Source organism: Haliotis cracherodii, unplaced genomic scaffold, assembly GCF_022045235.1.
Source record: "Haliotis cracherodii isolate W230 unplaced genomic scaffold, xgHalCrac1.p SCAF_4, whole genome shotgun sequence".
In the NCBI taxonomy this organism is placed as follows: Eukaryota; Metazoa; Mollusca; class Gastropoda; order Lepetellida; family Haliotidae; genus Haliotis; species Haliotis cracherodii.
Window position 1 is genome coordinate 23,013,771 of NW_027266297.1, and position 144,179 is coordinate 23,157,949.

Below are 144,179 nucleotides of genomic sequence, written 5' to 3' on the forward strand. Positions count from 1 at the left end.
AACATTTTCATTTTGGTGTAGTGTTAAGAAAAGAAACCAATGGTATGGGCAGTTCATTGACGTGAAGTCATTTCGAATAACATGCGTTATCCTACAGCTCTCGTCCCTCTCTTAGTGGTTACCATTGGTCTGCAACTGTGAGGGACATTTTCACACAGGGTTAAGTTGTGAATGACATTTCAATGTTTCGACCAAACACCATTGCATACTAAACAGGATTCCTGTGAAGATTCCGGGGTAGAATAGGTCTTCAGCAAACCATACTTGTCGTAAAAGGCGACTAACGGGATCGGGTGGTCAGGATCGCTGACTTGGTTGATGCATGTAATCGATCTCCATTGCGTGGATCGATGCTCATGATATCAATCACTGGATTGTCTGGTCCAGACTCGATTATTTACAGGCTGCCGTCATATAGCTTGAATATTGCTGAGTGCGGCGTTAAACAACCAACCAACCAACCAAGGTATCATAGTACGTATCATAGCACGCCCGAGAAGTATGTAATATGAATAAACCTTCCCTTGAACAGATGCAAGCATGGGACTGGGGTGATTGGTCCAGCAGTGTGGCAGACCACAGATGCGCTACCGTCACGCAACACTATGCAGTCCGCTAGACATATACGTGCAGCACGGAGCTTTGGCAACACGTTTCGGCACCCAACACGGACTGATTCGAAACTGAAAAGTCAGCGTTTGAAAGGCATTGCTGAGGAAAGCAACATAGATGCTACACTAATGGCACAAAGTAACCCATCAACGTATATATTTAAATTAGGTGGACCAATACTGTTGACGGCCCCACACGGGATTGCATTGTGGAGGGGTGGATGGGACGGTAGAAAGAAAGAGAAACACTTACAAGAATTATTGGCATCTGAAATCGTTCTGAAGCTGGCGAAGCATATGTCGACGGTGTTCGGTGTCCCGGCGAGTTTTATGGTCTGGAATATTCCACAAACAAGGCCGTACGATTCACGGAATGTAGACCCAAACTTCCTATCAAGGGATCTATTTCCCGTATCCCCTTGGCATCAAGCTTTGGAGTCATTTCGCTCTTACGGATGTGACGTCAAACTACCTCTCCTCCATGTTGATATTCATGGGAAACGGGACAGAAGAAGCGACTTGGCGTTAGATGTGGGTTTGGGCGGTATGAAAGCATATTGCAAAGACAAGGAAATGGTAACAAGGTTAATGAAATGTTATGAAGAAAGTTTCACAAATATGTTCGGGCCCCTAGGTATTGTGAAAAATGGCATGCCGTTTTCTGTAGACATGAACCCAATCATGTCCGGTTTTAGGCCAGATCCAACAGTGTTCACGCTGTCAACCCAGTCCGCCATGTTGGGTATATCATCAGTGCAGCTGGAGATTCCCAAGACGATGAGACAAACTTTGTTTGAGGACGACGATTTTCTTTCGAAATTCGCTGATTGTATCATGCATGTATACCAGCAAGTGATTTGTCAAGGGAAACTGCAACCACATGACTGGTACACTAGTCACTGTAGGGCGCCGACCGCTGATATTGACAACATACTGGTGGAACTAGAACAACATCGACAATAGAATCCTCATCTGTAATTGGGAACTAAAATGTTTTCACTTATTTAACTCCCTGGGTTCACTCGGGCCTGATTGAAGCAGGCACGGCACTGAAACCCGGACCATATCTGTTAACTGTGTGTGTGTGTGGAGGGGTGGTGGTGGGTTTGGGGGGGGGGGGGGGGCAGTCGTCTAAGGCGCCGCGATTCGCTGTGTAGAGTTGCGTCCCTTGGACACGCCAGAAACCTATGTTTGTGGGTTCGAATCCCGATTCGCCCCGATTATGTTTCTAGGTTTGTCAGCACCATACCCGTGCTCGTGGGTTTCACCGAAGTGGTAAACGTCTGAGACCTGCATCACCTCGGGCTTTCCTCCCACTTTAAGCTGAAACGCCGTGATATGACTGGAATACTGTTAAAAGCGGCGTTATATCAAACTCACTCACTCACAGTTAACTGGACATGCTTGATGCGTTGAAAAAGGTGTTTTGGCTCCAATAAAGAGAAAACAAAATATTAAAGTCTTAAAAAGCAATGACAAAAATACCACCACCTCCGAGTATTAAATTGTCGATACCTAATTTGATATAAGGTTCCTATGCTGCTAAGAGCTGACAAAGACTTTTTGCCATGCTGCAGTGCAGAACGCCAAAGCTATCTAACATAAGAAAGTATCATTATATCTATTGATAATGAGTATGTTCTTTAAGGTGTTCATTCACTCAGGGGTCACCTATATCGTTTATCTACACGGAGGTGATAAGGTATTTTTTTAAATATTTATATGAGACAGTTGCAACATGTTTAAACCACTGAGCTCATTTGGACTACATGGTTGATGGCCCCTATTGATTTGAGGTCAATAATAATTACTGATAATTCTCAAACCTTCTGTATACATATCATTTCGATCTGTTGAACAACGATTTGTACATACATTTGTATACCGTGTGAGAATATCACGACATGTTAATTGTTTGTGTTGTGTCATTTTGATCCTTATTTCACCTATATATACACTTTAAATCTAACATGCCACTCCCGTGAAACCACTGTTTGTATGAAGATGACATTGATGAGTTCTGTAAATATTGTACTCTGAGATTTACGTTCCAGATGTGGGACACTGTTGACCCAAGTGCACGGATTGTTGTTTCGAATTCCAGATTCACCCAGAAATGATATTTAGTCCAGCCACACCTAAACTGCAAGTTGTCCCTGTTTCCAAATGAATTTAAGTATTTCTATTAAAAAATCCGAGATATACATGTATGTTTTCTTTTCCCTGGTGTATTCTGAATGCATAAAAAAGTGTTTCAGTTTTTTGTGTTTGAATTTTTGTTTAGCGTAATTTGACACTTTACTTACATATTATACTTAATGGCGACTGTCAGCTACGTACTTGTTGGTTTCACTAAAGTCTTCAGCATTTTCAACCAGCGTCTGTTGTGTTTTTCTCTCACAAGCTGACATGCTGGGGTGTAACTGAAATTCAGTTTAAACACCGTAGGGATTTTCAGTCAGACTAGGTCCCCAGCAGCCTAGAGGTTAAAGCGTTGGCTGGTCACGCCGAATGTGTGAAGCCCATTTCTGGTGTCCCCCGCCGTGACATTGCTGCAATATTGCTAAAGGCGGCGTAAAACCATACTCACTCACTCACTCACTCCAGCAACATATGCTGTTCGTAAGAGACTCGGTCAGGCTCGGTGACTTGGTTGATGTCATGCATCGTACCCTGCGTTAAGCATTGCTCACAATATCAATTACTGGTCGTCTCGTCCAGACTCGATTATTATATAGCTGGAATAGTAAAACAAGAAACAAAATCAATAATTATTTCCATTACACTGATAATTCATAATATATATTAATGATATAGATGACCACGAATATTCATCTTATGGTAAGGATTGATACTCCTCGCATATCTCACATAAGTATTCATGCGCGCAGGGAGATCGGCTTTTATCCGGGACAATGCACTCGAGAAAAGTGTCGCCAGAGCACATTTAAAAAAAATAACCACGTTAGTAATATTTAGCTTCATAATACATTTCGATAAATGGTAGTTCATGCACTAACATTCACAGGACGTTTCTGTATCTAGTTTCCATGCAATGAAACGAAACGAGGCTGAATCTTTTATGTTAATGACATTCATGAACGCCTGTGACAATAAACTTTACATCATTGACGTTTATTATCAATTCCTATCTCTTTAATATGTGATACAGAGAGGATATATATACATGTATATACGTGTGTGTGTGTGTGTATGTGTGTGATGCATATATATAGACATAGATATATATTCTGTGAGAATGCGTAGATAGTAATGATAATAGTATAAGATATATTCATAGTATGATCATTGAAAACAACCCGTGAAAATCAGGGTTAGAAAATGTCTCCAGCAACCCATGACTAACGGGATTGGATGGTCAGGCTCCCTGACTTGGTTGATGCATGTCATCGTATCCCAATTGCGTGGATCGATGCTCATGATGTCAAGCAATGGATTTGTCTGGTTCAGATTCGATTATTTACAGATCGCCGTGATATAGCTGGAATATTGCTGAGTGTGGCGTTAAAAAACAAACAAACAAACATTATCAGGGATGCAAATTGTCATTATCATAACTTTTTTTCTAATGTTAAAAGTGTCCCATGGACTAGTAGTATTTCCTGCTTTGGGGGGCAGGGCAGTTTCTGATATCACTATTCGGACAAGTGCATGTTTCAGGTTATTTCATATGCCTAATTGTGACAATAATACAAGGTAAATTAAAAACAAAAAACGGGGATTGTCTACATACTTTTTCATGAGCTTTCATTCAATGATTACTGATTTTTCTAAATTGTCATGTAAAACATTATTCTACACAAATAAAAAAAATCATTTAAATTTGGGATTTGGATTTACCTGGATTAGTCACGAAATCGGGAACCAAGCAACCTCTTTCAGTAATGGCAGCGTCCTTACAAGCAAATCATATTGTTGTACTGTAATCAGTTTAAATCCTTCTAAATATTGAAATGTGTTTAAGCATGAAAATTTAAATATGAAATATATTGTGTGTTATACAAGCTTAAAGGCTACAGTGCTGATGAAGATGTATTGCACATCTATAGATGTGACTCCAACTCTGAACTTAGGAACAAGTTCACTGTCAAATCCATTTTAAGGTTCACGTTAGTAAATAGCCTACAATTAATAACTATCTTCTAAATTGCCATATAAAACATGAGTCTACTTAAAGTACTCGCCCACCATATGTATATCATGTGTGATGAAATATTAATTAAGTACAGTAATGACCCCCTTCATCCCTGACAGGCAGAGATTTATCACTTGCTTCTGGCAGTATCTTGGGGCCATGATGTCACCTCAATAAAAACTTCATTGTTGAATATTATTATCCTGAATGTTCTTTGTCTTGAAATTGGCATTTAGCTGATGCTAGAACAATAACACCATAAGTACATTGTGATGTAGTATATGGTAGACCTATCGTGGATAATGAGGTCTGTTAAACATAGAGTCAATAACAGAAAGACTCTACCTGGTTGTATAATGCGCCCTCATCTGGTATAGATGAGACACGTCAATGCGTTACAACACTCTATACAACCGAATGCTCATGTGGAGCATTTAACCTTACCGTACACTTTCTAAATACCGCCCAGGAAGTTAATAATAGTTCGATACAAGAATTTACCCATACATGGAATCGAACCCGGGTGTTTGGCCTACCAAGCGAACACTTTCACAACGATGCTACCCCCATCTCACCCTGCCACATACACCCTACATATAAGAATATGTACACCTCTAGGTGTTTAGCGTTAATGTATAGAGTATATTTGCGGTTATCCAACCAACGTTCAATGTATTTTAATCACAAACAACAAACGGCTTTATGTTTACTACACTTATTATGAACGAAACTTACCGTAACAAACATGAAATCAACTTGTAAGCAGTTGATAGGTTGGATGGTTTCTACAATGTCCTCTTAATTTAAGTTAACTTAATTTTTGAATATGTCTATAAATTTATTGTAGAAACAAACAGATTTTAAATTGTATTCTAATGCAACAAGATTTATAACAAGAATTATATTTCACGAGCTACTTTCAAATTATCTGGATTTTACAAGTGACTGGTACATATAATACATGGTTGTTTCAACACTCTGATTTTGATGTAAAACAATTGCATTCCCTGTAATTATCACAGCTTAGTTACATTCTAGATTTCCCGCCCTTCACATAAATTTAAAATGTCTATTACATGTAGTTTATTAACTACTGTGTTATTTTATAAATATATCATGTACCATTGTATATCAAAAATGTAAATTCATCATATGTATATATGTAGATGTATGTGTGAGTGTATGTAGGTATATGTATTTGTGTGTAATACTGTATATATATATATATATATATGAATATGTGTGTGTTATATTTTCTCATTACTTGTAATTACTATGCACTGTACATTTATTCTGCACCACAGAATTCACATACCAAAATGTAATGAAATGTATATAGGAGAAGGCCTCGTAAGTGTGTCACTTGTGCCTAATCCATTTGGTTTTCCGCAATAAAATATGTTTAAATCAAAATCAAGTCCTCTCATTCTTCTTCAAGTTTGCAATTTCCCATTAGTTAAGACTAGCATCGACCCTGTTAATCACTGCACTGTTACTAATTTTATAAATTTTCGAAGCTATCAATTTATCAAAGTTCAATGTCCTTATCTGATAAACCTTCGGTCAACATCTGACCATGCAGGGGCCGGTTCAGAAACAATCGTGATGTGTCCTGAATGTGCCTGCTATCTCTTAATACACGTGTGTATGCAGCCCAATAGTTCAACTCGAATACATAATGCAAAACTAGAAAATCAAGTATAGACTATAGATTTCAGGCTTTATAAAATTTCCTCACGGACTCACACTCCGACATATTGTAACATAATACCAAACTCCAAACAATGTAGATGCCTGTATGGCACATTGTAACATAATACCACACTCCAAACAATGTAGATGCCTGTATGACATATTGTAACATAATACCACACTCTAAACAGTGTAGATGCCTTTATGACATATTGTAACATAATACCACACTCCAAACAATGGAGATGCCTGTATGGCATATTGTAACATAATACCAAACTCAAAACAATGTAGATGCATGTATGACATATTGTAACATAATACCACACTCTAAACAGTGTAGATGCCTTTATGACATATTGTAACATAATACCACACTCCAAACAATGTAGATGTCTGTATGACAAATTGTAACATAATACCACACTTCAAACAATGTAGATGCCTGTATGACATATTGTAACATAATACCACACTCCAAACAATGTAGATGCCTGTATGACAAATTGTAACATAATACCACACTCCAAACAATGTAGATGTCTGTATGACAAATTGTAACATAATACCACACTCCAAACAATGTAGATGCCTGTATGACAAATTGTAACATAATACCACACTCCAAACAATGTAGATGTCTGTATGACAAATTGTAACATAATACCACACTCCAAACAATGTAGATGTCTGTATGACAAATTGTAACATAATACCACACTCCAAACTATGTAGATGTCTGTATGACAAATTGTAACATAATACCACACTGCAAACAATGTAGATGCCTGTATGACATATTCTAACAGTTTAAATTACCATACCATATATAATTCTGTACCATGTTCATTATTTACTCTTGCTTGATAGCGGTATAAAGATCTATACATTTATATTACAGTATAAAATAGTTGATTTGTCCTCTTTGTCATCCCTCAACTTCTAAGAAATGTCTATCAAACAATTCAGTTTAAATTACCATATTCCAAACAGTAGATGCCTGTATGACACTTCGTAACATGATACCACACTTCAAACAGTGTAGATGCCTGTACAACACATTGTTACACAATACCATATTCCAAACAGTTTATAGATACCAAAATGACATATTGTCACAGTTTATTTACCATATTCCTAACAGCTTAGATAACTGCCTGATATTGTAAATGTTCAAATTACGATATTCCAAGCGGTTTATAGATGCCAAACTGTTTAACCGTTTATTTACAATATTCCAAACAGTATTGTTGTCTCTATGACGTGGCCCGTGAAGATTAGGTCTTCAGGAACCCATATTTGCCGTAACAAGCGACAATGCTTGTGGTAAGAGGCGACTAACGGGATCGGTTGGTCCGGATCGCTGATTTGGTTGATGCATGTCCTCATTGGGTGGATCGACGCTCGTGATGTCAATCACTGGATTGTCTGGTTCAGACTCGATTATTTACAAACCGCCGTCATAGAGCTGGAATACTGCTGAGTGCGGCGTTAAACAACAAGTATATGAAGTATCGTAACACATACCAGACTCCAAACGTCAATGTGAGTAGATGTCTTCATGAATGCAGGGCACCCCAAAATTGTGTGGATATAGAACACCCCCTGATATAAAGTCTATAGCAGCCCGATCCTCGTGTACAGGGCAACCCCCTGGTATAAAGTCTATATAGCAACCCCGATCCCAAGTGTTGAGTCTATAGCACTTCCGATCCTCATCCTCCGCCGTGTGAAGATGTGTATATACCTTCCGATCACCTTGATCCATATACATGTATAATGGAAGGCACGGCACATACTGCAATAACTCCGATATCTACAAATAAATTACTGTTTCCTAACTAAAGTATTATTATTATTATTAGAAATTAAAAATTATCAATTAATTTTACAACATATGTTTTATGCAGTATATAATCCTAGCATGCAGTATAACTGCTTATTTCAAAGACATACAACTCGCGACTTTCTGGAGTAGCTATAGGATGAGTGTATAACCAGTATTCTTACTCTGACAAACACTACTGTCAAAAATCACTTATACTAACCACACACGCGCTAAACTCGGGGTGGGGGTCGCTTCACGTCATAAATTAAGTGAACAGTGAGGCGATGACTGCAATAATACGTATATTCTCTGATACACAGGATTAAGTAATCATCACATTTAGGCTTGGTTATAGCAGACTTGACCTTTGCATGGAATCAATCATCTTCCCGTGGCAAGGGAGTTAACTGAATATAAAAGTGGAAACTGGACTTTATAGTCAGTTAACGCCCTTGCCTCGGGAAGATGCAATTATTTAGAAAGTATACAATATTTTGTGGGAATTTTTAACATTTTTGTTGATTGAATTGAAAGAAAACAAATTAAGTATGTATTATGAATGTAGAGGAAAGGGTTATTTAATTATATAATATTTATATATCATATTCATGATTATTGTAATGAGTATATATCAACTTTAAGTAAATTATTTTTCGTTTTAACATATTTCATAAATGTTATTATATTGATAATGTTAGTGATATACTTTAAATAAAGTATTTTGTATCTAGAATAAACCATTATTTCAAAACAAATATGAATATTAATATACAGATTAAAAAAGATCAATTACATAAATGATCACTATCACAACTATGACACTTTCAAAACTATTTATTTTATTATTTATTTCAGGATTTATTTTCAAAAATGACAAAAGTCAACGAAATGAAGTCGAAAAATCAACAACAAAAAACAGGCCCAACAGCCATGGCTATTCAGGAAGCAGTCTAGGGTTGGTGGACATGTCATATGAACAATTTCTCAAAGTTGCTACTGCAGACAAGTTTAAGACAATCGAGAACAGGGTTACCGTGAGTCAATTGCCGCAAGACTTCGCTCTCGCCGTTCTGAAGAAAGAAAGTGGTCCCGTCTTAGTCCCTGAGAGATATACAGTCGCGGCTGAGACCTGCACCTACGTTGTGTACAGGGGTCAGGTGAAGACCAGTAAAAACGTTTTGGCGAAACAATTTGCTATTTGTCAAGGTGGCAAAGAAGATAGTCGACTTAACAGATGAAACAGCTGAAACCAGCAGCAGCAAAAGCCACGAAAACAATGGAGATGATGAAGAAGAGGATGAAGGAGAAGAAGAAGTTTATTGTCCTAACGACGGAAGATGTCTTCCCATAGAAATTTTCAGAGGGCATCACATAATTGATGCTGTTTGTATGGTGGGTGTTCCTATCAAATGCATATGCTGTGTAAGTGATCTCACTTTGTATTACAAAATGAATTTATATCAAGTCCTGTTGGTTGTTTTTTTCCGAACACCTCTATTCATCATGGGATAATTAATTTCTTTTTAGTTTTGAGTTTATTTATAATGAATACAAATTAACATTATCACATGTGAACAAATATATGAGTTCTTTTCGTACATTCAATCAACATACAATATTACATAGATTCATAATAAACATTAATTCAAAATTTACATTAAAAACTATTTCTTTTAAAATATTGTAGGTGTCTAGTCATTTCAGTGGAAAAAATATGTAGTATTTATTTTTTAATGAAAATATATGATTTCATGAAATTTTAAAATAACAGCGCTCTTGTCGCAGATGTCAGTGTATCTTCAAGGTCAGTTCGTCAGTTCCAGTAATGGCGGCTATGCTTACAAAGCCATGATAGAAACCTTGCTCGGATACGGTGAGGATGCTAGAAATTCTCAACTTCAATCGCAACTGTTTTACAAAGATTCTAGAGACGACAATGCCGACTTCAATTCTACCGATTCTCTTGCTGGGGGAAATGACGTTCTCCTCAGTCGAGCGTCTTTCATAGCTCTGAGCAAGTCTCTAACCTTGGAAGGACCCATCATGGAAGATGTGTTTAACCTCAACCGCAACCTGGAGAACGGAGTCGACGTCAACGCGAAACTGTTTCGATCTAGCGCGCCCTCCGCACTGATGAATGGAGAGACAGGAAAAGAATACAAGATAGAATTGCAAGACGTGTACATGAAGTCTGAAAGCTGAGGATGAATAATGCTTTGGTTCTCGCTCACGCGAAACAGTTCGAAAGGGCCAATGCTGTGTATATCCTTACACGGAAACGGATATCCGACAAGCCAGTGTCATCTCATCTAAGATGACGTTCACCTACGACAATCTGTTCCTAGACCATTGTCCAACCCGCGTAGCCGTCGGCTTCGTGGACGGAGCAGCTACGACCGGTTCAAAGAACCCGTTCAACTTTCAAGGCTCTAACATAAAAACGGTTTGATTGTACACGGATGAAAGAGCCCCGGGCAGCCAGTGGAAGCGGGAGATATCGAAGCATATGTTAATGTTTGATGGTATTGTCCAAGAGCGCATTTTCGCCCTCGGGTGGTAGCTCAGGGTGATGACGGAAGACAAAACTTAGGGGTGAAGTTTAAGACGACAGCAACCAGGTTTATTGTTGCAGGTTTGATGGTATGAACACCTGGAGAGAGAACATAGGCAACTTTATTGAGGGAACAAACTTTCAAATCGGCAAGTCCCTATTCGTCTTCAATTTAGAACCGCTTTCTATCGATGATAATTATCTCAACTTGATCAAATCGGGAAACCTGTGACTCAAGGTTTAATTCAAGTGGGCGCTGACCCCTCCTCTGAACGTCATCGTACTCACTGTCTCCTTCGCTGATAGAAGTAGGCCAATCCAGGAACATCTTTATCAAATAACAAAAGCAGAAAAAAGAACCACAGAAGATAAGACATGAATGGAAACCTATTAAAGATGATCGATCTCTGTGAAGTTGCATTGAAGGCGTGTACGCTAGAGACGAAATAACAACTTCTTTAATTACTGTAATGGCGAAGTTTCGGCATAGATCCTTATACAGTTGTCAAGCAAGACTGAATGATGTTGTTGTTGCTTTAAGTGTTTAAGAGGTCGCCTTCTGCCTTATCTGACATGTCCCTCTTTGGGACTCATGTGTGTGGGTGGGGTATGTGAGTTTGGTATTCACATAATTTTTGTTTTTGTTTTGATATGATTTCTATTTTCGTATATTGATATCATTTCATTTTTATCCTTGTCTGCTCGGTTTATATATGTTCTAGTAGCTGTCCATCTCTCAGAAACAGAGTTAGTTTGGCCTCCGCTATTGCATCTCTTGGCTTCAGGAGAACTATGACAGATAGCGGATCTAACTGCAATTCTTGTTTTAACCGAGCCCGGGCTGGTGCGTGGTCTTGACATTCCAGTAACACGTGAGAAATGGATGCAGCCTGATTGCAAGATGAACAAACCTTGTCATAGTGCCTTTTGTGACCGAATCTGGGATGGCAATTTCAGTTTTCCTTTCATTTGAGTATGAGTATGGCTTTTGGTGGATCTTGGGCTGAATTTTGTGTAGCCATCTGCCAATCTTATTTGCGTCCCATAGGGCTTGCCATCTTTGGGCTATGGGAGCTTTGATTTTGCTTATTGTCTCTAGTATACTAAAGGGAATAAGCTGTATCTCCGCTTTGTCTAGAGCTAGCTTCGCCAGTGAGTCTGCCTTTTCATTTCCATGTATATCTATGTGAGAGGGGATCCAGGGGATCCAACACACCTTCACCTGTTTCCCTTGGTCCGATAGTTTTGTATATTCGTATAGAATAGTATTGACTGTGTTTGGCCTGGAGTTAGAGTTTCTGCCGCTGATGGCTTGAAGTGCACTTAGCGAGTCTGAAAGGAAGACTGCCTTTGCTTCCGGAAGTTCCGGTTAGTCGTAGCGAAATGGTCGACTTTTACGGATAAATCTTTACAATGACTATCTGGGGATTTTACGATTCATCTCACTCACTTCTATACCACCGATCTAAGCTTCAAACGGGGTGTGAGAAATCGTACTCCCATCATTCCATTCCTATTTCAATACAAACACGAAAAGCAGGTGGGGGGTGGGGCGCAAAGACCACTACTTAAACGAACGCGACGTCGACAGGGAGCATTTGTAGCTCGACGTCGATATGCACCAGACGTAATGCGAACATCTTAAATACATGTACTTCGATTCATTAGTTCGCGACCCGTGAAGGTCCGGGTTAGACTAGGTGTTCAGCAACCCATGCTAGTGCGGCGTTAAACAACAAACAGACAAACATGAAGAAACATGTTTCCTATAAAGATCAAAGCTGTGGAATGAAATATGACATGATATACATGATATCATTTTGATTATGTATCTTCACGTGACATTTCAGATGATCATAATGCTTAAAGTTTTTGAAACAAATTTCACATTCGAAAACTTTAGTGAATGGACCACAATATTACTTTTATGTCTTACTTATGATCTTTTCTCACCATAATGTTTAAGACAAAACTCGCATATGTATATCGGGGCTGTGAAAGATTGTCCTATATACGCACGCCCTTTATCCGCACAGGGGTGCAATTAGATAGACTTCATACTAGGGGGTGCCCTTTATCCGCACGGGGGTGCTATAGATTTCATACGAGAGGGTGCCCTTTATCCGCACGGGGGTGCTATAGACTTCATACGATGGGGTGCGCTTCATCCGCACGGGGGTGCTATATAGACGTCATTCGCGGGGGTGCCCTTTATCCGCACGGGGGTGCTATCGACTTCATACGATGGGGTGCGCTTCATCCGCACGGGGGTGCTATATAGACGTCATTCGCGGGGGTGCCCTTTATCCGCACGGGGGTGCTATAGACTTCATACGATGGGGTGCGCTTCATCCGCACGGGGGTGCTATATAGACGTCATTCGCGGGGGTGCCCTTTATCCGCACGGGGGTGCTATAGACTTCATACGATGGGGTGCCCTTCATCCGCACGGGGGTGCCCTTTATCCGCATGGGGTGCTATAGATTTCATATGAGGGGGTGTCCTATATCCGCATGGGGATGCTATATACTTCATACTAGGGGTGCCTTTTATCCGCACGGGGGTGCTTTAGACTTCATACGAGGGGGTGCCCTTTATCCGCACGGGGGTGCTATAGGTTTCATATGAGGGGTGTGTGCTATATCCGCACGGGGGTGCTATATAGCCTTCATACTAGGGATGGCCTTTATCCGAACAGGGGTGCTACAAACTTCATACTAGGGGTGCCCTTTATCCGCACGGGGGTGCTATAGACTTCATACGTTGGGGTGTCCTATATCCGCACGGGGGTGCTATAGACTTCATACGATGGGGTGCCCTTCATCCGCACGGGGGTGCCCTTTATCCGCATGGGGTGCTATAGATTTCATATGAGTGGGTGTCCTATATCCGCATGGGGATGCTATATACTTCATACTAGGGGTGCCTTTTATCCGCACGGGGGTGCTTTAGACTTCATACGAGGGGGTGCCCTTTATCCGCACGGGGGTGCTATAGGTTTCATATGAGGGGTGTGTGCTATATCCGCACGGGGGTGCTATATAGCCTTCATACTAGGGATGGCCTTTATCCGAACAGGGGTGCTACAAACTTCATACTAGGGGTGCCCTTTATCCGCACGGGGGTGCTATAGACTTCATACGTTGGGGTGTCCTATATCCGCACGGGGGTGCTATAGACTTATACGAGGAGGTGTCCTATATCCGCACGGGGGTGCTATAGACTTCATACGAGGAGGGTGCCCTGTCGATGGTGATCGGGCCGGGGGTGCTATAGACGTAAGGCTAGGGCTCCGGGAGGTGCTATAGACTCAACACTTGGGATCGGGGGTTGCTATACCAGGGTGTGTGTTCTATATCCACACGATTTTGGGGTGCCCTGCATCCATAAAGACCTCTACTTTTGTGCATTTTGCAGTCAAACGAAATAACGTCCGGGAGAATGATACTAAATAATAAAGTTTTTTTTCTGTAGTCGTGTTGTGTATAGAATATAATAGAGTGTCAATAATGTGCAGTATATGCATGTTTATTTATAATCTATAATTTAACTAACTGCAAATGACAATATTTTATTTATTCCATAATAATACAAACTAAATATAGTATTTCACATTCCTAACTTGGGGAGGCTTGAATATTATTGGTTGTTAGGTTATTTGGTTTTTCAGTCTTTGATTTCCGGCCTAGAGTACAATACTTTCCTGATAAGTAGTAAAGTTTTGTTAGGAAATACGATTTTTTTGTGTGCATCATTGTGTAATAAATATCATAGAAAGACGGAAGAGGATTAAAAGCGTTCTAAGAAAGTATTTCAAGTAACAAATAGGTATGACTTCTTTTAATATCGATGCTGAGTTTGTTCATGTGTTTCTGGAATCAATGCTAATTTATTAATGTTGTTTTTAAAGATGATGATCAAGAAAATGATACTGTGCTCTTAGAACCTCTTAAATAATAATAAACTTGATATGTCGGACTTAGCCCACACACGTTTGGTTGTATAGTAAGTCAGAGAGATTGATCACGGTCCTGTAAAGCTAACTTGTGTATACAGGAATCACAATTGTGACTCCATATACTCAACTTCACTAATGCGATCACGAAATAAGACGATTTGTGTAAGGGAAATAACTGTTGTTTCGAAAAGTTTCAGCGGAAGTAAACAAGCCAAGCCAATATGGCGGGTGTTGGGGGAGTGCCCCAAGAAAGTGAACTTTCTGACGACCCGTCATCAATTAATTCATCAACGGAAAAAACTAACAGCAAAGAAGTCAGTTCACAAGAGGGACACATTCCATCGCCCAGTAATATAACCGAGTCTGCACAGATCAAATCAAAGACCACCTCCAAAGAGACTTACCCGGAAGAAACTCGTCTTAGCGGATGGCTGGCCAAAGTTGGTGCTCTAGGCTTCGTGAAAACTAGCAGGGTGTTTTGGTTTGTTTTCGGCGATGACACCTGCAAACTATACTATTATCGCAACCCCCAAGATTTGCTGCCTCTCGGAGAGATTGACATTTCAAATGCCTTCTTTACATTTGACCCAAATGTGACGGACAAGCCGGGTTTATTTGAAATCAGGTACTGATAGAGTCATTACAATAATCAGTCATTGAGTGAATTATATTAAACTGTTATATTTATATAAATAAATGCACAATTCTCAGACATTTTTTATAAAATATTTTTCATTTATCTCTGTGCAAGTAGGATTTATGACAGACAACTAAGAGTTCTTAAATTGCATCTATTTTGAGAGATCTCTAAATGTAAATATTTCCTTGAAGCACGTGTTTTACTTTTAATCATGTGAGGATGATTCACTCAGTGTCTGACAGAAGCTGCATTTAGATCGTGATAGAATCTACATCGTTTCATCTTGTTGAAGTAAAGGTAATTTAAATTTGGTATATAACATGATATTTATGTTAGTTTAATGAATAATAAAACTGTTAAATGCACATCAATTATCTTTATTATGCCTCCACATGAGCTCCGCGCTCTGATTCCAAGTTTAATTAGTGCCATGTGGTAACATTGTTATTTGGGTAAACATCAACAACTAGACTGATACAATAGCTTCATACAATTTCTGTTAACATACAAAGTGGTGTTTTGGTGACTAAATGAAATGAGATTTGCTACAACAACCAATTTGGCAGAGCTTATGCCTTTTTGTTGAACAATGCATGAGCGGTTATATGCCTTTTCTGCACAACATTTTACTAATGTTACCATGGTTACATGATGTTGTTCTTGTTGTCATCCAGCATAGCAATCATATCACATATATTCTGATACTTTTAAATTTCATGTGAATTTACTATATGGACATGATGGGGACATCAGATGTTCGGGGTCAGATGACATGTTTTTAGTCTTATTTGTGTAATTATGAGCTGTGAGATTTCTGTGTTTCATAAGATTTGAGTAAGAAGACAACTAACGTGATGTTTGAGTGAGTGGCTTGGTCACCCTTGTCGGGAGTCAAGGGAAGGAACTCTCAAATAGTAGGATTATTCTACCTCCAACAGTTCATTGCCTCATCCTGTATTTTTGCAGGTGAACAATTGACTGGCCTTAGCATGTATTTGTGCCTGGTGCCTGTTGGAACAGGATATGCTGACCTATTCGCAAACAAACTTTATTCCAAAAGTGTCCAATTATTAATAATGTCCAACTAAACCAATTTTCCATTTGTCACCAAAGCTCCATGGAGGCTAGTGATATCGTCACTATATGCATAAAGATATCTTGTCATGCTCCTCACTGTTGCAGTTGTCGTAGCATAGTTATATAAATATAATTATGCAAAACAATATGTAAAGCACACTGAAAGGCTTCAATTAGACCAGTCTGCTCTGATTTCAGAGTAGGCACGTTTGTTTACAAACAAGAGAAAAGTCAAGTCACGTGATATGCAAATTAGGATGTGGCAGTGGTGTAAGGCTATGTCATCACTGAGAAAGAGCTTGGCCCCGGCTAACAGCATTTCCATTATTTCAGTAGTCCATATTTCATTTGTTAGGGACCCGTGAAGATCCGGGGTAGAATAGGTCTTCAACAACCCTGCTTGTCATATGAGGCAACAATGCTTGTCGTAAGAGGCAACTAACAGGATCGAGTGGTCAGGCTCGCTGATTTGATTGATGCATTTCATCGTATCCCAATTGCGTGGATCAGTTATATCAATAAATGTATTGTCTGGTCCAGACTCGATTATTTACAGACTGCCGTCATATACCGAGAATATTGCTGAGTAAGGTGTTAAACAACAAACAAACAAACAAAATCATTCTTTAGGTCAGTACATGTATACACCCTTTGATTAGCTTATCCATATGTTAGGGTAAGGGTAGAAATAAAACGCTTTTATCGGGGGAGGTAATAAGGCCTGAAAACAAATAATATATATGTTTATGGCATTAGCTTCTTAATTTTGGTACAGTTTTGAAATTGAATATTTTGGAATATCCTCATTAGATCCGTATGTAAACAGCCTGGCATTGTACCTGTCTGTGTTCAGGTCTGAAGGGAAGATCCACTACCTGGATGCCCAGGAGAGACACAAGATGGTGTACTGGCTGCAGGAACTGCAGAGGAAGAGACGAGAGTACAGCCAGAAGCGGACCACCATATCATCAGAGAGGGTTCAGTGGACAGTCAAGGTATTTCCTTAACCATGGCAACTGTCCTATTACCTGTACCCCGATAAATATGAAATGCCAGGGTCTGGAAATACAGGACCAGGGCCAAGATTACTCTAAAACGGAGGGTCATTTGTTTTCATCTGGGATAAATGACACTGTATGTCTCACTGAGAAAACCAAAAAAGTGATGTTCCAGACTTCATAACTCATTGCTTTGGGTTCTTATTCCAATTTTATAAACCTATTCATTGGGATCGCTATTAAGTAAGAGACTTCTTTCTATAGGCATTAAAACCTATTGTGAGGTTTTACTTTCCAGTCGGGTTAAATCTCATAAACAGGGACGTTGAAATGTTCCTGGGATTTTATATAATATCCCTGGGATTTTATACGATATTCAAGTCATATTTGCTATAATATCCCAGGGATTTTATATAATGTCCTGGGTATTTTATTATTGTAACTTCCGTTCAGATTGTAACATGTAATGAAATGTAAAATCAAATGACAAATGTTTTCTTCATATGTCCGAGGATCGAACTGGCAACCTTCATATCTGTAGACCAATGAGTGTACCACTAGGCTACAGAGGTGTTGATAAGCCACACTGGTTTTTAGAATGTCCTTTTCAAGATTGGTACGCCAGCAACTGATATTTTACGCACGTTTCCTAAGGTTCATGGAAAGTATGTTCGAAACATAAAAATGTTGATAAATGTTGTTTTAAGTTTCTTTTTTCAGTATATAAGTATGGAAAAACACTTTCCCTCGGTTTTGGTAGACAGAACACGCCCTGGGGGTCGGGAAAAACCGCATGTTTTCTCCAATACCTAGTGTTTCATTGGCATGTTACTGATCCATTTCTATGTGGTCCAAATTGAAGCCTTAATCATGATAATAGGGGAATTTTAATCTACAGAACGGCTTAGATTTACACAAATGAGAGTGACACCCAAGTTTCAGATGTTTAAATGTATATGCTGTGAAATGGGTATGGATGCGATACATATTCAAGATCTTTTTTCACAGCAGATTGTATTCCTGCAACTTTTATGCCCTTTGTCAACTGTTTATTGTTTAACATTGTTTCTAACACTCCATGTATCCAAGACAATACTGACAAAAAAAATGGCTCTCCCTAACCCATGTTGGAAATAAAGAGTGGACCTTGAGGTTTGCTTCTATAGTATTTGAATCTAGGGACCCCCTGAACTGTTTAGTTTTTACATGAGGGCTGTGACTTTTGTGCTAAATTTCATACACTGCCAATCTACTATTTGAACTAGAGTGTCTGCTTTTTGTATTTAATAACATCCTGAAAAATATATGTGGTAAAGAAAACAGGAATGTGACTGGCTAACGGTATATTGGTTCCTTGTTAAAAGCCAGTAAACTGAGTGAAAACAGGTTTGAAAAACTGACATATAAAACATTTTGTTGCCCAGAAGAGACTTCAGATCAGTGGCCTGTTGGGTGATGATGTTGATGATGAGGATGGTGGTAGAGTCATCTTGGAAGCTCCCATGGACAACATCCAAGTGGAGGAACAGAGTTTCAGTGGGAGCAAAATACCTCAGTGGAATCTGAAGAAGGAGATCCGAGATGCTGTTGTTAGTATCAGGTCCAACTTCAAAATATCCGGAGAGGGAAACAGAGGTAGGTCATTTATGATGTTTTAGTTTGTTTGTTTGGTTGTTTTATCCTGCACTCAGAACTAGTCCAACTTCGGCTATATAACCTATTCGTGTAAACAATCATGAGTCAGACAAACCAGTGGTTGATAGCACGAGCAACGTCCCACACCATATGGGTACAATTACACGCGACCCGTGAAGATCCGGGGTAGAATAGGTCTTCAGCAACCCATGCTTACCGTAAAAGGCGACTACGCTTGTCATAAGAGGCAACTAACGGGATCGGGTAGTCTGGCTTGGCTGATGCATGTCATCGATCCCAATAACGTGGATCAATGCTCATGATATCAATCACTGGATTGTCTGGTTCAGACTCGATTATTTACAGACTGCCATCATATAGCTAGAATATTGCTGAGTGCGGCGTTAAACAACAAACCAACCAGCCAATTACACGCAATCAACCATGCCACTGTGTCTGACCACCCTATCTGGTTTAGTTGACTCTTGCAACAGGCATAGTTTACTTGGGATTAGTTCTCTTCCAGAGTGCCCACAGGGCTATTGTTTTAGTGCCTACAAAGGGTATATTGAAGGCACTAGTGATGATGTTCCTTGGTCAAGTTTGTTCTTGTGTAAGTATGGTACTGGTAATGTAACTTGTTTGTATAGGGAGGTCGGGTAGCCTAGTGTTTAAAGCGTTTGCTTGTCACGCCTAAGGCCTGGGTTCCATTCCCGACGTGAGTACAATGTATGAAGCCCATTTCTGGTGTCCCACGTCGTGATATTGCTGGAATATTGCTAAAAGCGGCGTAAAACCAAACTCACTCACTCATACTTGTGTTCCCAATTACGCATGCCCCCCCTCCCCTGGGGCAATTCACTACATAACCTATATAGTCCCAGGTGAGCTGTGACCTAGTTGGCAGTAATACCTGGTGCCCACCCTTTCTATATAACAATGTAATACAATGTTTCAGAAACTCCTGGCTCACTGTCCCCAGATTCAGGGTCCTCACGGGAAGACTGGACGCTATTGGAGACCGAGGTTCCTCCCACCGAGACTCTGTTGCCCCCAAACAACACAGCAGCCCCCTTCAAATCTTGCCCAGACCTCCAGTCTCCCACCTCCCCCGTCTCCAAGTCCAACCCCCAGGGGAAACTTCTGTCCACTTTCAAGAAGCTGGCGTCCAAGAGAAGCAACACTGTGACAGAAGGGGTTTATAAGGATCAGCGGAATAAGGTTGTCTTCCCTACATGTGTTCGCTGTAAACATGTAAGTTCACATTAGACTTGCACCACTTCCAGCTTTCCTCCCACATCAAGCTTGGTATTATGATATGCCGTTCAAAGTGTTAAACCAACCTGACTCACACCCACCCAAGTGTTCAAAGCTTTAGTCTCTTTTGTGTCCAGACAGGTCAAGCCTGTCATCGTCGGTTCAAATCCCAGATTCACCCTAAATATGTTTCAGCATGTAAGCATCATACTTATGCTTGTTGGTTTCACAAAAGTGTTAAACCTGTGTTAGACCCGCATGCATCACTTTGCTTTCCTGATAACAATCACTCATTGACTGATTGTTCAGATTAACAAGAATCTGATCACACTCGGGGGGGGGCAGTCGTCTAAGGCATTGCAATTCACTCTGCAGAGTTGCATCCCTTGGGTGAGCCAGAAACTAATCCCGGTTTGCCCTGTTTATGTTTCTAGGTTTGTCAGCACCAGACCCGTGCTTGTGGGTTTCTCCCAAGTGGTGAATGGCTGAGACCTGCATCACTTCGGGCTTTCCTCCCACATTAAGATGACACGCTATATAATTGGAATACTGTTCAAAGCAGCAATAAACCCTTACTTACCTGATAACACTCACTCACTGTTTATTCAGATAAACGAGGACCTGATAACACTCACTCACTCACTCACTCACTCACTCACTCACTCACTCACTCACTCACTCACTCACTCACTCACTGTTCAGATTAACGAGGACCTGATAACTTTCACTCACTGTTTGTTCAGATAAACGAAGACCTGATAACACTCACTCACTCACTGTTCAGATTAACGAGGACCTGATAACTTTCACTCACTGTTTGTTCAGATTAACGAGGACCTGATAACACTCACTCACTGTTTGTTCAGATTAACAAGGACCTCATAACACTCACTCACTGTTTGTTCAGATTAACAAGGACCTCATAACACTCACTCACTCACTGTTTCTGATAAACAAGGACCTGATAACACTCACTCACTGTTCGTTCAGATAAACGAGGACCTGATAACACTCACTCACTGTTTGTTCAGATTAACAAGGACCTCATAAAACTCACTCACTGTTTGTTCAGATTAACAAGGACCTCATAACACTCACTCACTCACTCACTGTTTCTGATAAACAAGGACCTGATAACACTCACTCACTGTTTGTTCAGATAAACGAGGACCTGATAACAGCCCGTGATGACCTGCAGGCCACAGAAGAGGAGCTTCAGGCCAACAGGGAGATTGTGAAACTCCTTCAGAAAGAGGTGGATGTACAGAGGACCGAGATCAACACCATGTAGGTTGACTAGGGGAATAGCACAAACAAACAGGAAGAAATGATGGGGGAATAACAGAAAATAAACACCATGAAGACGTGCAGTAACAGAGATAACACCACGTGGGATAAACGATATAACAGAGTACTTAGATAAACAATATAGGATGTCAAGGCTGTAATGGAGTAATTAGATTTGAATCTGTATAATGGGATTGGATTTGTCAGTCCAAGCTGCTAATAGAGTTGAAGCAGAAAAGAACAGCTGATGCATAGCTACAATTCGGAGTAAGAATCAGTGTTGAAATAAGATTATAGTAAACGTTTATAACAAACACGCATAAAATGAAATGACAGATATAATGCACTATTTCTTCAGTCCTGGCCTTTGGCTGTATACTTTATCATATAAAAATAATGGATATAACGAACACACTTATAACAAAATAGACCGCCTCCCTGGTCTAGTGGTAGAGCGTCTGCCTGGAGAGCGGAAGGTCCGGGTTTCGATCCCCGGCTGCATCATACCAAAAGACGTTAAAAGATGGTGCTTGTTGTTACCCTGTCTGGCACTCGGCATTAAGGGGCTAAAACAAGGACTGGTCGACTCGAAGTCAGTATACTGTGTCTGAGTGGGGTATTCATGCTAAACTGCGGCATGGTATCTCAGTGAGCTAGCACTATAAATCGGCATCAGTCTGGACTAGTACAAGCAGCCACACACACACAAGTACATGCACGTCGCTATATAAGTGCAATAATCTTGGACGCGACGTTAAACACCATTTCACTTCACTTATAACAAAATAATGGATGTAGCGAACTCACTTTGTGGTCCCACGTGTACCACAATGCTTTTCAAGGTAGACACAATTTTATGGATAACAACGTCTTAAGCAACGTTTCAGTATAGATCCTTATACCGTTGTCAAGCAAGGTCTACAAAAAGCAACTCACCACAGAACAGACCAACATCCTGTCAAAAGGTCTGAAGTACATCCCCACCAGACCACTACGGAACCACGATGACTTCATCTTCAAACTTGCTTGACAACTGTATAAGGATCTATACCGAAACGTCACTTTTTACAGTATCCGGGTTCGATTCCCAACATGGGTACAATGTGTGAAGCCCATTTCTGGTGTCCCCCGCCATGATATTGCTGGAAAATTGCTAAAAGCGGCATAAAACCATACTCACTCACTCACTATTTTTGGACAATTTAGAATTGTATGTGTTGTGTTAGGAGAGAAGTGGGCAGCAAGTCAGGCGAGGACCGGCATGAGATGCTGCGTCAGCGAGACAAGCACATCGTGGAGATGAGGCACAGCATGTCCAGCCTGGATGAGGAATGCTCACAACTGAAACAAAACACAAAGTAAGTCGAAAGTCTAGCTGGCTGCGTTTGCTATTTATACTTTGAAAAAAGGTTTGATTTGTATACCAGAATAACAGCAGACAGAGTTATGACATTTTGAAGTGTGTTCGTTGCATTTAACTGCGTTTTGGCATGTCAGTTTTGAATGTGACTTTCAAGTGTAGACGTACATGAAACCCACACACAGGTATGGTGTGCTGACAATCCAAGACCCATAATCAGGAAAACATGTAGAACCTACAACCATCAGATCAGAGCAATGTGACTGAAAGTTATCTCCCCTTGATTGTGGCAATTGGTAATTTTGAATCTCTAGTTTGGCAATATCACATGAAACAATCAGCCATGCTTTTATTTGTTATTCCTTATCTATATTTTATGTTATGTTACCATAGTTACAGCTTACATTATGTCAGTGAACAGACAATTCAACTATCTTGCAATCTGTATGCTAAATTGTTTTGAGTTTTTTACAACAGACATAGTTCTACAGACACCTACAAAAGGCAGCTGTCTTAACTGTACTCACTCCAGTGTAAATTGTACTGACTGTGGGAAGACTGTTGGTAAACATGGATACTCACTTGGCCAGTATTTTTAATGAAATGGAACAAAAATAGGAAAAGGTGATTGGATAAGAGATTTCTACATAACCCTTAGCATTTGCTAGCTGCTGGCTGCGTTTGTGTTACCTCTCACCCTCCTAACACTGACTGAGGGTTACAGCCACTGGCATGTTTTCCCTGATTCCTGCCCCCACTTGCAGAAAACTAGCTCTGCGGGTCTTGTCAGTGGCTAACCAATCCCCAGCCTAAGACTGGTCCAGAGAACTAGTTTACGCCTTATTTCAGTAGTCTCCAGAGTTTGAACAAGACAAAAATGTTTACTATGTTTACTATGTTTACCTGTCAATATCTAACCCGTGAAGATCAGGGGTAGAATAGGTCTTCAGCAACCCATGCTACTGTAAGAGACGACTATGCTTGTTGTAAGAGGCGACTAATGTGATCGGATGGTCATGATCGCTGACTTGGTTGATGCATGTCATCGTATCCAAATTGCGTGGATTGATGCTGATGATGTCAATCAGTTGGATTGTTTGGTCGAGACTTGATTATTTACGGACTGACGTCATATACCTGGAATATTGCTGAGTGCGGTGTTAAACAACAAACAAACAAACAAAAACCTATTGATATCTGGATGTACTCATACGTTAAACGTTTTCAATCAGAAATACAGGAGATAACAGGTATTGCTGGTTTACTAGAACATTTTCAGATAAACTCAAATTTTATGCGTGACTGTTATAAATGGTTGAAATTATACACTGTTGATATTAGGCTTGGGCAACAACGGAATAATGTGAATATTGGACATAAACTGATTTGGGAAAGAGTTTGAACTCCAGGTTGTCCTGGTTTCTAGGTCCGTCAGCACCATACCTGTGCTCGTGGGTTTCATTACAGTGGTAAACGTCGGGCTTTCGTCCCCCAGAAAACTAATGTTCTATTCCAAGTGCCATAAACCAAAGCCACTCACATCCACCATAGTGTTTAAAGTCTGCCTCTTACATGCTGGAAACCTACGTTCATGGGTTCCAATCCCTAAACATACACAGAACTCCCTCATCATGCTGACATACTATGGTATAACTGAAATACTGTTCATGGCGGCATTACCTCTTTGGTCATCTTGACCACGTCAAACCAGAAGACATCAAAATATGGTACTTGTTGTTACCCTGCCTGGCACTCGATAGTTCCGCCGCCAGTGGCTATTAAGAGTTATGTCCCTTCTTTGTCCCTCTTATTTACCAATCAGATTCCACCTCTCATATCACTTGCGTTTGCTTCAAACAAAATGGCGGCGCGCAGTCAAGACGATCAAATTGATAATCAAGATCTATATTATAAAACAAACAGGTTTTACTGTGCGCAGTGCATCTAATCATGTGAGCACCTTGATTAGAAACATGAAAGGATTTGGAAAATATTTGTTGACAACAAGTTGACGGTACACATGCTTTACAAATCCTGCAATGGACCGACATCTGCGTGGCAGTTGACAAACAATTTGTCGATTTTTGTTAAGCGATTTTAAGTGGACTGTGATTGGATCATTAGTCCAGACAAAATATAACTCCATAATTCCAGCCTAGTTCGGCAAGGGTGATAAACTGGAGTTTTATAGTCAGTTACCTCCCTTGCCTCAGGAAGAAGCACTTCATGAGATTGTTCAGCCCTATCACATATTTTGAAGTGTTGATACTAATTGAATTTATGTTAATAGCCCAGATGTCTACTGTATGTTTGTACTGGCTTGATATCCTCTGTATAAGCTGTATTGCACACAGCTCTGTACAGGAGATTCCTATATATTCGGCTGTTTTCAGGAAAGGCAAGATGGTGAAGTAAGCATTCCTTGTCATGTTGCCCATTTTTCCCATGGTCGTCATGTGTCATGTGTCATGTTAGTTTGCCATGAATAAAGATGGGATGAAATAAGGGGACTTCCACAAGGAGAATAAGGTGTTTGATATCAAACTTGGTATGTACCCACGCTACATTTCAGCAATTTAGTAAACCCCAGATGTGAACATATCACTCAGTGACTTTATTTATTATATAAATTATATTTATTGAATTCATAACGTAAAATATTTAATTGTTCCCTTGTTTTTCCCATCTTTATATCATTGATGAGTTGCATATATCCATGAATGAGTTGCATATGTCGTACGTGAGTTAAAGATATCACTAAAGAATTGTCTATGTCATGAATGATTTCCACATGTCACTAATTATGCTGATGAATTGTTTATATCATTAATAAGTTGCATGTATCCAGGGATTTATCTTGACTTGCTTGGAGGCCGATATTTGGCCCCAAGTTGGCAGCAAATCTCAGTAAATATTCCCACATTGGATTTAAACATTTCCCAATTCATGCTGTTTGCACTCATGTAACTGGTGGCAGGAGCAGAATAGAGAAAGAGGCTTTAATGCTTATTTTAAAAGTATTGCATTGACTACTACTGTATTTGATGTAATAAGCACCCCACTTTAATATGGCCCATGGCGATATTTGCTAATAAATTGGCTAGTGAACAATCCGAAGTAGCACCCTTTCCGACTGATGAATGTACACAAGACTTTTTTATTTATATATAATACATGCACATGTGTTATAAGCACCCTTAATTATGGGCAATTAAATTTTGGAAAATATATCTGTCGTGTATAATACGCACAGACTTTTCTTTTGTATCATTTCAGGCTGTCAGCATAAACTACAAAATTTACAATCTTTCAGCTGTTTTTTTTTTCTCACCAAAATTATATTCTAATAAGAGGCCCTTATTTCTAATTTTGAGAGCGAGCTGGGCGCTTATTACGTCGAATACGGTATGTCAAATTCAATGTTATATTTCTGAATTTACCAATTTACATCGTTTTGGAACCCAAGACAAACCTCTGATATCATGAGTTATGCATACTGTGAATGATTTAAATATGTCACTAATAAGTTGCATATATCCTGGACATGATGTCATGATGAATGAGTTGTATGCAGCATCATGAATAAAATGATTGAGATGTATTGGGATATAAATCCAATAATGCATGTCATGCATGTTGTGCATGGTATATACATGTATTTGCATCAGAATGTGATACGAGGAGTACTTTGCGCCAAGGTAAAACAGTTGTTTCGTCTCTTGATGATTGTAATGCAGAATGCATGTTCACAGATGCGCATCACTAAGTAAATTCACCATTTTTCAGTAAAGATATATTGTGTTACTATTTTGGTGGCATTCTTGTGAGAATTTGGTCTGTGTTCAATGGATCAAATGTTATTTGTTCTTTGGTGATTTGCATATTTTATTCATATCTTTATGAGTTCATAATAATAGATATTTCATTGTTTTTGTAAGTAGCAACTTGATTGTTCATAGACATATAATTCCCTATATAATTTGATGGGCATTAGAAACACAACATCCGAACCTTGTCAGGAAATAATGTTCTTCAAACTTTTCCAAAATAATAAGTACATTTTGATACTGGATTTCAGCAGCCAACCCTTCATTAATAATTGCTTACAGTGATATATAGATTTTTGTTACAGACAAATAAAATATGCGATTATCAGTTGTATATACCAGTATTCTAACCATATGCGAATAGATTAATGAATGCTCTCAGTTTGGCATCTTGGAGGTCAGGTCAGGTGTTGCATCATGTAGTTACACAAGATGTGATACACGATTTTGATTTTGTATCAGTGATCAGAAAGAAATATTTCTTGCAATAATCCATCTTGCAATAGAAACAAAAGGCTAAATCTTATTGCATTGTCCTAATAGAATGAATCTAGGTGAACATGTCATGGAATTTCACTGGTTGACAGCAAACCTTGTATTAGCCGGGTTGCATTGTCATGCAACGGCACAAATGATGTTTCGTGATATGCATCGTGTCCTAACGTGACATAGTATGATCAGTGTCTATACATGAAGTAGGTGACCCGTGACGATCCGGGTAAGAGTTGGTCTTAGGCAATCATTGTCGTAGGAGGCGAGTAACGGGATCAGGTGGTCAGACGCACTGACTTGGGTGATGCAACCTCGTATCCCTATTGCATAGATCGATGCTGATGATGTCAATCACTGGATTGTCTGGTCCAGACTCGATTATTTACAGACCACAGTCATATAGCTGGAATATTGCTGAGTGCGGTGTTAAACAACAAACAAACTCTCAATGGATTTCACAAACATCCAGTACTTGTCTCACGGCAATTGTCTGAAGGATGCCATGTGTAATTGGAATCTGTTTCGTGTGTCTGCCATGTTATCTGTATTCCCTCTGTGGCAGAGGGTGTATTTCCCAGCTGTCCAGTTGCCTGGAGCTTGTATCATAGCATCATGTGCTTTTCCCTGAACAGACCTTACGTGTTTAAATATCATGACATACTCCTAAATTTTTAATATCTAAATTCATTAAATTTTGTAAGACACAATTTGATAAGAACACTTTTGATGCATAATTGTTTGGTACAACAAACAAACAAACAAACAAACAAACAAAACATAGTAAGAATCTGGACCTATAACATAAATCACGAGCCAAGAGATTGATTTGCCATATTACATGTAACATACATCATGCAAGTTATTACTGATACCTATCATAACTGACATGTATATATAAATACCTGGAAACAAACTAGCACCACTCCTTTGTTTTCATATAGATGTTAGTGCTCGCTATTTCTACACCAGGATATGAGGACATCCCTTCAGAGGTCCCATCCGAACCTTTTCCTGTCGGAAGACTTTTCTCATCGACCATGTCCTCCATGAAACATTTTGTTCATTGTCCATTGACCAGGTATCATCCAAATGTCCTTGGAAAAGGTTTGTCCATTGCCTGCACTCGGAGGAGGTGACCTTGACCTTGACCTTGAGATGGTTTTATCCATTGACTTTTGTTTCCACAGAAGTTGTAACCATTCCTATGTCCTAAGATAATGTCCATTTGCCTTGTTCTCCAAAAAGCTTTTATCCATTGACCATGTCCTCCAAGGAAAGATTTTGTCCGTTGACCAAGTTCTCCAAGTATCTTTTTTTCGTGGTGTTTAGAAGTTGGTATGATGAACAAGGGAGATAATTCTAACTTCTTTTTTACAATGAATGCGTAGAGACTTCATATTTCTATACATCACTGGCTTGATAACGTTGATAGTATCTACACCGAAACGTCGCAGTCATTGTAATAGACTGTCCATAGAACTATCTCCCTTGTCCATGTTCTCCAAGGTTTTGTCCATTGACCTTGTCCACCAAGAAAAGGTTTTGTCCATATGCCTTTTATCCATTGATTTTGAACTAAAAAAAAGTCATTTTCCTCTGATCAGTACCTCTGAGAATTGTTTTTTTCACGGACTATGTTTTGTGTTACAGGATTCAGGAGTCCGAGCTGAAGACACAGCGGGAGCAGGTCATCATGTACCAGGACATGTTGGAGGTCAAGGACCAGATCATCATGAAACTGACCAATCAAATCTATGAACTGGAGAAACTCAAGGGCAAGAACTCTGTGTCGGCCTTACCTAGTCCAACGCTGCCCACTCCTGTGATTATACCTAATACCAAAGAGTTAGAAACATTAAGGGTAAGACGATGTTTTTCATGTTTTTCAATGAGCATCATATACACTTGCTCTAAAGTTGTTAGATCAGGATTACAACATTCAAGCCCTTAGTCAAGCTTTCAAAAGATTTTATTGTAGACATATAGAGGACATTTCCAAGTTTGATGCATCAGTGAAAAAATGATGTCCGATAGAAAATAATTGTAGTCATACAAACTGATAGTAATATTTTACCCGCATGTACTCTACATACGATTATCTTAATCAACATCCTGGTCTTTGTCTTTCTGTCGAGTGATATCTATTCAGTCCTGCATTTGATGTTGCAGGCCTAGATGCATATTTTACATGTGGTTAATGGTATAAAGGGGACAAGTTGACAGAGACTGGTGTATTGCATTTGTATCAAAGTTTTTAATGGAGATCAGTTGGTTATGACGTTAGTTTATTAGAAATGTGACATTCTTATCAGTAGTATGCTATGTGTGTTGTGATTATGCACAGTAAAATTCAATGCATGATGTTAATTTCAGTGTTTGTCATCATGTTTGTTGAATTTTCACCCCAAATACTTAGGTTTACCGTAAACTTCATCTACGGTATGTGTTGTGATGTGTATAGTATTGTAACTTGTCTGTTGTACTGCCTGATTCCTGATTGGTAAACAAAGTAGAAATTAACTTTTGAAGGCCTTTTAAAGAGGAGTGGGGTTGAATTGTAAAGTAATCTTTGTGAGCGCCCTCCTATAAGACCAAATATTTATGTGACAGTCCATATTTTTCGTGTTTATGACAAGCTTCCTCGGAAGGAACAAATAGTGTCAGCACTGTCAGCTGTTGAAGGTGATGTTCAATATGTTGTTCTCCTTGAGTAGGATTCTTGCCAAGCTTATGAGCTACAGAACAAATTCCTAACCAAAGAAATACTGGAGCTGAATCAACTGCGGCAGAATGATGAGGCTCGGGAGAAGATGCTGCTTATGTGAGTACGCTGGCACATTCAACCGCAGAATAGGTCCCCAGTACCCCATGCATGGCACATCCAACTACTTGGGGCTTCCTGTACAGAATAGGTCCCCAGTACCCCATGCATGGCACATCCAACCACGTGGTGGATTCTAGGGCAGAACAGGTCCCCAGTACCGCGTGCATGGCACATCCAACCACGTGGTGGATTCTAGGGCAGAACAGGTCCCCAGTACCCCATGCATGGCACATCCAACCACTTGGGATTCCTGGACAGAACAGGTCCCCAGTACCCCGTGCATGGCACATCCAACTACTTGGGGCTTCCTGGACAGAATAGGTCCCCAGTACCCCATGCATGGAACATCCAACTACTTGGGGCTTCCTGGACAGAATAGGTCCCCAGTACCCCATGCATGGCACATCCAACCACTTGGGATTCCTGGACAGAACAGGTCCCCAGTACCCCGTGCATGGCACATCCAACTACTTGGGGCTTCCTGGACAGAATAGGTCCCCAGTACCCCATGCATGTCACATCCAACTACTTGGGGCTTCCTGGACAGAATAGGTCCCCAGTACCCCATGCATGGAACATCCAACTACTTGGGGCTTCCTGGACAGAACAGGTCCCCAGTACCCCATGCATGGCACATCCAACTACTTGGGGCTTCCTGGACAGAATAGGTCCCCAGTACCCCATGCATGTCACATCCAACTACTTGGGGCTTCCTGGACAGAATAGGTCCCCAGTACCCCATGCATGGAACATCCAACTACTTGGGGCTTCCTGGACAGAATAGGTCCCCAGTACCCCATGCATGGAACATCCAACTACTTGGGGCTTCCTGGACAGAATAGGTCCCCAGTACCCCATGCATGGAACATCCAACTACTTGGGGCTTCCTGGACAGAATAGGTCCCCAGTACCCCATGCATGGAACATCCAACTACTTGGGGCTTCCTGGACAGAATAGGTCCCCAGTACCCCATGCATGGCACATCCAACCACGTGGTGGATTCTAGGGCAGAACAGGTCCCCAGTACCCCATGCATGGCACATCCAACCACGTGGTGGATTCTAGGGCAGAACAGGTCCCCAGTACCCCGTGCATGGCACATCCAACCACTTGGGGGTTCCAGGACAGAATAGGTCCCCAGTACCCCATGCATGGCACATCCAACTACTTGGGGCTTCCTGGACAGAATAGGTCCCCAGTACCCCATGCATGGCATATCCAATCATGTGGTGGATTCTAGGGCAGAACAGGTCCCCAGTACCCCGTGCATGGCACATCCAACCACTTGGGATTCCTGGACAGAACAGGTCCCCAGTACCCCGTGCATGGAACATCCAACTACTTGGGGCTTCCTGGACAGAATAGGTCCCCAGTACCCCATGCATGGCACATCCAACTACTTGGGGCTTCCTGGACAGAATAGGTCCCCAGTACCCCATGCATGGCACATCCAACTACTTGGGGCTTCCTGGACAGAATAGGTCCCCAGTACCCCATGCATGTCACATCCAACTACTTGGGGCTTCCTGGACAGAATAGGTCCCGAGTACCCCATGCATGGAACATCCAACTACTTGGGGCTTCCTGGACAGAATAGGTCCCCAGTACCCCATGCATGGAACATCCAACTACTTGGGGCTTCCTGGACAGAATAGGTCCCCAGTACCCCATGCATGGAACATCCAACTACTTGGGGCTTCCTGGACAGAACAGGTCCCCAGTACCCCGTGCATGGAACATCCAACTACTTGGGGCTTCCTGGACAGAATAGGTCCCCAGTACCCCATGCATGGAACATCCAACTACTTGGGGCTTCCTGGACAGAATAGGTCCCCAGTACCCCATGCATGGAACATCCAACTACTTGGGGCTTCCTGGACAGAACAGGTCCCCAGTACCCCGTGCATGGAACATCCAACTACTTGGGGCTTCCTGGACAGAATAGGTCCCCAGTACCCCATGCATGGCACATCCAACTACTTGGGGCTTCCTGGACAGAATAGGTCCCCAGTACCCCATGCATGGCACATCCAACTACTTGGTGGATTCTAGGGCAGAATAGGTCCCCAGTACCCCATGCATGGCACATCCTACCTACCTACTGTAGCCACTTGGGGGACTCCGGGGCAGAACAGGTCCCCAGTACCCCATGCATGGCACATCCAACCACGTGGTGGATTCTAGGGCAGAACAGGTCTCCAGTACCCCATGCATGGCACATCCAACCACATGGTGGATTCTAGGGCAGAATAGGTCCCCAGTACCCCATGCATGGCACATCCAACCACGTGGTGGATTCTAGGGCAGAACAGGTCCCCAGTACCCCGTGCATGGCACATCCTACCTACCTACCTACTGTAGCCACTTGGGGGACTCCGGGGCAGAACAGGTTCCCAGTACCCCATGCATGGCGCATCCAGCCACTTGGGGATTCCTGGACAGAATAGGTCCCCAGTACCCCATGCATGGCAAACAAGCTGGTCCATAATATGGTTACAAGTATACATATGTACCAAGGGAATGAAATTATGTGTTTCTTCCTCTTGCATGCCATTATGTTTTAGATGTTTTGATGGAACTACCATATGCTTTGTGCATGTGGATGGTGATTGTAGCCAAAACCTGTGACTCAGTTTTTAGAATGTTGAGGGGTTTGTCATGAGAGTAAGTTTTATATTGGGACAACTTAAAATATTCTGTTTCCAACTGGAAACAATGAAAGCACCATGGATGTGTCATCCCATATGAGTACAATTTTGTCATATGTTGACCGAGCTCGATTTCATATTCCAGAAACTATGCAAAACTGGAAGCCGATTACTATAAGACCAAAAGCCGGTACCTGATTTTGTTGAAGGAAAACCAAGCTCCTGTCATGGGTGAGTGCACAGCTCTTCTTACACTGTGTTATCAGAACGCATGGCCCCTGTTACTATGGTGAACACAAAGTGTGGATTCAGGGTTGGAATAGGTCCTCCGTAACCTGTGCTTGTTGTAATAGGTGACAGATGTTATTGAATAGACAGAGCCAACCCACCACCTCGTGGATATCAGGAGTAGATGTAACAATAGATGTTACAGGATAGATGTAACAACAGATGTTATTGAATAGACAGAGCCGACCCGCCACCTCGTGGATATCAGGGAGTAGATGTTACAATAGATGTTACAGGATAGATGTAACAACAGATGTTATTGAATAGACAGAGCCAACCCACCTAGTCGTGGATATCAGGGAGTAGATGTTACAATAGATGTTACAGGATAGATGTAACAACAGATGTTATTGAATAGACAGAGCCGACCCGCCACCTCGCGGATATCAGGAGTAGATGTTACAATAGATGTTACAGGATAGATGTAACAATAGATGCTATAGGACAGACAGAGCCAACCCACCACCTTGTGGATATCAGGGAGTAAATGTAACAATAGATGCTATAGGACAGACAGAGCCAACACATCACCTTGTGGATATCAGGGAGTAGATGTTACAATAGATGTTACAGGATAGATGTAACAATAGATGCTATAGGACAGACAGAGCCAACCCACCACCTTGTGGATATCAGGGAGTAAATGTACCAATAGATGCTATAGGACAGACAGAGCCAACCCACCACCTTGTAGATATCAGGGAGTAAATGTAACAATAGATGCTATAGGACAGACAGAGCCAACCCACCACCTCGTGGATATCACGGAGTAGATGTTACAATAGATGTTACAGGATAGATGTAACAATAGATGCTATAGGACAGACAGAGCCAACCCACCACCTTGTAGATATCACGGAGTAAATGTAACAATAGATGCTATGGGACAGACAGACCCAAGCCCGCCTTGGAGAGAAACAAATTACTCAGCGGGGTATGAGGGGCTGTACATGGATTCTGAGAGGCAGAATAAATCCCTTTTATCCCATTTCAAAGCAAAAAGCTGCACGCTTTTTCCGAGTCAAGAAAGTCACGTGACATAGCAAAAGCTATACTCAGCTCAATGTCTGTAAGAAAAATTTGTTGCAGCAGGATCACAAGGGGTACGTGTTTTTTTTTTATCCTGCTTGAAGTTTTATACCATGAGCACATGGTATAAAACCCAACGCGGGTCGCATGGGGCTTGTGGTATTAGCCTAACACTGGACGCATAAACCCCATGTACCCCTCGTGATCCTGCTACAACTTATGATGCCAGGTCAGATTCATGTGAATAATAAAGTGAATGAAGCATACATAAATTTTATTTTTTGCTTATTTACTTCAGTAATAAAATATGTATCACACATTTCTTCTTTCTATTTACACTGCCCACTGGGTCCTACCAACTATACATAATATGGGGGGAACAAGTAGTTATTGAAAATCACTGGGCCCGAAATAGCGAGTGAGTTTTGTTTTTACACTGCTTTTGGCAATATTCCAGCAACATCACGGCAGGGACCCTTGAAATAAGCTTCATACTTGGTACTCATGTGGAAAATTAAATCCAAGATTTTGTCGTGATAAACAAATGTTTTAATCAGTAGGCTACCCGGCCACCCCGGGCCGGAAATAAGTGTGTACTTAAAAGGTAAGGAATGTGGAGAGGACATCCTTGGAGGCTACTGGGTTGATACTAATGAGCTGATCTCTGCTTGATGAATGATCTTGTGATAGAATCTAATACACCTATTTCCTGCTACCATTGTTATTACAAAGTTAATCCTCCATCCTGTTCAAATCCTACACGACACTTTCACAGAGCTGATTCTATCTCCTGATCAGATGCATTTTTCTCAGTGAATGTTTATCAGTTCATAATCAACCAAAACAATTTGGAATAAGACCACAGTATGTGCCTTCAACTGACATGACCACCCTGCATGGTCAAATACTGTATTCGGCGTAATAAGCGCCAACGGCGATATTTGCTAATATATTGGCTAGTGAACAATCCCAATTAGCACCCCTTCCAATTGATCAATGTACACAAGACTTATTCATTCGCGCACAATATGTGTATTCTATGCATCCTTAATCACGGGAAATTAACTTCTGAAAAATATATCTGTCGTATATAAACATTTCAGGCTGTCTGCAAAAACCACGAAATTTACGATCTTTCAACTCTGTTGTCTTTTACCAAAATAATATTCTAATAAGAGCCCCCTATTTCTAATTTTGAGAGCGCCCTGAACGCTTATTATGTCGAATACGGTAGTTCATTTTAATATGTCCGAGCTGGGAGCGATAGAAGATGCATGCAGTGACCTATCATCTGAATGTCAGGTGGTACTATCTGGTACTATCTGTTGCTTGTGGACAGTTACCAAATCAGCTATACTGACACACTATGAAAACACATAATGGAATTTGGGAAATACTTTTCAGCAAACTGACAGAAAAACTGGAAACAGGTATGTAGTGAGGCCTAAAGGCATGCCACATTGCAATAGTGATGTCTGAGTTTGAATCCTCAATTTGTGTTGTCATACCTGGACTGAAGCTCCCAGTCACTTCATACTTATCAAGAGTCAAAATCCACTGTACATTTCCAAGTGTTTCAGTATATTTGAGTACCTATAAAGATCCAGGTTAGAATTGATCTTCAGCAACCCATGCTTGCTGTAAGAGGCGGCTAACGGGATCAGGTGGTCAGGTTCGCTGACTTGGTTGATGCATGTCATCGTATTCCAATTGCGTGGATCGATTCATGATGTCAATCATTCGATTGCCTGGTCCAGACTCGCTTATTTATGGATCGCCATCTGTGTGCAGTGTTAAACACCAAGCAAACAAAACAAAACAGTATATTTTAGACAGGGAAATTTATACGGTGAAATGATGTCTGGGTTACAGTCAAATGCACATGTCATGTTGTTGTCATCGCGTTACTGCACTAAGAAAGTACCAATAACTGCTCAGTTAACCATCCACATACACTTTTGTTTTTTACTTTAATTGAAAAACAATAAAACAGCTGATAAATGATATTGGCAATGGATCAATATAAGTTGTAGCAGGATCACAATGGGTACATGGGCTCATGGTATAAAATGCGACATGGATAAAACCCCATGTACCCCGTTTTATCCTGCTACAACAAATTTATCTTACCGACATGTTTTAATGTGACATGGTAAAAGAAACTCAAATTCAAAATTGATAGAAAACAGCTGTTTGGTTGAGCTGAGGTTAACTTGCGCTATGTCACTTGACTTCCATTCACTCGGTTAAAGCGTGCAGCTTTTTGCTTTGAAGTAGGGTATAAGGGATTTATTCTGTCTCTCAGGAATGCATGCACAGCCTGCATTGTTCGTGGCGGGGTATAAGAGATTTATTCCCTGGCTGAGAAATTTGTTACCCTCACAGTATTTTATCAAGATCAGGTGGACCAATCAGATCTCATCATTCTGACATGGAGGCATGCTAAAGTATTTTATCCCAGATCACATAGACCAATCAGGTCTCATCATTCTGACATGGAGGCATGATAAAGTATTTTATCAAGATCAGGTGGACCAATCAGGTCTGATCATTCTGACATGGAGGCATGATAAAGTATTTTATCAAGATCACATAGACCAATCAGGTCTCATCATTCTGACATGGAGGCATGCTAAAGTATTTTATCAAGATCAGGTGGACCAATCAGGTCTCATCATTCTGACATGGAGGCATGATAAAGTATTTTATCAAGATCAGGTGGACCAATCAGGTCTCATCATTCTGACATGGAGGCATGATAAAGTATTTTATCAAGATCACATAGACCAATCAGGTCTCATCATTCTGACATGGAGGCATGCTAAAGTATCTTATCAAGATCAGGTGGACCAATCAGGTCTCATCATTCTGACATGGAGGCATGATAAAGTATTTTATCAAGATCACATAGACCAATCAGGTCTGATCATTCTGACATGGAGGCATGCTAAAGCATTTTATCAAGATCACATAGACCAATCAGGTCTCATCATTCTGACATGGAGGCATGATAAAGTATTTTATCAAGATCACATAGACCAATCAGGTCTCATCATTCTGACATGGAGGCATGCTAAAGTATTTTATCAAGATCACATAGACCAATCAGGTCTCATCATTCTGACATGGAGGTATGATAAAGTATTTTATCAAGATCACATAGACCAATCAGGTCTCATCATTCTGACATGGCGGTATGACAATGAATGTTGTTACCTTGACCTATCAGGCAGTCATGTTATACTGAGAAAACAGATGTGTTGTTTCCTCTTAAGATTGCCTCTGTTGTCATAAATATGCAGTACACTTGCTCCAACTCAATATCAAGTGTGTATCACCTGTGAATGTATTGACCTAGGCAAACAGAAAATTATTTCCTGAGAGACATATACTCGAATTTATAGATACTTAAAGTTTATGTAAATGTATAAATACATGAACTTATACACTCTGAGTGTCGTTCTTACTACTTTAGAACAACAAGTCATCTTATTATTTTCATTAAAAAAACATCTGAGTTTTCTTATATTCTGTTTTTGGCTTCATCTTGACAAGACACAAGCTGATATTCAGTGAGTTCTAAACTACAATGACCTAGTGAAGGAAGTACCATCAATACTCCGTATGGCTGCCACCACATGTCACCAAGTTGTAGCTATTGTTACCTTATTGTCAACACGCTTATGCATTTAAAGGAATTCATCTGAGAAATATGAACAGGATCATGATAATGAATCTTATCAACCATACTGTCTTACTGTCGATATATTTACAAGGCGTGCTTGGAGTAAACAAACGGCTAGTCTACATAGTTTTGAAAGTACCTTTCATAATATTTTAAAATTATATCTGGAAATGTAGGTTAAAATGCCACTAGGTTAAACTGCTGTTTATATAAAGAAAAAAACAGAGATACATGTGTTGAATGCATTATTCCACAAGGATGTATGTAATTATCATATTGATTGAATTAACAAGGCTTATTTCAGTGTGTAGCATATGTATATATACTCTTGTTACAGTTAATATAGGTTGGTGGTGACAGGTTGTGTGTCATGCAATTGACACGCATCAGTCGTATTGTTGCATCATTGATTATCAATATAAAACATTGATTCCCTGGTTGATAAGCAGATATATGTCAGATGGGCATGGTGTAATGAACGTATTGCATTGCATGGTTCCCTATAGAATGTGTATGTTGGTCACAGCTGGGTTAGTGGGCTACTCCTGAGGGGACACCAATATTGGTTCCCAGGCTCCATAAGTCATTCTGTGTGTCAGACGACAGGATTAACTTCATGTTGTGTTGTCAATGGGCTGGATTTGGAAAACTGTTATGTCCGGATAATAACCTTGGCAGCATGTTTAGAGATCATTGAAAGTATTCTGGCTGTGTTTGGATTGTTTAGTTTTCAAACCTGGATTACAATTGTTCAACATCTGTAGATGTCTTGTTGCAGTATTGATGTGTGAACTATAAATGTCGCCATCTTGAATTTTGTGTTTTCATTGTGAAGCTTTGATAATTGTTTGTTCGACATCTTTGCCTTTTGGATTTATCTTATTTGTGTTCAGCAACATAGTTTTAATCCTCATCTGCCAGATGAAGTCTTATCTTTCATTATGAGAATATGATATCTGTGTTGAACATGTTGTCTTCTTGGTTTATTATTGTTAAATTGACTTGCATCGGATCTTACTGGATAACTTGAACCTTGTGGAGGATTTCTAGATTAGAATCTGCAAGTGAAGTAACACTGTATGAGAAGAGAGAACTTCAAATTTGTTTTGATAATCTGGATGTGGACCCTTCATTGAGCAAGGACATCGTGAAGGAACGGAAAAATATTGGATTTTATTTTTAAAAATTCCTGCAACCGTACCCTTTTTGAAGAAACGTTTGTGGAGATTCGAACTGCCAAGATGCATCGTAGATTCATTGTGCAGTTCCTGTGTTTTGATCATGATGCGATCAGTCACTTTCACCCATCTCACATGCGCCGGCCTCGACGACATCACTCATGGTCACCAGGTACACAGCCCAACAAAGTCAGCTACTGGGACAAGTTTAAAAAGCCTGCTCGTAAGTCTGTAGTCGGCTGCATCCGTTAGTCCTGAATCAGTGAACAGATCCATAGCACCGCATTCTTGTTGTAATCCTCGACTCATATACAGATTGGGTAGTCAAAATGTGTGACATAGTTTATTGTGTGTCAGCGTATCCAGACGACATGACTCCCATGCCATCAGCCACTTGTTTACCTTGCTTGTACTTGTTTATTTACACTCCGCCATGATAGAGATGAAATATTGCTGACTGCGGTATAACAGCATTCAGTCACTCACAATAGTCCACATATGTTGGAAATCAGCATTTAGTATCCAAAACTGTCTCCACAGGAGACATGGCTGCAATGAAAGTGCATCACAATGCTTTGCATACTATTGTGATGTCATCGGTTACTATGATGTCACAATTAAATTCCATCACTGATATGTGTGTGACTGATGGTGGTTAGAGCAGTACTTTTTACACTTAACACACTGCTTATGACTGTTTACAAACTGAAACAGTTGGAGTGAGTGAGTGAGTATGGTTTTACGTCCCTTCTAACAATATTCCAGCAATATCACGGTGGGGGGACACCAGATTCAGTTTCAAGAATGATGTTGGATGATAAATAAAATCTCAACCTTGTGTCTTTCGATATCAAATATATCAACATTCATCGATAAGAATTTAAAATCGGTGATGAAAATTTATTGTCATTGATGGAATTGTAGGAAAAGCCTATCAGACAATTGACATTGTGTAGAAATCTTGATATTTAAGTATTATAAGCACATATATTTCAAGAAATAATGACTGGATGTTATAGTGACTTGATAACCCTCTATTCTTAGTTATGCCTTTTATTATTTATTAGTTGGTTTTACAAATATTTTGGCCTAAAATTCAGTGTTCCTGGTAGGTGGTTTTCAATTTCAACTTTCAATAGTACTGCTACTGAGGAATGAAAAACTAGCAAGTTTTAACATGACAAGATACCATACAGAAAGATAATTCTTCTTTTTTTTGTTAGAATAATGATTTTCATATGGATTATTCACATTTCTTATGTACAGCGGTGAAAAAATGTCCTGTCATTAAATTTCACCGGTGCATAATACTCGTAAAAAAGATTCTTCTCCAAAATAGTTTTAAATATTACGTCCCCTTAGAGGTAGGGCTGTGTATTATGTCTGGGTGCATACTATGGTAATTGTAAAACATAGTCGGCCCCCAAAATACTTTTTTTTATTTCTAATTTCAGGTACTTTTTGTTGGTTCATCTTGTAAACTAACGTAAGAAAATTATAAGGCCTTATGAAAATTTCTTCCGTGTTAGAAAATGTTAAGTGACTGCCTTCCGAGATCATTTTGTTTTCATACATCTTTGATATAGTCTGTATCTGTAGCCTGTACAAGTTTGCAGTCTGTGAATAAACATGTCAATTAACTGTGTTTCAAAGACTTACTTGGATTCAGTTAAAGTTGAAGAACAATTGTGTAATATTTATAAGGCAAAGTTAGCTAATTGCAAGTATTGATCCATATGTCATGTAAAACAACTTCATGTGGAGACACCAGAAATGGGCTTCACCCATGATACCCATGAGGGGAATCAAACCCGGGTCTTCATCGTGACGAGCGAACATTTTAACCACTTGGCTACCCCACCGCCCCATTCCTTAAATGATTGTCTTCCAAGTTTTGTCTAATATTGATCCTTGAACTGTTTTTGTGTTCATGCTGTTTGTTCTGTGTGTTAAAGGCGGCAGTGAAAGCACGCGGTCCCAGGAGATCGTCAACCAGCTGCTGCAGGAAGCCATGGATGCTGAGTCCGGTGATGCTGACAACAAACATCTGCACATGGCATCGAACAGGTGGGTGACAAACATCTGCACATAGCATCAAACAGGTGGGTGACAAACATCTGCACATGGCATCAAACAGGTGGGTGACAAACATCTGCACATGGCATTAGACAGGTGGGTGACAAACATCTGCAGATGGCATCAAACAGGTGGATGACAAACATCTGCACATGGCATCAAACAGGTGGGTGACAAACCTCTGCACATGGCATCAAACAGGTGGGTGACAAACATCTGCACATGGCATTAGACAGGTGGGTGACAAACATCTGCACATAGCATCAAACAGATGGGTGACAAACCTCTGCACATGGCATCAAACAGGTGGATGACAAACATCTGCACATGGCATCAAACAGGTGGGTGACAAACATCTGCACATGGCATCAAACAGATGGGTGACAAACCTCTGCACATGGCATCAAACAGGTGGATGACAAACATCTGCACATGGCATCAAACAGGTGGGTGACAAACATCTGCACATGGCATCAAACAGGTGGGTGACAAACATCTGCACATGGCATCAAACAGGTGGGTGACAAACATCTGCACATGGCATCAAACAGGTGGGTGACAAACATCTGCACATGGCATCAAACAGGTGGGTGACAAACATCTGCACATGGCATCAAAAAGGTGGGTGACAAACATCTGCACATGGCATCAAACAGGTGGGTGACAAACATCTGCACATGGCATCAAACAGGTGGGTGACAAACATCTGCACATGGCATCAAACAGGTGGGTGACAAACATCTGCACATAGCATCAAACAGATGGGTGACAAACCTCTGCACATGGCATCAAACAGGTGGATGACAAACATCTGCACATGGCATCAAACAGGTGGGTGACAAACATCTGCACATGGCATCAAACAGGTGGGTGACAAACATCTGCACATAGCATCAAACAGATGGGTGACAAACATCTGCACATGGCATCAAACAGGTGGGTGACAAACATCTGCACATGGCATCAAACAGGTGGGTGACAAACATCTGCACATGGCATCAAACAGGTGGGTGACAAACATCTACACATGGCATGAAACAGGTGGGTGGCAAATATCTGCACATGGCATCAGACAAGTGGCAGTCACTGTCCAAGCTCCCACATCCATTTTAATCAACACACCTTCACAATACCCCAGGATATAAGATCTAGTACATGTACATGTGAAAGATTCACTTATTTGTGTGGCAAAAGAGTGAAATTCATTGCTGAAAAAGTTTTGAACGTGTGCGTCAATATAGTTTATGATCTTTGTGATCTCCATAAAAACAACAACATTATTTAGACAAAACTTTAAGAGATATGAGCATGCTACAGATAATCTGTGAAATGACTCTGACTTTGAAATGTTTCTATGTGTCTGTTTACAGCACGCAAGAGTATGACCGCTATGGCTTCCAGAAGTGTATGTTTGAGGACGATGAAGACATTCTCCTCGCCCGAGCAGACCAGCTGCAGAGACAGTCGGCAGAGCTAGCCAACAATATCAAGGTATAATAATAATAATAATAATAATAATAATAATGAGCCTAACCAGCCTGACTCTGCCAGGATCACCCAAACAATCTTTGCTGCATTTTCATTTTAATCTGTAAATAATAATAATAATAATAATAATAATAATAATAATGCACTGTCAAGATTCCAAACCAAGATTTACTCCAGTTATAAATCTTTAGTTTATCAAAACCATACATATACTCCAGGTATCCAGGTCCAGGATAAATGTTTAAAAACACATCTAGTCTGTCCTCCTTCATTGAGCTGTCATGTTGGGATAAAAATGAAATGCTGATAAAAACGTCCTTTAACACTACAAGTCTCCCTCACCATTCATGCGTGTATTATGTTGAAGTATTGTGGGGTATGTTGAGGTAGGTGGTCAGCAGTATCGGTATAACAGCAGTATCGGTATCACAGCAATATCAGTATCACAGCAGTATCAGTATGACAGCAGTATCGGTATAACAGCAGTATTGGTATCACAGCAATATAAGTATCACAGCAGTATCGGTATCACAGCAGTATCAGTATTACAGCAGTATTATGACATCCCATAAATAGCCCAGATAGCTAATACTTAATTTCATTATCAATTTCAATCACTGCTAATTCTAAGAGTTTGTGAAGTAGACTGATTGAAGGAGAGAGTTGTTTTTATTTGCTTCAAAATTTGTCAAATCACTCAATTTAAACCAAAAGAATATATGACAGGCATTTGCGTTTTATGTCATTATTTATGTCACACCATCATTGAGAGATTTAGCTTCAGCTATCTGCTTCATCTGTGAGGGGGTGGTGGGGTAGTCTAGGGGCTAAAGTGTTTGCTCATGACAAAGAAGGCCTGGGTTCAATTCCCTACATGGTGTCCCTGCAATATTTCTGGAATAAGGCTATAAGTGGTGTAGATCCATATTCACTCACTGATGTGGGACTGTTACAGGTGGCTGATGAAGCGTCATCGCACCAAGTCAAGTGGGAGAACTTCATGGTCAACCAGTCAGGTCGACCTCTCAACAGGTCCCTGGAGCTGAAGACCCTCATCAGGTCAGGAATACCACACGAGTACAGGGAACAGATGTGGAAAGGGTGAGTTTATTCAATGTTTACTCAACAGTCTGGTAATTTTAAGATACCTGTCCATATTGAAACCAGTGGTAGTTTGTTTGTTGTTTTACGCTAAACTCAGCAATATTCCAGCTATATGACGGCGGTCTTGAAATAATCAAATCTGGACAAGACAATCCAGAATTGACATCATGAGCATCGATCCACGCAACCGGAATACGATAACATGCATCATCCAAGTCAGCGTGCCTGGCCAACCGATCCCGTTAATCGCCTCTTACGACAAGTATAGTCGCCTTTTACGGCAAGCATGGGTTGCTGAAGACCTATTCTACCCCGGACCTTCACGGGTCACCAGTTGTAGCAGTGGCTTGAACACACTACATTTGAATCCCTCCCTGTGTTATTACAATCTTTGGTGAAATAAAATTGAAATGTGAGGCCTAAGTAGAATTTCATTTGGAACTGACGACATAACAACTTTTTGCAACCAATCAAATTGTTGCACATACTTCCATTTGTTTTACTGTTGTGCAAAGCATTACTTATAGAGAGGGTCAGTCACCCAATCAGTGTCAATTACGCTGTGATATAGAGCAAGCCCTCTGAATACTGCAGGTGTTGGATGTATAGAGTATGCCCTCTGTATACTGCAGGTGTAGGATGTATACAATGTGCCCTCTGTATACTGCAGGTGTAGGAAGTATAGAGTGTGCCCTCTGTATGCTGCAGGTGTAGGATGTATAGAGTGTGCCCTCTGTATGCTGCAGGTGTAGGATGTATAGAGTATGCCCTCTGTATGCTGCAGGTGTAGGATGTATAGAGAGTGCCCTCTTTATACTACAGGTGTAGGAAGTATAAAGTGTGCCCTCTGTATACTGCAGGTGTAGGATGTATACGATGTGCCCTCTGTATGCTTCAGGTGTAGGATGTATAGAGTGTGCCCTCTGTATGCTGCAGGTGTAGGTTGTATAGAGTGTGCCCTCTGTATGCTGCAGGTGTAGGATGTATAGAGTGTGCCCTCTGTATGCTGCAGGTGTAGGATGTATAGAGTGTGCCCTCTGTATGCTGCAGGTGTAGGATGTATAGAGTGTGCCCTGTGTATGCTGTAGGTGTAGGATGTATAGAGAGTTCCCTCTGTATGCTGCAGGTGTAGGATGTATAGAGTGTGCCCTCTGTATGCTGCAGGTGTAGGATGTATAGAGAGTGCCCTCTGTATGCTGCAGGTGTAGGATGTATAGAGTATGCCCTCTGTATACTGGAGGTGTAGGAAGTATAGAGTGTGCCCTCTGTATACTGCAGGTGTAGGATGTATAGGGTATGCCCTCTGTATACTACAGGTGTAGGAAGTATAGGATATGCCCTCTGTATGCTGCAGGTGTAGGAAGTATAGGATGTGCCTTCTGTATACTAGAGGTGTAGGAAGTATAGGATGTGCCTTCTGTATGCTTCAGGTGTATCAACATGCATGTAGGGCAGTCGAGACTGAAGCTGGGCCCGGGCTACTACAAAAGCCTGGTCGTACGTGCCAAGGACACCAAGTCCAACCCTGCAGCCAAACAGGTGTGTAGCCCACCTTAACAAAGTCGACATTATGCTGTGTTTCAGCTTCTGGTTCTTTCTGATTACTCTGTAAAGAACTTGATGGATCTGCGCAGTCCACATCAAAAGTGATCACTCAAGTAATACTGATGACTTTTGAAAATACTAATGATTGGAAATTCTACCATCAAAATTTGCTTAACTCTCTCCCTTATAGGTATCTAATCTACAGATAGACTACCTCAAATTTCAAAACACAGTGTGTCTTCTAATCAATTTAGCAAAGATAGTGAGAATAAGAATGCTATTCTCTAAGCATTGATTATATGATGTAAAGGTATAGGTACACTATTAATAGCTAAAATACATTGCTCTAGGTTGCTTTGCGAATGCCAGTAGCTCTTACCTTGCATTATGAATTTAATCGTTTACTATTGAGGCAATATATATCCCAGTGTCTAGATTCATGCTAGAGGTCACTGTGTATGTTGATTGTTTTCTCCTTTCAGATTGAGCTTGATCTGTTGAGAACTTTACCAAACAATCGACACTTTGAAACACTTGAATCAGATGGCATCAAGAAATTAAGGAGAATCTTACTGGCCTTCAGTGCCCAGAACATGGTGATTGGCTACTGCCAGGTGAGTCATGGGGACAATCTTGAAGGCCTTCAGTGCCCAGAACATGGTGATTGGCTACTGCCAGGTGAGTCACAGGGACAATCTTGAAGGCCTTCAGTGCCCAGAACATGGTGATTGGCTACTGCCAGGTGAGTCATGGGGACAATCTTGAAGGCCTTCAGTGCCCAGAACATGGTGATTAGCTACTGCCAGGTGAGTCACAGGGACAATCTTGAAGGCCTTCATTGCCCAGAACATGGTGATTGGCTACTGCCTGGTGAGTCACAGGGACAATCTTGAAGGCCTTCAGTGCCCAGAACATGGTGATTGGCTACTGCCAGGTGAGTCACAGGGACAATCTTGAAGGCCTTCAGTGCCCAGATCATGGTGATTAGCTACAGCCAGGTGAGTCACAGGGACAATCTTGAAGGCCTTCAGTGCCCAGATCATGGTGATTAGCTACAGCCAGGTGAGTCACAGGGACAATCTTGAAGGCCTTCAGTGCCCAGAACATGGTGATTAGCTACAGCCAGGTGAGTAAAAGGTACAATCTGGAAGGCCTTCAGTGCCCAGAACATGGTGATTGGCTACAGCCAGGTGAGTCACAGGGACAATCTTGAAGGCCTTCAGTGCCCAGAACATGGTGATTGGCTACTGCCAGGTGAGTCACAGGGACAATCTTGAAGGCCTTCAGTGCCCAGATCATGGTGATTAGCTACAGCCAGGTGAGTCACAGGGACAATCTTGAAGGCCTTCAGTGCCCAGATCATGGTGATTAGCTACAGCCAGGTGAGTCACAGGGACAATCTTGAAGGCCTTCAGTGCCCAGAACATGGTGATTAGCTACAGCCAGGTGAGTCACAGGGACAATCTTGAAGGCCTTCAGTGCCCAGAACATGGTGATTGGCTACTGCCAGGTGAGTCACTGGAACAATCTTGAAGGCCTTCAGTGCCCAGAACATGGTGATTGGTTACTGCCAGGTGAGTCACTGGAACAATCTTGAAGGCCTTCAGTGCCCAGAACATGGTGATTGGCTACGGCCAGGTGAGTCCCGGAGACAATCTTGAAGTGCCCAGAACATGGTGATTGGCTATGGCCAGGTGAGTCATGAGGAGCACCCTGCTAGGGACAGTGCTTCGGCTTGGCCCTTGCACCATTCATGCAAATTCATGGAAATTTGTGCTAAAAAAACACAAGTGCATATCTGTTGGTAATGTTGCATGAAAAGACATTAACGTTTTGAAAGACAATATTATTAGAAATTCTTTACTGTTTTTGGAACCAGTTCATCAAAACTGTGAAAAACATTGCATCTGACTTTCATCAATGGCTTCTCATGATTTATAAGAACATAAATGTCGTTGGCAATAGCTATTGCTAGAAATGTGTACTATATATGGATATATTCATTTTGGGAAGTGATGTGACCTATGATATTTCTGATAATTTCATTTGCTGGTCTGACACTTCTGCCTGCTTTGGCAAAATGACCCTGACAAGACAAGATATTATGTATACCACCAGAATGTACTCCATGATCTTGCCTTGTGTAAATTTTAGAACGAAGCAGTAATTGCTGCTATGAGATGAGATTATTGGTTAGCACAGGTTGCAGTTCCAACCATGAAATACAAGCCACCATTTTGTGTGGAACACTTAGATTTTGCTGGAACACTTTTTTAAAAGTATTGTTTGATTGGCATTACTTAGAAGTTGACTGATGACAAAGTAGACACAATTTATGGACAACAACTTCTTCATTTACTGTAAAGGCGACATTTCGGTATAGATATGTCTTCATGGAGGCAATCAACACCATCAGAATGCCTTGACAACGGTATCAGGATCTATACCGAAACGTCGCCTTTACAGTACATAAAGGAGTTGTTATCCATAAATTGTGTCTACTTGATTTTGAAAAGTAATTTGCCAATTGGCACTTTTTGGTTAAATCCAGGTTGACGTACTGTAGGAATGATTTCTCATTATGCCACTACAGTAAGGTGTGAATTTAGTGTGGTAGCTAATAAAAAAAGCTAGTGCAATAGAATGCAGAGTAACCTCCCCTTGTTTTCTCCAATTGGACATCATCTAGAGTTTATACTTCACATAGAAAAAGTTGAATACTCTGAATATCTGATATCTGTAAGTGTTCTACCCTAATTTAGTCCCTTCGGAGTACTGTGTGCGTTTCAACCTGCCACCTCTTGCTTGATATACGGGGTGTGTCTTTGCAGGGATTGAACCGGCTAGCTGCCATAGCACTGCTGTTCCTGTCAGAGGAGGAGGCGTTCTGGTGTCTGGTGACGATCGTGGAACATCTGATGCCCCCTGACTACTTCACCACTACGCTAGCGGCAGCACAAGCGGACCAGGTGAGGCAGCTCACAGTACACACAGATATGGGGGTTCTTCTGTGGGGATTCCGGGTTAGAATAGGTCTCAAGCGATCTAGGCTGGTTGTACTGTGGAGATTCGTGGTTAGAATAGGTCTCAAGCAACCTATGCTGGTTGTACTGTGGGGATTCCGGGTTAGAATAGGTCCCCAGCAACCTATGCTGGTTTTACTGTGGGGATTCTGGGTTAGAATAGGTCTCAAGCAACCTATGCTGGTTGTACTGTGGGGATTCTGGGTTAGAATAGGTCTTTAGCAACCTATGCTGGTTGTACTGTGGAGATTCTGGGTTAGAATAGGTCTCAAGCAACCTATGCTGGTTGTACTGTGGAGATTCTGGGTTAGAATAGGTCTCAAGCAACCTATGCTGGTTGTACTGTGGAGATTCTGGGTTAGAATAGGTCTCAAGCAACCTATGCTGGTTGTACTGTGGAGATTCCAGGTTAGAATAGGTCCCCAGCATCCTATGCTGGTTGTACTGAGCTTCTGGGTTAGAATAGGTCTCAAGCAACCTATGCTGGTTGTACTGTGGAGATTCTGGGTTAGAATAGGTCTCAAGCAACCTATGCTGGTTGTACTGTGGGGATTCTGGGTTAGAATAGGTCTCAAGCAACCTATGCTGGTTGTACTGTGGAGATTCTGGGTTAGAATAGGTCTCAAGCAACCTATGCTGGTTGTACTGTGGTGATTCCAGGTTAGAATAGGTCCCCAGCAACCTATGCTGGTTGTACTGAGATTCTGGGTTAGAATAGGTCTCAAGCAACCTATGCTGGTTGTACTGTGGGGATTCTGGGTTAGAATAGGTCTCAAGCAACCTATGCTGGTTGTACTGTGGAGATTCTGGGTTAGAATAGGTCTCAAGCAACCTATGCTGGTTGTACTGTGGGGATTCCAGGTTAGAATAGGTCCCCAGCATCCTATGCTGGTTGTACTGAGCTTCTGGGTTAGAATAGGTCTCAAGCAACCTATGCTGGTTGTACTGTGGAGATTCTGGGTTAGAATAGGTCTTTAGCAACCTATGCTGGTTGTACTGTGGGGATTCCAGGTTAGAATAGGTCTCAAGCAACCTATGCTGGTTGTACTGTGGTGATTAAGGGATAGAATAGGTCTTTAGCAACCTATGCTGGTTGTACTGTGGGGATTCCAGGTTAGAATAGGTCTCAAGCAACCTATGCTGGTTGTACTGTGGGGATTCCAGGTTAGAATAGGTCTCAAGCAACCTATGCTGGTTGTACTGTGGGGATTCCAGGTTAGAATAGGTCTCAAGCAACCTATGCTGGTTGTACTGTGGGGATTCCGGGTTAGAATAGGTCTTTAGCAACCTATGCTGGTTGTACTGTGGGGATTCCAGGTTAGAATAGGTCTCAAGCAACCTATGCAGGTTGTACTGTGGGGATTCCAGGTTAGAATAGGTCTCAAGCAACCTATGCTGGTTGTACTGTGGGGATTCCAGGTTAGAATAGGTCTCAAGCAACCTATGCTGGTTGTACTATGGGGATTCCAGGTTAGAATAGGTCTCAAGCAACCTATGCTGGTTGTACTGTGGGGATTCCAGGTTAGAATAGGTCTCAAGCAACCTATGCTGGTTGTAAGGGGTGACGAAATGGATGGGGTGGTCAGGTTCGGTGACTTGGTTCATCACCAGTATCCCACGTTTGTCAACACAGCCTGTTAAAAATGTTACAAGGTCTGAGCTGGCTGATTACGTGTCATTGTGATTGTTGTTCATGCTGTCAGCCACTGGTTGGAATGGCCCAAACTCCATTCTTTACTGACTGACGTGATAGAGCTGATTTATTGACTGTGATGTAAGTCAACATTTATCCCTGTTTTATTCCAGCATGTTTATTGCTGACTGTAAAGTAAGTCAACATTCACTCCTTGTGTTTATTCCAGTGTTTATTGCTGACAGTGATGTTTATTCCAGCATGTTTATTGCTGACTGTAAAGTAAGTCAACATTCACTCCTTGTGTTTATTCCAGTGTTTATTGCTGACTGTGATGATTATTCCAGCATGTTTATTGCTGACTGTAAAGTAAGTCAACATTTATCCCTTGTGTATATTCCAGCATGTTTATTGCCGACTGTGATGTTTATTCCAGCATGTTTATTGCTGACTGTAAAGTAAGTCATCATTCACCCCTTGTGTTTATTCCAGCGTGTGCTGAAGGACCTAGTGCAGGACAAGCTGCCCAAGTTGTACAGCCATTTTGAGACCCACGATGTTGACCTGAGTCTGTTCACATTCAACTGGTTCCTCACCGTGTTTGTGGACAGCGTGCCGACAGATACTTTCCTTAGAGTCTGGGACTCCTTCTTGTATGAAGGCAGCAAGGTAGGCCTATCTACCACACCATGTGTATGTATACCATCCATCCCTGGCTTCGCGCCACGTCTGGGATAAGCAAACAGATTACTTTTCTCTTATAATTAAAAGTCATTGGGATTGTTTTTGACTTTTTGAAACACCAGTTGATTATATTTTGTGTTTTGTTCAATCCCAGTTGACATTATAAATGGCATCATGTTTGACCTTATGACAACAATCATATAAGAGGAGACTTCTGATTGGATGCAACACTTACCATTAGACTTTTACTAATATCTGATTGGTTAGAACAGGTTAGTCTGTTTGTAGTGTTTCAAGATTACCGGGGTATCCGTCATTTTGCATCAGGAAATAATGGGGCATATGGGTTTCGAACAGTATCCACACAGTCTTGTCATTGGATAGAGTTTCATGTGACCTTAGGGGGCACGGGTGGCCCAGTCGTCTAAGGCGCCGCGATTCGCTGTGCAGAGTTGCGTCCCTTGGGCACGCCAGAAACCTATGATTAAGGGTTCGAATCCCGTTTTCCTCGATTATGTTTCTAGGTTTGTCAGCACCATACCTGTGATCGTGGGTTTCACCGAAGTGGTAAATGTCTGAGACCTGCCTCACTTCGGCCTTTCCTCCCACATGAAGCTATATAACAGGAATACTGTTAAAAGCGGCGTTAAACACAACTCACTCATGTGACCTTACTTGTCACATCTCAACTGACGTTACAACTGACCCTGAACAGTTGTTCATCAAAAATAAATCTCTGTAAATTCAAAACGTGTCATAATAAATGTAAATTTGTTGTTTTTTAGGAGCAGGATGTTGCTCATAATATTTACTGACTTGTATGGATCTAAAACAGTCTTGTTAACAATAATTTGTAATTTGATGAATATATTATATGACGTAAGGAATCAAAGCTGATTTCTTTAATCTATAGATTGTCACACAAATACGCATCAAAGTGTTTGGAAGGATTTTTCATCGGTGTTTTCTCTTTCAGGTGCTGTTTCGTTTCTCAATTGCTTTCCTAAAGTACGCAGAGGAAGGAGTGTTGACTCAGAACACCTCCTTCCTGGTGAACAGGTACATGCGCACTGTAGGCGAGAGGATGACTGACGCAAGGGGGATCTGTAAGGTAATGTCTCACTGGTTCCTGTCGTGTAATAAATCACTATCAATCAAGTTGTAACTACAAACAACCTGGCTAGGAATATACAGTTGAGCTCGAATAAATATGGGTGGAATGATCATGTGTAATAACTTTCTGATAGTTGCAAATGTGCATTTTCAATGCTGATGGGTTGATTGCCAAAGGCTTGAGAATAACACTATTCATTCACTCGCGTCAGGTTGTTCTCTAATTCATTCTTGATAAGAAGAGGAATTTCCAGGGTCTCAATATGACATAATGTAAGCAGATATCAACTGTCATTACTGGACAGACAATAAATGTGTGACCTCCCAGAATAAGAATAGTTTGCCCAGTTGTCTAAGGCTTTCAGTTTGATGTTTAGAGTTAAGTCCCTTAGCCATGTCAGGATCTGCTGGTGCTGGTTACATTCATTCTGGTTATGATCCTTGGTTTGTGAGCACCATGATGTAGGGTTTCAGTATGGTGGTAAAAGTACCCGACCTACTTTACTTAGGGACCCGTGAAGATCCGGGTTAGAATAGGTCTTCAGCAAACCCATGCCTGCCGTAAAAGGCGACTATGTTCGTGGTAAAAGGCGACTAACGGGATCGGGTGGTCAGGCTTGCTGACTTGGTTGATGCATGTCATCGATCCCAATTGCATGGATCGATGCTCATGATATTATTCACTGGATTGTCTGGTCCAGACTCGATTATTTACAGACCGCCGTCATATAGCTGGAATATTGCTGAGTGCGCCGTAAAAAAACAAACCAACTACTTCACTTAGGGCTTTCTACCCACATTGAACTGTCATATGGTGATATGCTCAAAGTTGGTCTTGTTCACTCACTACAGCTCATTCACTCTTTCTTTATGTCAGTCACAAAGAGCATGTTTAAAGTTCAAAGGGTTAATTTGTTGTTTTTTTAAGTCACTATTCGTCATGTTCACAGGATTATGTTTTTTCACACTGTTTCTTTGTACAAAATATTTATGTCAATCTTCATGGGATGTTGTGAACAGAAAAGGATGACAGGACCTTCTTCATGTTTCTTTTACCTGAAACAATGACCTGAGCTTTGTTTCCATGGTTGCAGATAGCCTTCTATGACCTGAACCCCTTCCCAATGAGGAGCATCGCTAGTAAGAGGCAGAGCCATCTACATCAAATCAAGGTAGATAACTCTCAGTGCATTTAGACATGATATTTAAGTAGTGCTACTATTGTTCAAAAGTGAAAAAGATTCCTATATGTATTTATGAATCACGATACATCTTTTCAATTATGTGTTTTCTCATTAGCAGGTATTTTTGAGTATTCAATACCCCAAAATTTCCTTTCGTACATGCATCAAAACTCATTCAGCAGGAATTAATCTAGGATGCTAAACTCAGTGCCCTGGGCAGGTAAATTAGGAAAGCAAATATTTTGTTCAAAAGTACGAAGTTCAGAGGTGTTTTTAACATTGAATTTTAAAATAACTTTCGATGTAATAACATTGAACTTTAACATAACTTTCAATGCGATAACATTGAACTTTAACATAACTTTCAATGCGATAACATTGAACTTTAACATAACTTTCAATGTAATAACATTGAATTTTAACATAACTTTCAATGCAATAACATTGAACTTTAACATGACTTTCAATGCGATAACATTGAACTTTAACATAACTTTCAATGTAATAACATTGAATTTTAACATAACTTTCAATGCAATAACACTGAACTTTAACATGACTTTCAATGCAATAACATTGAACTTTAACATAACATTCAATGCAATAACACTGAACTAAGCCTCTTCATCCTTATCATCCTGTGAAATTCAATGCAGCTCAGCGAAGCCGCAACATTAGTTATATATAAACAGCATGAATAGGAAGATGTATAGTTCAAGTTTGTGAATATATTGAGAATTGCTCAAGACCAGGGTCCACTTGCACAAAGCGATCTTAGCGCTAAGATGATCGTAATTCCCATGCTTTGACATAAGCCTACAATAGTCGTAGCACTAAGGCCCTGGCACTGACTAGTGGCCTATAAGCAGGTCCAGAGAAATCCCTGATAACATTGGTAAATCTGAGAACACATCATGTTCATAAAAAAATATGAATAGAGAAAAGAGAAAGTCATGTGCCATGTTCCGTGGTTCTCTCTTTCCATGTGTAAGCAGTTGTGAGGCATACACTCTCTGGAAGGATATCATGAGAAACTGAATGCCACTATATGTTTCCATGACAACTGAACCTCTCTGGTCGTTCTCCTACCCAGAGTTCCTTGCAGTCAACCCAGCAAGTCACCAATTCACTAAGTGTGTTGCCTAGTTACAAGAATACAGAGAAACATTAACTAGATTCATGTTTGTTATTTATCAAATCCAATATACAAGGCAGTGTTCATTTTGCTATTTCAAATGTCATGCAAAGACTCATGAAGATTTAAGTGTTTGATTGATTTAGGTGTGACAGACCTCAGGATACATCAATATCAATTCAATGTGATTCAGTTAGAAGGGCGGTCGGGTAGCCTAGTGGTTAAAGCGTTCCCTCGTCACGCTGAAGACCCGGGTGCGATTCCCGACATAAGTACAATGTGTGAAGCCCATTTCTGGTGTCCCCCGCCATGATATTGCTGGAATATTGCTAAAAGCGGCGTAAAATCAAACTCACTCACTCACTGATTCAGTTAGAATTGAAGCAAGATATAATGTCCAAGCTACAGTGCTACAAACCATTAACAGTAGTGCTGGGATGATGAGTCCAAAATTATTACCCAGGTACCTGATCCCATATTACCTGACCCGACCCGGAAACCTGCTGTAGGTATCAACGTTTGGGTACAAAATGTCTGATTGGGAATTGTTGTACCGGAGCCACCGGCAAAAAAATATTCAGAAACATGTATGAAACAATCTGGTCATGCATACACTGAAGCTTTAACATATAACAATACATAGAGTGCCTAGTCTGAAAGAAATGCAAACATTAGTGACTTGTAGTGTAACCGTGACTTTTGTTCATTAAACAATATATCACGTGACTTAACCATGGGCCCAGGTAGTCCTGTGGGTAACTTGGTCCTACTCAGTACCAAGCCGACCCCAGTACCTGAGTTACCCGTCCCAGCCCTAATTGACAGCCATGTTTTATCATTAATGCAGACTTATTTAACTGACTTTTCACTGGAATGTGTTGTCTCTCTCAGCTTGAGTTGGCCGAGTTGGATGCAATCCGCCGAGACTTCAAGTCGGAGAGGGTCCCCGACGACCGGATGGATTTCTATAGTGATGATGAGCTTGATGACGCCTGAGTGACAGTTGCAATGGAACCACCATGGAATGACATACTGGCTGGGGTACTGGGTGACCAGCACAACTACTTCACAATCATCAGAAAGTGTTAAAGCCTCTAAACCAGCCAGAAGTGTTAGCCTGTAAATAGGAGGGCTTTCATAAAGTTTGCAAATATTGTGTACAGTTGATTCCATTAGTGTGAAAGTTAAGTTTTAAGGTAAGGCATCACTTCTGCAAACAGAAGACCATGCATTTCTCTTCGAATTAGTAAATTAAAGCCGTGCTAACCATATCCCCATATGTGATTGTATATACTAGACCTCGCGAAGAATCATGGGGAAGCCTGTTTTAATGTGTATCGTACTGGGAACTCACGTTTACGCTATGTTTCTTAGTAGTCAACTATGGGCAGCAAGTAAAAACTACTTAAATCCATGACAGTTCAACGATTAATGTTGCTTCTATATTTACAATAGCAGTAGATGGCTTGACTCCTGTTATGAACAAATATACATATAGAATACAACCGACTTCATGTGTAATGGTTTGCTGTGCAGAGTTGCGTGGGTTTGAAACCTGGTTTGACCGTGGGTTTTACAAAAGTTGTAAATGTCTGAGACCTGCATCACTTCGGGCTTTCTTCCCACATGAATCTGACAGGCAGTGATATTACTGGAATCCTGTTTACATATTTTGACAATGAGGTAAAGGGTTGAACCCCATAGGAACATTCTTGTAAACTTTCCATGGTTCCATTTGCCCAAGATCAAAAGTGACTGTCATTGTCACGGAGAACGTATTCAGCCAGCATATGTAAATGTTCTCCAGAGGGTTTGATTTCAGAGAGGTCATCTTAATCTCTTCCTAACATAAGTATAATAATGTAAATATTTCGTAAAGATGTGTAAATAACACATTTCCATTTATGAATTTTATACGTTCCTGACTTGTTGCTAGTGATCAAAGGATAATAGTGCTAAAAAAGTCCAAATCTACCTATACATATCGATGGATACAAATTCTCTGATGATGTGAGACTTTGCTCGGGATAGCAGGGATGAGGACATGTTGGTCTTGCCCCCACATATTATCTCACTGCATGTTTTGTGATTGAAATCAATCTTGATCATGTTATTTATTTGTTAATGATGTTGAAACAGGACCTTGTGTACCGTATATTTGACTTTGTCTTGTCGAGATGTTATTGTCTTTTGTGTCCACATTATGCTTTCATTCCCCTGTCAGTCCCTATGAACTATGGCTTCGAGAGGATTTTTCTTCTAACAGGAAATAATAATGGCTTTGTTTTTTCAACTTAGAGAATGTCCTGCAATTGTTTTTTACATTCCTGAAATCAAAATACAGAAAGAGTCTCTGTTTCTTCCTGCCGATAATTGTCTAATCATGCCTTCCTGAGATTCATGTCTTCCTGACCGTGTTCTAGTCTTGTGTATCTAACTGTGTGTTGGATTTTACTTGGTAATTGTGAGTCCTTGATCCTCTGACACTCATCCAAACACCCCTGCCCCAAACACCCCCACCCAAACACCCCCACCCAAACACCCTCACCCAAACACCCTTATCCAAACACCCCCACTCAAACCCAAACACCCCCATCCAAACTCCCCAACCCAATCCAAACACTCCCGCCCCAAACACTCCCGCCCCAAACACCCCCACCCAAACACCCCCACCCAAACACCCCCACCCAAACACCCTTATCCAAACACCCCCACTCAAACCCAAACACCACCATCCAAACTCCCCAACCCAATCCAAACACTCCCACCCAAACACCCCCACCCGAATTCCCCTATCGAAACACCCCCACACTAATGTCAACACCGTAACACCCCCATCTAAACACCCCCAGCCGAATTCCCCAATCAAAACATCCCACCCGAGCACCCCAACTCAATCACCCCACAAATACCCCGACCCAAACACCCCCATCCAAACACCCCCACCCAAATTCCCCTATCAAAACGCCCCCACCCAAACACCCCCACTCGAACACCCCCACTCAATCACCTTACAAACACCCCCACCCAAACACCCCCATCCAAACACCCCACCCAAACACCCCCACAAACATTGTCATTATTTAGTCAGATAAATATAAACAACAAAAAAGGTTTTCGTTGCCTGAGAACAAACTGTATTAATTGCCATATTTCTAGGAAAATAAGTCATGAAGTGTCAGGACTCAGTATCAAAGTATCAATTTCCTTTTGGTGAATCGCTCATGACAGACTCTTCATAGTCAAAATTTTGTCCACATTCGTTTCAATGTTCCTAAACACATGTGCTAATAGTCACATGGACACGTTGCTTAGTGCTGATAGTTTAATGTCTACAGTTTCTTGGAAAACATTCTGACACCTTAGCATGCTCAGTGGGAGTGTTTTTAGCATCAAGTGTCTGTGTCAGTAATGAGTGCACCTTACCTGTGGGGAACAGGTGGGTTTGCCCAATATGCAAGATGTACTTTCTCGCAAGGATGCAGTTTGTACAGAGAGAACTATTTTCCTAAAGACATTGGGTGACATTTGATAGGTCTTTCGTGTGGGTAGTATGGGACATGTTTGATATCTAGGTTTTTGAGGTTTTGGAGGCTCTCGTGTTAGCTCATCTTCCTGAGGCAAGGGAGTTATCTGACTATAGAAGTCCAGTTTTCAACCTTGCCTAACTAGGCTGGAATTATCGAGTTATATTTTATATATTATTTAATCAAATTAGCGTGAGGAAATCAACATCCAGTTCGTAAACTGCTATGCAGATGTTGGCCGATTGCAGGATTTGGAAAGATGGTGTACTGCCTGCTCGCCCTCAACAGATATTTTCGAAATCTTTTCATGTCTTTAAACAAGGTGCTCATGTGATCCGATGCACTTCGTGGAGTAAGACCTGTTGCGTCACAATCAGATTGTCATGACTGGGTGCAACCATTTTGTTTGAAGTAAATGCAAGTGATATGAGAGGTGGTATCTGATTGGTCAATAGGAGGGACATAGAAGGGACATAACTCGCAGTAAACACTGGTGGCGCTATGATCGAGCCCAGAAATTCCAGCCTTGTTCGGCAAGGGTGGAAGCTGGACTTATACAGTCAGTTAACTCCCTTGCCTCGGGAAGATGATGTTTCCTGCTTTAGTGAGGGTTCCAGTAGGGCTGAGCAGATCCTGTTCACTTACCTGGCATGGTGGACAGAAGAAACACGGAGCCATGTTGTACATGAATTTACCTTGGTGCTGGTTGCTACCTGTATCAGGTGTGTTGCTACTTGTTCTGTGATATTACGAGGTCTTCCATTTACAGAAATTTGCATTCCACTTATGACTTTTGAAAGATTTATGAGTGTGAAACCATATCATATCTTGATGGCCTGTTTAGTTAGAAATCCCCAGGCAGGGATGTGTACTTGTTAAGTGTAATTTTCACATATGTATGTAAACAGGTGCACTGTATTTTGATGCAAGAGTATGTTAACACAAATGCACTGTATTTTGACACCGGTGTATGTAAACAGGTGCACTGTATTTTGATGCAAGAGTATGTTAACAGGTGCACTGTATTTTGACATAGGTGTATGTAAACATCTGCTCTGTATATTGACACAGGTGCATGTAAACAGATGCACTGTATTTGACACAGGTGTATGTAAACAGGTGCACTATTTTGACACAGGTGCACTGTATTTGACACAGGTGTACGTAAACAGGCACACTGTATTTGACAATTGTGTGTTAACAGGTGCACTGTATTTGACACAATTGTATGTAAACACATGCACTGTATTTACATAATTGTATGTTAACAGGTGCACTGTATTTGACACAATTGTATGTTTAACAGGTGCACTGTATTTGACACAATTGTATGTTTAACAGGTGCACTGTATTTGACACAATTGTATGTCAACAGGTATATGTAAACTCTGGTCCACTGTATCTGACACAGGAGCATTGCGCTCGAATTTATAACATTGTTGATGCACTATCCGCAAATATACCATAGGAACAATCTTTAGGTTCTTACCAGCATACACCCTTTCTTTTCCCTTGCATGTTTGTTTTGCAAAATGTCTAATGTGTTGACATCATGTTTTTTTACTTGTAATGTAAACAGATGACATTCATGTCTAGTAATCCTGTTCATACTTGTTATTTGTTACCAGGGAGCATCTATACTGATGTTCACGTCTAATGGCAAGGGGGCACAGTGGATCATGCCAACATGATTTGCTGTGCAGAGTTGTGTCCCTTTGGATCCAGTGATCTTGCGTTTGTATCCCAAACTTTCCCCAGTTTTGATCCTTGGCCTGTCAGAAATATTCCCCTGTAACATGCTTATGGGTTTTACAAAAATAGTAATTGTCTACTTTGTCCTCGGACGTGACGGTGACCCACAGATTTAACTGACATACTGGTCAAGGTGCTTTTCGACCAAACTAATGATCATGGGGGTGACATACTGGAGCACGTCCCGCCTCACTAGCTCACAAACAAGTTATACTCTTCATCATTCCCTCAATCACTTTCCTTGTTCAAATGCCTTTACATTATTGACAAGGGAAGCTGAAGTCTGCAATACACACTGATAATTCCATTCATTAGACTATATAACTTCACCTCCATAATATATATAGTTCACTATTGTCACTCTTTGAACAACACTCTGTTGTGTATGTAAATTATTCACTGATGTACATTGTGTTATATATGAACAAATCCTTCATTATCGGTACCAGTGTTTGATGTTGACCGTATTGGCTAATATTTCATTGTTATTTGGCTATTTGTTGATGTTGGAGCAGTATTACATCTTGTTATTTGCATTTAGAATGTTTCGTTATAACATACATGAAGGATACAGCGAGTGAGTATTGTTTGATGCTGCAGTCAGCACTATTCCAGTTGTGTCACAGCTGGTGGGGGGGGGGGCACTGGTGGCCCAGTCGTCTAAGGCGCCGCGATTCGCTGTGCAGAGTTGCATCCCTTGGGCATGCCAGAAACCTATGATTGTGGGTTCGAATCCCGGTTCGGTTTGGTTATGTTTCTAGTTTTGTCAGCACCATACCCGTGCTCGTGGGTTTCACCAAAGTGGTAAATGTCTGAGACCTGCATCACTTCGGGCTTTCCTCCCACATTAAGCTGACACGTCGTGATATAACTGTAATACTGTTAAAAGCGGCGTTAAACCCAACTCACTCACTCTCACAGCTGGGCCTGGTAAAATAGTGGTTGACAGCACGAGCAACACTTCCGGCCGTGGGATACGACACAAAATCCTGTAGGTCACTAATACTTACCACCCAATCTTTAGTTTGTTTGACTCCTATTCACAAGCATGGGTACCCGTGAAGATCTGGGTTAGAATAGGTCTTCAACAACCCATGGTTGTCATAAGAGCCAACTAACGGGATCGGGTGGTCAGGCTTGCTGACTTGGTTGATGCATATCATTGTATTCTAATTGCGTAGATCAATGCTCATGATGTCAATCACTGGATTGTCTGGTCCAGATTCAATTATTTACAATCTCATTAAAATCAGATGTAAGTTCTCGCTGCCGCTAAACAAAGATCTTAGGACATCCTATTACGGGTCACGTCAGAATGACCTTTTACGAATTTTGACCGACCACTCAAATGACTAACAAGAAGTAGACATCAGCCAATTAGAAAGCAGATTTCTCGAGCTTTACGGCACTCGTTTTAACCTGGCGACTTCCATTTCAGACTACGTTTGAAAAATATGTTGACACAGTTCTCAATTAAAGTTTATTAAACTGAACAAACGAACATTCTGGAACGTCTAATATATGGTTGAGACTGTATGGCAGTGCTTCTCACGTTCTGCACAACGTCTCCTCCGTTCAAATGTTTATCCTACTGAAGCAAGAGATAGACGATAATTTTGACAGAATCAGTCGTATGGGCCGTAACTGTTGTTCAGAATACCCCATGTTAACGTTTTCAAGGTAGCATGATTAGAAAACACATTCTGACTGTCACTTTCATGATCTGGTAAGCGACGCTCTGATTGGCCGAATGAAAGGTCATTATGCCATTCTGACGTGACCCGTAATGGGATGTACTCAGTCTTTGTTTAGCGATAGCGAGAACTAAGATCTGATTTTAATGAGATTGGATTATTTACTGCTGTCATATAGCTGGAAGATTGCTGAGTGCAGCGTTCAACAACAAACAAACACAAGCATGGGGGCTTGGGGCCTTGAGGCCTACACTTTTCCCAGAATCACACGTGGGTTGCACAATACAGTCTGACTAAGGTAACATTATCCAGGCTCCCACACAGTGGGAATCAGTACATTCACAATCATTAGGGGCAGGATTCAATGGAGCTGCATCACACCCTGCTTGTGGTAAGAGGGACTGAAACGGGGATTGTGTGGTCAAAATGGCTGTTGAGAAGGAAATAACCAAGATGGAGAACACTCACCTGACGCCCCACTGATTATATACCACTCAAAAGAAGTTAAGGACCACTTGATTCTTTCATAATGGTAAAGCTAATCTGTCATGACATGAGAGATTAACTATAGTATTATGAAAGAATCAGGTGATCCTTAACTTCTTTTGAGTAGTATATATCCTTATTTCTTGATGGTGTAAAGTTTTGCTGTTGTGAAACACTGGTTTGTCTGGTCCAGATTTGACAGCATACTGGCCTGTGTGATATAGCTGTCATATTGCAGACTAAGACGTAGATATCCATTTGTCCACTCACATACTTGTAGATAATTTTTAATACTCCTTCATGACTTTGAAAATAGCTTCACTGCAATCCAAATGTACTGGTATATTTGCTAGAAGGTAAATCACAGATTATATATAAGATATTCTGATTTCAAGAATATCCATGTGACCCTGAATTAGCAATAAAATCATGACTTATGTTTACTTACATATATTGAAAAGAAACATGTAGGTATGTTATTGATATTGATATTATTCTTAAGCAATTACACCTCAGGTGAAACAGGTATGTATACATCTGTGCTTGTGTACATATTTACTGTTTAGAATTTGTTGCTGTGCTTAGGCCAAACCTGCCGAGACAATCTATTTTTTGCTTTTGTTCTGTTTCCCCTACATTTTGCTAAAGTATAATGTAGGAACATCAATGTTTTTTCTCCCAAGACAAAAACCCTCCAAAATCAATCTCGACAACAATTTGTATTTTGCCTCCTAAGTTTTGGTGTGTTTTTCGGGATAAGGCTGTAAAATATGAAACCAGTTGTCCTGGTCCAAATGGAAAATGTCAGCCTAAAGTTACTATGTGTTCTAGGGTAGTACTAGCATTAATTCTAGCTGTTTGAGTTTATCAGCTGTAATCCTGCAGTAAGTGTATGAGCTTTCGTGCCATTATGTATGAACATCCTACATCGGAGTTAGTGTGGCCTTACCTTTCAGATGTATATTGATAGTGATAGATGTTCATTTGTTGCATCACTCACTCACATATTCCATATATCTGCATTCTTGGGTGCCAGATTATGTGATCCAAGCTAATTTGAATATTTTTACAATACCATTATGTCTATGTCATAATATGAGTTGGAGTGTCCTTGACTTTTCCATTGAATATTTAAGACAGTTTTGAATTATGTAGTATAGGAAATAGAATCATAATGATGATTTCTCTTTGAGTGTGCTTGTGAAAACATATTTATTTTGTTTTTCTCTTAACGGACAAAAATGAGTTGTTTTTTAGAATCATCCTGTTTGTGTGAAATATCTGTACAATTTTATTCACATGTTTGTGTGCTCAAAATTAGCTAATTGTTTTGTTCTCGTCTTTTTTGATAGATGTTTATTAATATTTTATTCCTGCGAGTATAGATGGTAAACTCCTGTAAAATGTTCCATCAACACAATAGGACCTCCTCACACACCTCATGGGGCTGAAGCTAGGTCCAGGGGTAAGGTGCTGTCAACCATTTATGTCAAATGTAGAAATTGAATGCTGATGTTATAAAACAATAAATTATTGAACGATTAGACGGTGAGATTAACCTTGGTAGAGAAATTATTTTATACATGGTAGCATAATACAGACAGATTAATTCTATTGTGAATTTAGTGATGAAACATCATGAAGATCTGTAAGAAAATACGATAAGAAATAGACCATTTGACTTTTCTTGTCAATTAATGCTCGTCTGCTTGCCTGATGTCCATCGCCACACTCAGCAATATTCCAACTACATGTATATGAATTGCAGTCATGTTTGTTTATTTGTTTAACGCCGCACTCAGCATATTCCAGCTATATGACGGCGGTCTGGAAATAATCAAGTCTGGACCAGAGAATCCAGTGATTGACATCGTGAGCATCGATCTAGGCAATTGAGATGTTAAGCTTCTCTACTCATGAAACTATCAAATTTTTCAGGTCACTTGAGATAAATTTGTTATTAGACAAGTGAATACAAATAGCAACAACTTTCTAGAGTAAGGTAAGCATTAACTTATAAACATGAAGTCACCATCACATTATATTGTTTTCACATTGTTGTTTCAGCTTGCATGCCAGTTGTTTACATGTCAGGACAGATGAAAACGCTTTACATAGTGTAGGTCATATTGTTGTTCACTGTGTGTTTTATTAAGTTCCTGTGTGTTTTGTTAAGTTCCTGTGTGTTTTGTAAAGTTCCTGTGAGTTAAGCGTGTTTCTTATGGTCACTGATGGTCCTTTGGAATATACAAGAATGAGGAGTAGAATTGTGTTCACCTGTCTGTATCAAGTATACATGTACTACTCAAGTGTTCCTAGTGACTTTGATATGCAGGTCTATTTCATTATTGTGACTTTGGACCACAACTATATGATAGATGGAAATAACAATGGGATTTCTCATACATTTTGGATATTTAGACCACTAAGACAACAATTAAACTCCTTTCGATGAACATTTTTTCGCAAGGTCCACATCTTGGCATTTAATTAGATTTGATTTCATTCTAAAATATAATTCTACAGATATTCCTAGGTAACCTTGAGTAGCATGTATCCCATCCCTGGTGGTTTTGATCGAATGTGCTCTTAACTGTCAATTTCATGCAGGAGATGGTTTTGGTAGAGCATGGTATTTAACATTAATTTGGCTAAATCTAGAAGATGAGACTATTGTCTGTAAACGCAGACTTCATCTAATGAGTGCAATAAAGACTTTACACCTGAAGAGTGTGCTGTGTCATTGTTTATGAATATGAATACCATTGACCATGTTGACTGTCTCCCTTGTTATGCATGTGGAACTTGAAACAGAACAGGTCATAAGCTTGCAGTGGCCTGGGTGATCACAATATTATCTCGGAAGGACGGATGGATCGATTTCCTTGGTATAACTATATACCGCTGTCCTTTTAGGTTGGAGGTATATAAAGCCATAACCAGTTTGTGATATCACAAGTTTATTTTCTATACAAACAACATACACAATCGGTCCAACATGCTATGATGAATAGTAGAATTGCACTGATTGCTTAAGATACAAGAATTAGAAGTAATATCCATCCGTATCTGTTCTTCTGAACAAAGCCACTCAGATGCAATGATGTACAAGGTATGAAAGAAAAAGCAGACCTGTTGAATTTCAAGTACAAAGAATGTAATTTCTCCACAATGGTTTGGTTGGTTGGTTTGTTGTTTTACGCCACACTCAGCAATATTCCAGCTATATGACAGCGGTCTGTAAATAATCGAGTCAGGACCAGACAATCCAGTGATTGACATCATGAGCAATTGGGATCGATCACATGCTTCAACCAAGTCAGCGAGCCTAACCACCAGATCCCGTCAGTTGCCTCCTACAACAAGCTTAGTCGCCATTTTCAGCAGGCATGGGTTGCTGAAGACCTATTCTACCCCGGATCTTCACGGGTCTTCTCCACAATGAGACAGCTGGGAACATTAAGTTAAGTTTCAGCTTCATTGGTCCAGTGGATTTAAGGAGGTAGGAGAGGAAAGGCTGTTGTATCCTAACAAAGACATCTTGGAGGTCCAGTGAGACATAACAGAATCGGGAAGTTTGATGCTTTGACTGGGATATGTCCAGGAGAACTATGAAGTGTGACACCTCACATGATGTGTCCGACACCAGTTGTCACTGTGTCCATGGGAACCAGCTTGATACGACCGGTAACGTCCTTCCACAATCAAGGTCAGATTCATCTTGCTTTCTCTGCAAGGTTCCTTCCTCTCTTTGGCTTTATCTCTTCCCTAGTTGATTCCTCTTGGTGGAATGTCCTGAAGTGGTCATGCTCACCATCATCATCAGTCATGGCACACACCTTCCAGGCACATTTGACCTTGGCATGACCTTGGCATGAGAGATTCCAGATCTATGTTTGCCAGAATGTGATACAGGACCTGTACCCATTTAATCGAATCCAATGTATCCCACTCATTCAGGTTTGGGAGTTCTGATAGTGTTGAATGAGTCCTGTTTTGTAAACTTTTTCTGTTTCCTACATGTCTCTTCTTGTTCCTCCGGGACATGCTTCCTCTTCCTGAGATTCACCTGGTCCCTGGTGTCCGTCTGCCCCTGTCCAGCCTCTGTCCTGAGTGTGTCCTGTCTACCGGTTTGTGGCACCTGGTCCCTGGTGTCTGTCTGCCCCTGTCCAGCCTCTGTCCTGAGTGTGTCCTTTCTACCGATTTGTGGCATCTGTTTGAGCAAGGCATTGCAGGCCACCAACAGTTTGGCCTTGGTATGGTTGGACGAGGATGCCGTCTGACTCCTAACCAAGTCTCCATATCTGTAACATGTAATCACTTTCGCTGTGGTCACTCGCAAACTGGGACTGGTAGTGTTTGGGGACCTAAAGGGATTTCCATCTTGTAGACACACCCTAGAAGAAAATGGAAATTATCACAATCTTTAGTTTCACAGTGAGGGCTAAACATGCACCACCACAAACCTAATGACAGAAAAGTCACCTTCTTTGTGTAATGTTACACACATCCTAATTTTTGCAACAAGTATAAAAGGAAATATGAAAAAATGGAACTAAATATGAATTGAAAGTATAATAACTTCTAACATCTTAACCTGTGAAGATTCGGGTAGAGAATAGAGGCGACTAACAGAATCGAGCAGTCAGGATTGCTGACATGGTTTTTGTTTGTTTGTTTGTTTGTTGTTTAATGCCGCACTCAGCAATATTCCAGCTATATGACGGCTTTCTGTACATAATTGAGTTTGGACTGGACAATCCAGTGATTGACACCTTCAGCATCCATCCTCCCAATTGGGATATGATGACATGCATCAACCTAGTCAGCGAGCCTGACCACCTGACCCTGTTAGTCGCCTCCTACGACAAGCATGTGTTGCTGAAGACCTTTTCCTAACCCGGAACTTCACGGGTCAGCTGCAGCAGTGACATATCATGTATACCTGGAATTCCCAAGCTGATCTTGCGTCCCATTAGTCGAGGTGCCTGCTGTGTTAAATCCTCTGTGACCCTGTGGCACGGAGCAGCTTACTGAAACAAGACACTGGTGAGTGAGTGAGTGGGTGAGTGAGTGGGTGGGTGGTTGGATGGGTGGATGGGTGAGTGAGTATGTGAGTGAGTGAGTGAGTGAGTGAGATTGATATTTAGCAATATTCCAGCAATGGACACCAGAAATGGGCTTCACACATTGTACTCATGTCAGGAACTGAACCCTGGTCTTCGGCATGACTAGCGAACGATCTAACCACTAGGCCACCCGACCGCCCCCAAGACACTGCGGAACATATAGGCATGATTGATATTGGGAAAATCAAACCTTTCACATTTTTAGACTTTTTATTTCTGAGCTGTAATCTCACTTTGGTCCGTGGTGGCTACAAGTAATGCATGCTTATTACTGAATAGAGAACCAGCCTTGACTTATACAATGAATTTTGACAAATCAAGTGGGAGAAACAGCAACAAGACTCAAGTGATTTGTAACAATATGTCACACTGAGCCAATAAATTTACTAACAAAGTGGCATTCTTACATGGACAAGTTCCACATCTAGTTTTAATATCAAATTTTACTGCAATTTCCGCGAAAGACTTCTATCATAACAACAACCTGTAAAAGTGAGATGAAACATCATGTTCAAGACTTTTGCACTGTGTGTGTGTATGTGTGTGTGTGTGTGTGTGTGTGTGTGTGTCCAGACTGATGCTAATTTTATAGTGCTAACCTACTGAGATACCATGCTGCAGTTTAACAAGAAAAACCCACTCAGACACAGTATACTGACTACGAGCAGTCCCTGTTTTAGCCTCTTAATGCTGTGTTTGTGATGATGTGATACTCTCAACTGTTCATGAAAACCTGGTATCATCACTGTTTGATAGTGATTCATAAACACAAGTTTATGAAATAATCGGAATTGTACAATGGAGATTTCTTATGATTATGGAAAGAATTTTTGTTGCTTTTATTTTATTGCTATTCCCCCACCTCCATAACACCACCTCACCTTGAAGGTGACCGGCATGATCTGGGACATCATCCATTGGCTCCTCCTTGATCTCAACCAGACCTTCTTGATATTCTGAATGAATTAGATCACTTTCGTCACAACTCTCTGTTGTTTCTCCATCATCTTCTTCCTCATCTTCATCATCGCCATCATCTTCATCATCATCATCATCATCATCATCATCAACATCATCGTCATCATCATCTGGATTTATGACTACCACAAAATCATCCACAGGTTCTTCCTTTACCTCGAGCTGCTTCTCCACAAGCACATGACACTTTCCTGAACTACTCGTCCCTCTAACACCATCCTTACCTGGATTGTTCTGTCCACTTGGGTTATCCTTGTTCAATGTGACTCTTTGTGCACTCTGGACAGAGGGCACTTTACCCTCAACATACCCACTTATCATCTGGTTCAAGCAACCAGGCTGTTCATTGCCAGTGTTTGGATTTGAGTTTGTAATTTGTGGCTTGTTTATGACAAATGGTGAGTGCACAAGAATGTTTTGTTGATGGGAGGTCAAGCTCTGCTGTGAGCCGACAAGGACTGGTATTTGTTGCTGATGTTGTGGGGTGATGCCTGTTTCAGTCTTCTTCAACTTGTCCCCGCTGAGCGTCACATAAACCTGGCCTGGTTCAAACAACAGTTGAGAAGATATTAGTGTTAACTTTACTGTACAGGTGGGTACATTACGCATAGTAGATAAATTAGTAGCTGGGAAACATTGTCGCTTTTTCTAATAATAAATGGAATTTTTCAGTATTTAATAATATCATACTCAAATAATATTTTAATTTGTAATGTTTTCATTACATGAAAGTGAAATTAATAAATTTTAAGTGTTCAAAGGATGATGGTGGTCATGCTAAGAATGAGTCTTCCTGTTTTATGGATTTTCTTGGCCATTTTCCGTGTGAGTGAGTTTGGTTTGACACCACTTTTAACAGATTCCAGTTATATCACAGTATATCAGCATAATGCAAGAATGCCTCCATTTTCCCGTAGCAAGAGAGTTAACTGACTTTAAAAGTCCAGTTTCCACCCTTGCCGAACTAGGCTGGAATTCCTGGGCCTGACCGGAGCACCATCAGTGGCTATTGCGAGTTTTGTCCCTTCTATGCCTCTCCTGTGGACCAATCAGATTCCACCTCTCGTATCACTTGCATTTGCTTCAAACAAAACGGAGGCACCCAGTCAAGACGATCTGATCGATAATCAAGATCTATGTATTGTATAAAACGAGTCTTACACCGCGAAGAGCATCAAATCATGTGAGCACCTTGATTAAAAACATGACAAGATTTAGAAAATATCTGTTGACAACGAGTTGGCGGTGCACATGCTTTGCAAATCCTCCAATCAACCGAAGTCTGCATGACAGTTTACGAACCGGATTTCGATTTTGTTACGCGATTTTGATTGGACTATGCATAGACTCGTTAGTCCAGCCAAAATGTAACTCAATAATACAAGCCTAGTTCGGCACGGGTGGAAACTGGACTTTTATAGTCAGTTAACTCACTTCCCTCGGGAAGATGGAATGCCTCAGACGTTTACCACTTTCATGAAACCCATGAGCACCGGTATGATGCTGACAAACCTAGAAACATCATCAGGGTGAACCAGGATTGAACCCACAATTATTTGTTTCTGGCATGCCCAAGGGACGTAACTCTGCACAGCATCCGTGCCCCTTCTCTCCCTTTTCATAAGATGCAGGAGGCAAAATTATGGAACCAGAACATAAACCCACACAAAGATAATATCATAAGAATTCAGGGTATAAAACATGTAAAAATTAAGCATGTTGGTTACTTATTTCTTCAAAATAAAGAAAACAAATGTACAACCTAGGTGAGAGACGTGAACTAACTTACTTACTTGTTTGGCACAAAACAGAACTAAACAATTTTTTACTCTGCTGTTATTGGCTAACTATTTTCAAATTATGATGGGCTTACCGTCCTGATTGACGACTTTGATGTTTCGAGTACTCTGTGATTCCCTCGAGCTGACTTCATCCTGGCGGGTATCATAATCACTGTGCAGATACTCGACTCTTGTCATTGTGCCCGATCTCAGCTCTCTGAAACAATATTTTACCAATGTGTTTTATTCTCTTGATACATGTATATGTACAAACAAAACAGTATTACTGCTTTATATACAAGTTTGAACCATTTTTTAATCCCGACAAAAATAATTCCTTTTCACAACTTGATTTATGCACTCTGCATGCTCTAGAGTTGGTTATTTCAACAAGAAATAAACCACCATTTTCAGGACCAACTTGATAATTATATCTTCAATACCATAACTGATTTAAAATAGAATTTATGTCTTGTTTTACTGATAATGTTTTCAATTGAAAAATAGCTGCTGGGAGTAAATGTCTAACTGCATCCCAACAACTTCATGATGACCACAATTCTGCCAAACAGTTCATTTCAGATTATGTTTTTTCTCATATGCTCAGACTGGACGGAATAAAACATAAAACATGGTCATTCAAACAAGTCTTCATATATATCTGTTGGGGCAAGCTTACTTTAATGGCCTTCTTCAATCTAGCAATAACTGGTTACCATAATCAGATAGAGACGTAGTCTCCATTTCACACAGAACACTAATTACAACGTCTAGACCAAGGCTGTAAACGGGCACCAGACCACAGAGAGGGCCATCTCAAAGATTATGTGTAATTAATACAACCAGCAACAATTGGAACAGAACTGCTGCTGTAATCTAGGCATGCAATGTAAATATATTTATATTATATAATCTAATCAACTGTTGTATATGTTAGCAAACACATTTCAAATTTGACATCACTAAATAATTATTTTTCTTCTTTGTTTCTGTTGACATGCCCCCCAGACGGCCAAGTGCTTGTATTTTACGAGTGCTTCTATTACTATTTACACGCGACAGCAGCTGTGTCTTCGTTTCTTACACATTTCTCTCAGATACAATTCAGTCTATAAAACCCACCTGCAGGATCTACAATAGTGGTCATGCACCTTGAGAAGGTGATCGGCAAATTGGACGTTGTTATCTTTTCGAAGAGCTTTGAGCGCAGACCATTGCTCAAAGCAATTTCCGAGATGAATTCGAGTTTTTTCTCTGCGCTTGTTGTCAGCACGTTTCATAGCTCGCTTGTGCTCATCGGAAACCCTTCTCCTTCCCATGTTTCTTATTTGGTGACGTTAACAAGTTAGCGACGTTGCGCGATGAGACAAGCGTGAAAATGCGGTCTACACAGCCAGTAATTAGTCTCTTCAGGGGAGATAACCGTGCTAAGTCAAACGTTTGCCCGAGTTCGGACAAAACCTGGGTAAGCACCAATAAATTGCCAAGAAAACCCAAGCCCGTCTAATTATTACGACTTTTTCTCTCCTCTGTATTCCATGAGATAATGAAAGGCATACTTTTCCTTGAGTGATTTATACATTTTTTTGGTAAAACATCTTGAAAGATAGGTGAGAAAAAACAACTCAATACAATCTTTCCATGTTTTGTTTTTTCTTCAAAAATTTAAACTATTGTCATCCAGTTCCTTGTTACTTATTCATTATAAACTGATTTTGTAAATCAGCTGCAAGCATCCTTTACAAGACACTCATACTATAAATATCAAGACTTTGAAATAGATACGATACACTTTCTTGAATGGATATACAAAAATGAATACGTTACAGCAATTTAAACAATATGTTTGGTGTTTTAGATGCGCGATGTGATTATGACTATATTGTTAAAATAATAAAACAAAGGTCATACAGTGTTCATACTTGAGGTCGGCCAAACTGATACTACGTCTTCATATAGATTAATCATTATCTACGGTTTGTTCCATCCCGACTGCAGCATAACAAATCATATTGTTTTGACATGGTCCCCAAATCTGCTCGCATGTGTATTTTACGAACGCTTCTGTTAACATGGCCGCTCGCTGTTCTGTGGTTACGGCCTTTGATTTCAAACGTATACGTACTTCTATATATATAAAAAACGCACCTGCAAGATCTGCAGTAGTGTTCGTGCACCTTCAGCAGATGGTCTGCTAGCTCGACGTTGTTATCTTTTCTCAGACTTTTCAGTGCAGCCCATTGCGGGAAGCAAGTTCCCAGATGAATTCTTGTCATTTCTCTCCGTTTGTTTTCAGCCCGTTTTCGTTCCCGCTTGTGTTCATCTGAGACTCTTCTCCTGCCCATAGTCACGTACTTGTGTACCCGTTAGCTTGTCGGCGAGCAGTCACAGTCGGAATGAAGACAGCGGACAAGATCCGGACAAAAGACAGTTACTCCACTTGTTAATTGGACGGTCAAAGGGAAGTAACCATGTAATGACAAAATATTGTGCGACGTTCGGGCATTACTTGGGTAATTGTATGTTCGAACCTCATCATTTCTATTTTTATGCCATAACAATATTCACTTCACGGGAGCATTGATTATGAGTTTTCTATGTAAAAGTCAACTTGAATACTTCAAATTATCTTCTAAAATACAATGAAGCTACCGAAATAATGTAGTATTTAGCAAGGTCACTCTGACAGTACAAGCAAGCAAGATTTCTGGTCTGAGGAAAATCATAATTGTGCAACAATGGAGATTCACTTCAGAAAGCTGCAAAATATATCGACCAAGATTGTACATGTGTCCCTTGCTCACTTCTGTTAATGTAATGACCGGTCCCTAACAGCCTTATAATCCCATTCAGTCACAGCACATGTCCAAAAGCTCTACTGGCCATGCTGGTCTATGACCAGTCAACATATGGATGGTAACAAATACAAACAGTCTTAGATATGATGTGGTTTATTCAACAGTTAATAAAATAGAATATAAAATGTCCAATACATATCACTTGACAACATTATGCACCAGGACGGGGTAAAGAACAGTTAACTACACGGATGAGTGTCTTCCATTCATGTCATTCATGACAGCTTAAATGTTTTTTGTAATATCAAAGAAGACACCAGTATCAAAAATTAACTTGAATTTACTTGTTTTCAATATATACATTTCTTGTTATGGTGATATAAGTTAAATGAAACAGTTCAATGTGGCCTTAAACAAAAAGCGATGTAAATATTTCCAGAATAAAGGATCTCAAGTAAGGGCAGTCTGTTGTACAATGCTGACTACATCAAAGGCACGTGTTAATGAGACACTATAAACAGGGATGATATCCGGTGGTCACAAAAAGGTAAATAATCATACTCATTATAAATCTCTGCTAAATCCAACTCCCCAATTGTAAAACTTCTTACTGCCCAACAGCAGAACAAAGAAAGACTCGCTTATTTCATTTCCTCCAATGAAATAATCTCATTCTCCAGGACCCTGTTCCACAAAGCGATCTTAGTGCTACGACAGTCGTAAGTCTGTGTTAAAGTATGTGAGTTACGATCGCCTTAGCGCCAAGATCACTTTGTGGAACGGGGCCAGGATCTGAGCAGCTTCATCTGTGTTGCTTTCCTTGACAGAAGCAATCTGAACTGACATAACGTTATTTCTCTTGAGTCAGATCTTTGCCATGTCTCAGGAACCCTCTTTGTAAGCTGGTTCTCCACCAAGAGTTGTCTTCCCATGCATCTTCTCCATGAAGAGTTGTCTTCCCTGCATCTTCTCCATGAAGAGTTATCTTCCCTGTATCTTCTCCATCCAGAGTTCTCTTTCCTTAGGGTTTGAAATCTAAGGAACTGAAACATGGTTGTCTAACATGTCATAGAATAGAATCTGAGATTATTTGTTCTGACCTTATTGATTGAAGGTGAACATTGTGAAGTCGCCTAGAAGCATAAGCAGAAAGGTCCAACAGGGTTCTATGTCAAACATCTCTCCAAACATTGAAAATAACATTCTTTTTATCTGCAAATATTACTTGCTGCACATCAATGAAGACCATGAGTCAATATCAAATTTTCAGTATGTACATTCCATACTGCACTGGGATCTGTCTATTCTATCCTCTAGGCTGTTTGTTAGACTGGTCTTCTGTCTGACTACACAACTGCTGCCTGTTCTGTTGGCCTGACTTATGCATCAGCTTCTTAACAACACTGTCTAATTTAGCCTTTTTATTGGACCGGTGGGAATGTCCAGATGTGACGTTATTAATTCTTAAACCACCAACAAACTCCTTCCTATTTGGTCTTGCAACATCAATCCGTGTCCCACATTCTTCTTCATCAGCAAAACGTGTATCAGAGATGGTGATGAACACCTGGCTTGACCTTGGTAAGTGTTGCGCCTTGTTCTGGTTGTCATGGTGATGATCTTCATCTTCTAATGCTGCCATCTGTGATGAGTCATATTGACGTTCATTTGGTTCCATGGTATAATCGTGTAGGTCACAGCTCTTCATGATGTCTCTTAGTAAGTCAAAGAAGGAAAAATATATTACTTACAAGTATCCAGGACAGAAGTCTTATGCATGCTCCAAATAATCGTAATAAGCTCGGAAAAGTTATAATATTATATTAACCTAAATGATATAATCCCTCATTACAAATTTTGAAAACAAATGTACTCACCAATGTGATATCTTGACAAAAGATGATAAAAAGCAAATAAAATCGTTCTATAAAGAGGTAACTAGGTCACCGAATTCGACCATCAATGAGATGTGGCAGATAATCTATTCACTACATGATTTGCAGGCCAATATGTCTGCTTTTTGGTTCATGCTCAAACATGCACTTGAGTAACATTCTTCAAAAGAACATACACGACTATCACTATATACTAATATATTGGCTAGTTAGCATCCCTTCCGATTATCAAAGTTATTTATTTGTGGATAATAATTGTGTGTTCTATGCACCCTTAATTATGAGCAATTAATTTCTGGAAAATATATCTGTCGTGTATGATACGCACATACTTTCCTTTTGTATCATGTCAGGCTGTCAGCATAAACTACGAAATTTACGATCTTTCAACTCTGTTTTTTTTTTCTCAACAATTTTTTTTTCTAATAAGAGCCCCCTATTTCTTATTTTCAGAGCGCCCTGGATGCTATTACATCGAATACGGTACTTGCCCTTTTTGAAACAACATTATCTATCAAGAAGTTTTTTGTTGACACATTCAACTTGCCAAGATGAGGCTCTCATAAGTAATGGTGAAGCTAGTTGAGTAACATAATCATCTTGTTACTCGGAGTAATAAATAACTGAATTCTTCAGACATTGTAATTTTGCCATAATGCTCAAGCAATAAAATATGTTTAGAAGGCAAGAAATGTTGAGCATTTCATTGTGAAACGAAAGAACGTACGTGTCGTCGTCTTACTGTGTCATGAATTGTTAATTTCATTAAGGTCAATGGTTTAAAGCAATAATATGAATCCAAATTCACTCACTTACTAGTAACATGGAGGCAGCGATAGGAATTGTCACTCGTCCTATAGTCCATGCCAAACTGCCTAATAGTTAAGGTCTCGTAAGGTCTAGTAGAAATTTGCCATTTTTAAAGATTTTGTTATACGTTATCATTATAAAGGATGCCTCTCAAAGAAATTATAAAGGACTATAGTGAAATAAAAACATTAGTTTCTATCGCTGATGGAGCTGGAGAGTATAAGGGCTGAGCCTTGAAATAACATCACAGGTTCATACACAAGACTGGACAGAGGGACACAATGCTCTGTAGTTCACCTGCATGCTCTGTATGTGTGCAACACTGTAGATTACATTAATAATGGATCAGAATTCTAAGGGCATTGTTCGCACACACTATTGCAATGTAATAATCAATAAAACATCAAATATTTATTGTGAGAACCAATTATTTACCATGCTTACAGCACATACCATTTCAATTGACAATTACGAACAAAAATGGCTTTTTCCTTTTGGAATGGAATTGTGTGGACATGTAAAAAATGGCTAATTTTTAGTTAGACCATGGACATATATAACCGTGTATACAAGTCCGTGGTTAGACACGCAAAGCTAAATGAACTAACTTGCATAGATGTTTATTCAAATATCGTTCATGAGCTAAAAATGGATCCATATTACTAAAAATATCAACTATGTTCCTGTGGTTTTCCTTTGACATAATTGGTCTTTCCGAGGAAGACATCAATGATTAAACATTAGATAAGATCTATATAGTCTATATTTTTTCACAACTCTTCGAGTCGCAGGTTTTGAAGCTTCTCACGCAATATACACTTACAAGCATTTACACATCTTTTCGTGTGTTTCCAGCAAGTGATTAGGAAGCCATTGGTCGGTGACATCGCCCAGTTGTTTTTTCAAACGCTTCCATCGTGTGGCTGCAGAATCTCCCAGGAACACCCGCCGACTGTTTGTAACTTTGTTCCTTACTTTCACCGAATTCTTCTTTTGTGAATCCTCCAGCTTAGGCCGCCCTCTAGATCTAGGAGTCACAACTGCACATTCCATTTGCCTTGTTTTCCAATAGCGTACACGTTATTTGAGTTCGTGGTGTGTTGATCGTCATTGAGACTGTACTAAGCTTTCACAACTTGTTTACATCCGTGGGAGTAGAACTAGAGTGATCTGCCCTTGACAAAAGCGACTGTGAGGGGGCATGTCAAAACTTTTGAAGTGTTTTTGCTCACAATCTTTCGTCTTGCCAGACATAAGGGTACCACGCGGTTTGACGCTCATTCCTAGATGTTGTAGATTGTATCATGTGTAAATAGAGACATGTATCTGTGTGCTTTGGGCTATCATTAACAGCTAGTAAGTTACATAATACAACAGGCCCTTGAAGCAGGATAGTGATGTTATATAATGGGTCAGGTGTTTCAGTAATATCACTTTCCTGCTTCCTGCCTGTGGTATATACATTGTAAACTTGAGCAAGCAGATTTGTTTGAATGTCTTCAAAATTAATGGGACTGTCATTTGGCTTAATCCTAGATTGTCTTTGCGTATGTAGTGCATTATAATCTTGGAAGCGATGTCATGCATGTTGGTTTGCAAAATGTGAAAAGGAACTGGTCACTCAAGATATGGTTGATCATTTGACATCAGGAAACGTAGGCCTTCTCATAAATATTCCTCCTATTTGAAAGTCATTTGATAAAAGCGTTATGAGTGCTGATTAAATATTAGGTATCCAGTATATATATAAGCAGGTATTTGTTTGGTAATGTTACACTGTAAACAGATTTATGAAGAAATTAGTCTACTGTTTTCTGCCCATGTTCAGTAATAGGTAATGTATTTATGCCCTTCTAATTAGGGTAATCAGTAAGTACATACATCAGCTGTCAGCTGATAGACTAAGGTACAATGTTATGGAATGACCTGATAAAAACTTGCAAGAACTGCGATTTTATGAATCAATAACACCTCTTAGTAAAGGGAGTGAGCTGCATACTGTTTGAGTAAGTGAGTGAGTATGGTTATACGTCACTTTTAGCAATATTTGAGCAATATCACAGTGGGGAACACCAGAAATGGGCTTCACACATTGTATCGATGTCGGGACTCGAACCCAGGTCTTCGGAGTGACGAACGAACGCTTTAACATCTTGGCTATCCGACCGCCCCACATAATGTTTGAGAAAAGACTGAAATGTAGGTCTTAGACCACTTAAGTCAGACCCACAAGCATGACTATGGTTGTGACAAACCGGAATCATCAGGGTGATTCTGGGATTCAAACCCACTAGTCTGTAGGGCGTAAGGACATGCTACGATTACACTTAATGTCAAACTTAGGATGTTTCTATACGTCTTGAACAAAGAAACAGAGCTTTCAAAATACATCCTCCAAGAAATCTGCCCATTTGAAATGCCTGTTGACTAAACGATAATGAGAAACAGTTTCACCATAAAGCAAAAAACAGTATTTGTCAAAATGTTTATTCAAGAAGTTGTACTATTTCTACATGAAAACAAACCATATGACATAACAAAGCAAATTCAAACTATGACTTGTAAGGCAACATTGTGTGTCCATAAACATGACATTAAATGCAGGGTTTCGCCATGTGATCAGGTTAATGTGACTAGGTTAACAGGAGTCCTGGAAGATCCTTTTCTGGGTAGTCCATTTCATTCTAGGACAAAAGAATTGGGTTTTTTTGTGCAATTTGTTCTTGGTCAATTATGTAAAGCAAAATGATAAATGTCTTGTAAACTATCGGCGAAGTTTGGCATTGTGACAAGGGAAGGCCCTAAATAGTGGGGAAAGATATCTCATTAATCCACATTAATGCTTTTTTCAAATCAGAAACAATGTTTTATTCTTACCTCACAAATAAATGCAATAAAATAATCTAACATGAGTTCAAAATATCTTTCATTCATCCGCATGATACATCATTATAACATGCGATGGTGAGTATTCAGTGCACAAAAGTGTATTGCAATATATTAACAGTGCTTCAAAAAGCTGATTAAAGAAATGATTCTTTGATAAGTTTTTCCCAAATTTGAGCTGAAAGTAGTAAAGGCAACCATGTCCATGTCAGTTCATGACAGGATGTATATTGAACACAATTTAATAATTTGCACATAATAAGCAGAGCACAGTAAGCAAGGCAGTCATGCCAGTACATAGGAATCACCAGACAATGCAGATATGCCTTTCCTTGACATAATAAACTTTGTTGATAGAAAAGAAGCATTGTTATTACCGTATTCGACGTAATAAATGCCCTGCTCTAATAAGCGCCCAGAGCGATATTTGCATATATATTGGCTAGTGAACAATCCCAATTAGCACCCCTTCCCATTGATCAATGTACACAAGACTTATTTATTCGTTTATAATATGCACTCTTAATTATGGGCAATTAAATTCTTGAAAATATATTTGTCGTGTATAATATGCAGAGATTTTTCTTTTGTATCATTTCAGGCTGTCAGCATAAACCATGAAATTTACGATCTTTCAACACTGTTTTTTTCTCTCACCAAAGTTATATTCTAATTTTGTGAGCGCCCTGGGGCTTATTACGTCGAACACGGTATCTCTCAAAGTGAGCAGAATTTTAGGCAGCTATTAATCTTCCAGTTACATCACTGCGGGGTAGACAAAATGAACTTAGAACAGAGTATATCTTACTTAGTTCATGTCTTGATGGCTTAAAATATGTAAAAATTATTCAGCTAAAGTCAACGCTCATGATGTCAAGCACTGTAATAGTCCAGACTCATTTACTTTGATGTCACCGTCCTATCACTGGAATATTGCCTAATTTTGAGAGTAACAACCAACAAAACATGATGAGTGTGTAAGTTATCCTGCTTGTTGACAAAATTAGCAAGCAAAAGTTGTTAAGGTAAGGCACATCTACAAATGCATCTTCCTATGCAAAACAGAATTGCTTCAACACAGTAGTACGGGAATGGAATGCAAGTTCTTCTTAACTCTGTTTACAAGTAAGTTAATGTCTACGAACCTAAAACAGGATTAACAGACACAGGGACTTCAACTCATAATTTGTGAATGAAGTAAATAAGTACAACTCCAATAAAACAAAAACATAAACTAGTATATAATCTCCATAACAAATTACATGTCTATATGACCATGCAAATCATTTATGTAACCATTATGACCAGTATAACACTCTGGAGATTCATGCATCGTAGTTCAAAATCATATCAGTGGTAGAGTAATACAGGGTTTATTATCTGTTTGTTCTCGACTCTGAGTAACTGGTGTACTTGCTGCAAGGCTACCAACCACCTGCGTTATGGGATTAACATCCATAACAGTTATCCAAATTTCTCAGAACACCTGTGCAAGAATATTCTTTGGCATACTGATATTAGTGTTTGCAATCAACCTGCCAGATTCTGCAGTGGTAACTAGCTATGATATCATGATAGTTGTGTATGATTTAATGAGAAAGCTGATAACAATAAATGACCTATACTACTAAAAAAAAGTTGAGTACCACCCGATTCTTTCATATTGCTATAGTTAATCTGTAATGCTATGACAGATTAAAACTATTGTAATATGAAATTATTGGCCGATCCTTAAGTTTTAATTGAGTAGTATATATATTTCATGCAAAAGCATCAAGGATCCATATAAAAATAAATGCAACCAAACACATGCAGCCTACAATACCTATATGCTACTTTACCTACAGATGACATATCATATAGAAAGAAGTACAATAACTTGTAAGCTGTAGAAACAGAAAGCTTAGACACCAATCACCACATTCTCATTTGAATACAAGTACTCATAGTGTTCGGCTACATTTTGTCTGCATGTGTTTTCAGCTAGTCAACAGAGGGTTTCCTGGCTCCCTCATTGGCAAGTTTGTCTGCGGCCTCATTTCCAGGGACACCTTGATGTCCACGAACATGCATCTGTAACGAAGTATAGAAGTTTATAGCATTCACTCAATCCTTGAAATGAAATCTCTTCCTTGTTGTCAATACAATCAACTTATATGTCAGTGGTTCATTGAACATTCTAGAAAAGAGCCCCCATAACTGGTGTGAGCCGTTAAAATGTCTTTATTTTTCTAAACTAACCAGAGCAAATGTTTCTCTTTAATTCAGTAAAACTAAAATGATCTCATTATTGCTGATATGTCAGTGACTAAGAACTCATTTACTTCACTAAACCGAACAACAATACCAATCAGGACTGTAAATGAATCTACAAAATCAGTTATGTCAAAGTTTGTTTGTACAAAAAAAACCATACATTATTCCTGAGAATTTGGTTTTATAATGGTTCGGAGTGGGCAAGCAGTATAAAGGGCTAGGCTAGATAGCACCAGGTTCTGAGATCGTATCCTAGAAGTCCCCGGGTTGCTATTCAGCCTATGGACCAACTATGTTTAAAACATCTTCACAGTGTTGTCACTAACCCTAATGTAAAGTATATTCACCCTGTGCACTCAAAAGAACCCACTCATCTGGTGGTAGATGATCAGATGGAAACACAAATACATTCATACATCCGAAACACAAGTGTCAAAACGTGAGGTGTCACCCTGGGCAAGTGACTCTGTTCACCCAGCAGGGAATGTTTGTTTGTTTGTTGTTTAACGCCGCACTCAGCAATATTTCAGCTTTATGACGGCGGCCTGAAAATAATTTAGTCTGGACGAGACAATCCAGTAATTGACATCATGAGCATCGATCTGTGCAATGGGAACCTGATAGGTGAGGTGGATGTAAAAACTCTATAGCACCCATAAGCAGGTTTGGTTGTATACTCCCCAGGGAGTTCAGAAAGAAAACTGGAATGCATATGGACCCACTGGTCAGGGAACAAATAAACTGCACTTGAGCACATACCAGTACCTGGATAAGTGCAGAATATAAATGTATAATATAATAATAGTAATAGGCAACTACTCTCAATATCCGTCCCTTACACATGACACAATCGTTAACGGGATCGGGTGGTCAGGCTCGCTGACTTGGTTGATGCTCATGATGTCGATCACTGGATTGTCTGGTCCAGACTCGATTATTTTACAGACCACCGTCATATAGCTGGAATATTGCTGAGTGCAGCGTTAAACAACAAACAAACAAACACAATCGTTTCTCCTGGGCCACAGCTAATAAGATATAACAATAAAAAATAAAGTATTATTTGCTCTACTGTTCTAATTATATCCATATCATGCTTGTGTAGAAGATTTACAGTAGAGATCCGAAATGAGTTGCCTTGTTGCTCACCCATTTGACATTCAGTCCTTGAAGGGCTTCGTCCAGGGTCTGGATGTCCTCCTTATTGGCTACATCCGACCCAGCTGCGGTCTTCCACCCCTTCTTCTTCCATCCCTTTATCCACTTGGTGATACCTGCACATCAACATGCACTGGCTAACATGTCAAATATCTTCTCTACACAGTCTCAGCTATCTTGCAAATCATAAGCATGTTAGATTATCTTTTAAATGTAAGACTTCCTTAGATATCATATTCTAAACCAACATTGAATAGAATAACAAAAGTATTGTGTGTATAAGTTGTAAATCTGTATACCATGAAACCCAGTCATTAAAACTAGAAACATCACTGCCTCTACATGGGGTGAGGTGAGGTGAGGTGAGGTGAGGTGAGGTGAGGTGAGGTGAAATGGGGTTTAACATCGCGTTCAAGATTATTGCACATATATAGCGACATGCATGCACGTGTATGTATGTGTGTGGCTGCTTGTACTAGTCCGGACAGATGCCGATTTATAGTGCTAGCTCACTGAGATACCATGCCGCAGTTTATACCCCACTCAGACACAGTATACTGACTCCGAGCCGACCAGTCCTTGTTTTAGCCCCTTAATGCCAAGTGCCAGACAGGGTAACAACAAGTACCATCTTTTAACGTCTCTTTGTATGATGTGGTCAGGGACCGAACCACGGACCTTCAGCTTTCAGGGCGGACACTCTACCATTAGGCCACGGAGGATGTCGCCTCTACATGGGGCTCCAACATTATTAACATTAATGATACATTTAAATCAACTAATATTTCAGGAAAAAACGAGCCTTTCAATGATATTTTCTATGCGGAATTTATCTAGGACCTGATGTTCCTTAATGAAAAAAATAAAACTGTAAACATGTCCTGAAGTTCAAGAACAAACACAAACTCAAACCCTAAAGTTACATAAATGATTTCTGGTTCAGTTAAATAATATGCAAATAAACTGGACAATAACTCACAGTTGATAAGGAATTCACTGTCCGTGTTAATCACCAGGTTCTTGTGTCCCATGGATTTGGCCTGCTTCACAGCCTTCACTGCAGCCTGAACACAACATTTCAGTAAGTCACATATTGCTTTCATCCTACACAGAAGTGCAACTAGGAGTTACTCAATACATAACTACAGATAAAATAGTGAGTGAGTGAGTGAGTTGGGTTTAACGCCGCTTTTAATAGTATTCCATATATATCGCGGCGTGTCAGCTTAATGTGGGAGGAAAGCTCGAAGTGATGCAGGTCTTAGAAGTTTACCAGTTCAGTGAAACCCATCAGCAGGGGCATGGTGCTGACAAACCTAGAAACATAATTGGGGCGATACAGATAAAATAAATGGAACACTTCTAGAGTGAATCTCAAAACATTTCTTCAGGAAAACATTATTTCCAGGGCCTAACAGTTCTTGAGACATATCATACAAATAATTACTCTTGACGAGGTCAATATGCGAAAACAAGGACTCCATGACCCGACCCGACCCGACCCGACCCCTGAGGGAGCCTGTTCAGACCGCTGGAGGGGGTCGGGTCAGAGGGTCCTTGTTTTCGGATATTGACCTCGTCAATAGTAATCATTTGTTTTGTTACATTGAAATTAGTTTGAAGTTTATGAAGTCTTTAAACCGTTCTCCGTTTCATTACAGTAACTTAGCTGCGAACTGTTAAATGTTCGTACCAGACACCATCTTGTTTGCTAGCAGACGAGTCAATATTCATCACATGACAGGTCAATACTGATCATGTGAAGAGTCAATATTCAAGGTCAGTGTAGTCCCATGATTGCAATGTCTACATTGAAATGTATTGTTTCATCACTTGGTACGGATTAACCAATGGAATAGCAAGATACTTAATAGGGGTATAACAAATAACAAATCTGACTTTCACTCTATGTTTAACTTTTAAAGGTACACAAGACTAGCTGATTACAATGGACTGAACTTTAATAATAACAGACAACAGTCAAAAGTGCCTTCTGCCATCAGATGTTCTTTATACGTAACGGAAAAACGTTGTTTGAAAGTGTATTGGGGTATTATCTGTACAGTATGACTGTCTGTACTCACATGTATCTCAGCTCTGTTGTTTGTTGGTCTGCCACCCAACCTTTCAGAACAGTTACTGGAAAAACAGGACACAAGTATACTGTAAATATGCCAGTAGAGTATACCATATATAACAGACATGTAAGTATATGTTTCCTTTCATTTTTCAACAATATTAGTTGATTTTTAAGTAGTTCGTTTTGTTGTTGCATGATAATTGCATATTGTGCGACAAAAATGCAAACACAAGAGTCATTTTGATAGCTTAGGAGAAATTCATGCACACAGTCCATGGCTAAAGGAAGACATGTTATTTGTGGTCACTTCATAGGCCAGGTAAAGTTTTACACCACTTGTCATGTTACAACCTGTCTATTCTGCACCACAAACAAAAATACCCCACGGAATATGTTATCTGATATCTTGCTACCTATAACTATTAGTACAAACTGAAGCAATAACACTTCCTTTTTTCAGGATTGTGTTAAAACCATCCACACTCAACAGTTATTGTGGACTTACTTCTTGTGTCCCGGGCCCCAGAAAACCCCTATCCCAGCTACTGCTCCTTTCTTTCCATTGTTGAAACATGCCCCATCAGTGTAGACTGAGGGAGCACTGGAGTCCGTGAATGGAGTACCTGGTTTATGGAGAAATTTTAATATTCACTGAAATATAAATTTTACACTAAATTTAAGCCTGCAACCTCAGGTACTTGTCATGTACGCTACACGGAACAAAACGCACTCACTAACCTTCATGAACTATTCATGTTTTCTATATCAGATGTCATTAATTTTATCTAACAATGCATGTTTCACCGATAAAAGTTCATTATTTACAAAAGTCGCGCCAAGTGAAAACCGGGCCTTGCATTTACCTGGTAAACTGCATGTTATATCATAGTCCATAGATATATGGGGGTAAGGCAATATTAAAAAGATGTCGGAAGTAAGTATCAACATGTTAATAAATCCTTACAGTAGATGGAACATTCTGCAGAAATTTAAATTACTTTTGAAACGAGCATTTCCTGGTTACTAATTTGCATTTGTAAATAGCTGCTAGGATGTGTGTCCTGCATGAACTACCAGAAATTACAAATGCTGAGATATGATGAAAGCCGCGGTACCACAGGTCAGAGTATATATTCTATTTATATACTCATCCTATCTCACACTTTGCATTTTTTTCTTCTTTCTATCCTTACGTGGAAACATGCTTGAACAAATTTTCCAGCTTCTAAAAACACATCCCAGAACACCATAGTCACCACCCCAACAAACGGGTCACGCACTGTAATCTTAATACATTTTGACCTTACACGATCTGATCACCTGACTACCCCTGCCACACCATTCTATTTCTTAGAGCCGACAGGCAAGAGGAGCTGTTATGTAGGTAATAGACGGGCGGGGCATATAACATGTGAAATAGGCTAACTATTAAAATGTAAAATTTAATGTAATATTTATAAGTTTTTACACTTATCCCATCTTAAAAAATGCATTAATCCCACAGTTGGACGGTGGGTCACAGATACCCTAGCCTGTAGAGACTACAACCGTGAGACAGACATGAGGAAGCCAATCATTGTAAACCCTTGATGGAACAAAAACTACGAACAGCCTACGAGCAGATTTCGTGCCATTGCGAGGGGCACGTGCAGATTTCGCACCGTTGCGAAACCCACTTGCTGAAGTCACCGGATTCATTGAACCGAGTTCATGACTGCAGGCAATATTTCATCTCCAATACAGGTTATACATTAGAGAATTTTTGTTTCAGTTATTTAATTAAAAACATTGTCTATGCGATGAGTCGGTTTACAAGTTGGAGAAACCATTTCTCCTCGGGATTACCAGCAGTTGTAAACCCTGACCATGGCCCCCGAGGTATGTCATCTCATGTCAGGGTTTACAATCGCTGGTAATCCCTCGTAGAAATGGTTTCTCCTATACGTAACAACCTGAAATTGGATAGAAGACGTGTTACATGTTTTCACGCAGGATATCGTTGCAAGAATGACCGAATTGCTTAAATAGGATTCAATTCAGCGTATGACTTATAACTGCTCTGGAAGGGGTCTCCAGGCAATCGGTTCTACAACACAGATAACACCACTATCCCCAACGGCCAATCGGGTGAGGCAGCTTGGTATCTCCTTTACCGCTTCTTCAAAGCTATCAACCATGCCTGCGGGATTGAAGCATGTTAAGATGAGAGAAGAGGAAGGATCGACAACATCCACAAGAGGATCTTCAAACCAATATCAAACCATCACATTCTTAAGCAGAGATGAGTGGGTAAGGGAAAGGGACACTGCCAAAATGGTCGCGCCTTGGGCAAATTCTACCGGCGTCTCTACAGACGAGGATGCTCGACCTCCACTGGTTATAAAGACAATAAACACAGGAGCGACAATTCTAATATTTTTACTGTATATACAGGATACAGAGTACCGGATGGCAGGCACCAATACCAGAACAGTCTATCTGGCCTAGTGTGTGGTCATAAATTGTTGCGCCAGGACCAACGAACCAAACATGGTGGAGGCCCTGCATGTTGGTGATGGAGATGTCACAGAGATAGTGGGAAGTGAAGACAGTATCAGATTTCCCAAAACAACCCTCCATGATGACAGACAGGGTGCAATTCCTGTGTCAGGCCATGGTAGAGGCGATGGCTCTAGTCTCATGAGGATTGGATGTCACAGGCAGTGGCAATCCAGCGAATGCGTAGACCCGCAGGATAGTCGAATAAAGCCAAAAGGAAACTGTAGTACGGAAGACTTCAGTGGTGGCCCTGTTGACGTGGGGATGAAGAGTCTCTTATGGGCGAGCCGAAGTGGCCATTTAGCCTCAAGGTAGATACTCTCTAACCAGGTATAAGGTTGTGACTTCAAGGTAATCTGGGTTCAGGATGGATGCCAATGAGTGGTCTGGGTGTCCTGCAAGCTTATTCTTCGCGATACAGTCCCAGCGAAGGCACAGAAAGACCTTCCCATTCTGTATTCTCTCAAATTTGACCATGTTAACGATGAGAGCATGGATTTCACTAACTCTTGCAGCAGTGGCAGGGGCCAGGAGTAATACCATCTTAGGGGGGGGATCAGCTTAAAGTCCTTCCCTAGCAAATCAGGGCTTGATTTAAGGAATTTGATTCAACATGCACTAGGTGTATGTTTACATGAAAACCTAGTTGCACCAGACAAAACCAGGTTGCACCCTCGTCCCAAAAATTGATCAGAGTTGAAACATAAGCATGACAGATGCATAAACTAGTCTAAAGAAATAAAATCTCAGACCTCTGATGACTATATTATGATTTTACATAAATTAATACTGTATCAGCGTTAGAAATTGGCGCTAGTCCTGTAGTCCTTACCAAACTGGCCAAAGGTAAAGGTATCCTAAGGACAAGTAGACATTGGCCAATTTTAAGGGTTTTGCTATATGTTATCATTATAAGGACTAGTGGACAAAAACTGGTAGTTTCTAACCCTGCTGTATTGTTGTTAAACAAAAAAGGGATATATGCACATAATCTTGAAGTACCCACAGTTTGATGACGTCAAACCCAAGAAAGACAAATTACACATAACACAGGGATTAGTGATGTATTATGGTACTTAAAACTTAGAGGTTTATTGAGTGTGTCCTAAGATTGTTGTTGTATGGAAAAGGGATGGTTAGTCAGACACAAACAAATTTTTGACATGCACTTAGGGCATGTAGACATAAAGATTACCTGCACTTTTCAATAATAGGTTAGACTGGTGCATGATTTAAACAGTTAAATCGAGTCCTGGCAAGTGGTTCATACTCTGCAGAGGCCAGATGATGGAGGTTGACGTTAAGATCCCAAGTGGGTGGCTGTAAGCAAGACGACTGCACAGCCAGCATGTAGAACTGAATGAGGGACTGTAGCTCAGCGACTGTGGTGATCTTTCATCTGGTCGTAGTGACAATGACGGAGTTGATTGCAGTGAGATAAGTAGCCAAAGTAGAATTTTTAAGCTTCAGAGTAGAGCGCCGATTGATGATGCAGATACTCCGCAACCTGTTGAGATCTAGAAGACGTCACAAGCACAACAGTAGGCTTTAAACGCTTTCCAATAATGGTCGTTATAGGCTTTAGTGGGGGAACGGTGAGCCTCAGTGATAGTCTTGGCTACTCTCTTTGCATAGACGAATACCCTTTGGCAACAAGGGACTTCTGGAGGTGTGCCAAACACAAAGATGGGAGGGTTTCAGGTGATGGATGCAGTAGGTGAGAGTGAGGCTGGAGCAGAAGATCGTCCTGCAGAGGCAGACGGTGAGACTTTTTTTCTGCCAGCTATACCAGCTATAGAAGCTGTGGTTGGCCTTCTGAATGACCTGAGGTGGAATGAGGGTTGGGGGAAAGGTTTAGGCATTAGGTTCTTCCACGACATGGCCAGAGTGACATGACCAAGATGGCTGAGCGCTGAACCTGGTTGCAGAGAGGTTGATGTCTGGGCTTGTGCAAAGTTGGCAAATCCACAGGAAATTTGTCAGGTGGAGATGCTATTCCGTTGGAGAGGGTTGGTCTGGTTGGGAGAGAGAGTCAGCTATGACACAGTTGATTCCAGGAATGTGTGTCGCTCTGATTTGGAAGTTCAGGGAGTCGATCAACCGGTTAAAATCGAACATATGGTAATCGAACATATGATGATATGGATCCAGATGTGTGGGGTATCGATCCCAGCTGTGTGGACGATCCTTGTATTCGCTGTGCTGAAGGTGGTCCGGGGACAAACGCTGAAAGTCTTGTCGCTGATGGTTGGAGTTGTAGGAAAGGGAACGATGCCGACTTTGTCGACGCACTGAGTAACTTGTAGAAGGGGAGTGATATCGAGACAATGATCGCTCAGCAGAGTCAGCATAGGAATAATCCTCCGAAAGACGGCGATCCCGAGAAGAACAATTCCCCAGTTGTCGATCCCGAGAGCAGCGATCCCTCGAAAGTCAATCACTGGAACAGTGACCCTGTGATGAAGAATGGCGATCCCTGTCAGAAGCACCAGATAGATCCTGGCTCCATAGTATCTTGGTAGTAGCAGCTGACGAACTTGCACAATCGACCAGGGGTGATGTTGAAACCTGCGCCTCTATGAGGTGGGAACACTTAGAACATAGCTTATCATGACTGCAACAGCCACGACAATCACACCAAATGGTCGTGAGGATCAGCAGTGGCCCATGGTCTAAGTACGGCGACAATGTAGACAAATTTTATCCATGTTCAGTACCCATCTTCACCTCAAATTAGTGTTGTAAAATGTGCAAAGAATGCGGAAGTAGCTTATGCAAAAAAACATAAAAATAATGTGTATTCTCCACAACTCAGTAGAAAGAGTTTACTTTACCAATAGCACCTACCCACACAAGCTGAACAGTGTAAGAAATTCAGAAGGCTCCTGGAATCTCTGATGATTTTAGCCATACTACATGTATTTGATGTTAAGCACCCACTAACTTGATCAATTTGAACATTTAGTCTATGACATTGACAAAGTGACTTTCTCTCAATTTCAAACAGTGTATTAACAGTATGTGCCAAAATCTATTGAGTTCACTAGGCCAAACTTAGCATCATTTATGGTCTGTTTCAGTGCTATCATATGACATTTATCAGCAAAGATCGAACAGAATGGACTCGGTCTTCAGATTAGTGTCAACTTTATAAAGGTAGGAACACTAGAGACTGACATGTCCAAAGATAAGAAACAAATTATGTCATGTTTCAAATTTACAAATGAACCAAACTGCACCCACCAGACCAGCCAGTAGCATCAGAGGAGTCTTCAGTTTTGAGTTTCTTGCTTCCCTTGTCCGATGGTCCATCAGAGCTGGATCGCTTAAGGCTGGACCCCCCTACTGCTTCTTCTAGGGAATCAATCTGCTCACACAGTGTCCCATAGGTTGATAACATCACTTCATGCTGACTCTGTAATTTCTTGGCTGTTTTGCGAACTGCATTCAAAGGAGCTGTTGAGTCTGCCATACTTGGTACAGGAAAAATGTGATGAGAGAAGGTTCTTTCACCTGGGAAAAAATGGAAGAAGGAAGTAATGAAAGCATTCTAGCTTGGATCATTTTACAAACAAAGACCCAAAATAAATAAAAAAGACCTTGTGTGACATGTCATGATTTGGAAACTTTCCAATTTATACTAACATATACACATCAGGATTTCAGATGAGTTCATTTCCCAGGACATTGACTGATTGTCATCCTAAATGTCCTAAGGGTCATATGGTGATGATACTAAAGATATCCTATCAAAAGTTGATAATATCATGAAAATGTCCCAAAGCCATTTGTTTCACAAAATTACTGTACATACATGTCTATAAGAAACATGAATATAGCAGAATAAAACATCCTATTATACCAAATACATGCACTAATGACTGCAGTTTGGATTAAAAAACAAACAAATCACAATCTTATGAAACACTGGTGTTGAGATAAAATGTCCAGTTTCAGTATCATTGGTCAGTGGTTTATTTGAAAACTGTGAAGATCTAAAATAAAGCTACAGAAGGACATTCTGACAATGGATGTGATAGTTTTCCTGGTCTTAGACCAGTTGAGTTAATAAAAAGCAATGACAGAGATTACAATTCTTTATTTACAGGATATATAACATTTCTGTGCAGAAACCAGAGACTAGTGTTTGTCAAACAAAAGAGACATTGTCCAGGTAGGAGTATATATATATACAGGGTGTGGTGTGTACACATTTGATTACCAAAGGATATAGCTTCTGGGTATGTACAAACAGGCTTCCCTTTGTAGTCAAAGCCATAGTCCTATTGTAATTTATGCATAAACATCCCATCCTGTAAATACACTTTGAAGCTTGACAGTCCCTTAAATGTTGGCTTAATAATCTGCCCAAAATATCCCATAAAATGTAAAAAACAAGCCGTTACATCCATACCAGTACTTGTGATTACCTAGATCAACTCCTAGAATGCCAATTAAAGTATGGACATACCCATATGCTAAACAACTGATTTTATTTGTCCATACTGACAAAATCTCAGTACATTTGTCAACATAATAATGACTTGATCAGCATCATTGGGTAAACACTAATCATTGAGAACAATTTCAATTATCTCCTATTCTTAGGTACAGCTGAAGCATGGCTAGTGCTTTTGACAAAAAGTTTTTTTTTCAAATATTTGATTATCTGCACTACTAGTGGACACTAGTATTTTTTTAACTGCACTAGTTTGTATACTAATGCTGAAAATAATACATTTCAAAGCTGACAAACCAAATGATTTTAAGTTATGCATGAAAGAACACTGTTGAACAACACTACTCATTCAATAAAATATCTAAGTATTATTTATGAAGCAATTTGATTACCAATTCTGCTCACCTGAATTCACAAAATCCCAGGCTAGATCCTCAGTTGCAAATTTTTTGTATCTTGCACAAGGAAATTCAGCTACTTGCGCCTTACACTCCAACCTGAAACATGAATGATCAATGCTACACAAAGGTTGCTTTGTCCACTCTGTGACCACAAGGCTAACGGGTAACATGTGTTCAGAAATATTTGACAAAAATACATCAGCTGCCTTTCAAACTTACTTGAAGCAATCTTTGTGCCTAGCTGTTCGATGAAAGACATACAAAAAAAGTATTATCAATTGTTGAACAAAGAAGGCTCAATTCCATACCTGCAACAAAACCTCACATCTGCCTCTGCGTCTTTAGCTTGCTTAATGCATAATATTTCTACTAATAATATAATATTATGATCTTGAAAATTATGTTCATGGGATCTTTATTTGGATGAAAATAATTTGTCTAAACATGCTAAAAGTATATAGCAATGACAAATTATCTTTAGTTGTGCATCATCTGCAGGTTCGCAATTTTAGAATTTATATTCTTCAAACTATTTTATGATTATTTTTCATTCTGTTGGGTTTGTGTAGTCTCGAATATATCATTTCAGTTCTTTATCAATCTTGTTTGGGTCATGGTCTATTACCTATTGAGCATCCTAACAAAACCATGAGGCATATGGTAAATTCTAAAATAATATATTCATCAGCAGAGTTTCAAATTCTTTTTATATTTGACATTCATGATTTTATTAAGTTTATGTATTTAACATGATGATAGCCTATGACAGTTCGTAATTAACACTAAAATGTGTCATTAGCAAAGGTACCCAGATGGCATACAAACACATCCACATGAGAACCTTTATTTTCCAAGGTACGGGTTCTGTAAGCAATATTCATAACAATACATCATAACATTCTCACAAGTTTCTGTCAAATATCAGTAAATGCACAAGACACAACTGTTAGTGTCCAAAATAGGAAACCACACCCAAGCACATGTAGTGTCATCAAAAAAATCCTGATTATCTCCCCTATACCGATCTCGACTTGTCCATATTTCACACCCTTGAAATTCCCGTGCAAGGAATTGTAACAAACAAACAAAAGTTACGAGCTGTAATACAAACAATACACAACAAATGTATGTAGTCCGAGTGCAGTAGTTCCTTTCCCTTCCTCTGTCCTTTGGCGCCAAGAAGTGTATCACATTTCCCTTTCTAGTCCACGCTGACCTGTGCTCGATATAGCTAACGCCTACGCTACACACTTCACACTAGCCCACTAGGGGGTAAAGTTTGCACAGGTAACTTATTTGCATACTTTTCTGAAAGTGTCAAAACATTATATTTCATGGAGGGAACGAAAGCTACTGTTACCATTGTTTGATCTTGTAGGTCCAAGACACTTCTCGTTCTGAGCTAACGTCTGACGTATGAATGATCGAATTTCGGTATTTCCTAAAATATTTCCTGCTTTCGATATTGTGTTCGAGTTTACTTGGCTACTTCAGACTTATTGAATCATGTCACAAAACGTCTATTACCATGTTCTGTATATTCCTGGATTTCTACCAACTCTAACAGCATAGAACATACTATTCCTAAGGAAATTGTAAGTTTTAGTCGCGATGTTTATGCCCACAACGAAAGTTCGCGTCCACGAGGACATTCGTAGCAGACAGCTTCGGTCCCGTGGTGCTGTCTTATCAACTTACTTTCTTTGCTGCGAATTATTTTTGTACCATTTACATATTAGATTCCCATATTGCTTTTTGGAGATATTTTGAGAGAACTAACACATTTTAAAATGTAAAAATGACATATATGTCATATGGCACAGATATATCATTTCTTAAGGGAAAATGGTTTATATATATCGATCTATGTAGCGATGATGTGGTATGGAAAATATTATTTGATTATATGCGGTATGAGTAAATGTATTTGTTACAAATCATGTAGGGCCTTAGAACTTGGTTATAATTGTACAATTTCTGTGTCAATGAAATTTTATTTCATACAATAAAGCATTAATATTGATGCTACATTACTCGTCAAGCGGAACTCCCATTCACTGCGCACCTGCTATAATCAGGTCTTTTCCGTCGCCGCCATTGCCGAGGGTTAGTGCATATCGTTGGCGTCAAGACATATTATCAAAATAAACCACAAATAAAGAGATTTTTTAGAACTATAATGTCCAGCCATATTAAACAATTAAAGTCAAAACCACTGTGTAGATATTATCAAGTAGATGCTTCGTTATGCGAGAGATATGCCGTGGATTATGACGAACTCTTCATGCCTTTGCACATGTTTATCATTAGTTTAGGAAGAGCAAAGAACAACTTGCGTCAAGTCTGCAAGGGCTAAGTTCTCAAGTGGGCCACATGTAGTTGGGTAAAGTCATATGTAGAGTAATAATCAGTGCCTATTCATTATTTTAGAAATAAATCGGGAATGTTTTCAATGACAGGTCTCAAATGCGCTGAAAATACACCAGTTAGCGATGTTTTGTTTGCAGGCCCTAAATATCTGGATATACAGTGGCAGCAAGTCAAAATTGCCAAGCGTCAGAAGTATCATAGAAATCTTGAGTAAAAAGCACCCATATTGAAAAGGACATGTTTTAATGTATAAAAACTATATGAGTTCACTTTTTCGGAGCTAGTACAAATTCATGCAGACAAGTACTAATGTTCAATTTTCTCCATTGTGTTAACATTACAAGGGCATATTTTTGTTACCAAGTAAAGCTTTTGAGTTTAGTTCTCACCATGTCAATGATGTGAAATTATGGCATAGTTGATAATAAAATCCTTAGTGTGATTTACAAATCCTTATCTGATGTATTGAATGGTGTCATCAACTGTCATCAACTTCACATACATGAAAACAATCCTCACTTTCATAACACACTTTAAGAATTATCTAATCCCTGTGGAGATCTGGGTTAGAAATGGCCTTCAGTAACCCAAGCTTGTTGGAAGTGGCGACTAACATGATATGGTGGTCAGACTAGCTGACTTGGTTGATGCATGTCATATCCAAATTGTGTGGATTGATGCTCATGATATCAATCACTGGATTGTCTGGTCCAAATATTTTTTACACACCCGATTTTTATATAGCTGAAATATTGCTTAGAGAAGTGTTAAACAAACGTCATGTGCACACCAGTGGATAGAATGCAGTCTACTTTATACAGTCATTACTACAGTGCAGTACCTTGTCTTTAAGCCAAGTAATTCCAATGTGATAATTAACTTTCCAACCTCAGCTCTGGCTAATATTTGTGGCATCTAGTAATAAAACAATAAATAGATACAGATACGTTGAAATTGTGCAGATGCATTTGTGAAAATCAGGTGTCCTTTATCATTGGGATGATTCTAATATTTATGTCAGTACGCTTTTGGGTACAGGGTACCTGTGAAACATGTATTTACGCACCTGTCAGCCTCACCCACAATACTGGTGACCATAGGGATTGCTTCTGTGTACATTTACTTGGGCTACTGTCACTGCTCACATACCAGCGTTTAGAATACTGGTAGCTAATCAATGTAACGTGTACATTTGTTGTGCCAAAGCACACTCATAACACATACTACAATTTGGACTGAGCAACGTGTTCATATTGAGGTCACAATGCAGGACTCATTACTTCTGTGCAGATAGATCTCACTGTCACTGATATGTGTTTATATGTATACGGTTCTTAGGTGCTAAGCAATCCACAAGCCCAAAAAAGCTGTATGGATTAGCAAGGTTCTCAATCTAGATAGACAACTTGAAACACGATTGTTTATTATTTGAAATACAATAGGTATTGAATATATACAACTAAAAGTCAATCATGAACATTTTGATATTTCTTGTGTCTATCATGTGTCTATGTTGACTTTTCCATGACCATTTTCACTTCGTTTTTCTTCCCGACCAGTTTGACCAGTACTCTCTTGACTTGCCCACAGTTGATCATTCACAATCCGCTATGAAGTTGCTCCAATATTACTGACTGCAGCTTAAAACAACATTCGCTCACTTATTTGTTCTCTAATTTTGACATGTTCAAGGAAATAACTCTTAATTATTCACAATTAATGATACTGTGATGTATCACGTTACAGCATGTACAGAAGAGGCTCCTTGATTTCAGATTTTAGGTTTAGGTGTTTTGATCAAAGACACATGTAAGTCTTACCTGGGACAGTTATTCAAGTGATTGATATAATTTTGTTGGTTTTCAGATGTATTCGGCTAGCGCTAAAATCATCAAACCCCAAGGGGAGAAACCTGATGACTTTGAGTCATCAATCTCTCAGGTATGTTGTCGATTTCGATTTTATTTATTCAATATTTTAAAATTGCTAACAGGATAGATTACTATTGCCCATAGGCTATATACCATGTATACAGTAATATTTACAAGGTTTTGAAAGTTAATTCATCACTGGTAGTTGATCATGATTCAGTGTCTGATGCATTTATTAAAATTCATCCATTTGTTTCATGGATATAATACATGCAAAATCCCTTCAGAGCATTCATTGACACATATTCTGCTTTCTACAAAATCAGATTTATCATGTGTTGTTCCGTAAATTAAACATAAAGTAAATTCTGAAAATATGAATCCTACTTGATTCAATGATTTCTTTGAATGTTTTCTGTGTTGGAAATGCTTTCATGCTTGGTTTCTAACACTGCCAATTGTTTCTTGTTCTGTATAACAGGCTCTGCTTGAGCTGGAGATGAACAGTGACCTGAAGGCCCAACTTAGGGAACTCTTCATCACTGGAGCCAAGGTAAAGGCTTTCAACATCATGTCATGTCCTAATTCATTCCTTAAAACATGTAACATGTCTTGGCGTAATTAATTTTGGTAATTAAGTTTTCCTCTTAAAGACAGTATCAACATTGTTTTGGTCTTTTGCAAGCACGCGGAAAAGAGTTGATAGCAAGCCTTCATTACTTACACCCAAAGATTAGCATGTCTGTATGTCCATCCATATTGGTATGACTAGTGGAAGGGTGGTAGGGCAGCTTGTTTTTACCCAACATCTGGTCATGTTACATAGTCCAAGTCTGAAACTGTTGCATAATTATTTTTATCTCATTGTGTTGACACTCGCTGTATTTGCCTGTATGTGCTTTGTGAATGTACTGGAGTTTGATATATCTGTCCATGTTGATTCATCCAGGAAATAGATGTCCAGGGCAAGAAGGCTATCATCATCTTTGTGCCAGTGCCGCAGCTGAGACAGTACCAGAAGATCCAGACCCGCCTTGTCAGAGAGCTGGAGAAGAAATTCAGTGGCAAACATGTTGTTTTCATTGCCCAGGTTTGTCTTTACTGTACAGCTATCATTCATATTTACGGAAAATTGGGATATGGACTTTTTAGCATATAATTTACTTTTCTTTGAATTGTTCCCTGTGTTGCTGGTCAGTGTACGTCTTAAGGGCCTGATGCTTGTTGCAAGAGACACTTGAAATGTGGTTTGGAGGGTTACAATGTGTGACCATGCTGATGAACACACCCTGAGGGTGTGGGTCCTGTTCATCCTATAAACAGTGTTTGCATGGTTAGGACATTTCTATATATAGTCTGCCATGGTAATCTGGAATGTGACTGACTGCAACACAAGAATCTGTGCTTTCCACAAAAAGGGTATCTAACATGTTTCTTGTCCCTTTGAATCGTAGAAAATTGCGCCGCGATTCGCTGTGAAGAGTTGCGTCCCTTGGGCACGCCAGAAACCTATGATTGTGGGTTCGAATCCTGGTTCGCCCCAATTATGTTTCTAGGTTTGTCAGCACCATACCCGAGCTCGTAGGTTTTACCGAAGTGGTAAATGTCTGAGACCTGCATCACTTCGGGCTTTCCTCCCACATGAAGCTGACACACCGCGTTATAACTGGAATACTGTTAAAAGCGGCGTTAAACACAACTCACTCACTCACTCACTCACTCACTCACTCACTCACTCACTCACTCACTCACTCAGAAAATTGCCACTTTGAATTTCTTCTGACAAGTACTATTCTGTTCAAAACAGTAGTGAACCCAACTTACTTGCTCACTTTTTGGGATATTCATTGCAGTGAATTGACTGAAGTCCTGTTTAACTGAAACAGGGCTGTGTTTGGTGTAGATATATTACAGTTTATCATAGTTTAGAAATGCTTTCAATCAGAGTTCATGTATCTAATCCTGTTTCAGAGGAGGATATTGCCAAAGCCTACCCGAAAGAATAAGGGAAAGCTGAAGCAGAAGCGACCAAGGAGGTGAGATGCTTTTGAGTTCAATAAGTTGAGAGCACATGGTTGAAGGTTTCCAGCATGTTTACTATCATAATGACCCACCTAGAAATAGTTTTGCATCCGAGTACATTTGGAATTGCCTTAGAAAATCCATACATTTTCTGGAATTTTCTCAATTGCAATGAGTGAAAATTTGGAAGAGACATTAGACCAAGCGCAGGGAGTTGGCACATTGCCCATCCACATATAGCACTGACTACATTGAGACTGAGACTGAAATGGGAACCAGTCCATGAAGCATAGTGCTTCTAATTTGACAAAAGTGGCTAAATATAGAAGAATATATCTCATCAGCAATATAACCATAATTTAAGTGTCACTGTTGGATAAACGTCGCTATATAAGTGCAATAATCTTGGACGCGACGTTAAACCCCATTTCACCTCACCTCACTGTTGGATAAACTCTCAAATGCAACTAGAGTCATAACCTTGCTTCAGTAGTATATAATTGCGATTTCTAATCCAAGTCTATTTGTTCAGTTTTGCTATTTTTCTGCTTGGTGGGTAGTCCGTTGGTCATCCATATGCTTGATGTGATCGATATCATTTTTGCTGTTCAGCTGCTGTTGTCAGTATGAACAACAATTTCCTGTATGCAGGATATGTTTGCTTGATTATCTCCCTTGGTATTCAGCCGTACCCTGACAGCAGTACACGACAGTATCTTGGAGGATCTCTGCTTCCCTGCTGAGATTGTCGGCAAGAGGATCCGGATCAAGCTGGATGGCTCCAGACTCATCAAGGTTCACCTTGACAAGAACCAGCAGACTAACATTGAACACAAGGTAAACCTCCCTCAGTTCCTTCTGCCTGTGGGGATTTGATTCCGGGGTAGAATAGGTCTTCAACAACCAATGCTTGCGGTAAAAGGTGAATATGCTTGTCGTAAAAGGTGTCTAACGGGATCGGGTGGTCAGGCTCGCTGACTTGGTTGATGCATGTCATCGATCCCAATTGAGTGGATCGATGCTCATGATATTAATCACTGGATTATCTGGTCCAGACTCGATTATTTACAGACCGCCGTCATATAGCTGGAATATTGCTGAGTGCGGCGTTAAACAACAAACCAACCAACCAACTGTGGGGATTTGGGGACAGAATAGGTCTCCAGTACAATGATGTTTGTAAGATGAGGTTTATGGAAGTTACAATGGGGGACCTAGCAGTTTAGTGTCTTGACACTGGCACAGGGTGGATCATTATTCATGTAAACCCAAACTGGATTGTGTTGTCCAGACTCAGAATTGTTTACCGACTACTCTGGTATTGCTGGAATAGTGCTGACTGGCATAAAACAGCAGTCACTCATCCTGTTCATTCATTACAATGGCAAAAACAGTAATTTTCAGAGACACAATATTTTGTCCACATATGCTGGTCAAAGAAAAAATGATTTTTAAATGGTAAGGCTGCTATTCATATAGTTTTGGTTTACATATCATTATGATAGCGATTGATAATTATGCCATGGTTGTACATGTTCCAAAATCTCTGTCTTTATTGGGAGACAGCATAGGTATCCATTAGTTGGCAAGGTTGGACAGTATTTGGATTCTGGCTCAACTTTAAGATGTTGCTGGCTGAATCAAGCTGACTTGTCTATTTCAGTCTTTCCTTTGGTAATATATGGACTCCATTTGACAAAGCGATCATAGCAAGACAACTATCAATTCTCATATGCTTTACCTTTGATATGAGACAGTAATAGCCCAGCAATCGCTTTTATGAAGGAGGCCATGAATGGCAAATGTTATTGATCTCTATACCAGTGGTGTATAATATTTGACCAAGATCTATCTTTCTGTTGCAGATGGAGACTTTCACAGCAGTTTACAAGAAGTTGACTGGCAAAGATGTGAACTTTGAATTCCCAGAATATGTGCTGTGAGATATAAAAAAAATGTATAAACTTGGGAAGTAAAGCAAATTGTTTTTGTTTTCTGTTGCTGTATGGTCCATTATGCCAATGCTGACTGTTTGATAGTAGTAAAGCCCAAGAAAGGATGAAATTACATATAACACATGGATTTGCAATCTAGTATGGTACAAAAGTCTTAGAGATATTTACTGTGTTCAAAGGTGGTTGCTCTGTTGTACTCCTTTTGGGTGTAGATGCCATGGTACACAGAAATGACTGAGTGTGTAAAATGTCCTAAAGATGATAGCGCAGCCTTTATTATGTACATTTTGAACTGCCCATTTACATCCATCCATTACATGCTGATAAGAAAGTTCACCTGACGCGACAACCTATGGAGAGATGTGTGACTGATAGTAAAAGATCCTATAATGATGAGTGAGTTGGGTTTAAACTGAACAGTATTCCAGTTATGAATAGTGAAACCAACGTGGTTGGTGCTGAAAAACCTAGAAACATAAGGGGGGGGGGGGCAAACCGGGATTTGAACGTACAAACAGCTTTGTGACGTGCCCAAGGGACGCAACTATGCACAGCGAATTGCAGCACCTAAGACAACGACTGGGTCACCCGTTGTCTCTTCTCTCCTCTCTCTCTCCCCCCCCCCCCCCCCCCCCCATACTGAAGAGATAGGAAAACAAACTGAATATTCAATAGAGCAAATTGACCATGCAACAATGAAAAAGGATATTGAGCAGGAAAGGTAAACAAAACTTGTCCAGGTAACTCTTAACGACAGGTTTAACGGGGCAGTCGGATACGTTCCCGCTTTGTCTCGACGCCTGTCTGTCATGTCCAGTGGTCAATATTATGATCAACGTCCCGTTAAGTTGTTTGTTGTTGAACGCCGCACTCAGCAATATTCCAGCTATATGACGGCGGTCTAAATAATCGAGTCTGGACGGGCAATCCTGTGATTGACATCATGAGCATTGGTCCATTTAATTGGGTTACGATGACATGCATCAACCAATCCAGCGAGCCTGACCACCCCGTCCCGTTAGTCGCCTCTTACGACAAGCATAGTGGCTATTTACAGTATGGGTTGCTGAAGAACCATTCTACTCATGATCTTCAAGGGTCTCCAGTAAAGTATTACGCTGCCAATGTATACCTATATCAGTAAAACGTCGGTTAGTTCTTGCACAGTACAGGTGAAAGAAAGCCAAGTATTGTAGCCATCTTGTTGGTGCTTATCAATACAATGAGAACTGAAGAAAAAGCTTATATAAGGTGTGTACTAATTGCACACATCGCTGCATTTTGCAGAGTTGATATATCTTGAAATACTGTGAAGATCTCGCTACTCGCCACCGGTACTGCTTTGTGCAGCGGTAGCGAGCGCTAAGATCTGATTTTAATAGATTGAGGCGGCCTTAAACCAAACTCACTTGCTTCTGTGTGTCATTTAATATAACATCATATGTAAACTACGGTTATAACGAACTCAAAGGGACCACTAATTTTAGTTCGTTATAACCGCAATTCGTTATAAACATATATACAGAATATATACAACAAATGGCTTGGACAAAAAAACAGTTCATTATATCCACCAGTTCGTTATAAGCGTGTTCGTTATAAACGTAGTTTACTGTGTAGATAGATCGACAAATAGATGGATAGATATTGTACATATATCACGGCATGCCCAACATTCGCCGTAAGGTGTTATATAAATGCCACTGATGAACGAGAACAGTAAGCTATTACGTACGACAAAGTTCTGTGCCGCGACGTAAGCCTGTTTGTATGTAGACCTACTTATTCATATTGAATAATCAGTAATGTAATACTGCCAGTTACGCAAAGTTGACCATTCGTTTAATACCAAGCTACGAAGATAGCTACTGACTAAGGAATATGTCGGGTCGTTGTGGCTCCAAGAGTATATACACCGATCTCTGGCACACATATATATTATTCAAATGTTAATATTAATACACCTTTTAGATTTATTAGCTCCTCATAAATTATCTTATGGATTCCTTGATACAGACAGGTTGCATACACAGCCCATGCTTCATTGCCATTGGAGGGCTGACTGAAATATATATTAAAAAGGAAAATATACTGAAAAAGATATTCTACAGACAATCCCGTCCCAAGGACATTCCACAAAAAGCCCCCCTGTCCCAAGGATATTCTACAGAAAACCTATATGTCCCAGGGATGTTCTATAGAATGTCCCTCACTGGAAATATATTTTTCCTTTGAACACAGCCTGCATAACACTTACTACAATGCTTATTACAATCCGATCCCTATCGTAAAGGCAAATATACCGAGGTGGCCTCTACCCTGGTGACGACTGAGGGCAACAACGCGTGTGGGTGAGCATCTACTTAGGCATCAGGCACCACCGTCACCCCCATAAATGACACATTTTAAACATACAGATATAATATCTGACCGATCGTACTCGGCGATGTCCCGATCTTGTTATAGCTGAAGTGGCTTTACAATGGATGATTCACGTTCACGAGATTAAGTCATTAATTTATTTGTGACACATCTAATTGCTCCTTGGGGTTGCCCCCATCATGCAGTTACCTAATGCATCCACGCACCAATAATTCTACTGGAGGTCATAGTGTCGAGGTTTCCTATATATAAGCAAACAACACATTAGTAAAGCCAACTGCTTATACTAAGAACAGAAGAAAATGGCCTCTGTCACGAATGCTGTGGCCCTTGTGTTCCTGTTAATGACCGCTCAAGCCTACTGTGATTCAGGTAAGCCCACCCATGTTAAAATTCCTACAATATATGTATCTTAAACGTCAAGGAATCCTGTAGACAAATATTGTATCATTCATCCAATGAAGCAAAATAATAGTCTAGTGTGCATCTTGTAAACCGTGTGATCGGGACACCTGCTAACATGTTTTTTCATGTAACTTAAACCTAAAAGAGTCCCGACAAGTACTTGATTACGTTCTACTAAATATAAGCGACTAACTATTTCCATAGTCATAAAATATATCTGCTAAAAGCAGAGTCCATTGTACGATTCCGACTATAACATGAGCATGTGTTTATGAGTGAGTGGGTGAGTAGTGTTTAACGCCGCTTATAACAGTATTCCAGTGATATGACGGCGTGGCATCTTAATGTGGGAGGTAAGCCCGAAGTGATGCAGGTCTCAGACGTTAACCACTTAGGTGAAAACCACGAGCACAGGTATGGTGCTGACAAACCTAGAAACATAGTCGTCACTGATGTGTCAGATTTGGGAATGTCCTCCATATGTCTTCCATAAAACTTTTTGAAGTTGTGGTCCGTGTTTACATGAATCATTCGCCATATATTCTTTTTACCTCTACAGGATTTGTAAGGGAAATAAGAAGGATAATGTTTTCCAAACAACTGTTTCCTTCGTCATCCAAGGGACCAATCAGCAGCCTCTTCCTTCTCCGCATATGGTGCCAGTACTTGCAGGACCTTGGATTACAGATACCGTCAGTGTGCTTTACCTGAAATCTCCGCTGGACCTATCCAGGATGTGTAAGAGGAAGGAAGGAACCGGTCTGTAATCGTTGTAATATACCCAAATTAGCTGGCAGCCTATATTTCATCCGCATTTGGTGCAAGTACTTGACGACAGGTGAATACAGATATCATATCCTGCTTTGACTGAACTACGAAGTTTATGAAGATACATGTAACATGGCTGCATAAAGAGGATGTTCCATGCAATTTTCCCTTTTTAGTGTCATTTAGTTATTCACATTTGTAATCGTCCCCTCACATGTAAACCATAATGTATGTTACACACATATTTCTATAATAAAGATAATTTTACAATTTTTAATATCACAAGCGTTATTTTATGTTCTTTAACTTCTTTTGAGTAGCATACATTACAAACATTATATCGATAAGTACATAATATATACTAGCGGAAAAAGTTCCCGTGTACCACTGATGACTGTGGGAAATAATAACTAAACGCAAACAAAGAAAGATCTTGAAACAGAACAATATATTGATGTCCATGAAACATGAATTGATAATGGCAGTATCCACACATGTCTTCTGTAAAGGTCATCTCAAGTTGAAAGTGGCGTGGGGTCATTTGTCATTTCACAAGTCAGTATCGGCTATGACCACCATTAGCAGTGACAGACCGCCGTCATATAGCTGGTATATTGCTGATGCGGCATTAAACAACAAACAAACAAATAGCAGTGACACAAGCTTGACAACGGCGCCTCACTGACGACACAAGATGGTTGAGGGAGGCTTGTGGGATGTCTCTTCAGATCTGGACCAAAGCCTGTCGCAGCCGGATCAACATCAACGGCTTATTTGGCGTAAACGACGTTTGAGTTCACCCACCCATGTTTCATTGGCGACGACAGGCCAGCAGCCCAAGGAAGTGTGTGTGTGTGTGTGTGTGTGTGTGTGTGTGTGTGTGTGTGTGTGTGTGTGTGTGTGTGCTCTCTGTTGTCCAATGAAGCCTGTGACCACACGTGCAGGTGGAAGCGGGTATTGTCCAGCTGTAAATAAAAGATACAGAAGCCATATGCATAATCATAAGAAATATCTGTAAGAAGCAGGGCCCTTTGTACGATTCCGACTATATAATGAGCGTATGTTTATGAATCACGATCAAACAGTGGTGATGATTCGAGGTTTTCGCGAACAGGTGAGAGTACCCTGTCCCACCGGCACCCGTATAGCGATGGGGCTGGAGGACGCGATGACGTCACGGTACCATAACCTGTAAAATTGCCATCGATGACCACAAGATGGGTCCCGTAGTGTGCACGCGTCAGTGTAACGTTCCATAAAAACTGACGTCGATAAACACGCTGACGGCCCTTACTGCTGGCAAGATGAAACTTGAACCTTTGACTTTGTCTTGACCATGCCAGGCGTGCAAATTATAGGTACAGCTGGACGTGGTCGGGTGTTATTCACATTCAACAATCGGACGTAATGTCAGGGATGCCGCCTGCTGTCAAAGGTCGCTCAGAATCAAAGTAGAGACAATTTATGGACTTCTTAATATACTGTAAAGGCGACGTTTCGGTAGAGATCCTTATACCGTTGTCAATCACGACTTGAAGTTCTTATCCATAATTTGTCTCCATTTTGTCATCCGTCAACTTCTAAATAATGCCTATAAAACAATTCGTTCTGTATCTATCGCCGTCCTAATTAGAAGTAATTTGGAGTATTCCATGACGACAGTACATATTGCTTTAACCATATCCTCTGTGTGACAACTGGCAAAATTGGAGTGTGTGACAAATGGCGTGTGTAACTAATGGAGGGAACATTTACGAGGCTTAGCCGTCAACAAAGTTGCTTTTCACAGTTAAAACACTTCAACGATTTACTGTTTAAATTGACTCGGCCCTACGTCTTCTGTGAATGAGACGAATCGGATGCACGTGCAATCCAGTGATTGACATCATGAGCATCGATGTACGGGATTGGGATACGATGACATGCATCTCTCTCTCTCTCTCTATCTCTCTGATACGATGACACAGATAGGCGAGAGTTGACCCTTGTTCATGAACGCACGCACGCATGCACGCACACCATCCGATCCCTATGTGACAAGCACGGGTACACGGGTCTCCTCTTCCCTGCTGACGAATAACGGCAACGTTTGGTTCTGAACGTCTACAATGGCATAAATCAGTTTGCGTCACCACCGTCATAACAAATGGAAGCCCCTGTACGTGTAATAGATTCAGTCCATGACATTTACGACAGCAGTTTAATGTACAGATCTGATTACAGTCGGTATGCAGAACAATGGATTAAACGTGTTTACGTCACAAGAGATTAATTTAGATGTGGCACATCTACATTGTAATTCCCTCTAAGGGTTAACCCTGCAACACGATCCCACCCTACCCTGTCACACAAGTTTTCTTCACGGATGTTGTGTCGTCTTTAATCAATCATTCGACGCCCTCGGCTAATAAAAGAAAACCATCCACGCACTACTCTTTTTATCGTGGTTTATAGGGTAGTGGCTTCCTGTATCCTTATATATATATATACATATATATATATATATATATATATATATATATATATATATATATATATATATATATATATATATATATATCAGCAAACTAAATTACCTTCTCATTAAGTAAAGCCAACTGCTTACTAAGGACAGAAGACGATGGCCTCCGTCAGGTATACTTTGACTCTTCTGTTCCTGTTAATGACCGTTCAAGCCTACTGTTATTCAAGTAAGTCCTATCAATGTTCCAAAATCTAGAATGTTTGTTTATGTATCTTAACCTTCAAGGAAGAATGTTTGTTTATGTATCTTAACCTTCAAGGAATCCCGTAGAGAAATGTTTAATCATTGATCTAAGAAAGCAACAGTGTACGAGTGCATCTCGTTAACCATTTAATCTGGACACCACCAAGAATGTTCGTTAATGTAACTTAAACTTAATTCGTAGCCAAGTAATTGACGGCGGTTTTTTAAGCAATAGTTGGAGGGTTTGTTGTTCAGCGCCGCACTCAGCAATATTCCAGATATACAACGGCGGTCTTTAAATAATCGAGTCTGGACCAGACAATTCGGATCGATGACATGCATCAGCCAAGTCAGCGAGCCTGACCACCCGATCCCGTTAGTCGCCTCTTACAACAAGCATAGTCGCCTTTTATGGCAAGCATGGGTTGCTGAAGACCTATTCTACCCCGGATCTTCAAGGGTCTAAAAGCAATACTACTGTCTAACGTGCAGTTATTTAATCCCTATGGGGAGGTGGGGTTAAAGCGGTTCGCTTGTAACGGCGAAGATTCGGGTTCGATTCCCCAAATGGTTACAATGCGTGAAGCCCATTTCTGGTGTTTCCCGCCGTAATATTGCTGGAACATTGCTAAAAGCGGCGTAAAACCATACTCATTCACTCACTTCACCCCTGTAATTCAGACACCTCCTTTTCAGCCTCAATCTGGTGAGTGAGGTTTTAAGCCTCGAGACTAAATTCACTGAATATCAGTGCAGATAATCAACACGTGTGTCGAGCGAACGATAGCAAACGACTTTTGATGTTTCCTTGCCATGAAGAGGGTCATGAAAAATGACTTTAGGGAGGGTTATGTACACGGGGAGAGAGAAGCGTCTTCCTTAGGATATCCGGATTAACACAACATAATACAATTAAGACAACATAATACAGATTTTGTACATCCAAACCTTTCGAGGTTTCCGGTCCAGATGTAACGGTCTTCTCGTTGTCTCGGCAGTTGTATGGCGAGAAAGTTGGTGCAACTCCGCTTTGATAGTATTTCAGTTAAATCATGACGTGACAGCTTCACGGGGAACAAAACCCCACGTGACATACATGTACTTCGTGTGTGGGCATGGTGCCGACAAACCAAAACTCGGGTTTCACGGGTATGTTTACCTTAGCTTTGAAAGAATAGTTAGTAATGCATCTTAATGAATCCAAATAAATATATCTGAATGAAACGATTGCAGTTGTGATGTTTGTGATGTATTCATACAAATAAAAGCAAACAAATCCTTTTCATAATCATAAGACATCTTCGCTCAACCAGTATTATACGGTATTCGACGTAATAAGCGCCCCCTTTTTAACAAGCGCTTACGGCGATATTTGCGAATATATTGGCTCGTAAACACTCCCAATTAGCACCCCTTCCGATTGATCAATGTACACAAGACTCATTTATTCGCGTATAATACGCACTCGTGTGTTATATGCACCCTTAATTATTGGCAATTAAATCCTGGAAAAATATATCTGTCGTACATAAACATGTCAGGCTGTCAGCATAAACCACGGGTTTTTTTTCGACAAAATAATATTCTAATAAGAGCCCCCTATTTCTAATTTTGAGAGCGCCCTGGGCCCTTATTACGTCGAATACGGTAATTCATATCTATGATGATTGCCTGCTCGAACTTGACATTGTTGCAAATGGTCTGTTACATTGTTGCAAAAGGTCTGTTACATTGTTGCAAAAGGTTTGTTACATTGTTGCAAATGGTCTGTTACATTGTTGGCTAGTTATCCAAGACACTGGATAGTACTATCGAGCTATTGGTCTGGCGGACCGGCTGCAGATGTAGTTATGTCATGCACAGTGCCTTTTCAATCTAATATAAATGAGATATTCTACTCCTATACAATGCCATGGTACGGGAAACTCTGACGACACATCTATCGGAGGTCGCGACAGGTGAATTTTCCAAATCAGCCTGGAGGCTTCTCAGTTCTGCGAACGAGTGAGCGAAGCAGTCAGAACAGCATATCTGATTTCTGTATTTAGAACTCAACCTACATTTTTAACCAATCAGACGGTCGGATTATCCTGACAAAATAGACACTTAATGATTAAGAACTCAAGGCTAAATGCCTCTTCATGACACGCCCACACAGGCTTTCATTGGTCAAAGGAAACGAACCACACCGACCAGATCCGATGCAGATAGTTAAGATAATTTGTCGTGGATATGTTTAACACCTTGTTGTTTCTGAGCGCCAAGATATTTGTGGTCTGTATATTTATTACGTCCTAGTCGAAGTTGCAAACCAATGAAGCGATTCATGTTAGAAAACTGAGTGGCTTAAGAACCGACGTATCATTCATTTAGACTGGGCGTCAAGGTTCACTCAGGGTTTGCCTGATGTGTGGCTATATCTTCAAGCAGGGAGTTATCGTATCGGCGTAAAAGATCTGATTTTATTGAGATTAAGTACCTACTGCTTCATTCCCAGAATCAGGGGCGGTCGGGTAGCCTAGTGGTTAAAGCGTTCGCTCGTCACGCCGAAGACCCGGGTTCGATTCCCGACATGGGTACTACGTATGAAGCCCATTTCTGGTGTCCCCCGCCGTCATATTGCTAGAATATTGCTAAAAGCGGCGTAAACCATACTCACTCATTCCAAGAATCCTCTTCCTGGGTATATGTGATGTGTCAGTGTGGTCAGTATTCACATGATTCGTTGACGATGGTTTTCTTGACTTTTCCAGGATATTCAAAAAGAATGCTGGTGAACTCTTCTCAACGATTGAATCCTTGGTCAAAAAGAATGCTGATGAACTCTTTTCAACGATTGAATCCTTGGTCAAAAAGAATGATGGTGAACACTTCTGAACGATTGAATCCTTGGTCTGGTCATGCTAGGGGCTTTGCTGGCAGCCTAATCCTTCTCCGACTATGGTGCCAGTACTTTAAGGACATGGGAATACAGATATCTTCAGTCTGCTTTGACTGAACTCGCCCCTGAAAGATGTGAAGATCATAAAGATACATGTAATGGTTATATAAAGTGGATGTTTCATGCAACGTTCTCATATTCCTGTCATCCAGTTCAATGTGTATTTGTAATCCTACTCTCACGTGTAAAACATAAAGGCCAGGGTATGATGGGAGCCTTTTTGGCCAAAGTGATCTAAATAATTTAAGAAATGAAGAAAACATTTAGAAATCGTCATGAAAGTGCATCTTTTGAGAATTTGAACACTTGCACGTTTTGGACTAGTAACAATTCTAAATGTATAGGTAAGGCTAAAATGTGCGAGAAAGACTGATCTAAGCCTGAGTACCGCAGGTACGGAAGCTCACCTTTATTTGAGGGGTGACATTTAGGAGGTTTTTGTTTTGTATTTGTTTGTTGTTTTAATCCTGCACTCAGCAATATTCCAGTTGTATGACGGCGGTCTGTAAATAATCGAGTATGGACCAGACAATCCAGTGATTGACATCATGAGCATCGATATACGCAATTGGGATACCATGACATACATCGACCAAGTCAGCGAGCCTGACCACCCGATTCCGCTAGTCGCCTCTTACGACAAGCAAAGTCGCCATTTTCGGCAAGCATGGGTTGATGAAGACCTATTCTACCCCGGATGTTCATGGGTCCATTTATGAGGACCAAGATGTTGTAAAAACACAAAATACAATTATAAATAAGATGTATCTTCAAAACATGTTGTAATGTCTTTTTTTAATGTGATCATATTTTGTCATATATGCCCACAAAAGAATTATAGCTAAAACTGTCACGTACGTCCGATGCAATTCCCTTTTTTACTTGTACCATATGTCCCCGTGTTTTTTCAGGTGGACAATTGACTTGCCTTTGCATGTGTTTGTGAAGGGTGCCATCGGTGGAGCAGGATACGCTAACCTTTTCGCGTACACCTGGGCGTCTAAGGCGCCGCAATTCGCTGTGCAGAGTTGAGTCCTTTGGGTACGCCAGAAACCTATGATCGTGTGTTCGAATCTCGGTTTGCCCAGATAATGTTTCTAGGTTTGTCAGCATCGTACCCGTGCTAGGTAGTTTCACCGAAGTGGAATGCGTAGGATACCTACATCACTTCGGGCTTCCCTCCCACATTAAGCTGATACGTCGTCATATGACTGGAATACTGTCACCCACAACTCACTCACTCTTGAGTAGGCACATTAATTAGATCACAGATGAGGCGTGTACTTAATAATCGGATTAAACCTTACCCCGAGTGTATAATCCATGAACAGGTTTCAAGAAATTGCTCAATCGGGTCACTGCATTATTGTATTTAATCTTTTACATAAGAAAAAAGGAGGCGGTCACACCGAAGACCCGGGTTCGATTCCCAACATGAGTACAATGTAAGAAGCCCATTTCTAATGTCCTCCGCCGTGATATTGCTGGAATATTGCTAAAAGCGGCGTAAAGCCAAACTCACTCACTCACATAAGAAACATCACGAATACTGGTACATGTCTATCTCAAGGCATTGTGAAGGTGTATAATATATAATTAATCGAAAGCCTTTAATTTGCCGCTATTGCTAATATCAAATCGTTGAAATGAACTTTCAAAATATCTTAATCTTGTCCGTTTGGGCGTGTGGGTAACCTGGTAAAAAAAGTGTCGCCCGTCATGAGCCGGGTTCGATTCCCCTGCCGTGTGAAATTGATGGAATATTGCTAAAATATTGTTGCGTAAACCCATACCCACTCTCTCATGCTGTTCACCGCAAGATTTCACAAAGACACATGAAAGCACTGGCCCTGTCATGCACAACACTGCAGATGCTGCCGTTTCTAACAATGTAAAGTGAGTGAGTGAGTATGTATGGTTTTACGCCGCTTTTACCAATATTACAGCAATATCACGGCGGGGGACACCAGAAATGGGCTTCACATAACAATGTAAAGCTTCAACTATTATTGAAATTAGCAGGAGACAAGTTTTGTGAGATCAAAGATCTTTTCGATCTTGTCTTGAAAGTCAGGATCGATCAGCAAAGGCGTAGATTCAGCCTTGACCAACAATAAACAATGGCAGGACATGTACATGTTTTGGGGAAATACATACAGATACAATACAATTGTCAAGAACCTTCAGATCTTCACTGGCAAGAAAATTCCACTGAAATTGAGTGTTCATGACTCGGTTCTACCCTGCTAACCAACTTGTGGGCGAGCGTCTGATTGGCTATACCCTGCTAACCAACTGTTGTGGCCGAGTGTCTGATCGGTTCTACCCTGCTAACCAACTTGTGGGCGAGCGTCTGATTGGCTATACCCTGCTAACCAACTCTTGTGGGTGAGTGTCTGATTGGCTATACCCTGCTAACCAACTCTAGTGGGCGAGCGTCTGATTGGCTCTACCCTGCTAACAACTCTTGTGGGTGAGTGTCTGATCGACTGGACCCTGCTAACCAACTCTTGTGATTGAGTGTCTGATCGGATCTACCCTGCTAACCAACTCTTGTGGGTGAAAGTCTGATCGGTTCTACCCTGCTAGCAAATTCTTGTGGACGAGTGTCTACTATGGCATCAATCCAGATGCGTCACCAGCGTCATGCAATCAGGAACAAATGCAAGTCCCTGTACATCCAAATAAGACCGCGACATTTTCGACAGCAGTGAAACACATATATAGATATATGTAATGTTGTACTGGGCGATACCCGGATGATGATATAACGGGTGTGGCAGATACGCTCTATTGAAAGCAGTAAAGCATGGGAGAGACAAAAAGGTTTTGACGTCACCAGAGCTAATTTTGGATGTGACACACCATCCCCCTTAGGGGTTAACTTCCATCCCCACCCCGACACTACGGATGTTGTGTGGGCTAAATTAACCATCCACCGCCGTTAGCCAAATCAAATTCATGCACTAATAAATTGTATTGCTGTTTCTTATATCAGTGCTCGCACCAACTCAAAATCAAGTGAAGGTTATTGTTTCATTAGGGCGGAAGAAGATGGCCTCAGTCAAGTACGCTTTGACCCTCGTGTTCCTGTTAATGACCGTTCATTCCTGCTGTGTTTCGGGTAAGTCTTTTTATAAGTCAATTCTAATCAAATTCCTACGTTTGTTTGTGTATGTATGTCAAGGAATCCGACGAATATTTCTTCGTTGATAACATGGAGCAACATTGCAGATAGTTAACAATTTACTCCGGATATCTCCGTTAGAGCACCATGGTCAAGTGGGTGGGTGAGCTTCTAATGCTATTAAGAGACATTGGTAGGGACACCGTCGCAGACATTTAACCTGTACCTCCCAACGCTTTAACCAATGGACTATCTCATCATCTCCAGTTTGACAGCAAACTATCTTAGTCAAATGGCGTCGTTCTTTGGTTTAAGACAGGACTATGAAGTGAGTGAGTGACTGACTGAGGTTTACGCCGCTTTTAGAGACAGTCCAGCAATATCACTGCGGGGGATACCAGAAATCTTCACGGGAATTAAACCCGGGTCTACGGCGTGACGAGCGAATGCTTTAACTACTAAGTTAATCCACCGCCCCCAGCAGTATTAAGACGTCTGGTCATTCTTGATAACAACCCTAACATAAGTTTATTACACGATGTTACCAGAAGGCAAAATTTCTCTTTCCTCCCCCTTTTCTCCTTCTAGTTGTAACTGACTTCCTTAAATTAAATAGAAATTTAATTCATGTCTTTACAAATTAATTAACTAAAGCGAAAGTTGTTACCTCCACCGACGTAAGCCTTTAAAAATGTATAATAACGTGAGAGTCGCTGAACTATCTTCACAAACCTCATTATAACCTGCTTCTTTGGCAAGTCTTCATAAACCTCTACCCCTGGTGTCCTAAATTCCCTTTTCATAGATACTTCCCATCCCCATGAAACCGTATCGTGTTTTGTTACTGATTCTCAATGTCACTGATTCTATCAGCTAAGGAAAGACGCGATAAGACCGACTGACCAGCTCTAACGTTGTTAGCTTGTTATTGTTATTAGTTTATACTATTGAAGAGCAACTATCCCGTCTGGCCGCCAGCATTTTTTATGTACCTATAGCTTCATTCCTTAATTGTGTCTCTACCTGGGTATATGTTATGTGTAAGTGTGTCATTATTCATAGGATTCCTTCAGCATGCTTTTCTTCACATATCCAGGATTCGCAAGAGGAAAAAGGGTCCTCTCTTCCAAACAACCTTGGAATGGAACCAGAGCCAGGGTAGTCGCAAGCCTGATCTTTCTCCGCCTATGGTGCAAGCTCGTTAAGGACAGGGGATTACGGATACCTTCAGCCTGCTTTAAGTGAACTCTATCCTGAGTGATGTGAAGTTAAAAACGATACATACAACATGTGTATATAAAGTGCATGTCCATGGAATTTTATCTTTTAACAGTTTCATGAATCTAGATTTATTTTTGTAATCGTACCTTTCAATTTAAAACAGAAATTCTGAAGTTTGTAAAATATTTATTAAACATTCTTTAGAATAGCGTTGCATGTCTCCTTTACAGCAGCTGTTTCCTGTTTGGCCTGGAGTGAGTGACTACTAGATACTGCTATGTCAAAATGTCTTGCAGACCTGACAAATCAGTCCATGTGCCAGCACTGATCTGTGCAGTATGAGTGAGTGAGTGAGTTGGGTTTAACACGGCTTTTAATATTAAAAAAGGTACTCACGGAAAAAACTGTTTTTTCGATCTCAGATTTTAAATAAATGCAATTAATATACAAAATATATAAATATTCAAACAACTCAATTAGTACTAATTGGCACAAATACAGCGTATCAAAGGTTTTTATGTCTTTTTACACGTAAAAAATGTGTAAAAAACAAAACAGACTATTGTGAAACTGAGCATGACCAGGTGTTAGTAGATCAAGGTGAATGTCCATGACCTATGACACCTTGACGACAGGTGAAAACAGGTGCTTGAAACCCACGTGCATGTGATTTGTCAGTGGTTAGTGATTTGTGAGTGACATTGTGGGATAGTGAATCATCGTCAAAATATTAGAACGTAAAAGTAACAAATTCCCTTCTCAAACAACTAACATGTCATTATTATTATGTACATAAACATAGCTGTTATTTTTATTGTTGTTTTGATAACTTTTTTCAGGGCTAATTTGCATAATGCCTATAGCCTGTTTCTGCCATGTCAATTTGGACTTAGTTTTATTTTTGAATGTTGAAAGTGCCTACAAATTACCTCCTGTAAAGTACATTTTGTATTGAGCACTGAGATAAAACTAGCAAATCCAGACTAGTACTTTTCCAGTTGTTTTGTTATTTCGTATTTACATCTACGTAATGCTTCTTGTCGATTATTAAATCCAGCAAAACAGGTTTTTTTTTCATTTCCAAGAGTTACTTTAGTTCAGTCATATCACGGCATGTCAGCGGTGGTCTCAGAAGTATACTACTTTGGTGAAACCCACGAGCACGGGTATGGTGCTGACAAACCTAGAAACATAATCGGGGGAAAAGCGAGAATCAAACCCACAATCACAGGTTTCTGGCGTGCGAAAGGGACGCAACTCTGCACAGCGAATTGCGGCGCCGTAGACGACTGGGCCATCCGTGACTTGTATGAGTGATAGAGTGGGTAGGCTTGTTGGTGCTTATAGCAATATATCAGAAACTTCACATGTACAGCGCCTTTTCGGCGCCAGTCTGGTGAGTGGCAGTTTCCACACGTCTTCTGTAAACGTCATCTCAAATTGAAAGTGGCGTGGGATCAATTGTCAGTTCACAAGTCAGTATCGGTATGACCACCATGAGCAGTGACAGACCGCCGTGATATTGCTGGAATATTGCTAAAAGCGGCGTAAAACCATACTCACTCACTCACTCTCACCAGTGGGCCACCACATAATCAAGAGGGAACTAAAGGAACTAGAAAGCCTTATCCCCCCGCCCCCCACCCCACCCCTTATCCTGATGCCACACCTTCCGACCAGAAGCATGTATCCTGAACCATTTGAAATTCAATTGACAGCTGTGCCCATCAATATTCATCCACGACACCTAATGCAGTCTAATGCAGTACATCATTAAAAGCAAATCCTATGTATCTAGTTACCATAACTAGAAAACACATCTCTGAAGCAATACAACATAAAACGGAAAGTCCCAGTCTTCCAGCTACCATAGATCCGTGAAGATCGGGCGCCTTGAAAAAGGGCATGAAATATGGGACAAATATTTTGGAAGTATCAAATATAAGTCAATGCGCACTTTTGGGAAGGGTAATCTTTCAGAATTTCTCCAACAACGACTCGTGTAATGATATTGATTTCGTTCAACTCTAAGCATCCGGAAGGTGGGGTTTTCGAACCTGACATAACAGGTTTCATTGCGACACCCGTTACATCCGTTTGTGTCGTGACTTAGCTTCATGCAACCCATGCTTGCCGTAATACGCGACTACGCTTGTCGTAAGAGGCGACTAGCGGAATCGGATAGTCAGACTCGCTGACTTGGTTGATGCATGTCATCATATTCGAATTGCGTGGATCGATGCTCATGATGTCAATCACTGGAATGTCTGGTCTAGATTCGATTATTTACAGACCGCCGTCGTATAGCTGGAATATTGCTGATTGCGGCGTTAAACAACAAACAAAACAACCAACTATTGCTTAAAAAAGAACGCAGTCAACTACTTATCTACGATTTAAGTTTAAGTTACATTAACAAACATTCTAGGGGGTGTCCAGATTAAATTGTTAACAAGATGCACTCGTGCACTGTTGCTTTCTTAGATCAATTATTAACAGACCGCCGTTATATGGCCAGAATATTGCTGAGTGCGGCGTAAAACAACAAATAAACCAGCCAACCAACCAACTACCAGAATGACAAAGATATGAGCACTTCCCTTGTAATGACAACACTTCTGGTTTGGACAAACACATGTCTAACGCAGTGTAACTTTAATATAAACAGTCCCATTCCTTTTCTGTTTAGCTACCGTATGACAAAACCAGGGATGCACTTCCGGTCTAGTGACATCATTTAAGAATTGGGAATACATGAGCCCATGCAGTACACCATGGAGAAAGAAAGTCCCACGCCTCTGGCTACTCTAATGAAGGTGGTTATAATTACTCCCGGGGTTTTGTTTGTTTGTATATATGACGGCGGTCTGTAATTAATAGAGTCTGGAGGAGACAATCCAGTTATTGACACCATGAGCATCGATCCACGCAATTCGGACACGATGACATGTATCAACCAATTCAGCGAGCCTGACCACCCTATCCCTTTAGTCGCCTCCTAGGACAAGCATGTCGCCTTTTACGGCAAGCATGGGTTGCTTGCACTCCCGGTGTAATAACACTATCGGTATAGGAAAAAACACATGCCAAATGCAGTAGAACAGTGAACTAGACGTCCAATGGTTCTAGCTACCTCAATAGCACAGTTAAAAGCACTTCAAATTTATAGACATTGCTTCTTGATTTGCGTGTGTGCGTGCGTGCGTGCGTGCGTGTGTCTGCTTGTACTTGTCCGTACTTAAGCTAATATTTTAGTGCTGGCCCACTGAGATACCATGCCGCAGTTTAACGTGAATACCCGACTCAGACACAGTATATTGGCTCCGAACCCACAAGTCTTTGTTTCAGCTCCTTAATGCTGAGCGCCAGACTGGGTAACAACAAGTACAATGTTTTAACGTCTATAGGTATGACAAGGCCTGGGATCTACCACTACAGTAACTTGACCCTCAATATCAGCTAATCATATCAAAGGACAGCTCTTGTGTTAAACCTAAGCAGCATCATACACAAGAAGTCTTCAGACCATACTTAATGGAAAGCTTTGATATCATCATAAATAAAACTAATATTGCAGGGGCGGTCGGGTAGCCTAGTGGTTGAAGCATAAGCTCGTCACGCCGAAGACCCGATTCGATTCCTGACATGGGTACAATGTGTGAAGCCCATTTTTGGTGTCCACAATATTGCTATAAGCAGTGTAAAACCATACTCACTCACTCACCAAAATTGCACAAGATGGTATCACTGCATGGCACTCATTTCAAAGACTTCCTTTTTCTTTTCATTTCATCTCATGCACCAAAAGCTTTGAGTCCACTAATACCATGCCCCCAACCAATGACTTAACATTGAGCAATTACAGATGATCTCTTCTCCATGAAATAATGTGGGGGAGTGAGTGAGTGTCTGTTTGTTTAATGCTGCACTCAGCAATATTACAGCTATATGACGGCAGTCTGTACTATAATAGTCTGGATCAGACAATCCAGTGATTGACATCATTAGCATCGGTCCATGCAATTCAATTAAGATCAATGACATGCATAAACCTTGTCAGCGAGTCAGACCACCTGATCCCTTTAGTCGCCTCTTACGACGAGCATAGAGTGAGTTAGTGAGTGAGTAAGAGATGGGTTCACTTTAACCAGTATTTCACAAACGTGTCAGCTGCGAATGGTGCTGAAATCTAGAAACATAATCAGGGTAAACCATGATTCAAACCCATGATCATTGGTTTCTGGTGTGCCCAACGGACAACTCTGCACAGCAAATTGCGGCACCTTGGATGATTGGGCCACCCACGCCCCATATTTCAAAGTTAATAGTATATTGCAAACATCTATAATACAATAATGTACCACTATCATTTTGAAGAAAAAATGTTCCTTTCCAAGATCACAACCATTGTTTAGCTGTATCATCAAATAAAACACAAAGCACAATATCTGATGTAATGTTTTAATAAAATGACGCTTAGTAAAATAAGCAGCATTGTGAGGTTTGTCAGAGCAGATGTTTCATTCATTTTAATGAAAACTCCACAGAATCAGATTCATAATCAAGGTACATTAATAAAATATGTCACAATCTCAATACATTGTCATCAGCTGGTAACTATTTATTAACTGCCAGTGAACTCATGAAAAATCAATTTTTTTAGATACAAAATTATTTAAGTGTCAAATATATCAAAATGCAAAATATCCAGAATATACTTTGACATTTGGAAATGTGTTTCCTGAAAATTGATCTCCAACATCACATAAAATGTTCAATTGTTTTTTAAGATGTACTGGGCTCAGGCCAATGTACAATTCCTGCTTGTCTCAGCTCCACACAGTACTGACAGCATCTCCATCAGTACTGTGTGGAGCTCAGGACTCTGTAAGTGACCAAAATATGTAGCATGCTTTTCCTGGACATTCACAACAGGCCCCAAAAATACATGAGTGTTCATGATTTCAGATCAACCAAAAATAGGGTAGGCAGATTTTAAATCAAACAAAATTTCAATGTAAATGCAGCACGTGCACAGGAGATCACACCATATATAGTGTCTAGAGTAGATGTTGTCAATCTGAACGAAAATCTTCTGATACCAGCATACATATACATATTGCATACCTTTAGAAACAAAATTGTAGTGTGAATGTTTGAGTTGTGGATAAAATCAAGATCACAGCTTCAAAACTCCCTTGCTGATATATGTTAACTAAGGCAATAAAATGATAAAAATCAAGCCTCAAGGCTCTGTAGCTCACCTCACTTTATGAAGTTGGAATTTCACAACCTTAATTTCGTGAGTTATAGAAAAGATTCTGGGAAAAAGAAATAAAAGTATTTTTGTGACATAGTTTAGGACAAGGATGGGTGAAAATAGTGATGCCTTGAACAAACGTGGATCACCTCATGGTCATGACATTCACACAAAGTTTGAATCCTGTGCAAAGTGGTTCTGGAGAACAAGATATAAAAATAATATTTATTGAAATCAAAAATTTGATTTTTCAAATACTGGTACTGATAAAATATTACTGCAATGATCAGTTTCAAGGTTACCAGGGTCAGAGGAGAAAGGGGCCCCTTTTGAGATACTGGAGACCTGTAGCTCTTGCCTCTATGGAAGAGTTGGTTGGTTGGTTTGTTAAAAGCTGTACTCAACAATATTCCAGCTGTATGACGGCAGTTTGTAAAATAATCGAGTCTGGACCAGACAATCCAGTGATTGACATCATGAGCATCGATCCACGCAATTCGGATCAATGACATGTATCAACCAAGTCATTGAGCCTGACCACCCGTTTCGTTAGTCGGCTATTACGACAAGCATAGTCGCCTTTTACAGCAAGTATGGGTTGCTGAAGACCTATTCCTGGAATCTATGGAAGAGGCAATAGCTGTTTCGACTGTGACAAGCCAAGGTTAACAGACACACTAGTCAAAAAGGCAAAAATGCTGACATGTTGTCCGTGAACAGTTTGGGTCTGCTTGAACTTGTTTTACTATATTCACCTTTATCAAAAGGTGAATGAGGATCACACTTTGCCTTCATCATCCTACCAACCTGTTCTGGGTGTGATGTTACTCAAACCATTTCTTTCGAAGTCATATGCATAAACCTGCTCTTTGACATTGCTGCCCAATGTATGAAGATAACATGATGGCAGGCAAGTGTGCTGTGGGGTCCGAGATGTGGTTTCCAAATTTTGCATGACAGCATTTTCACTTTTGCGACATCAACTTTTACGCTTTGGCCCCACTACGAACTACATGTAAGCCACATTTCAATACATTTTGAAAACTGATGGCCGATCAATAGCCACTAATGGGTTTCTAAATATGGCCAGCATGGGGGCCATGTTTGATATTGTATCAGAATTATGCGAACAAATATGTAGCGACACCATAGCTGAGATCATTCACACAAAGTTCCATCTTCTTAGGCCTTGTAGTTTCAGAGATGTCCAGTATTTGAAATCTCCTCTGAATAATAGCCAAATAATGGCCAAAAATGACAATTTATCTATAAGACCAAAATGACGGCCATGTTTAAAATTGAATCAGAATTCTGTGAGCAATTTGTAGCGACATGAAGTTTTGGCTCCAGAGGCCCTGTAGTCAACATCAACGACAGACAGACAATGGGACGGACAGTCAACAGACATATATTCACTTGACTTTCAGTCAGATGAGTTAAAAATGTGATACTAATATGAATGCCATTTGATACCATCATGATGACAACAAACATGACAGTTTCCAGCTCTTAAGCAAAGAGTGAGAAACAAACTTTATCATATAATCAAGGTGATAAACTGAGAATGTCTCCGATTTGAGGGGGTTTGAAACAGTAGTAAAGGCAAAGCTTCTTTGCCTGCTGAAGTACTGAAATAAGCAGCACAGATGATTAACATAACAAACCGCACCTGTGTTTATTAATTGGAAATAATTATTCCTTGCCGAGGAGCATTATTAATATATATCAAAAAATTCATAATTCACAAACATTAACAAATCTTACAGATTTGCATATGTACAAATCAAATAAAAACAATCCATTGTGGATCTTCACGTTGACTTGCCAGCACAGCAGTCCTTTGTAGGCACAGGCTGAGACACGGAAGGACATTCACAGTCATTGCCCTGGGAACCACATTTGTCTAAAATATCTGATGCGTCCAGCTCTGCAGACGTTGCCTCATTGAAGACAGTGTCAAGGTTACTTTCTGGTACAGAGTTCAAGGTTGTGGAACTAGGTGTGGGCCCAGTAAGGGAGAAAGCACTTTCTGATGGGGTGATGCTGGCTGGTGGAGCTGGGACACCCTTGGGGGTGGGGGTCTGGTATTTCTTTCCTCTTCTTTTTCCCAATACTTTCAAATAGTTTGCTGGCAACAGCCCCGTATTGCTTCCATCTGCACATCCAAGTAGCCATCCTCTTACCTTGGGCTGCATCTCTGCAAAACACAAACACAAGGTATTATCTCAGACTTGCAAAGCTTGCGATTGGTGCATACTCACAGAATTTATTACTGAATGAGTAATTAACTAATGTTACATGGATTTTTGAAGCTCATACAAAGCTTTTTTACCAAACTTCAAAGCCTAGTCCTTATCATTCCTCTTATTACAGGGCTCGCATTTTGGTAAACCTACACTAACCCTTGGATCCATTCACGGATCATGGTTTTCATGGATCTTACATTACCTGATCTTGATTTTCATCAACATTTTACCTACCAATGAAACGTTGAGATGAGGAAAAAGAAAATGGCTAAGGGACGTAACTCATATTTGCCTAGAAACCAAAGCCACTGCCAGTTTAGATGGACATATAGACATCCTTGCCATCAAAAAGATTTTTGAGGACTTTCTTTTGAGTGTCTGTCTGTTTTTCAACGTTGAATTTCTCGCAAACTTTATCGTAATGATTGGGACTGGACACTATGTTGTTATTATCACCAACCCAACATTGAGACTAGTTGTAACCCACATTCTGATTGGTATATTAGACGCAGTAGCGTAGCCAATCAACTTGTCATAAGGAAACTTGAGGCCGGTAATTTAAGATTGCGGGAACCGCGGGCATGGGTCCAGATGATAGTGTATGTTTACCGACAAGCGATCCCTGGAGATACGGAGGATGGGTCCAGATGTTAGTGTATGTTTACCGACAAGCGGGCCCTGGAGATACAGAGGATGGGTCCAGATGATAGTGTATGTTTACCGACAAGCGGGCCCTGGAGATACAGAGGATGGGTCCAGATGATAGTGTATGTTTACCGACAAGCGAGCCCTGGAGATACAGAGGACGGGTCCAGATGTTAGTGTACGTTTACCGACAAGCGATCCCTGGAGCTACAGAAAAGTTTCACATTCCCTGCCTCACAGACACCCAGAGTTTGTGTATTGTAGCAAAACACTCGAGCACTTTGATTAAAAACAAAAAAAGATTTGGAAAACATCTGTTGACGCCCAGTTGAAGGTACCCATGCTTAGCAAATCCTGCAATTGACCGTTGTTTATGAACAGGATGTCGACTTTGTTACAAGATTCTGATTGGACCATGCTATAGACCTGTCAGTCCAGTCAAATAAAGCCCTGGAGATACAGAGGACGGGTCCAGATGTTAGTGTTTGTTTACCGACAAGCGAGCCCTGGAGATACAGAGGACGGGTCCAGATGATAGTGTACGTTTACCGACAAGCAAGCCCTGGAGATACAGAGGATGGGTCCAGATGTTAGTGTACGTTTACCGACAAGCGAGCCCTGGAGATACAGAGGATGGGTCCAGATGTTAGTGTATGTTTACCGACAAGCGAGCCCTGGAGATACAGAGGACGGGTCCAGATGTTAATGTACATTAACGGACAAGCGAGCCCTGGAGATACAGAGGACGGGTCCAGATGTTAGTGTACGTTTACCGACAAGCGATCCCTGGAGATACAGATGATGGGTCCAGATGATAGTGTACGTTTACCGACAAGCAAGCCCTGGAGATACAGAGGATGGGTCCAGATGTTAGTGTACGTTTACCGACAAGCGAGCCCTGGAGATACAGAGGATGGGTCCAGATGATAGTGTATGTTTACCGACAAGCGAGCCCTGGAGATACAGAGGACGGGTCCAGATGTTAATGTACATTAACCGACAAGCGAGCCCTGGAGATACAGAGGACGGGTCCAGATGTTAGTGTACGTTTACCGACAAGCGAGCCCTGGAGATACAGAGGACGGGTCCAGATGTTAGTGTACGTTTACCGACAAGCGATCCCTGGAGATACAGAGGACGGGTCCAGATGATAGTGTTTGTTTACCGACAAGCGAGCCCTGGAGATACAGAGGATGGGTCCAGATGATAGTGTTTGTTTACCGACAAGCGAGCCCTGGAGATACAGAGGATGGGTCCAGATGATAGTGTATGTTTACCGACAAGCGAGCCCTGGAGATACAGAAGACGGGTCCAGATGTTAATGTACATTAACCGACAAGCGAGCCCTGGAGATACAGAGGACGGGTCCAGTTGTTAGTGTACGTTTACCGACAAGCGAGCCCTGGAGATACAGAGGACGGGTCCAGATGTTAGTGTACGTTTACCAACAAGCGAGCCCTGGAGATACAGAGGACGGGTCCAGATGATAGTGTACGTTTACCGACAAGCGAGCCCTGGAGATACAGAGGATGGGTCCAGATGTTAGTGTACGTTTACCGACAAGCGAGCCCTGGAGATACAGAGGACGGGTCCAGATGTTAGTGTACGTTTACCGACAAGCGAGCCCTGGAGATACAGAGGACGGGTCCAGATGTTAGTGTACGTTTACCAACAAGCGAGCCCTGGAGATACAGAGGACGGGTCCAGATGATAGTGTACGTTTACCGACAAGCAAGCCCTGGAGATACAGAGGACGGGTCCAGATGTTAGTGTACGTTTACCGACAAGCGATCCCTGGAGATACAGAGGACGGGTCCAGATGTTAGTGTATGTTTACCGACAAGCGATCCCTGGAGATACAGAGGACGGGTCCAGATGTTAATGTACATTAACCGACAAGCGAGCCCTGGAGATACAGAGGATGGGTCCAGTTGTTAGTGTACGTTTACCGACAAGCGAGCCCTGGAGATACAGAGGACGGGTCCAGATGTTAATGTACATTAACCGACAAGCGAGCCCTGGAGATACAGAGGATGGGTCCAGATGTTAGTGTATGTTTACCGACAAGCGATCCCTGGAGATACAGAGGATGGGTCCAGATGTTAGTGTATGTTTACCGACAAGCGATCCCTGGAGATACACTATCATCTGGACCCATCCTCTGTATCTCCAGGGATCGCTTGTCGGTAAACATACACTAACATCTGGACCCATCCTCTGTATCTCCAGGGCTCGCTTGTCGGTAAACATACACTATCATCTGGACCCATCCTCTGTATGTTTACCGACAAGCGAGCCCTGGAGATACAGAGGATGGGTCCAGATGTTAGTGTATGTTTACCGACAAGCGGGCCCTGGAGATACAGAGGACGGGTCCAGATGTTAGTGTACGTTTACCGACAAGCGAGCCCTGGAGATACAGAGGACGGGTCCAGATGTTAGTGTATGTTTACCGACAAGCGAGCCCTGGAGATACAGAGGATGGGTCCAGTTGTTAGTGTACGTTTACCGACAAGCAAGCCCTGGAGATACAGAGGATGGGTCCAGATGTTAGTGTACGTTTACCGACAAGCGAGCCCTGGAGATACAGATGATGGGCCCTCTCACAATGTTATACTATTTAAAATAGTGGCGAAGTCACGACCCATCTTCAATGATAAGACATGCATGCGCAACTCTGTTATCACTTGTATTTGCTTGAAACAAAATGTCCAGTCAGGACAACCATCAAGTTGATCGAGGAAAAGTTTCACATTCCCTGCCTCACAGACACCCAGAGTTTGTGTATTGTAGCACAACACTCGAGCACTTTGATTAAAAACAAAAAAAGATTTGGAAAACATCTGTTGACGCCCAGTTGAAGGTACCCATGCTTAGCAAATCCTGCAATTGACCGTTGTTTATGAACAGGATGTCGACTTTGTTACAAGATTCTGATTGGACCATGCTATAGACCTGTTAGTCCAGTCAAATAATTCCAAAATTCCAGTCTAGTTCACTTGACTATTGTAGTCTTGTAACTCCCTTGCCTCTGGAAGATGGGTGCAAGTTAAATCAAGTTCCTTAACTCAAGCCCTTATTATGCAAATCTGATGAACAGGCCAGTCAAGCATGACAAACACGCACGCACTGCAGGGATTGACTAAACGAGTGTTTGTTATTACACCAAACACTTTGGTAGCGGACCAAAGTCTTATTTCGTTTAAAACAGTGCTCTACAACACCAAAGCTTAATTAAACATATTTTGGGTCACTTAAATCTTTCCATAAATCAAGGAAAGATAAACAATCATGGGTAAAGTTTTAAAAACAGACACAAATTTAGATTTTGGAATGACAACAAAACAAAAAATAAATGGATTTACCTTCAACTCTTTCTCCATAATGATATACAAATTTCAGTTCACAGACAATCATATTTTCGATGACATTTGCCATACTCGCCAGGGGCATAACAAAAGCCTGAACCAGGTATAATATTCATTGTATAATGAAAATATGATGAACGGTCACCACTAAAAAATTGGAAATTCAACAATATTGCCTTCGATACGGAACACACTACAGATAAATTAGACAGTGAACTGACAAAAGCAGTGTGTGTCTTAATATCAGCAAACTGTTACACCATTTACAACAGTTGCTATTTCATGTCTTATCACTTGGAATAGAGACAATTACAATCTAAACACACATTGAAATTTGATAATGGTAGATTGTTGTCTTCTGCATGATAATGATAAATAGCAAAAGAGGAAATATCTGATAATTAGCAAAATCTCATCACACACTCCAAAATATCATTGCTTTGGACCAGGGGGAAACTTTCAGGTTAATCTCGTAGACTGTAACAGTTCCAAAAGTTTTATCTTCCAGCTTGCCTTCAACTAATTTTCCACACATTCAATTTATGTAGCCATTCCCACCACCCCACCTGTGATTTGTCCCCAAACCGAACTCTCAGTGCAATCTGCAAATATCTGCGGTCATACTAAACGAATTGGGCTTTATTCACTAAGTAATAAGTGTATTTCTTATTTTGTTTTAGCATGTTTAAAGGAGATATCCGCAATCACGAGAATGTTCACTGCATGCTCAGGGGAACATAAAGTAATAGACAAAGAATGATCGTAAACTATCATGTTTGTATGCCTGGCAGTGTTAAAAATATTTTTAAAAAATTGCTAGGCTGCCATCAGGACCCACAGACTTTAGAAGCTGCAGGTCCTGACTAAACTCATTTAAAAAAATGCACCTCATTGGGACAAATAAATCGACACTGCAGGCCATTAGGACTTGTACAAATTTGAAACTACAGGCACAAAGAGCAAGTGAAACACAAGAATGCACACCAACCTTTAGGAGCAATGTTGATCATCTGTCCAGCAGTGAAGGATATTTCATTGTTGTTGCTAGCACGGAAGTCATGCTCAGCTCGGGCAACAAAGTGATCCTCGTCCCCATTTGCCCAGCTGTTGCTCTCGACTGCATGCAGCAAGGTATCAATGATGTACAGGTGTATAATATTTCCTAGCAGGCAATTATCTACAGCACTTACATACAAGATAACAACTATTAACAAGAAATAAATATGATCAATGAAACAGAATGTCTAAGTTTTACAATTTTATGATTTTGATCATTGCTATTAACATGTATAGTGAGAAATCACATAATCATGCTCCTAATCACACATACAAGTGACCGTCTCTCAGTTGTCTCGCATACATTTTACGCCCTCTACTCATTTTTTCATTCGGCTTGATTGTAAATTGTTGCCCATGCCTTCAGTTATTATTTTTCCCTGGTCAGCATGAACAGGTTGATTACATGTATTACCAGTACCCTCACAGGCCACAGTGATGCAGCGGGAATATTGCTGACTGCGATGTTAAACAATTTTCACTCACTCTTCCCTTTATCATGCCAATCATTGATCACCAACATGACCAATTACTTCTAAACCAAATAATTGCCTTTAAACTGTGTACTTCATCACACTGCCATGACAACATTAACAGTAATGCATTGATAAGAAAGAGTGTGAGAGAGTTGGGTTTAACGCCGCTTTTAACAGTATTCCAGTTAAAACGGCGTGTCAGTTTAATGTGGGAGGAAAGCCCAAAGTGATGCAGGTTTCAGACGTTTACCACTTCGGTGAAACCCACGAGCACGGGTATGGTGCTGACAAACCTAGAAACATAATTGGGGTGAACCGGGACTCGAACCCACTATCATAGGTTTCTGGCGTGCCCGATGAAGCAACTCTGCACAGCGAATCGCGGCTCCTTAGACGACTGGGCCACCCGTGCCCACCGATAAGAAAGATGAATATTACAAAAGGCATAATGATTTAATGAAATACATACCACTGCCATCTGAGAAGGACCTGATGACCTTCCAGATAAGCCAGGGACCTCCCAGGATGATGCTGAAGAACATGATAATTGGCCAGGCACTGTTCTTGGGAGAGGGTTCCCCAGGGGCCATGTTGGCTGCAGCCTGGAACACAGCATCATTCCAGGCCTGGGCCGCATGACCTGGTGGTCGCAGACGGAGCAGTTCCAAGAAACGCCTGTAGATGTATTTAAGGGTCCGAATGAAAGCTAAAGCAGATATCACAGAAACCAGCTGACTCTTCAGTCTGGACATGTTGTCAGCCACGCCGATCACAGCCCGGAAAGAGTTATACACTGCCTGGAAGGTCGAGTCCATCATCATTCCTACAGAGCTGACTGCACTCACAACATTCTCAATAGCCTGGAAAGCTGGCCGAGAGTTCTCCTCTGCATGACGGGCAAATGCGCTCATTGAATCCTGGTTACCACCGAATCTATTGTAGCCTCCTCCATAACCTCCGTACCCATAGCTGCCATAGGAGCTATATGGGCTGTTGTATAACCCACCACCATAGGAGGAGTAAGGGCTGTAACCCATTGAACTCCCCATACCATACCCTCCTGCATAGGGGCGGGCTCCGATTGTACTCTGGGCGGGGCGGGCTGGAACTGGGGGTGGGGCACTGGTTGCGCCCTGAACACAGCAGGGTGCAGGTGGGCTCCTAAAAACAGTAAAGTTCAATAATCAAAAAGATACCTTTATGTACACAAAAGTTAAGCCAATCTGAAATATTTACAATGATTTTTTTTATAAATCTCTGCCTTTTGCTTCACACCCACATAATCTGATGGACCTGCATGGAAGCACATAAGTCTGCGCAGCAATTCATAAAACTGTTCGTAGTGTAACTTCAGTCAGTGCAGAGGCCTTGGATGTCACTGCCAACCGCAAAATAGTTATTGTCTGTTTCAAATTATATACACTGTGATGCCTCTAAGAGATAACAGGTTGACCTCAAAGCAATATTCTTTAAAGGGGCACTGATCTAATGCAATTCCCCGGACTGGTTGTTGCCTTTGTTATTGTTTTTTTCCCTGTGAGTACCCGGATGATACACAATGCAACTGAGCGTGACCAGAGACTGGGCTACCGTCTGCAAGGACAGCTAAATACACTTGGAGGCCGGAGGCAATATTTGTTTTATGAATTTTTGCATAAACACTGATTGGTTAACTGTGATCTATAAAGATTTTGACAAAGGGCGCATGTAAATTAATTTCTTCAGCCTAAACAAACAGACAAAAAGAAAGGCGGAGCTCATCAGATTTGGAAATACCCAGGATGGTTATAGTTTAATACTAAAAAAAGATCTATGCGGTGAAAGCATTTTCGGATTTCGGATTGCGTCGATAATACGACTACTACTCCCTTGTTGTCATCCACGTTTTCTGGTAAAACCCTACACTTGTGTATTTGTCGTCATTCACTTGATGCACAGTTAATGAATTTATTACAGGTACAATTAGTGGTAGCACCACTTAGATTACCTGACAAAGGTTCCCATTTGGCATTTATTGTGTCTGGGTAAATATACAATCTAAATCCAGGTTTGAAGTGAGGTGAAATGTGTGTTATGTAAGATGCACGTGGCAGACTAGCAAGAGATGAATCATCAATTGATTTACTTTTTTTGTAAATCAACGGATCGTTCCAAGTCATCAAAGGATTACCGAAGAAACAGAAAATACGTTGATTGATTAATTACAGTTATCTTGCACAGTGGATATGTCAAAAGTGAGTGTTTACATGTCTAGGTTTACATGGTTTACTAAAAAAAAGGGAATACACTGATATCATGGCGTGAAGTGCCGATGTAAAAACAACATACTTTGTTCAAAGGGTTAACTGATAATACGTTGATTGATTGATCATTGTTATCTATCACTCAATGGATTTTTTAGGAACCGTGGACGTTATGAAAATAGTTGTCACGTGGGCTTTCTCAGCCGACCTTTGAGACTTGACACCTATGTGAACGCCTGACACAATCCAAGTGATCAGTTGAGAAACGAACACGGGTTATAATATCCCGAAACGATATATATCTTTTAAAATATTTGATTGTTACAGAGACATGTGACATCGAATAAGTGTCTTTGTACAGCTGCAGACGAGTGGGATATTGTTCCTTTGTGTGGATATTCACGGATACATTCCTCGAACAAGGAAGCTCCTAAAATATATACACATAAATTTGGTAGGTTGCAATTATGGTATTTGCATTTTGTTTTCCTTCATTTGAATCGATTCGTTCTTGTTTCTCAACGTCTTGGTTGGGAAATTCTTCAATGGACGATAAGACGTTGTTTTCACAGGTCTTTTCCGTCAATTTGTAAAATGTGATTCTCTCAGGCAATTTATAAAATGTGTAAATATTTCAGTTATTTTGACTAAAACATCTGTCCAGATTGATTAAGATGATCAAAAGGGCCTACAAACATCACAACAGATTATTATGTAGGATTAGAAGCCAAACAACATAGAAATGTACTTTTCACCGTAACATTTTCAGTCTCTTGGTGGTGACATTAAACATCAAAATGTTTGGAATTCGTTAACATAATAATACAAATGGAAATGTTTTTTAGTCACTTTTAATAAATTTGAAAATGTTACACATTTTGACAGTAAAAAAATATACACACTATAAAAAAGCAATGCTCAGGAGAAATATTTACTTTGCGTTGCAAGTCAAAATAGTGTAAACGAAAATCAAAAAAATTACCAAGCAAGTGACTTATCAAAACTTCGTCACCATTTTATCTCGAAAACTGTATTTCATTTTGTTGATCAATGTGACCATACGTCCTTATTACTACCCATAAAAGTGACTGATGCGCTTACGAATTGCGCAGCAGAGGTCGCGAAATAGTCTAGATTTCTGCTATACATCCGGGTACTCACTGGGAAAAAACAATAACAAAGGCAACAACCAGTCCCTGGGAATTGCGTTAGATCAGTGCCCCTTTAAGCTAAATACAAGAAAACATGACACAGATAAGCATGACACTGTACAGATGCGTTGGTGAGGTATTCTAGCATATTCATTCACTGTATCTCCTTGATTAAACAGAGGGCTTGAATAAATGCTGGGTCTGAATTAAACAACAGGTAGTTTTTATGCATGGAATTCTCCCCACTATTATCTTTGCGATTAAACGCCAGAGATGTAATCGAGGAAGTACACTTATTGGGTCGGACTGGGACTGTTAATTTCCTGAAACATACCTTGATTCAAGAATTGCATTGTTAAAACAACTTTCTTATCAGGATAAGTTAATGTGATAAGAGTACGAGATAATCAACTGTTTCGGTGCCATTATTTCTGGTTAAATCTGGTTTTGACAGGCACTTTTCAGGCAAAATTTTTGTTCCTCCATGTATCATAGCAGACATTCAGCTCAGTTCGCTAAGGTCGTAATCATTATAATTGCGTGAATACAGAATAATTTATAATGGAATCATGCTCAGAATCAGACTGAGCGGATAGTGTTCGGTGAAATGTATTCTTATCTAATTGCTCAGGAAACGATAGCAGTGTCACATTCAATCACTCATCGCGAAAGTTTGATAAACTGCACTCCTTCATGGCAAGTCTACATGGGCATTTTCCGTTTGACTGTGGTGATAAACAAAAATTAATTTACGTTTGACCTACTCACAGTAGCCTACAATAGTGACTGATCGTGGGCAACCACCGTCATGGGCAAAGTCCACTGTGGTTTTATACTCATTACTGAGACAAAATATCACGTGTCAACCCGTACTTTTGATGCAGATATATGTACATGTTATTGCTACCTACCCAGACATGCTGTTGACAGGAGCAGGGCCTGGATTTTGACTGTTAACACCAGCTCTTTCCCACGGCTTCAAGGGTGCAGCCATATTGGGTGCCACTGACACCTGGCGACAACACAAGGAAGGTAACTCTCTTGCTGCATCATTTCTACTACATATACATACTTGTGCTCGTTTAAAAACATTTGATGTCGCATACCAACAATGGAACCAGTTTATGATGATGGTTCCTGGTCGGTGCAAACATGGAAAAGGGCAATATTTTTTATCATAATTAAATAGAATTTTAATGTTGTGACCAATTTAATTTCTCTCATTTAATCTTTCACTCGTTGTGTTGATTTTTTTCGAACAGGTACAAATAATTGGTCCTGAAATAAACTTTGCATATCAAAGTTATTTTTCATTTTGTTTTCTTTTACCCCACTTCATTAAATTTCATTTTTAATGTTTGTATGTATCCAATGGATACACGTTATGCTAAAGCGCATTGTTCATGCTGTATGTTGGCAGGTATTTGGTAGCAACCTTCAGCGTAACGTACCATTTTCTTGCTGGGCAGTAAAACGTTTGGTTTCACACGTTTTTGGCCGTTTTAATAAATATTTTGAACTAAATCTGTCATATATCCTGAACCGAAGGGCTTCCGGGCCATAATCTTTACAATATTTATATAGGACACTCAATAAAAAGTTTAACATTTTTTATTTTCACTTTTGATGTCATTTGGCGAGACAGAGACGAATCGAGAACTAAATCCTTTTCAGCATGAAAACGACGGGTTTTTTTATAATATAGTGCATTTTTTTATAGTTTGATTAGGCTATTGGGCTAAACGGATATTTGTATCAATGTATTTTTTACAAGAAAATGGTATACTGTTGCTACCTACCAACTTCCTGTTTAGCATGGACAGCACTTACCCTCTGTAACATATTTTCTTCTGTTATCTAAACGATGTTGTGTTATTTTGCAATAAAATCTTTTTTTGTGATTCTTATCAACTCAATATCAATGTGTTGTGTGCAAATGGGTCTTCTCTTGAGTCACGACGCCCTAAACTATAACAGCACAACGGCGACATGACGAAACCTCGTATATTATTATATATTTAAATATGGCTTTATAAATATGTTATGCTCATTAACTTGGACAAAAGTAAAATAGATAATGTATACAAAATGTTTAGTAGCTGGGCGTATATACTGAAGATATATATAAGATCATATGTCAACGAAAAGGCACCTTTAGATCCTAGGTGAAAGAAACATTGTCATCAATGTTCTCAAAACAGCGACTTCGTTGACTTGAACATGTATTTACATACATGTACGCATGGGGAAGGTGAGCATTGCCTCGGAAATGCTTTGTTTGTTTGTTTATTGTTCAATCCCGCACTCAGCAATATTCCAACTATATATGGCGGTCTGTAAATAATAGAGTCTGGACCAGACAATCCAGTGATTGACATCATGAGCATTGATCTACGCAATTGGGATACGATGGCATGCATCAATCAAGTCAGCGAGCCTGACCACCCGATCCCGTTAGTCGCCTCGTGCCCAATTGGGTGGATCGATGCTCATGATGTCAATCTCTGGATTATCTGGTCCAGACTCGATTATGTACAGACCGCCGTCATAGAGCTGGAATATTGCTGAGTGCGGCGTTTAACAATAAACAAACAATCATTCAGCAGTACTATCTTCAGTAAAGCTGACTTCAATTTATACAGCTACAGTTCTTTGATGAAACAAAACTCAAACAAGTCAATTTGGAATATATTTTATAACATAAATAATAACAAACAGTAATATGAGTACAACTGGCATTGACTGCATCACAGTGGATAGTGTAGTTCTTTGTTTCACCTGGTTATCTTCCTAAAGGCTTTTCTGAGCTGTTTCAGAACAAATTTCTTCTTTTTCGTTTTGGGTTCGACACTGTCCTTTGCAGTAGCCAGATCATTGGACAATGCACTTTTCCCATCCATAGGGTACTTTTTGTCATGTGAAACAACAACTTTCTTGCCATCACTTGCATCAGGCGCCTGCTGGAATTGTTTGACATCCACGTGTTCGTCTCGCTTTCCGCCATGCCGTCTTGTATCTTGTGTCCGCTTCAGTTCTGACTTCAACCATTCACTCTCCTTTTTCAGATCATCAACATTCTCCTTCAGGTTCTCTTTCTCTGTCTCCATCAGCTGAAGTTTTGTCGTCAGGTGTTTGTTCACCAGCTCAAGGCACTGGGCATTGAGTCGGGCGTCTGTGAGATCGCCCCGTACACCGTCCAGTTCGGCCTGAGTAGTGGTCAGCCTCTGCAGCAGGTCCGACACTTCAGCCTCGACAGGATCACTGATGAAAGACAAAGGTGTAATTAGGCGGTTGTATGACGTTAGTGGGTGTTATTTTCCACCTGTCAGCAATATTTCAGCAATATCACGGTCGGTCGGGGCGGTCGGGTAGCCTAGTGGTTAAAGCGTTCGCTCGTCACGCCGAAGACCCGGGTTCGAATCCCGAGATGGGTACAATGTGTGAAGCCCATTTCTGGTGTCCCCCGCCGTGATATTGCTGAAATATTGCTAAAAGCGGCGTAAAACCAAACTCACTCACTATATCACGGTCGACTGTAAATACTGTTATCGAGTCATAACGAAACAAATGATTGGTTCCGAGTGCGAAATCGGCTACACCGGAAGCGCTCGTTAAATCTACAACATCATCATCATAATCATCATCATCATCAATGATTGGTTGACAGCATGCCTAGCGTCCCATACCAATTGGAACGACCAACATCCTCATTCTAACCGGCACCAAGACATAAAGCATCTGTGTACGTCAAGGTCACACGTGTGTATATTAGCCATATGTTGGGTTAACTTTAAAGCATAACATAAACAATATGTTAAGACTTCAAGTTTTATTTGCTTCAGGTTTTACCCCACAAAACGTTGAACCGATAACATCATCCCGTCTCTGTAAAAAGTCCAAGTCAATCCCCAAAATAAATGTTGTTTTGTTAAATAAAAGCACTTGCCTTTTACAGTAAAGGGACCTTTGCAGACTTGGGTGCGTGTCCTTGACAATTAGAGGTTGCAGTGTCGGTTGGCCTTTCTCCCAAGAACCAGGGTTTCCGACAGCTATAACAAAGAACATGTCGCATTTGAAACCATATTTCGAATCATGATTTTGATTAAGCTTTCTCGCTCTAAAGATTATTGCATGATAAATGAACACGATCGAATCGAAAGTTTATAAATAGGTGAGAATTATGCTTGAATCAACAACTAACATCTTGAATCTTCAAGTTAGTAATTCAACTTAGTATTCAAATAAAACAAATGGCCCTAAAAGGCTTCCGTGACTTACCTCTATCAGCAGTTTTAGAAACCGGGATAAATGCCGAAAACCTCTTTGGTGCAGTTTCAAATGTATGTATAGCATCGAATTCGACCCCACAATCCCAAGGGAATGGCGGTTCGAGGCGAACTGGAATTGGTCTAATCAAGCCAGTTTCAGGAGGCGAACTGGTGAATTCTGAAAAAATGACAATTCATATTTCATCGTTGTGTATGAATGAAGTGAAATGTATTATGTCCAGTTGGAACCTTTCCTTTATATTGACAACTGAATGAAAATGACAAAAGGATGTACAATTGAGTACCACCTGATTGTACTGACACGATGACAATTAAGGAAGGATACGTTTGATTTGACTGGCTTCTAAGGGATTCTACGAGCGCTTCCAGCTATGCACACTGGGTCTTTTGGCTTTATCGTTGTATACCTTTAACGTCGTTGTCACGGAAACAGCTCCACACTTCGGCATCAAAATCATCGAGTTGTGTCGATTCCATCACCCGATCTCGGCAGACCTGCGTGAGGGAATTGATAGATAAATGACGACACAAAACTTACAAAATCTTCATATAAATCACATGAAACAACTGTTCATGTAACACATGTTTGTTTGGGATAACACTTTATTAGTAAAGTACAGATTCTAGTACTCCTGGGGGTTGAGTTCCACCCGGGATTCGAACCCACACAACTCTCCGTACACATTTATCATGTAAACGTCTACACCATCAAGCGTACTGACACAAAACCCTGATTATGAGGGTGGTAATTTAATACGCTCTAAGTTATATCAGGTGTTCCCGCAGCCTTTGTATCGATGTTGTCTTGATTCAGTCGTCCAAATAACCAGGGTGTAACTTACCTTATAAGTTTACCAAATGGGACTCCCACTTTACGTCAAAAAGATTAGCTCGAGATCCCTGCCGTGGGTCAGCCAAGACCAGGTGACATAGAAGTATCTGCTGATGATGTCACATTTACACATCGACCCCGTCCATTCGGTTATCGCCCTTCCTTCTAGAGAAGATTCAAAATGCCTGGACGGAGATTTAAAATGAGCGTTTGAAGATTTAATGAGAAAATGTACAGCAACAAGCCAGAAGAGCATTATGTCAACAATGGTTCATGACCACTACATACCTTTTTATAAGATCTGAAAGTCACTTCGGTGTATACGTTAACTGGAGCAGTCCTTCAAAATGACAGAGTGACACTGTCAGTGACCACACATATGTCATGCAAATGTAAAGACACTGAGTTCATTTCAGCAAAATATTTTGATAGGGATTTCTCAATTACTTACTGCCAGAACATAGTTATCTCAGGAGCAGTGACATCAATCACGGGGTATTGAGATGACATAATGAGCTATCACACCTCATTGAGCGATGTTTACATAACAGCCGAACGCCGAGGCGTTACGATTGGAAGACTATTGAAGTTTGGTGTGATTAAGAAAACACGAAGATCTCATGCACGAAAAGTCAAACGACAACCAAAACAATCACGTGATGTAAGATAAGATCCTTATGTAGCAACAGTGGATGATTTGGAGGTGTTTCAGATAACATTGTGCGAGGAGATGTTTCAGAGAAATAGTTTGTGAGTGAGTATGGTTTTACGCCGTTTTTAGCAATATTCCAGCAATTTCACGGCGGGGGACACCAGAAATGGGCTTCACACATAGTACCCATGTCGGGAATCGAACCCGGGTCTTCGGCGTGACGAGCGAACGCTTTAACCAGTAGGCTACCCGACCGCCCCGAAATAGTTTGTGACGAATTATGGCGTTTAATGTTGACCCACTACAAGAAATAACAACCCAGAAGTGTGGACCATCTTGTTATTTAATAATTCACCAGGGCTGTGGATATACGATGCATATCTCGATTATAAGGCCGCGATTGGATACATGCATACTCTTAACTTACCAAGGAGACCAATTCAAACGTGAATGAATATAAGACTTCAAAATATCTCTCAATAGATTTGAGTTTTGATTTTAAATAGTATCTTACAAGTACTTTTTATGCAATTTTACATGTCACACGTATTCGTATCGAAATAATACGATACTTGCAACATACGTTTTGGTTTGTTTTACGCCGCTAAGTTCCAGTCGCCTGCAATAACTACATCTGGGTAAGACAAAGCATTGGTCGATAGAACATGCAACGCGATTCGAGGCGATGATAATTTGAAGCCAAAATGAAGTTATCCCGACATATGGGAGTGGGGGATGGGGAGCAATACAAATATGGATTACATACGTCGTCGCAATGAATGCACTGCAAAGAATTCGAACGACGCAGAATGCTTGATGTAAGGTTTTCCATTGTTTTTCAATCTATCCTGATGTAATAAATACCACCGGCACGGATTTCGAATCTAGTACTCAAGGCACGTGACCTCAGCACGCAACTCTCGTGCAGACTTACGTGTACATGTTGTCAAAACGATGGTAGTGCGAGGCCGTGTCTTGTTTTAAGTGTGGAGGAAAGATAGAGCTAATAGATGATGTATAATAGAAAATAATTGTAAAATGTAAACTGCGACAACCAATCAATGGATGACATACCAAACAAGCCAGGTTGCAGCTAGGTAGTTGGACTTCATTGGTGGTCACCATGACACCATGCATGATCAAGAAGATTCCTGTTCCTTTTATCGAGGCATCAAATATACTGAACCGCAAAAGAAACGTCACCACAAGTAAAATTGCATGAAAAGTTGTCATTTAAATATCTGAGTACTAGTAATTATTGTAAAAGTTTCTAAAATTTAACATTACCTTGTCCGGAAAAATGAAATTTGATGATAAATAAACCAAAGCAGATGACAATAAAACCAATCGGCCATGGTAACCAGATGCACGTGAGTTCCGTGGAAATTGAAATGCACATGTGTTCCCCCATTTCTTGACCTATAAAAATCCACCCAGATAACATTCATTCCTTATTGAATTCCAACCACATGCCAAGATTGACATGAAATCAGCGACACCAAGCGCTTGGACGATTGCAAGCTGGACAAACCGCCCGGCAAGTAGCCACAGCATTTCAAGTCTACGTAAGGACCATACACAGGACCATCCAGCAACTGTACCAGACCGCCAACACTACAGATGCCCGACCACGTAGTGGAAGACCAAGGGTCACCACCCGACGTCAGGATCGTCAGATTGTGCGACAGCATCTTCAAGATTGCTTTGTTACTGCTGCGGAAACTGCTCGACAGACCATGGGGACACACCAGCGACACATTGACGATCGGACACCTCCACTGTCACGGGCCACACCGAGGACCCATTCTGACACCACGTCATCGCCGGGACCGTCCTCAGTGGGTAACACAGCATCAGCATTGGCGCCACCAGAAGTGGAGAAGAGTCCTCTTCTAAGACGAAAGCGGTAACTGGATCTCATCAGCAGATGGCAGACGCCGTGGGGAACGTTATTCGGATGCTTGTGTTGTTGAGATTCGTGGGGTGGTCCGAGCATCATGGTGTGGGGTGGAGTTGGTTTTGCACAGAGGGTCGTCCCTGTGGTCTTCCAGGGAGAGGCAATGGTGTCACAGTAGCTCGGTACATTAATCAAGTCTTGAAGCCAAACGCCACACCTCAATTGGCACGTCGACGCAACCACGAGTTCCAGCATGATAACGCCCGTGCCCACACTGCGAGAGCAACAAGAGACGTGCTCCAGCAGAATGGCATCAGAACCGTGCAATGGCCTGCCCTCAAGCCCGATTTACATCTTATTGAGCACCTGTGGGACGAGATTCAAAGACGGCTGAATGACGTCCGACCAAGGCCGACAACTGCAGCTGAACTGCGTCAGGCGTTCCTCTGAGTGTGGGCTCAAGTGCCCATGGCCTTCATCAACCGCCTCTTCCATTCCATGTATTGGCTTGCACAGCAGTCATCAATGCACATTACGGACACAGGAGATACTGACTTGTGATTCCATTTTCTCAGAGACTAGTGTTTTGTTTCACTTTAAGAACATTTGACACTTTAATTTCAACCTTGATGATCAGTGTTGCCAAGTTTCATCTTTTTAATATGTCTCAAAGTATGTTTACAGTGTTTGGACAAATAAGGTTTCTCATATATCTATCCATGGTGATGTTTCTTTGGCGGTTCTGTATAGATTGTCTGCCCTAAAATCCATTTGGAGTTAATTTAATAACAATGGGCCCACAACATGTGGAATTTCCATTCTAAACAATACACATATTGAGAGACCTTTAGATACTCTTTTTGAATGTTCTGTTTGTCAACTATTTCAAAACTATTCAATGTTAATATTAATGTATTTGTATACTTGAACAAATACAAATTTCTCTTATTTTACTGTTCTTTAGATAAAAAAGTATTCTTGGAATTTTAGTCTCTTTGTTCTACTACATGGTATGCCCAAATGTCAAAATCCTACATTTTGTGTGATTCAATTTGTTTCTTTCCACTTTTTGCCCTGTAAAAACTACTGTTGATTTTAGTCCCATGAAAGAATTTTGAGAAAAGAAGTCAAAAGTTAATATCTTTCTGCATGTTGAGTTAGACACTGGTAGACACCATTGGTCATATACAACTGGTCCTCTTTTCGGAATAATTGTTTATGTAAAATAGCTATATCATAAGAGAAAACGATTACGTCCAGTAGATGTTCAATAAAGTGGGATTAACAGACTATGTCTGTGCGAGAGATTGACCTACGAAAGATGGGCAGACTATGGACAATGTGCCATACCATAGTCATGATAGTAAGCTCACTTGGGCAGAAAATGAATAAAGTTCAATGTCTTTTAATGCATCAAGTAAAGCCCCTTTCAACAATAAGTCATATGACTAATGTCAGAAAATATCTTAAACATAAAAAACTGAAAGGGCAACAGAAACAGGCTTTAACATTTCGTTCTAGATTATTGCACTTGAGATATGCATGCATGTGTGCATGTGTCTGCTTGTGCTAATCTGGATTAATGCTGGTTTTATAGTGCTAGCCCACCAAAATACCATGCATCAGTCTAATATGGATACCCCATTCAGACAAAGTATACTGAGCCAACCCGCCCTTGTTTTATTTTATTAATGCAGAGCATCTGGCTGGGTAATTTATACCATCTAGAAATATCTTTTGGTAACACGTTGCCAGGGATTGAACGACCGACCTTCCACTCTCGAGGCAGACTCTCTATCCACTACACCATGGGGGCAGTTGTGAAAGAACAATATGATTTTGTCAAAATGAAATTTCTCCAAATGATTAACTAAAATACATCAGGGAAACTTTTGAGTAGATCTACAGATGCATGAACAGATTATTATCCGCTTATAATTATTAGAAAAAAGATGACACATGCAAATCCTTATCATGCTTTTGGATCCAAGCATGAGAAATATCATGTTCCTCCTTTGGTAAACTATGGCTCAAATCAAGGGAGTCAACTCTGCACTTCATGCATGTTTTCAATTGACATGTCTGACAGACTATGCTTGGGAGTCTTTAGGATAAAATTGAACAGTATATCTTGTGCAATAATACTAATGTGCGATGTTAATGGTCTGAAATTTGAAGGTATCTCACAATCTAACAGTGACTTTATCATGATCATTGTATGTATGACCTAATAAAACATGCTTTATTAGTCTCAGTCCCTGAACCATATTGCTACATCTCTAAATGAAGCAGTTTTCCACACATTCAGGATCTCCCATTTCACTGGGTCTCCTTTTAGATTAAATAAAATTGTTTGTTTCTATCAAAATTATATATTTTTATGTTATATTTAAGTGATCTTTACATTTGCAGTGATTTTGGCAGGAAACAATTAAGTACATCCTAAGACATTTTATCAAGTTTTTGCAGGGCATTCTCCTGGTTCTATATAATTAATCTTTTTGAAAAGGATCTTCTAGACATTTCTGATAACAACCATTCTGCAATAGCTACACCTGCCTGACCAAACTAACAGCACAAGTGAACTGTAGATTCAGGGAAGGTAAATGATGAGAAACAACTCCATGAAGTACATTTAATGAATCAATGACCTATGTAATAAAGCAATGCAAGGTCATCCTTAACAGTCTGTGGCAGAGGCAGAGTCTTAATAGCTGTGTTGATATCCCTACCAAACATACTCCTAACTTTGAATCTACACAGGTGCTGAAGTGTCCTTGAATTTCTTCCAATACGCCTACAGTCTTTCACCACTGCATACCAGACTGGATGCTCCTTGTCCCCTGGATCGTCCTCATACACTATATCTTCTTTGCCAGGGTCAGCTCCTGCCTGGATTAAGAGTTCAACCAGTTCAGCATTTCTTTGAAAAAATGCCATATAGAAAGCAGTCCTTCCTAAATTGTCCAGCACATCCAACTGAACATTAAGGTGTCCAATGAGATACTCTGCAATCTTGTTATGATCTCTGTCCACAGCATGATGCAAAGCTGTGCGTCCTTCCTTGTCCTGAATGTCAGCACATGCTCCTCGAGAGCCTAACAGTTCAACAGTGTTCCTATAGTTCCTCTTGCTGGCTAGAATAAGTGGGGTGTCACCTTGACTGTTGATATGATCAATATCTGCCCCAGCGTCAATCAGAACACGAGAGGTGCTCACACACCTGACAGACAGACAAAGAGGAGTGTTTCCACAGTCACCAGTGTCATTAACATTTGCACCATTTTCCATGAGGTATTCACACATTAATGAATTTATCATGAACGCTGCAAAGAGTAGGGGTGTCATGGTGTCATGAAATGTGCTGTTTACATCAGCACCTGCATCTACCAATAGTTTCAACATATCCATATTTTCCGTCAATATTGCCCAGAACATGGGAGTCGAGTCACCAGAGTCCCTGGTATCAACACAAACACCATAATCTTCAATCAAAGATTTCACTACAGCTATCTGGTTTGCAGCACATGCAAGATGAATTGGGTACTCATTCTTCCCAGTAAGGTTTCTACTTGTTTCCTCTGGGTTGAACCCATGAGCAATAAGGGCCTTCATGATGTCCAGTTGTCCAGTTCTGGCTGCCGTGGCCACCGGCGAATATCTTAGCTGTGAGTAATAACGATCTTGCACAAGTGATGTGTATGTTTCTGGTGTGATATGGTTGTGATCTAGGTACTCAATGACAGTTTTGGCATCACCATTAGAGATCAGACTGTACAGCTGCTCGAAAGACTTCACAGTTGCTATCGTCTTTGGTTCTGGTGGTGTCTCTGGCTGTTCTTGGTGTTCAGCCATTGTCTATCAATAACTCAAAGGGAAATCTGAAATTAGAAGCATCATGCTTTAACAGTGTTAAAGAATCATTCTTACAAGAAACATGATAAAATAAAAACTTGTGGTTAGTTTGTAAGCAATTCTTCGCATACTCACAAAATGCAGCTGAGGGGTAAAAAATTTATGCTCCACAATATCATAAGCTTGATATGTTTGAAAGTAAATATGTCAGTGCAAACAAAAGGCTGTCAAGGAACGATAAGCTCAACATGAGTTGTCTCCCTTTCCAAGCTTAAGACATCAGTCAGACAATGACTGCATTTGTTACAGGCTGTGTACAAAATAACTTAACTAAGAAAACAGTACGTTGAACTACCTTGATGTTTTTATAACTACATTTATTACTCTGCTCAAGCATATAGTACGTCACATGTGACATATGCTGCTGAAGTTTAAATTCTCAAATAATATGACTTTTGGAAATTGAAACTGGGCCTTTGACCTCATCTATGAGTTTGTTAGTACAGATAGAATATTAGTTACATGGTCCTGTGGACGAGGTGAAAATTTGGTTTCAATTACCAATATGATCAGAACCTACTCAAGAGATCATGCATGTATGATAAGTTAATATAGATCTAGGTAAAACTCCTGTCATAAGCAGTGATATTGACCTTCGATGTAAACATTTGGGGTACTGATTTCACATGCTCTACTTCTGATGACTCTGGTAACAAGCTGGCAACTATATTAACTTGTCTATTTTGATGGATCATATGGATAGGATACAATCCACCATTTTGGTAAGGTATAAGAAGGGCTGGGGCTATACATACTTGTCTCATATTCCCTTTCAGCTTTATCAGAATCTATTAACTCGGTTGCTATTGTTCCTGGTGGTTTTAAGTGCAGCCAGTCAACTTAGCATTTGTTTTTCTTTTATCACGTTTATGATTTGGATCGAATATTATATTAACACAGGGCCATGTACCTTATATTCTAGACTTTCAAACTCACAGACGAGGCCATATAATAACAAAGGTGCAGAAGGGGCCTCCTCTGTGAGTTTGTTAGTATAGAATGTTATTTCCATGGTCCTGTGATAGTACCAAACAATACAAATGCATGCAGTTGCAGATACATTTTGTACTAAATATAGGCACACATTTACTACCAAACATGTATGGTTGGTGATTATTTCGCTTTCCCTACTGAGAGATTAATTCCCAAAAAAGTCATGCCACAAACTGAAACACCTCTCACCATGTTCACCGATCAAAACTATCACGGAATAGCCTAATGTTTGACAATGGCCAGCTAGCCTTGGCCTAATGACAGTTTCAAAAGTTCAAAACAAAACACAATAACCAGTTGATAACACCTCAATGTTATGTGCATGGTATAAGTGTAATCAGAATTAATAAATTTCTAATTTTGCCATATTTCCGCATGCTATCCTGCAATAAATACATGTTTACAAAAGTTATGATTCGCAGTCGAAGTAGGCTATAGTGTGTTTCAACAAACCTGTCTCAGTTTTCTGAAAGCCGGGAGTAGATCCCTGCTTGTAACTTCCATTGTCTAAACTACATCCAAGTACAAGGAAATACATTGGATAGTTTCATGATAATAAATTAGTGAATCTGAGAAAGCCGTCAGTCAAATGCATAACATGTTTCTTTCACTGTTCTTCACAATATGGTTTCTTCGTCACATCTTACGACCACACGGAGCGTCCATATTTCAAGGGAGGTAATCCATTATTTACACGACTTATCGCCTTTATCCTATTTTATATATGAAAGAAGAGTTCGAACCCGAATAATTACAATTTCCTTTTACTATGCCTTTCTTTGAATCAAATTAAAAACGAAATTAATGGTTGGTATTTCTTATGGATGCCTCGCCAACCGTTAATATTAAAAAAATATATATTCATAAATAGCTCAATACGGTTATAAATACACACTATGAACAATGCTTTCCTGCACAATAAGCAAGCTGTTGCGCCAACAAGACGATTTAACGCCTGATGCGGACTGCCTCCCTGTCAATATCATACTGTTCTCTCCTATATACTACACGTGTTATACACCAAATTGATTTTACAACTGCTCGTCCAAAAAGACGAAAATAAAAACATGATTATTTTGTTTATATAGAAAACAGTTTTATTTGAATCAAGTTGGGGACAAGTGATACTTGTACAAATATTTGCCCCCCTGTCAAAAAAAGTTTACTACGGCCTTGGATGCCATCTTGTTTTCTAGCAGACGCGTCAATTTTCCTTACGTGGCGGGTCAATACTGATCATGTGACGAGTCAATATTCGAGGGTGTCAGTCACATGATTTTGGGGTCAACATTCAAATGTAATGTTTCGTCAAGTGGTACGGATTAACCAATGGAATTGCAATATGCTTAATACAGATATAACATATGGGATAACTGGTAAAGGTTTTACATGAGGACAATGGCGTGACCACCTGGACAAGGGACCTGTGGATGTGATTACCGACATGGTATCCAGGGGATAACTGATAGAGGCTATAATGCCATAATGTTATGTAATTAATTGTCATGCTGGACAATGGCACAAGTGACCGCTGTTAGACGAATATATTACAGCATAGAAAGTATTCTGGATTCCCCCAACGATGTGTAACTCTGAGTACTAACTCAACACATGTCTAGAAGTAATAATGCATAAAATACAAATACGTAATCAAAATAGAATGCTGATAAGATATTCTGTGACAGTTGCATGGACATTTCAAACTGCATGCCCAGATAAATTATCTTTTTTATAGCCTACTGTAAATGCAGAACGATCTTGAAATATATTAGCATGGTTGATGGATGTGTTAATATTTTGCCAATCGTTGAAATATGCTTGTTTTTCTAAAAAAATCCCAACTATTCCCGATTCAACATATTTAAAAATGTGTTCACAGGTGACCCTGACATTGTCAGGGCGTCAGTTAAGTTCTAATTTTGTCTTGATAACGCCCCAGTGATCATGTATGTCAGGTGTACAGGTGGCCCAATCGTGCAAGGTTGTACAGAGTTGCGTCCCCTGGGGACCCGTGAACGTGTGTTCGAATCGCGTGTCGCGCCGATTATGTTTCGCTGTTGTCAAAGGCGAACGTCTGAGATCTGCATCACTAAGGGCTTTTCTCCAAGAATACGTTGACACACCGGACCATAACTAGAATACAGTTCAAGGCGGCGTTAAACTCAACTCATTCACTCACCAATGTCTGTACATTTGGCATTTGTCCTATTAAAACTATTCGCAAATGTTTTGGATGACCACAAGGCCAAAAAGTGGGACACGGACCTTCAAGCTTCGCCAACCACTCGCAAGAATATGTTCACATCACGATGACTGGTGCATATTTGGTTATTTATAGTTTATCTTCACAGATTGAAATGTGAGCTTGATCATGAATTAATCCAAATATTACAGAAGTCTATATTTCATAACATGACCTCTGCTGGCCTTCCTCTTGGATGTCACACGAGATCTGAATTGGTCCAGACCCCAAAGCGGATATAATGAATATCACGTTTCACGTCCACTCAAGATACACTGGTTTGTTATGCCTAGTCCACAACTAGTGACAATGGCCTTCTCTTTAACCCAATCACTAATCTGACAAAAGCATTAAGTCAGTGCGCGATGTTGTTATTAGTAGAATGCACAAACTGAAAAAGAGGAGTGAGTGAGTGAGTGAGTTAGGTTTAATGCCGCTTTTAACATTATTCCAGTTATATCACGGCGTGTCAGCTTAATGTGGGAGGAAAGCCCGAAGTGATGCAGGTCT

The 144,179-nt window shown here is 40.4% G+C and overlaps 8 protein-coding genes and 1 pseudogene across 10 annotated transcripts; 4 read left to right on the top strand and 5 right to left on the bottom strand.

Moving 5' to 3' along the window:
- The first annotated feature begins 582 nt into the window (after window positions 1-582).
- LOC139478370 (uncharacterized) lies at window positions 583-1,574 on the top strand (annotated as a pseudogene).
- Window positions 1,575-15,008: 13,434 nt separating this feature from the next.
- LOC139478172 (TBC1 domain family member 2B-like) lies at window positions 15,009-57,080 on the top strand. Of its 3 annotated transcripts, none has more exons than XM_071260521.1 (20): window positions 15,009-15,421; window positions 17,367-17,508; window positions 18,936-19,146; window positions 20,105-20,400; window positions 21,563-21,690; window positions 22,917-23,048; window positions 25,444-25,461; window positions 29,020-29,230; window positions 30,084-30,190; window positions 32,988-33,073; window positions 40,978-41,089; window positions 42,469-42,589; window positions 43,542-43,687; window positions 45,121-45,229; window positions 45,718-45,849; window positions 48,067-48,204; window positions 50,384-50,560; window positions 51,552-51,686; window positions 52,783-52,860; window positions 54,899-57,080. In XM_071260521.1, exons 1-20 carry the CDS (start codon window positions 15,018-15,020, stop codon window positions 55,001-55,003), a joined length of 2,988 nt encoding a protein of 995 aa, XP_071116622.1. In that variant the 5' UTR covers window positions 15,009-15,017; the 3' UTR covers window positions 55,004-57,080. The 3 variants fall into 3 exon arrangements, with proteins under 3 accessions (XP_071116622.1, XP_071116624.1, XP_071116623.1); XM_071260523.1 differs by having other exon boundaries at window positions 20,129-20,400; XM_071260522.1 differs by lacking the exon at window positions 25,444-25,461.
- Window positions 57,081-64,461: 7,381 nt separating this feature from the next.
- On the bottom strand, window positions 64,462-71,797 carry LOC139479259 (uncharacterized). Its single transcript, XM_071262124.1, has 5 exons — window positions 71,503-71,797; window positions 69,447-69,571; window positions 67,477-68,115; window positions 66,412-66,499; window positions 64,462-65,863 (listed from the first exon to the last, which is right to left on the bottom strand). The coding sequence occupies exons 1-5, from the start codon at window positions 71,697-71,699 to the stop codon at window positions 65,419-65,421; spliced, it is 1,494 nt and encodes a 497-aa protein (XP_071118225.1). The 5' UTR covers window positions 71,700-71,797; the 3' UTR covers window positions 64,462-65,418.
- A 5,531-nt stretch (window positions 71,798-77,328) lies between these two features.
- On the bottom strand, window positions 77,329-92,298 carry LOC139478899 (ribonuclease H1-like). The gene is made up of 8 exons (XM_071261574.1): window positions 92,163-92,298; window positions 90,640-90,731; window positions 89,019-89,288; window positions 83,743-83,860; window positions 83,242-83,296; window positions 82,137-82,221; window positions 81,149-81,273; window positions 77,329-79,816 (listed from the first exon to the last, which is right to left on the bottom strand). The coding sequence occupies exons 1-8, from the start codon at window positions 92,285-92,287 to the stop codon at window positions 79,727-79,729; spliced, it is 960 nt and encodes a 319-aa protein (XP_071117675.1). The 5' UTR covers window positions 92,288-92,298; the 3' UTR covers window positions 77,329-79,726.
- Window positions 92,299-92,657: 359 nt separating this feature from the next.
- LOC139479188 (small ribosomal subunit protein eS7-like) lies at window positions 92,658-98,880 on the top strand. Its single transcript, XM_071262018.1, has 7 exons — window positions 92,658-92,741; window positions 94,872-94,946; window positions 95,358-95,429; window positions 95,826-95,966; window positions 96,848-96,912; window positions 97,585-97,735; window positions 98,764-98,880. Exons 1-7 carry the CDS (start codon window positions 92,658-92,660, stop codon window positions 98,839-98,841), a joined length of 666 nt encoding a protein of 221 aa, XP_071118119.1. The 3' UTR covers window positions 98,842-98,880.
- Window positions 98,881-105,028: 6,148 nt separating this feature from the next.
- On the top strand, window positions 105,029-108,113 carry LOC139479329 (uncharacterized). The gene is made up of 2 exons (XM_071262188.1): window positions 105,029-105,098; window positions 107,869-108,113. Exons 1-2 carry the CDS (start codon window positions 105,029-105,031, stop codon window positions 108,111-108,113), a joined length of 315 nt encoding a protein of 104 aa, XP_071118289.1.
- An 11,201-nt stretch (window positions 108,114-119,314) lies between these two features.
- On the bottom strand, window positions 119,315-129,853 carry LOC139478616 (peroxisomal membrane protein PEX13-like). The gene is made up of 4 exons (XM_071261167.1): window positions 129,761-129,853; window positions 125,925-126,616; window positions 124,912-125,040; window positions 119,315-119,861 (listed from the first exon to the last, which is right to left on the bottom strand). Exons 1-4 carry the CDS (start codon window positions 129,841-129,843, stop codon window positions 119,476-119,478), a joined length of 1,290 nt encoding a protein of 429 aa, XP_071117268.1. The 5' UTR covers window positions 129,844-129,853; the 3' UTR covers window positions 119,315-119,475.
- A 1,770-nt stretch (window positions 129,854-131,623) lies between these two features.
- Window positions 131,624-133,615, bottom strand: LOC139479667 (uncharacterized). Its single transcript, XM_071262511.1, has 4 exons — window positions 133,546-133,615; window positions 133,128-133,295; window positions 132,796-132,898; window positions 131,624-132,110 (listed from the first exon to the last, which is right to left on the bottom strand). Exons 1-4 carry the CDS (start codon window positions 133,613-133,615, stop codon window positions 131,624-131,626), a joined length of 828 nt encoding a protein of 275 aa, XP_071118612.1.
- A 5,547-nt stretch (window positions 133,616-139,162) lies between these two features.
- Window positions 139,163-142,090, bottom strand: LOC139480014 (ankyrin homolog). The gene is made up of 2 exons (XM_071262987.1): window positions 141,881-142,090; window positions 139,163-140,400 (listed from the first exon to the last, which is right to left on the bottom strand). Exon 2 carries the CDS (start codon window positions 140,372-140,374, stop codon window positions 139,163-139,165), a length of 1,212 nt encoding a protein of 403 aa, XP_071119088.1. The 5' UTR covers window positions 140,375-140,400; window positions 141,881-142,090.
- Window positions 142,091-144,179: the final 2,089 nt, after the last annotated feature.

What these genes read in the sequence shown, in the direction of transcription:
- LOC139478172 (XM_071260521.1), top strand. Translation starts at nt 15,018, where the DNA reads ATGGCGGGTGTTGGGGGAGTGCCCCAAGAAAGTGAACTTTCTGACGAC. An exon ending in CGGGAGAAGATGCTGCTTAT is followed by an intron (nt 30,191 to 32,987) that starts GTGAGTACGCTG and finishes TTCATATTCCAG; the next exon opens with AAACTATGCAAAACTGGAAG. An exon ending in AAACCAAGCTCCTGTCATGG is followed by an intron (nt 33,074 to 40,977) that starts GTGAGTGCACAG and finishes TGTGTGTTAAAG; the next exon opens with GCGGCAGTGAAAGCACGCGG.
- LOC139479259 (XM_071262124.1), bottom strand. Translation starts at nt 71,699, where the DNA reads ATGGGCAGGAGAAGAGTCTCAGATGAACACAAGCGGGAACGAAAACGG. An exon ending in TCATGCCGGTCACCTTCAAG is followed by an intron (nt 66,500 to 67,476) that starts GTGAGGTGGTGT and finishes GTCTTGTTTCAG; the next exon opens with TAAGCTGCTCCGTGCCACAG. An exon ending in GATCAGCTTGGGAATTCCAG is followed by an intron (nt 65,864 to 66,411) that starts GTATACATGATA and finishes ATTTTCTTCTAG; the next exon opens with GGTGTGTCTACAAGATGGAA.
- LOC139478899 (XM_071261574.1), bottom strand. Translation starts at nt 92,287, where the DNA reads ATGTCCTCGTGGACGCGAACTTTCGTTGTGGGCATAAACATCGCGACT. An exon ending in CTGGGATTTTGTGAATTCAG is followed by an intron (nt 89,289 to 90,639) that starts GTGAGCAGAATT and finishes ATTTTTTCCCAG; the next exon opens with GTGAAAGAACCTTCTCTCAT. An exon ending in TGATGCTACTGGCTGGTCTG is followed by an intron (nt 83,861 to 89,018) that starts GTGGGTGCAGTT and finishes TCCATAAACCAG; the next exon opens with GTACTCCATTCACGGACTCC.
- LOC139479188 (XM_071262018.1), top strand. Translation starts at nt 92,658, where the DNA reads ATGCTACATTACTCGTCAAGCGGAACTCCCATTCACTGCGCACCTGCT. An exon ending in CGTCGCCGCCATTGCCGAGG is followed by an intron (nt 92,742 to 94,871) that starts GTTAGTGCATAT and finishes GTTGGTTTTCAG; the next exon opens with ATGTATTCGGCTAGCGCTAA. An exon ending in ATGTTGTTTTCATTGCCCAG is followed by an intron (nt 95,967 to 96,847) that starts GTTTGTCTTTAC and finishes ATCCTGTTTCAG; the next exon opens with AGGAGGATATTGCCAAAGCC.
- LOC139479329 (XM_071262188.1), top strand. Translation starts at nt 105,029, where the DNA reads ATGGCCTCCGTCAGGTATACTTTGACTCTTCTGTTCCTGTTAATGACC. An exon ending in TCAAGCCTACTGTTATTCAA is followed by an intron (nt 105,099 to 107,868) that starts GTAAGTCCTATC and finishes TGACTTTTCCAG; the next exon opens with GATATTCAAAAAGAATGCTG.
- LOC139478616 (XM_071261167.1), bottom strand. Translation starts at nt 129,843, where the DNA reads ATGGCTGCACCCTTGAAGCCGTGGGAAAGAGCTGGTGTTAACAGTCAA. An exon ending in CCTGTCAACAGCATGTCTGG is followed by an intron (nt 126,617 to 129,760) that starts GTAGGTAGCAAT and finishes TACTGTTTTTAG; the next exon opens with GAGCCCACCTGCACCCTGCT. An exon ending in GATCAACATTGCTCCTAAAG is followed by an intron (nt 119,862 to 124,911) that starts GTTGGTGTGCAT and finishes TGTGTTTTGCAG; the next exon opens with AGATGCAGCCCAAGGTAAGA.
- LOC139479667 (XM_071262511.1), bottom strand. Translation starts at nt 133,615, where the DNA reads ATGGAATCGACACAACTCGATGATTTTGATGCCGAAGTGTGGAGCTGT. An exon ending in CCGTGACAACGACGTTAAAG is followed by an intron (nt 133,296 to 133,545) that starts GTATACAACGAT and finishes TCATTTTTTCAG; the next exon opens with AATTCACCAGTTCGCCTCCT. An exon ending in AGGTCCCTTTACTGTAAAAG is followed by an intron (nt 132,111 to 132,795) that starts GCAAGTGCTTTT and finishes GTCTTTCATCAG; the next exon opens with TGATCCTGTCGAGGCTGAAG.
- LOC139480014 (XM_071262987.1), bottom strand. Translation starts at nt 140,374, where the DNA reads ATGGCTGAACACCAAGAACAGCCAGAGACACCACCAGAACCAAAGACG.